This window comes from Uranotaenia lowii, chromosome 3, assembly GCF_029784155.1.
Source record: "Uranotaenia lowii strain MFRU-FL chromosome 3, ASM2978415v1, whole genome shotgun sequence".
NCBI classification, from domain to species: Eukaryota; Metazoa; Arthropoda; class Insecta; order Diptera; family Culicidae; genus Uranotaenia; species Uranotaenia lowii.
The window spans coordinates 183,701,248-183,832,633 of record NC_073693.1 but is presented as its reverse complement, the minus strand read 5'-3'; the positions used below and the strand labels follow the sequence as shown (position 1 = coordinate 183,832,633).

Below are 131,386 nucleotides of genomic sequence, written 5' to 3'. Positions count from 1 at the left end.
AATTCATATCCTAATCGTTTTTTTTTCATTTATATGGGTTTATGAGTTACTTGGCTGACCCGGAAAGGAAAAACAGATCGGGGGACAGAACGGTCTAATGTGCCATGAACACCAATGCGAGAAAAACGCAAAATAAATGTTTTAACAATTTTTTAGCATCCTAATACTCAAAATAAAGTAGATTAATGTGCATATTTAACAATCATTGTAGGTGTAGGACGTAGGCGGTTGAGTTAAATTGCAAATTTAGATAAAGAATTTATGAAAAAAAAAAAATCATTTCAAACTCAGTAGCCACTTTATCAAATATAACGTGAACAAAAGTTGACAAATAGCTCTGAATTTGCCTGGTGTGCTGATACGTCTTCAAATATTGCTGCGATTGCTGACGCCCATAACCATCAAGCCACAAGATCACAACAAGAAGGGATTAGAAAAACTTTCTATAAAAACATTGATGATTCAACACATCATGCACATTAGACAATTTATCAAATATATTGCACATTAGACAAATCTTCTTTAGGGTTGTATGCCTCCACCAATGGATTTTTTTTTAAATGAATGAAGTAGGGCTATTAAATGTATAGAGTATAAGCTATCAAATGGCACAATTTTCTCCATTTTGAAAAAAATGGCATATTAGACCGTTTATCACATATGGGTAACGAGCCTCTATAAACAAAAGAGACGAAATGTCACGATTGGAATTTTCGATTTTCTGTCAGTGTCATTCCAATCGAGCAAAAGACTTGTCAAACTGAAAAATTTGGAATTGCGAAAGCGGTGGTAGCGAAAGTATTATCATTTATATGGGTATACTAGCAGACCCGGTAATTTTCGTCTTACCATGTTTAACTTGGCGTCTCGCTTTCGTGAACATGTCCTAGTTTTTTTTTACATATCCTTCTTTTCCGTTTACTCGAATTGTCACACTTAACTCTATCGGAATCAAACCTCAAAATTTTAACTCAACGGGTCTTTACATAAATTATCAAAACATTACCTTCAATCAATCTTGCATGCATCTTGCAGGAATACTTTTAATTTACTTTTCTTTCATTCGGATGCTTTGAATATTGCCGAATGGTGTCATGTATCAGCTTCCCGTTGAACATTTGAGTTTTTCAGCACTCAACGTGACCATCAAACTTGGCAAGCCTCATGCAGCATGCCTAAAAAATCCACTCTTTGTAACTTGTTCCATAAATAACTTTATGTTGATAATATCTATGTTTCATTTATTGAATACCATTTAGTCGATTTACTCCGCTTTGCTCGAGTTCACATTAAGGTTGAAATCGAAATCAAAAGTTTCTCATTAATTGGAATTTATTGCATATAAAACTTTATGGAAAAAGAATTTTGAATATCGGGACCATTTTAGGAGTATTTGCCAAATATTATACCAAACGCAATACTTTCAGCTCCCGAGTTTCGGATGGTATATTAGAAATAAAATAAAAAAAATAGAGAAGATTTTTTACTAACCATTTTCAATTTTTTTTTGTTCACTATCCTCACCCTTGGAAGCAGTGGTAATCAAATAATATCCATATTTTCATCAAAACCATGTCAAAAAAAAAAGTTCACCGGTTTATTATTTATTTCAGCAAAAAATGCTAATTAAATTCCTTTGAACATTTACCCAATTAATAAAAAAAAAACGATCGGTTTTGAAAGCAGGAAAAAAAATGTTAAGATTTTTTTTCCGAATTACAGCAATTTTATTTGCATTTTTATCCTAATGGACATATCTGCCAATTTATTTAAACCATTGTTTTTTTTTAAAGATTCTAACTGAAGCATTGATTTTTTTCGATTATAATCGTTTTACCATCTTTATGACACTCGCGACTTTATCAACGTTGCAGTTGGCGGATCGTTATTAAAAAACTTATCCGGTACAACTATGTTCGATGTTTACTCTTGGGCTCGAACTCGCGGACATCGGCTCAGGAGAAAACAGACTTGCCAACTGAGCTAGTGAAGCATTGAGGTTTTTAAAAAAATAAATAAATAAAAAAGAGCTAATCTGTTAAGGTTACAATGATTCCATGAGTTCATTCGTTTTTTCTGGAAGTTTTCATGTAAATATACCTCGAAACCTTTAAAAACATATAAAGTGTCTTTCGGCTATCATCGCAGTTCAACTTTCATATTCTTTCAAAAAGAAATATCTTAGTAAAGGTACATTTGTCCCATTTACTGATGCAAGTGAAAACACATAGCTCTTTTTCAGATGCGTCAGTGTGAAGACTTTAAAATGAATTTCATACTTTTTCCTTTTTGTCTTTTTTATCAACTTTCATTAATATATCTGCAGTTTTTCTCCAGAATAAAATAATGCTTGGTACTTCAATTTCACTGAACACTGTTTTACCATAAGACCTTCATTTTCAAAGACATTTAATAACTTTGAATATCCGCTTCAAATTTAACATTCGGCATACCCTTTCTGATCATCTTGGAGAAATAATTCTTAAAAGGTACATGTTTCATGACTTAAAGGTTGCCACTTGTTTCACCGGGTGAAATGACAGGAGTTGATATCATTTTCGACACTTTCAGGTCATAATAAAAATTTGCTTAATGCTTCTGGAATATCAATCACAGAAAAACTTTTCAACAAAAGAGCGGATCTAAAGTCTTTTCTATGTAGCCAAAATATGTTAAACATAAACACACTTTCATGTCAAGTACGTACTTGAATTCTCTGTAAACAAACAGTGAATGATTTTAAAAAAAACTTGAGTTTATTTAGTCAGATTGTTTATTTTGGGCTCAACGATTTATAGATGAAGAAATAATGTATATATTTTTTGTAAATGTTGAACGTTTGCACTTGCTCTAGTGTATCTTTTAACTGAAAATTCTTTCTATTTCATTGATAACTTTCACTTATACTTACAAAAAATCAAAAAGTTCTTTGCATTAGGCCTCAAAATAAACATCAATCCTATATAATCCTTTTTAAAGGCCAGGCTCTTGTTCAGTTCATGTGTATGTTCATCTTCAATGGATTTTGTTGTTGTTCTGTAAATTTAAAGGTTAAGTTAAGCACATTTGTACATGTTCGAAAAATGTTTTTAAGGGTATTGATTTATAAAATTGTATGTAAAACTTCCCACTTTTTTTTTTCAAATGTCCGCAAAGAGTCATACCATAATTTTATATGCATCAGTACCATATTCATATTTTTCAGACAACAATTTCTTCTGAATTTAAAATAGTTTCATTTTTTTTAAATCGTTTAAATGGTATTGATTTGATAGGAAAAATATCAATCTGGGCGTCATTCATTACTATGTGCTGTACAAATGATCTAGAAATCAAGAAGAAATAAAAACACATCTAGGCTTCATATCGCTACCACATGTATTGAAATTATGCTTGTTTAGAAATGCGCGCCCAAATATTTCAACTAATCAGTATGCTATGCAATGGTTACTATCTTCTCTCGACGTTTGCTTGCGACGCCTTGGACGATCATGGAGACGAAAAACAAATCGCCCGGCGCCCGAGGTAAAAAAAAATCTCTAAAAATGGATGTCATGACTTTAATTTCATTCAAAAAACTACAAATTTAATTATTACGGACAATTGATGCGACTTTCTGTTATTTTTATTCGATATAAACCGATTCGCATGCCTACAGAATATTCTAAAAATTATTTCATTTGAATCGTTTGGATCATTTCGGAGGAGTAGTACTACAAACACCGTTACAAGAGAATTTTATATAATAGATTATCTGTAAACAAAGGGTAATCAAAACGCAGTTTTTGAATGCCCTATTTCGATTACAAGCTAGATTCTCGAAGACTAATTTCTTGGTTCTTAATTGGTATGTTATGATTTTTTTAAATGATTAATATGTAGGATATTTTTTTATTTTGAGTTTTCATTGCCAGCATAAGATGTTGCCGGATCAGCGGAGTCGAAAGGGAAAGTTTACCAATGAAAGTTGTGGGTCATGTGAAGTTTGAAGCAAAGCAGTGCTGCGCTCAAATGAAAGCAGGGTTGCTAAATGATTTATTCTTAAAAGGATCAGATTGCGTCTCTTTTGTTTTTATTACAGGCTCTTTACATATGGGCAGTAGAGTTCCGAAGCACCAGTTGGAGGAAGCGTTAAGATAGTGCTCGACTGACTGGGACTATTGGGTCCAATTTGAGCTCCGAGTTAACCCAACCTCCAATTCAGCCGAGCAGTAACAATATGGTATCAAAAGGTATCATATGCTATCGCCTCGAATTTATAGATTTTACCTGAGATTACTGCCGTTCCAAGCAAGATTGTCCCATGTGGAAAAACGTGCAAACAAGAAAAACGCGATTGAAATATCAGCTATATTTCCGCCCTCTATTTTAGTGTTCTTTTCAGGTAATAACATTATATTCAATAGTTTAAACTCATCTTTTTTGATAAAATTTGCATTTTTCTTAGAATTTTCTCTAGTGTGAAACATCTATTTTCTCTACTAGAAACATCAACATAGGTACCTTCCCTTGTAGAAAATTTCGTATAAGTTTAGAACAAAGTATATTTGTTTGTGTTTTTATTCGAAAGTTAACCTAAAAGAGAGTGTTTCCAGCAAATAAGTGAAAATGACCCAAAAGTCACATGGGACAGTCTTGCTTGGAACGGCAGATTAGCTAATAAAAGATATTTTCAAATGTGAAATTTTTAAGGGATTCAGAACAAATGCCAATTCTATAATTTAATAAAAATAGGATACTTTTAAAAAAATAATCTAGTTAGGAAACTAATTCTTAATGCAGCAATTTTAAGAATTTTTCATCGATTATAACAATAATTGTTTTGGGAAAAAAATTATACAATTAGAAATTGTAAAAAATAGCTTGATCAATGTCATTGACTAGTAGAGTGCCCCAAATGACCCGACATTTGAAAAAGTTATGCGCTGCAGGCTTGAATTGATCCTAGGCCTAATACAAGGTCTCATGCCGAATTTGGGCAAGATCGGATCACGGGAAGGGGTCGCTTAACGAGCCTAAAGTTTGTATAGGATTTTGGGACATTTTGTTCGGGAGGGACATTCAGTTTTTCATGAATAACTTTGGTCCCCTTCGGCCGCTTTCTTTTGAAAACGGTTTTTCTTAAAGCCTAAACCACTGATCATACCTAAACTATGACAAATGTTTCATCCGAAGACTGCATTTCGATTCAAGTTAAGACGCAAAGTTATAAGGCATTGACATTTTGACGCAGCATTAACAGTGATAAATATCACCCTGAAAAAAGTTACCCCATTTTTGAAGTTTAATAACTTTTTTATCATAAGTCGAATCGAAATGTAGTCTTCGGATGAAACATTTGTCATAGTTTAGGCTTTCAGAAAAAACCCGTTTTCAAAAGAAATCGGCCGAAGGGAGCAAAGTTATTCATGAAAAACTGGATTTTCATATACACAACGCACCTCCCCCCCTCCCTCCCCCCCCTGCACGAACAAAATGTCACAAAATCCCATACAAACTTTAGGCTCGTTGAGCGACCCTTTCCCGTGATCCAATCTGGCCCAAATTTGGCATGAGATCTTGTACTAGGCCTAGGATCAATTTAAGCCTGCAAGGCATAACATTTCACAAGCATGAAATTAATCATACAAATTTGGGGCAGTCTATTGACTAGTCAACAGAACATAAAATGCACAATACTGCTAATAATGATGCTCTTGTTTTGAAACCTCATCGCTAATTCTGAACATCTTCTCAGGGAAACTATCCTCAATCTGTACGTGTTGGTGGGTTCAAATGAATGTTTTAAAAAGTCCGATGTTATTTTTCGGGACAACCTACTCATTCTTGCTCATCAGAATTACACCTTCTATCTTCTGCTACCTTATTAGAATTTTAAACCTAACCGAACAAGAAACAAATCTACCAAAACAAATTAAAAAAAATTACAATGAGAAAAAATTATTTATGTCAGAAAACACCATTTTCATGAGCCTCTAGTTCTTGTAATAATATTACAAGAACTAGAGGCTCATGAAAATGGTGTTTTCTGACATAAATTATTATGCTTGATGTAGAAATAAACATTCGAAATTCATAAACCGCAAAAGCACACTTACTGGAGCATTGGGGAGACAAATACCATCGCCTTTACATAGCCTAAAGCATGGATCACGCAAAATCTGGACGCATTAAAAAGGTTCTATCTCGGAGCTATGTAAACGAGATAAAAATGTTTTGTAATCAAAAAAATTATTCCGATGTTGTTTTGATGAAATTTCGAACTTTTCGTCGAGAACCACTCATCATAGTTTGGACATCCTATTCACTGACCTCAGTGGCCATTCACTGCCCTCAGCGGCCATTTTGTTCTACAATCTCTTCATCTCTGTTGCATCCCGAGTCATCCTACCATTCTTCTTCATCTTTTGCTTGACAATTGCCCAAAATTTTTCGATAGGGCGGAATTGAGGGCAGTTGGGTGGGTTGATGTCCTTTTCGACAAAATCCTCACGTTGGCCCGATACCACTGTACATACCTCTTAGCTGTAGTGGCAGCTTGCCAAATTTGGCGAAAACTTTACTGGTCCTTTGTGAGATCTAATGTTCGAAAAAAAAACGTTTTTAAGGCACTTCTCTTTGTACATTTCGGAGTCCATGGCCTTGTTATTCACAAAAATCGGGGTTTTTCGTCCGCAGCTGCAAATACCTTGCCAGATCAAACACTTTCTTGCCAACTTATCGGCAAAAACGAATTTGAACTTGGCGGGGACATCACCCCGATCAGTGGCTTTGTAAAACTTTTGGCCAGGAAGCAGCCTAAAATCAGATTTCACGATTTTTGAACCAGACCGCGTCGATTTTTGACGTGGATGTCCATAATTAATTTATGCCTCGCGGCTTCCATTACGGGAACCATTATTGGAACAAAACGAATCGTTATGAAATTTTCAGCACTGATAGAGGAAACATTTCCGAACAAAGTACTGTCAAAACATTCCAGATCCGACAACTAGGAGCGCTATGGTATAATAAACAGTTCGTCCAGATTTAGGATGATCCATTAGGGTGTCTCAAAATTGCACACCTTCTGGGGATCTGGGGGCTCACCCTCCAAATGGTAGAAAAGTATGTGTAGAACAAACTTCTGTATGGGGCGGACTAAAAAAACCATGTTTAGAGATTCCGCAAGCGCGATCTTTGAAAAAAATCCACTTTCAAAGGATTTGATTTTAAATAAATTCTGGGTCCAAAAATTTTCATAATATTTATATATTTTATATTTTTTTAATTTTGTTTGAGTTAAATACTACACGCAAAAAATGATAAATGAACCAAATTTGTATCAAAATGTAAAACAATCAAGCTAATTCCAAGAAAAAAAAATTTTCGGGTCCAAAAATTTTGTATTCAACTGACCAAAATGAGTAGCAAGCGTTAAATATTTTTGATACCAATGCCATCAAAAGATGCGGATTTTTGTGCACTTAAACTTTGCTGACTAAAACATGTTGTTTGTATCATCGTGTGAAGAGCTATTCACGGTATAATCCTCAATAAAAATCACAATTTAGGATATTTTTTATTTAATTTATCAAATTTGTCTTAATAAATACCTATTTTAAAATCAAAATATTTGCAAAAAAAGACTTTGATGGTTTGAGGGAGTCATCAGATGGCCATATGCCAAATTTGAGCGGAATCGGACAACAGGAAGGGGTTGCACTGAATCTCAAGTGTGAAAGGGATTTTGAGACATTGTGTTCTAAAGAAGCATAAAAAACTGATTTTCTTCATACATTTTTTTTCTTTACCAAAAGATTGCATGATGATGTAGATATTATTAAAATTTCAATTAAGACTAACATTTCACCTGTAGACTGCAACTCGATTGGACTTAAAACAAAAAAGCTATGGCAAATGTTGTGTTAAATTTTATCGAATAAAGTTTAATACTCAAAGTCCATTTGAGTTATACTTTGAAGTGTAGCACTCTGTACACTTCAAAGTATAACTCAAATGGCCTTTGAGTATTAAACTTTATTCGATAAAATTTAACACAACATTTGCCAAAAATGCTAAATTTGTGAAATGTAGTCCAGGGGTTCCTGAGATATTATGTGAGGTATAGAATGCCGAATTGCGGTGTTTCTAATCATAGATTTCTTTCCGGTCTTTAATGCGTTAAGATTGCTTGTCAATTCAATTTCTAGAATCCAGTCTCTAAAACCGCATTAGTTGTAAAAACAATTCTTTTAAAAATCACAAATTAAAGGGAGAATTTTAGTTCTTTGTTTTATCCGAAAAACCCAAATTTTATTTTAAAAAAAATCATTTACAGGATTTTTATTATTGAATTTATTCTTTATGAAAAATATTTGCTGTTAAAGAAACATCTTTACCTACAAAATCTGATCAAAATTCTATATTTTTCTAGTGTATTGTTAAACGTTACTAACACAAAATTCGTTATTTTATGTTTCAGAAATCAATAAACAAAATTCAAATTGATAGTTTAATACAGATATTTGAGAAAGGGGAAGTGTTGTGTTAAATTTTGTAGAAAATTTGAGTAGTATTTATTGAGCATAAATACTAGCGGCAAGCGATAAAACGCAATATGTTAATATTGCAGTTTTTTCAAAGCGAAATTTCAAATTAAAATCATTAATTTAGCTCAAGTTTGCATCAAGGAAATTTGACCCGAAAACCTGATGATTTGACTTTTTTTTTGAAAATTTAATCTATTTTCATCAAGGGTTAAAATCTTTGAATTTGCAAAATAGTTTGGAAGATTTTGCTGGTTTGATTTGAGTATAGAATAAGTTAAAGGAAGAAAAGGAAGACTCTTATTTTATGCCCAAATAAACTCAGTTTGATCTGCCAGACTCCTAAACAAATTGAAAGATTTAAACCAGCGAATTTGGCTCACGTTTTTGGTTTAGGATAAGGTTACCATATCCTTCAACACCAAAAAGAGTACGTTGAAATCATATTTCAAAATATTTAGGACAAACGGGAGAAACCATGAAATTTAAATTCAAATAGTGACAATGAATTACTAGTTATGAGACTTACCTGACAATTACGACTTTAAAAAAATACTGTTACAAATTGAAAGTTATACATTTTCTTTCAATTTTTTATTGAAAAGTCAAAGTGTTGTTGGATTATTCGAAGAGATAGAGATAAGAACATCGCAAACATGAAAAAATGTTGCATTTCAAAAAGAGTTCAAATTGCTGTTGTGCTCTTTGCCAACTTTTTGGGCGCTAATTGCACATTCAAAAGCGCTGATACTGCAGTTTATTTCGACGCCTGCTAAAAGCAAAAGCAAAGAATAGTACTGCTGATGAAATAGCGAACTTGTCTTAAGCGAAAAATTTAGATTTTAATCAATTTGTGATGCTTTTCATTTTAATTCGTCGTTTGGAATACTCAACAAAGTAGAGAAAACTGAAGAACCGTACCATGCCATGAATGCATAAAGTGTTGCATTTCTATCGGAATTCTCGTGCATATAGGAACAAAAACTTAAGAACTGGGAAAAATAAGTTCGTTTCTCTAATAAAATGTCTTTAAACGAAAAAAAGAGTACAAGATTTTACAAAAAGAAAAGTACGCTCATTTATCGATCGAAAAAGAGTAGGTACATGTACTCTTAAAAGAGTACGTATGGTAACCCGAGTTTAGGACCAATCTTCTTAAGTAACAATTTAATACGAAAACTGAGTCGGTTCTTCCTATGACCCTGGTAAGGACACTGTCAGGGAAACAGACACACCGCAGCCGATAACCCATTGCAACATAGAGTACGGGATTCTTCATATCTTAATCTTTATTGCGTATAAATTTCCAATTAGAGGGACTTTCTAAATTATAACTATGAATATTTTTTAGGATTGATGAAAACTACCAAAAAATCAAAACAATTTGGAAAATAATGCAACATGAAAACTTCGAAGCATGCTTTCTCAAAGTAGTTTTTATGCATTTATACCCCTGAGGCCTCATTTTAACTAAATCTTTATCAATTGAAAGGGTTCAGCTTTCCATGATCGATTTCACCGTTCATAACCACCATAATTCCGAAATTTGTAACTAAACCATGTTATTTAATTTGGAATACCTTTTTGAAATAACTGGTAAAACCCCTTAAAAATAATTTGAAGAAAAATAAATTGATTTTTCAAATATGTAGTTATTTCGTTTTCTATTATGTCTCTTAACCTTACTAGGATTCGAAAGGAGAGGGGCGGTGTGGCATTTCATACATTTCTCATTATATTATTTAATTCAGAATTATGTAAAAAAGTCAACTTTTTCCTAAAATTCAAAAATTCCTAAATTTCCTAAAAAAAAAATCAAAAATTCAGGAACAACTCTCATGTAGAAAATATAATCCATCTTAGAACTTGTCATAAGTGATCGATTTTGTCTGTTTAGAAAATAAGGCGCTCAAATTGGAATTCAAAAATACATCAAAATTAGAGTATGAAATTTTATTTTATTTTATTTTATTTTAATTTTTTTATTATTTTTTTTTTGTAAAATAAATTTTTTTTATAAAATTAGAAATTATATTTAAAATTAGAAGCTTAAGTGTTAGGGCCAGATTTTTAATTAACAAATTTAAAACGAATCATCTATCAAAGTTGAAACTAAGAAATTTTAAAGAAAATATTTCAAATGAGAATAAAGATTTGAATTCCATCATTTTAATTAGAATAAAATATCAGTTTATGAAATATTTTAGAATCTATTATCATTTTTAAACAAAATTAAAAGTATCGAACTCCTAAAATCAACAAGGTCGTAGTGATTATCAAATTAATATTAGAGAACAATTGAAAAAAGTAAAAATAATAAAAAATTGCTGATCATTTTTCTCTAAACATAAGGGTGAACAGCAGAAAAAGAACTCATACTTGGTAACTAAAGTTCATTAAATATTAAATTAGAATATAGTGAAATTTTGTAGCATTTGAATTATTCCGAAATACTTTCTAAATATTAAGCACGCGATAAATTCACGCATGGGGTTTCGAATAATAGATCTATAGGATAGGTACCTGTAGATATATTAAAGTCAGAGGTTAAAAACCTGTTGAACAATTCGGGCCAATTGTAATTTAAATTTTTTTTGGCCGGTTTCATTCAAAGTATCGCTTATTTATAATTTGCATAGCTTTATGGATAGTTATGGCAAAGAGTTAATATTAACGTTAATAACAAACTTTTGGATGAAAAATCGTAAGATAAATGATAAAACGAATTCATATAGGCACCTACCTCTTATTTATATTAAATCTTTGAAGAGAAAATAAACACCTTTTTAACAGTGCAGGCTGACATTACCATACGCAATTGATTAGGTACAGCACTAAATCTGAGAAAGTTTTCATAGTCTTTTTTTTAATAAAACCTCTATTTTTAATTGATTGGAACTTTTTTGTGAACATTCGTTCTTCCAGACAGAGACATCATTTGCTTCGTCTTTAAATCTAACACCATTTTTTAAGATCATTTTTAAGAAAAGTTCGTTATTATTTCAACTGGTGATACTATTCTTCACCACTCTCACTCCACGATGATTTTTTTTTTCATTGAATTGTTCAACAAGGTTTCACTTAAAATGCATAATTTGCACAGATATAAGCAAATATCGCCTAAGTTACCGTTTTCTCTTAAGTCTACCGTTTTACATATTTCATGAATTATTTGAATTGTTTATTGTTAAAAAAATGTCTCAAAAGTTATCAAGGGATCAAATTTAGATCCTTATGATAACTTAATTATAGGTATAATAAATTGTAATGTACATAAATCTACAAGGTTCTTAAAAACGTAGTAGGTAGTTTTAATTTGTTTTTTTTTCAGTCTTTGATCTACATTCAAATAACGGTGTTTTTTGAAAACGGTGGGGTATTTCAAAAACCACCGTTGTTTGATCCAAGGTGTGTATATACTCAGGAGGTGTTACCGAATATCGAATTCCAGATTCAGCCATTTTAGCTATGTAGGCTATGCAACTATGCGGAACTCATGAAGTTTGTTTACCAACAATCCACCGAAAAGCTGAGCAAAAAATAAACAAACTCATTGAGAGCCCCGCTCACTACTCGCCTACTTACTGTGAAAGTCGGAGAACCTAGTGTATCAAAAGACCTTGGTTTGATCTACATCCAAGACCAAAAAAGCCAAATTAAAATGACTATAAAGAGCGCGAGTTCTATATGTGTTGCGAGAGGGGTTACAGGATGAATCATCCAACCGGATGAAAATCCCCGAAAAAAAAATTTTTTTGTGAGCCTACTTGGTTGAATAGTTCTACTGAATCAAAGGAATCGCAGCAAATGCATTCCCACTATTTAAGTGCTAACAGAACTTTCATTTTTTGCTAAATTTGATAAAAAAAAAATTAGGATAGAAAATTTGGTAAGATTTATTGATCGCATTTATCTTTCCTTGAAGCAAAAAAAAAAATATCTAGAGTTTTTTTTGATTAGGTCGTATAAACCAATATAAACAAAATTGAGTTATTTGCTGCAAACCATTCATAAACATGTATTAAATCTTTGGTAAAAAATTGGTTTCAATTTATCATTAAATAACTTTTACACAATGATTTGAAATTAGGACGCATGATGACTTTCTTATTTTCGAGTGCAATTTGGTTTTTACGACTTTTTGCACTGCACTGGATTAGCGTGCAAAACAAAGGTCGCAAAAAACAGTTCGGCCTGTTGGTTCTTGCGACATAATGCATTTTCATCAGAAAATGCTTCGGTGAGTGTAAAAAGTTAAAAATTTTCAATGAAATTAGTTACCAATGGTGAATCTAGGTATTTTAGGAGAATGATGGTTCCATTTTTATGCTGGGTAAGTTGAATGAACGACAGTTTCATCGCTAAACAAATTTTAACTAGATATTTTGTTATCGCAGCGGCAACAGCTTTGGAAAAGTTTTCGTTATAGAACGGTTAGATTAATAGTAACAAGCAATATACATCCGGATGGAAACCTGATGGACAGTTCCTTGCAGTACCGATATTAGGATGCTGCAGCGATGGAGAAAAGATTGCTTCGCTGGAAGCGGTAAAGATTTGGACAAGGCCCGCTCTATATATACAATTGTTGTGCAATTCAAATGAAAATTTTGTAGAGCGCATATCACCTGCAGGGATCCGGACAACACCCCAAGGATTCAAACGTAAGTCCTCTTTCTATTATGTTATTTTTTGGGGTGCTAGGATAATTTGCACATATGAAGATTCCTCCCAAATCACTTGCCAATAATGAAGCAACTTTCTAGAAAGTAGTATTATGTTAGAACTTAAGTAATTGGAGCTAGTGAGCAGGAATAGGCGAAGTTTAAGATAAAACAAATCAAATTTTAAGATAAATTTTATCTTCTTGCAAAACGACGTTTACGCCAAACACGTCATGCAAAAGGTTGTAAGTGCATTATTATACGAACAACTAAATTAAAACATTAGTTGAATACACTAGTATATTTCGCATCAACTTTTTAATTTCATACACAATTTTCAGACAATTCTGAGTCATATTTTAAATATTAGGATTAAAATTGTGGTGTAAAACTTTAGCAGCTGTTTTCTCGAAACGCCTCAGGTGGTTCATACGACCTAATCAAAACAAACTCTAGATATGATTTCACCACTGGACTTTTAAATCCATGTGATCATCTGCAGTCTTCTGTATTTTATATTACTTTCCCGGCCCGACATGGATTTTGCATTGTAAAGTGGTTGTTCAAAATAAGGAACAATACTAATACCACTGATAAGCTGATATAATTCCCCCAGCGTAGGAGAAAAATTTTCATCGCCCAGAGCTCCTGGCGCCAACTAGCTCATCATTCCCTAAGCTTCGTTTCCCGATCATGTCATGATACCAATAGCTAAATTTCGATTTTTTCGTAAATCATTAAATTTTCATTCGACAATTCGAAAATATTTTTTATGAAGAGTTATGTAACTCTGTTAGTTAAAATTTTGTTTCAATGTATCGGATCAACTCCATTCTCATTGAAGAAGAGTGTATGATCTTTTGAAAATTTTATCCAAAGGGGAAATTAGATGAAATTTCATATGATCTAAAAAGTATTTTCTCTAATAAAATGCCAAGACTAAATCGTTTACCAGAAGATCCTTTTCTAAAGAACTGCGACTTTTTTCCTCAATAAGATAAAGAACATTTTCGCATTGAAAGTCTTTAAATCTATAACTTTTATTCATTTGCTTAAATTAATTCTTAAAAACTGTTAAACTTTAATCTAATTATAATGTGAAATAATTTTTTATATTTTAATATCTTATTAATTGGAATAGTTTTTTTTTAATATGAAGAATTGCATTTTATATGCAGGCACGTTTCAAATTTTGTACCTCAAATTCAAAGCTCAATGAATCTAGTACTTTTCAACCATCGGGACTTTTTTCACTGGGAGGAAAACATAACAAAAATTGAACACCATAGCAACTTATACTTTTGCACGCAGAAAAATAGAAGCAGGCCAAAAAGGCTTGGTAGATAATAAAATTTCTATATATTTTTCTACGAGTCATTAGAACACGTGGAGTAATTTTTGAATGCTAGCGCCCCATCACAACCAGTGTATTAATCACTTACTAAGCAGTAAAGACACGAACCTTTGGTTGATGGGAATGTGGTTGAGAGTTATATCAGTTTATCAGTGCTAATACCATCTGAATAAAAAACGGTTAATATTACATTCTTGACAATAATTTTGTGCTTTTGTCTTTGAGGTTTTGTGTTAAAATGTCCATGCTTTTCCACGTGTTGGCGAATGGTCACAAGTATCTTTATGTACGACTTGGATTAATAATCCAATAAGACACATTCCACCGTGACGTGAAATCGCTTTTCCGGACTTTTCTGCACTGTTATCATTCTAGAAGTCAACCAATTTACTTGAAAATGAAAAAAATTGTAGCAAACGGTCGCAAATTGAATTTCCTTTAAAATGAATATAATTTAGTCATTTTAAAATTTAAGTTGTTTTTTGATGTGATTAATTACTTTTGTGACGTGAATTCACGCTAGAATTAACCATTTCGGACTTTATTACATACATCATTGATTTCCTGTTCTCTCTGTGGAAATAGAATATCGGTGTCTTTGAATGAGTTGTAAAGAAAACAATTACCCACAATTTGATGTACGGAACTTCTCGATTGAACTACATCGAACGAAGTTATGCTCATTTGAAGTTGTGACGTGAATTCACTCAGTTCAAACAGAACAGGATAGTTGACTGAATTCACGTTACGAAATATAAAGTTATACTGTGGTTATACTGAACCATTCTTTGGAGTCTTCAAATTTTATGTACACTTTCAAAAACGATATTTTGTTGTTCCGAATTTTACAATCATAAATTTTCAGTATCTGCACTTAACTTTTTCCTTATTTTGATTGGCACTTGAATAGCAACATATCGAGGGATCATGGGTTAAAATTACTACTGTCTTTATTTAAAAATTCACCAAAAAAAATTTTTATTTTTATTTTTTCAATCATTTTGTATTTTTATTGAAAATAATGAATTTTTTTTTTAAATCAACTAAATTATGCTCGATTTGTAAAAATCCGACCATCTGGAGGGTCAAAACAGCTCTCAGAGCACATTTTTCATATAAAATTTAACAAGAAATCAAATTTTGTGACGTGAATTCACTCATTCGCGCTGTTGTAACTCAGCTAGATTCCAACCGATTTCTTTAAATTTTAGAGTTTTAGAATCGTCTTATCATTTTCAAAGAAAATCTCATTTTTTTTATTTAAAAAAGTCAGAGTTTTCTCGTAAAATTAAAAACTTCCCTTTTTTTGTGACGTGAATTCACTCATTTGCGTCTGTTTTTTTTTTCGCTTTTCAAACCAACTACATTGGATATAAAAAAAATCTTTTTTCTACAAAATGAAGCCGTGTTTTTTGGCTTCTGAACATACTAAAAATATTTCCAAAAAAAAATCCTCAATATATAAAAATTAATGATTTTGTAAAAGTTGTCAAAAACACCACTTCTTTCAACAAAAAAACTGATTTTCAAAATCATCTAAAACATGTGAAAAAAAAACTTTTTTCTCTTTTTTCCGTTGGTTTTGTGTGATTTGAATTATCAAAATTTTGGACAATTTTGAGATTTTTTGATACGCGAACGGATAAAAATCACTTTTGAGCAGTACAAGCGCGTGGAATGTCAAATGTGTCATAAGGAACTCGAGATTTTGCCTGGGTTCATTCACATTATTTTCTAAAACTCATAAAAACTCAAAATCCTTTTTAAAAGTTTTAATCTTTGCGTCCAAAGGCGGTTTTTAAGAGTTAGTTTGAAAAAGAATATATTTTTTTCGAACCCATAGAAAAAATTAAAATGCTTCTGATGAACAATTTTATTCTCGTGTAATTTTCTTTCACTTCTTTCTGTATGTTTTGGATACCTAGATTTGGTTCGAATTCGCCTGGTTTTATCAGGTTATTCAAAAATTGCTCAGAACTACCTCGCCGGACGGCTTTAATTGTACAGTTGTGTAATGCAAAATGATCATATTCAAGCATGTAGAAACGAAAGCAAAAGGAATTTTCAAGGCGTCACTTTGCTATGGCATAGAGTAAGGATACCATACGTACCGTGTTTTTGTTTGTTGAAAGAGATTTGATCAGAAAAACCGACGTGTTTCTTCCATTTTATGAAGTTGTTTCACATCTTATGCAAAAACTACGAAAGGAGTAAAGTAACAAATAACATTAACATTTTTTTTTCTCAGTAACCTGCATTTATGTAAGTCGTAATAGAGTGAGTGCGATAAGCGCCTTTGAGTATGCAAACAGTAATCAAAATGTACACAATTTAAGTAATACGCTTAACTTTCCTTTGCGGTTATGGTCTATATGACCCAAACTGTACTTTCGCGAAGCGATATCTCAGGAACGGTTAAAGCTAGATACATGAAATTTTCTGACTTTTCCCAAAATAAGGACAATTTCTCATTTTTAGATTTTTGAATGGGTTTACCAGATTGATTATGATTAATGATCCCGCGCCGATCCTCCGGTGCATAGGGTTGTGGTAAAAGACCTCCACTGTTGACGATCCGGAGCCAGCGTCTTCACCTGGTCCCAGTCAAGATTCTCGTCGACAGTTCGACAGTTTCAGCGGCTAGGCTTCGCCGCCACGAGTTTCTGGGCCTGCCTCTTCTTCGATGGCCTTCTGGATTCCAATCTAGCGCCTATCTGCAAATCTCGTTTTCATCTTTTCGCAGCGTGTGCCCAATCCATCTCCACTTACGTTCCCGAATCTCGATTTCTAGCGCCCTTTGATGACACCGACGATGTAGTTCCTCATTCGAGATCCAGTTGCCAGGCCACCAAGCGCGGATGATATTCCGCAGGCAGCGGTTTACAAATACTTGCAGTTTTCGCGTCGTCACCGCATATGTGCACCAAGTTTCGCACCCGTACAGCAATACGGATTTGACGTTTGAGTTGAAGATTCGGATTTTTGTTCGTAGAGAGATCTGGCGTGACCGCCAGATGTTTCGGAGACTCGCAAACGCAAATCGGGCCTTTCTGATCCGGGTTTCGATATCTTTTCTGGTACCACCATCAGGCGTTATCTGGCTACCAAGATACTGGAAGCACTCCACTTTCTCAACTTGTTGCCCAGCTACCATGAAACTGGAGGGATTTCCTGTGTTGATCTCCATCGACTTGGTCTTTCCGACATTGACTTTGAGACCTGCTGCCTTGGAACTTTCGGTGAGGTCGTCGAGTTTGCTCTGCATATACGGTTGCGTTTGGGCGAGCAAAACAATATCGTCAGCCAGGTCAAGGTCGTTCAGATGCTCCATTGTTGAATGATTCCACGGCAATCCTCGGTTCGGTGCACAGTCGATCGATCCAGTCAGAATCTCATCCATTACGATTAGAAAAAGTAGCGGTGATAAAATACATCCTTGTCTCACTCCAGCAGTTACCGGGATTGGTTCGGACAAGACACCCTCGTGCTTCGATGAGATGGACTAGTTTCTCTGGGACCCCTCGTCGCCTTAGAGCCGCCCAAATGTTTTCATGGTTAAGTCGGTCGAATGCTTTTTCGAAATCAACGAACACCAGCAGAAGAGAGTCCTGGAATTCGTTGATTTGTTCCAGTATGATTCGTAGCGTTGTGATGTGGTCCACACATGATCGTCCGGATCGGAATCCAGCTTGTTGCCGTCGGAGTGTAGCGTCGATTTTCTCCTGGATCCTGTTCAGGATCACTTTGCAGAGTACTTTGAGGGTTGTACAGATCAACGTTATGCCTCACCAGTTACCGCACTTTGTCAGGTCTTCTTTCTTCGGGACCTTTACGAGGATACCATGCATCCAGTCGGCCGGGAATGCTGCAGTATCCCAAATGTCAGCGAAAAGACGGTGCAACATTTGTGCTGACAGGGCAGGGTCGGCTTTCAGCATTTCAGCAGGGATGCAATCGATCCCAGGTGCTTTGTTGGATTTCATGTTTATGATTGCCGCTTCTATTTCAGCCAGCGAGGGCGCTCCCGAGTTGACGCCATTTATGCGACTTACTGTTGGCGCTTCAAGCTGAGGGTTCTTTTGGCCATCGCTATTCGTGACTCGGAAGAGTTGTTCGAAGTGCTCAGTCCATCGTTTGAGCTGATCTGTTCGATCGGTCAATAACTGACCTGCTCGGTCTTTCAGCGGCATTCTTGCATTAGTCCTTGCACCACTGAGGCGGCGAGAAATGTCATAAAGTAATCGGATATCTCCATTGGCGGCGGCTCTTTCCCCCTCTTCGGCTAGGGAGTTTGTCCAGGCTCTCTTGTCTCGTCTACAAGCTCGTTTAACTGCCTTTTCCAGCTCCGCATATCGTAAGCGGGCGGCTGCTCTGGCTGACCCGGTACATGCCTGCTCAATTCCGACTTTCGCCTTTCTCCGATCATCGACCATCCTCCAAGTTTCATCCGACATCCATTCACTTCTTCTTCCACAAACTTTACCGAGAGTACCATGGCTCGTCGTGATAAAGGCATTCTTGATTCCACACCACTGTTCTTCGACTGTTCCGTCTGTCGGCAGCACCGAGGCTCGGGATTCTAGCTGTTCAACGTATGCCCTTTTCACCTCTGGATTCTCCAACCGGCGGACGTCGTATCGACACCCGACTTTCTCCTCGCGCCGTTGGACACGCGCAACTCTCAGTCGTATCTCGCCAAGGACGAGGTGATGGTCAGATGCAATGTCTGCGCTTCGTTTGTTGCGGACATCAAGAAGGCTCCTTCTCCATTTTCGGCTGATGCAGATGTGGTCAATTTGATTTTCTGCTCGGCCATCTCGGGATACCCAAGTGACCTTATGTGCTGGTCGATGGGGGAAGAGCGATCCACCGACCACCATGTTGTTGTTGCCACAAAATTCTACAAACAGCTCTCCGTTTTCGCTCATCTGTCCTAGGCCATGGCGCCCCATGATGCGCTCAAGGTCTTGATTGTCGGAGCCAATCTTTGCGTTGAAGTCGTCAAATAGATTTGAATGTCACCCTTCGGAATTCTCTCTACCACGCTGTTCAGTTGACTGTAAAACTGCTCTTTCTCCTGCAAATCGGCAACGTCAGTTGGTGCATAACACTGGACTATTGTAAGGTTTCTAACCCGTGTTCTGAATCTGGCTACGATTATTCTTTCGTTTATCGGTTCCCATCTAATGAGGGCCGCGTAGGCCTGCGGGCTTAACAGGAAACCAACTCCTCGTTCCCGAGTAGCATGTAAAGCAGGACTTGCCCGGACTGTGTCTTGTGTTCTCCAGTGTTAGGCCAACGGACTTCGCTCAGTCCCAGAATTTCAACCTTGAGGCGGCTAGCTTCTCTAGCAAGTTGAGCCAGCTTGCCTTGTTGAGCAAGGGTTAAAACATTCCAAGTTCCAATTCGTGTCCGTGTTTTCATGCTAAAAGTCGTCGCCAAAGTTCCAGATCGGTCATTTTACCAGAACAGCCTAAATAAAAGGTCATTAAACCGGTTAGGGGGGTTTTCTTTTACCCTCCTTAGAAAATAAGGTAACTTTCAACAAGCTTTATTTTTAATGAAATATCTTATAAAAAGTATGGAAATTTAGAGTATTTGATAAATTTGCTTGAAGACCATTACCATGAAAACACTGCAGTAATTTTTTGTTCTATTGAAACTAATTTCTTTATTTTTTCTGAAAATTAGGATGCTGCATACATTTAGGGGTAAAACAATGCTACAAAAAAATCTACAAGCTGAAATTATAAAAATAAATGTTTGGATGGAAGAAATTTCAATGTTGACAAACGCATGATGCAAAACGATCCTATTCAAGCATATGGAAACAAGATTTACAAGGTGTTTCATTGATTTGCATTTTGTTGCATTTTACCCCAGACAGATAACTGAATAATAAAAATATTTATTTAAAAAAATTAGTGATTGTTTGAAAAATGTTTTTACACCAGCAGTGTTGGTGTAGGATGAGGAAACTAGTGAAAAGTTTGTAGGTGGTATTATTAAGCCAGTCCGTCATACTTGGTAAAGTTTTTTACGGCATCGAAAAATGTTAAAAATTGTACCTACATGTATTGCTCGATTTGTCAAATTTTATATGAATATCTAAAACTTTAAAAAACTTTCTTAGGATGCGAGAAATTATGTCAACATCATTTTGTTATCATTGAAAGACCATTAAGAGCTCATATTGAAATAATAAAAGTGCTTGGTTTTCCAGGCCACAGCTGGTCATTTGAAAAATTTATAAAATATTTTTTTCAACGATTTTATAACTATATTTTCATGAGGATCAAGGAATTTTGGTGAAAAAAAACTGCCGTTCTATTCAATTACATTCAATTCCAACCGATAGCGATGAATTAACAATGAAAAGACTGATAGATGACGAATTCTAGTCTTAAAATAATAGAATTTCATCATATTGAGGACCAAATCTGAGGTATATCGACTTTTACTTTACGCTTTTTGTTACCCTGAGCAGAACTACTCTGAAATGTCAAATTTAATTTTTAAATAGTATTATGAGAAATCGAAAACGACACTTCAATCAATTCAAGAATATGTAATCTGCACATTAAATGCAATATAGGTTGTTGACAAAATTTAAAAAAAAAATCGTGAATTTCATCGACTGACCCAAATTTTTAATATGAAATCGGGCGCTAAATAAATCCGAAAATGAGATTCTAAAAAATTCAGTAGAACAATTTTTAAGTTATGCACCAAATATGGAATTTCAGAAAAATAAAATAAACACTTGTACTTATATTCAAATATGTCAGGCTACATAACATTAATTTGAAATCTATTCTTGCTCAGTGAAGATGAAAATAATGCTATCGATCATCTGAACTTCATTTTTGCGTATGATCAACAGTATTGTTGATATTAGTGAAATTGTGTTAGAAAAAACAATATAAATGCATTTTTTAGAGAAAATTTGGTTTTATCGACAGTTTTAGACTCCATGTTAACATCATAAAATTGTGATTTTCTATGGACCGTAAATGTCAATATAAAACAAAGATTTCAGGTGGTTATTTATCAAAATCGGTTGAAAATTAAAGAAGTTATGGTTATTTTACTAAAACAGTAATATTTGCATTTTTGAATAATTTAACGAACCGCATAGTACTAATCTTAATATAAGAAGAATTGAACATGATAAATCTTATTTGCTCTAAGCTAAAATTAATCATTTACTCCAGAAGAAATGTACTCATTACGAGTTGAACGACAATTTGCGGCCAAAATACAATCGCAATAACTTTTAAGTTCAATCGTATTGCAGTCTTCGAGTGAAATATTTGTCTCAATAAAAAAAAAATATTCATAAAAAGCTTGTGAAAATAATTTTTAATATTAAACTATTGAAAATATCACACTTTCAACGATTGAAGAACTCATTTTTATTTGAAATCTAGAATGAGAAATAGGAAACAAAAATCAGACAAAGCTAACAAAAATTTAAAAAGTAATTCTTTTGCAGATTTGGGCACTAATTTTTTTTATTCTGTTTTCAAAAATTAATGTTTGATAAATAATTTTTAATTCTGACTACATTTACGGGCACAAATTACAAATACTCTACCATTCTCTGTAAGATATCGTACAGTTTATTGAAAAGCATCAGTACCGTAAAACGGGGTAACTTTGATCAACATAAAATTTTTCCACATAATCTCCCATAACTAAGTCTAAAGTTAAAATATCTCAAAACTTTTTTCTCGTTTAAAAACCTATAAATCGAGTTTCAAATTGGAAAAAAAGTAAATGTAATGTAAACCTGATGAAATCAAAGCGTTTAGAAGCAAACAGTTTGATTTGTGTGAAAAAAATGGTAAACTGTGAAGAAAAATATAAAAATGGAATAGTGCGAGGGCCTAGGGAGTTGAAGGAAGGAAATTTTCAATTGTTTTTTGTAGTTAAAATTTTATTAGTAATCTTAGATAATTTAGCCCCTTAATTTATGCAGCATCATTTTCCATCCTTCGATTTTAATTGTTGTTCGGCCTAGACGCATTATGGACCGCGATGTTTTTTTTGGACCAAGAAACACCGAAATTCAGCATTCTATACCTCAGAATTCACAGGATCAAAAATTACAATTTTAGTATCTTTGAGGCACCGAAAGCGTTGTGTTCAATTTTGTTGAGTTTCATGATTAATTTTATTACATTTTAGATACGAGAATCCTTATACTTGGTCCGCAATTTGTTAACAAATAGCGTTTTCGGTTACACTGGATTCTTTTCTTAAACGATCTTATTTTACACGGTAATATTTTGAACGATTTTTTAAAAGCATTTTATCGAAATAAGACGATTTTCGAACATGTCAAAAACTTCCCGCTTTTTTCCAAACCACTCAGTGGTAAATTGATTCAAACGTTGCTTCCCTACAGAAACATGGACGGGAATGGCCACTTAGAGACTCTGCGAAAGTTCCGTAACAACCGTGGCTTAAAACCCAAAACAAATCAATTAAAAACAAATCTTTGAGCTTCACTTAAATCACCTCAGAATGGTCTACTTGATTGAAAATGATCGATTTACAGTTCAAGTTGGCCACTTTACTTGAAATGAACGATGAATTTTGCCCGGTTGTTTCGAACTTTTTTTAAACGATTTATTCTTTTTTTGCACGTATTTGTAAATATTATAAAGGTCTTAACTCTTGATCCTTTATGATCAAGAAGACTCGTTAAAACCGTCAAAATAGAGACTGATCAATGTTACCCAAAGCATCAAACTCTAAACAGAGATGAAATCGATTTTTAAATCAAATTGAAAGTAATCTGCAACTATGTTTTACGTTCAAAGGAGACCAGTACTGGTTTTAAAAATATTAAACATGTCACATTCCCCTTAACAGAAAAAATAATCGAAAAATATTGAAAAAAGTGATTAATCTTCCCCCGGATTACAGTATCTCATAATTATGAATCAGACCTTTTTCAAAAAAAAATATCCAGGTATAAAGAGTACATAATTAATTTTAATAGGTCATGATTAAGATTATGGATTGGATTGGATTGGATTTTGTTTATTTATAGAGGATTTTAACCATCTTGGTCATTCTTCCTCTTGGAAAAAGAAGGTTACATAGTTATTTTTAAATTAAGATTATGTTTATTCGTTTTATGTATTTTTTAGCTATGCTTTAAATTGATATGAATTATTTCCCATCCTCGTATACTTTAAACATTCAGATATTCAATAATTCTAATTTTTTATACGAAATCATCTAGTTTTTTCATGTTTCGAAAGAATGATTAATAACCATGGATGCGATTTTTGTAAGGTTTCCAAAACGGAAATGAGAAATTTCAATTTGAAAAAACCGTCATGACTAAATCAATGTAGTAACAATCTTAAAATCAATAAGATTCTTTTCAAGTGTTCAAATTAATGGCAATATTTAATTAATATAATGGCGTAAAGCTGTCAATTTAAACGTTCTATGTAAATTCACGAAGGATGTTCTTATGTGTGTATGGAGAGGAAGAATCGTCTTTCAGCAGCCATGTGATCTGCAGAACTGTTTCCGTAGTGCCAGCAAAATATCTTATGGTAATCAATGCACTTTGGAAGCTTAGAGTAGTGTAAGTGTAAGCACAGCGTACTTGGATACATAAATGATTTCATCCCATCGATCATAATTCCAGAAGCTTTCGTATTCGTGTGCATCGACGCACAAAAAAAAGTGTAGTGGTATGCGTGACATCGACGCATCGAAGAAGGCGTGGCTTGATAGTCGGCCATGGACGAATATACTCGTGTCTTCGGCTTCTGGCGCTTGGCTCCGCCCCAAAACGTACAAGTTCCCTGCCAGTTGTTTTTATTCTTTTTTATTCCAGTTTCATAACTCGAGTGAATTGAATTTTCTGTTCGTGAATCAGTTTTCCACCACACAGCGGAGGGTGTTGAATGAAAAGGAATTATTGCCATTAAGCGTATTTTGAATCTTTCGTTTGTTTTGTAAACAAAGTCGTATGTCGCCACTAGAGTGTTATAATGGTGTTGATCAGGCGCGGGGAAGTGTGAGCAGTACTTTCTACTCTCTTTGATTTTGTGTAGTTTCCCAGAAGTTGGATACACACTTGAGATTTTGCGCTGACCATATTTTATATGCCAAACATTAGCAATTCATCGACGAGCGGCGTATTTTCATTGTTTTATAAGAGTTGTTCTGAAAATGTGAGAACGAGTTTGCGGAAGTGCATAATTGAAAACATTTATTGAAATGTTTAATGCTAATTGTTTCAATATCGCAGAAGAAATGCTTGATTAAATTAGCATACAGAGTTAAAGGATGTGTAACCAAGATCAACGAAACATGTGAAATTAAGTGTAGAAAAAAGTTACCTGAAGATTTCAAAAATAGAGTTAAATAAATGTGAAGTTGCAAACCAAGATGAAATCCTATCTGCTACGAAAACTACATCCCTATGGATGCTTGTAAAAATAGCAAACATCAACTGAGTTGTGTGAAACGGTGAATTTGTGAGGTTGGGGTTGCACTGTTAATAGTGACAATAGTTGACCGTGCTGCAGTATTATGGTTCTAGAACACCAAGGAATGTTGCAGAATCTACAGACGCTCGGTTCACAGCCGGCGTTACAACTGTACGCGGCAGCAGCGGCGGCACATTTAACGCCGCGAAACCGGGTACCGCAATGGGCACCATTTTTACAGTTTGGGGTTCCTGGCGTTTTCGGCGGACCGTTTCTGTCAAGGCCTCGTTTCGGTCCGCCGGGTGCCCCGCAAAGCCTTGCAGCCTTAAGTGGATTAAACAATATCAACAGTAACACACATCAAAGCATATCACCACAACGAGCAATACAGGGTCCTCCAAGTGAAGATTCCAATGACGATCGAGGTAAGAAATTAGAATTTTTTTTTCATTTGACCAACAAATTTGGTATTGTTTGTAACCAAACTCGTAAACAACAAAAAAATTTTAAACTGTGGAAATACTTCACAGAATTTTTTTTTGTGAGGATTTTAAACCAAATGGTTTATTCATCCCCAGATTCACAGCATTTTAATTACAGATGTTTCGTCTTTAATATTCTTGAAAAGTGTAGAACAATTTTGGAATTTTTGTATCGGCTTCATAGATGAGAAGTATTCAAAAAGGAAAAAACGAAAAATAGAAGATTACAGACGGATGCGTCGTCTGGATGTATCCGTAATTTTTCAACCAATTTTCAAAATAAACAAGATTCTTACAGGATACACTAAGGTCTTCTTTACACGGGTGGGTTTTGCTCCATATTCCAAACACGGCTTCATTCCATATGTTTTTTTTTTCTTTAAAATGATTCTTTTACAACGGTTCTCACGAATCAATACGGTTTCTGAGAAAACAATTTGAAGTCCCATGTATGACAGGCGGATTTCATATCGTATGAAAAAAACTATGTTTATTTTATACCATTTACTTCTAACCAGATTTAGAATACAACACGGATTAAATGACCACCCTTATTTGATAGGCAAAAAGCAGCTTTTTTGTGGGCATTCTATGTAGCATTGGCCAGTATTTCGGGTTTGATAGCGGCTATTTAGCTCGTATTTTAGTTTAAAGTTTGTCAATGTTCTTCGGTTTGCTGACGTAAATTACAATTTTCAAAAATTTCCAAGGGAAAAAGTAAATCCGAAGAACGAGGAGGTCAGTTCAAATCACTATTTTTTGAGACAACGATTTTTACGATAAGCACTCAAAGTGTTCACACTTGAACGATCGTTTTCGATTTAAAGCATGGGTGGCCAAACCATGGCCCACGGGCCACATGCTTTTGTGGCCCGCGAAGTCTTTTTTTGGAAATACCATTTTTATAAATTTAACGGTTTTTTTTTGGTCTGCATAGATATAACATTTGGATAAATATATCTGAATCTACACTGACTAAATTCAAGACAAAGATATAAAAATCTCATGAATTGATAGAAGTCAAAGGGGTAAAAGTGTATAAAAACTAATTTCAAGAAAGCACGCTTTTTAATTGTTTTCCATCTTCGAAAAATACATTTGCAATTTTCTTTCGAACGTAGAAATATGCGAACATAATTTTAAAAATCTGAAAAATCACCAAATATAATTTGAAACATGACATCGTTTGGCATTGCATATTCACTCAAAATCGAACATTTTTTGCACTTATATCCCTTTAGTTCTGTTCTGAGGGCCTCATATAACTTTACAAAAAAGGTTACCGACACTGAATAAAAAATTACAATAACAATAACATTTTTTAATTATCAAAATTGTACGGTATTGGTCACATTGTCTGTAAATTCCATCAAATATTTTTCAATGATTTTCGATTGGGTTTTGGATCTGCTGGACGAAAGATTCATTGATTGATGTAAGATGATATAAACGGATTTAATTTGAAGCTGATAATCATCATACATCGGAGCTTTTTTTTTGATAAATCTTGGTTTTCATAAATTTTGTTGCATAAAACATAAATTAGGGTTGTTTTTCTTTTTTTTTTTAATTTATTCCGCATATGAAAATAATAAAAAAAAACATCTGTATTGAATTTTTTTTCTCACTGCAAAACTGTGACAAGAGCTTAAATATCACGATGGTTTTGAAATTATTTTTGGAACCACCCTATTAAAAATATTAGACTACTCTAAGGATTTTTTTAAGGTGCCTTCTAAACATTGAAATTGTTAACATGTGGTTTGGAGCAATTTTCGGGACAACACTAGATCTCAACGTTTTATGTGACCCTAATGCGCTTTTATATAGACGCATTGAAAAAGAGTCTCTTATTTCTTCTAATCACTTATACCTAACCTATAAGCGGTAATGTGCTGATTTTTTTTTAAATTTTAAACCAAATAGAAAGAAAAACTTTTAGCAATTTTGTTTAGAGCTTCAGCACGCCTGATTTTTTAAAATCAACATGTTACAAAATGTTTGAATTTTTAATTAGGCTGGAACAAATATCAATTTCTTCTTTTGTCACCCCCCCCTTCGAAATTTCCAAAAACCCTGAGGGGGGAAATAAATAAAGTTTGAAGTATTTTATGTTAATTTCGAAAAAAATATCAAATATCTGAAAGATTACAAGACCAAAAAACAAATTTTGGATGATGGGAGTCATTCCACCTTTTGTATTCTTGATTTTATTGAATTTTTCGATAAAAAATTACTAGATTTATAGGTTTTGTGCAATGATATAGTATGCAATATGGTTGCATACAAGTTTTCGTGCAATTTATTTGTTTTTCGCATTATTTTTTATTGTCCCCCCCCCCCCCCCTTGCGATGTTTCAACTCCGAGTGACAAAAGAAGGATTTGAAATTTGTTCCGGCCTTATTTAGACTTTGTATTTTATGAATTGTCATTTAAGTGCATTTGAGGGTAATAATCTGATAAGATATATTGAATTATCAGTCATCTCGTCAAACGGCTGTAGGTGCTTTTTCCGATAGGCGCATATGGTCACACTTCCCCCTGCGTAAATTATAGCTTTAGCTTTTAGTTGGCAAGTCAGTTGCTTCCTGAGCCGATATCCGTGAGTTCGAACCCAAGAGTAAACATCGATCACAGTAAGTTTTTCAATGACTGTCCGCCAACTGCATCGTTGATATAAGTCGCGAATGACATAAAGATGTTTAAACGACTATAATCGAAAAAAAAGTATTTTTAGTATTATTTCCTCTTTAGTGAATATGTCTTATTCTAAGAAAATCTTGCTGGGTTCTGCAACAACTTTTAAGATTTTTTGTTCCTGGATTTTCATCTCAAAAACTTTGACAGATGATTGATTGAAAAGTATACACCACTTCATATGCAGTAGATATTGTTTGAATAAATCATCGCAATAGAACACTGTATTGGATTTTGGATTCCGAAATCCAACTTTAGATGCAACGGACAATAATATACAAATTTGAATGTTACTGTGAGAAGCAAATGATTTCGGAAATAAAAATTGATGAATATTAACAATTTGGATGTGTTACAATGAGTGAAAGGCGTTTATTTTCGAAATAACATAAAAAAAGCCCAAAATCAGTTTCCATAGATGCCATGTAATGTGTAAACAACGTAGTCAATTGCCCGTTTATTGATCTGACTCAATTACTCATTGATTGGTCCTTTATGCATTATCTAGCTTTAACCGTGATGAACGAAAAGTGTAAAAATTACAAGCCGACCATACGGTGATTTTTTCTTCTCTTTTGACTGGAGCTGAAGCTTGTACATAAGTGAAGCAATCATCGCACTTCTTCTTAGAGAACAAATTGAAGCAAAAAATCAATCGGATGGATGAGAGAGAAAAAAAATCTCCGTTAATATAATGAATCCGGAGATAATTGGAAATTGATCGAGAAGTAGCGATGCGTATTCCACGTTTTGTGTACCTACAATTCTTCATTGTTAAACTATTGCTTTGAAAATGTAATGTCGCGGGAATCAGTTGAAGTTCACTTCTGGCTGACTTCAATCTCAACTTCTCTCTTTGCGGTACCGAATTGATCAGACTGACTGTTGGGGGCTTCAAGTTAATTCTCCCCTGGATTGTATGAAGATTGGAGATTGAGGGGTCATAATTATGTAAAGGAAACAAGGTAACTTAATTAAATCAATGGCGTAGAATACTGTCTTAGTTAAAAGGATTGAATTATTTCTAATAGGTGCCTGTTCTCTTCCACATTAACTGTGTTTTCTCAACAAAATTTCAAAGTGTCGACCGAAAGCAAACAGTGTGTAATCAGTAGACCGCTGCAAGTTTTGTAGGGAAATTTAAAATTTGCGGCTTTTCATAGTCAATAAGTTTGTTGATTCATATACCCACAAATCAGACTCTACTCCAATAATGAACTTCCTTGGAGGTGGAATTATCGGTATAAAATTCTATGCCGGGCTGGCATTTACAAGCTTTTTAATAACTGGTATCGTGGCTGGCAAGAAACCAAATAAAACAAATCCCATACCCTATCGCAAGACATAGCAGGATGGAACAATCAGCCAGCAAGGATATTGTCGAATGAAGAACCAAGCGCTGTGTGTGTATGTAAACCGCCATTAGAAAAAAAAACCAATCTTTGTTTCAAACCGACCGCGACGGCAAAAAACCACCAGCCAATATGAGCTGTATGTGTGTATGTAAACCGACCGGCAGTAGAAAACAGTTTCCCTATCCCTCCTATTCTCATCCCTTTCCCATCAAGGACAGAGGATGAATAAAAAAAACCAGCCAAACGGCAGACGGCCAATGGCAGAAATGCTATGTCAATAAACCTTCTTTTACCAACCGACTCAGATGGTGCACTGGATAAGATATCGGACTGGCAAGCCGAGATGAGATGTTGCAGTGAGTTCGATTCTCACTTAATTTTTTTGGGATGAATTATCCTTACTTAACTTAATGATCCCGCGCCGATCCTCCGGTGCATAGGGCCGTGGTAAAAGACCTCCACTGTTGACGATCCGGAGCCAGTCGACAGTTTGGATTTCAGCGGCTAGGCTTTGCCGCCACGAGTTTCTGGGTCTGCCTCTTCTTCGATGTCCTTCTGGATTCCAATCTAGCGCCTCTCTGCAAATCTCGTTTTCATCATTTTGCAGCGTGTCCCCAATCCATCTCCACTTACGTTCTCGAATCTCGATTTTTAGCGCCCTTTGATGACACCGGCGATGTAGTTCCTCATTCGAGATCCAGTTGCCAGGCCACCAAGCGCGGATGATATTCCGCAGGCAGCGGTTTACAAATACTTGCAGTTTTCGAGTCGTCACCACATATGTGCACCAAGTTTCGCACCCGTACTGCAATGCGGATTTGACGTTTGAGTTGAAGATTCGGATTTTTGTTCGTAGAGAGATCTGGCGTGACCGCCAGATGTTTCAAACGGTCAAAAACGCAAATCAGGCCTTCCTGGGATGAATTATCCAATAGAATGAAAATCCCATAAAATGTTTTTTTGTTTCACTTGAATGTAGTGACGTGCATTATTTTGCTTGGGAGCTCGAGTCTTTGAAATTATTGAAATTATTTTTTTTTGTTTCGATTATAGTCGTTCTAACATCTGTATGTCTTTTGCGACTTATATCAACGATGCAGTTGGCGGACAGTCATTGAAAAACTTATCCGGTACAACTTTGTTCGATGTTTACTCTTGGGCAAGAACTCATGGACATCGGCTCAGGAATCAACTGCTTGCCAACTGAGCTATATCACTAGCTCATTTATTTCGAAATGATTATAACCTTTTCAATGATATACTTAGCATCTTCTAGGAGAAAACAATTATGAAACAAAGAAGTTTTTTTTAGCATAAAATCAGAACACGAATGTCGACTAGATTATAAATTGGACCGCTAGCTAGACATTTTCGGAACTCTTTTCCTTGAAATAATACAACTTCCAACCTTAATTCCTCGGTAGATTTTCTTGACTTCATAGAAACTTTTTCTTGTCTCGTCTAGATCTTTCGAACCATATATTGCTAATCCGTATACATCCGAAAACAAAATTGCCTATTCTCCTTTCCGTACAAAATGAAACTCGATGCGCTTATTCAGGAATCATCCAAATCATCTTATATTAAAGACTGATTCTTGGTGACACAAAAGGTATCTAAAAACATATGGAAGCCAATAGTCGATTTATCAGTTTTATTTCAACAAAACAATGTGAATCGTTTCAGTAAGTAAAAAATGTGTTATATTAGACTTAGTCGATTTGGGGTCATTTTGGGGAACTTTTAGGTTTACTTCTCATGCAATACTTCGCGAGGCTCCAGCAGTGATGTCAATTGAATTTATTGTTTTTCAATGCCAAAAGACATATCCCTGTTAAACAGCTAATAACTTTTTTCCCCTACAAACCTAAACTTTCAAATTTACTCATGTAAACGTTACCTAAAAATTCAGCAAGAAATTGTGGATAAGTTTTGGACCAAAACGAAGCTTTTTAGACCCCAGGATTTGAGAAATTCAAAAATTACCCCAAATCGACTCAGTCTAGTGTTAAATATAAATTGTAGTAAACGTTATAAATAAAGCTTTTAAACAAATTGATGCTACGTGACTAAGAAGTTCAGAATAAGAAGATAAACCATAAACAAAAGAGAAAAACGATATTTCAAGGTTTTATGACGCAATCTTTGGTTTCCCGCGTATGTTCAGGCTGAGACATGTTTTAGCTAGATATGTCTGTACTAGCATTTGAAGAGTTCAGCTGTATTCCCTGTGCCGTTTTCAGTTTTACTTGCTTTGTTTATAATGTGTCAAAAAATGATCTGAGGCAACATTAGTTTCGATCATAACAAACTGAAATTATCGTCAATTTTTACTATTTATCTATAATTATGACATAATTCCGATTGGCAAACTATTGCACAAAACAAAAGAAATATTGTAACATTAAACACTCTCTTACCTGAAGATCAGGTCGTTAATGAAAAGGCTTCAAATTTGTTTATAGTAAAATTCCTGTAAATTAGAAACAATCAGATAAATTTTAGAGAAACAGTTTTGCTATAGATTTTCGGAAAGAATTAGTGGTACTCACGGTAGCAGAAAAATCTTTCTGAGAGCCTGAAATCGTCGTGTATTTTTCGATATAGAAAATTTTAATTGTCAGCTACAACTACGGGCTACTTTGGTGTGGTACTACAAGAGCAATTTTACAATGAAATTTTTACAACACTTTTTCTATTTTAGCCCTATGTGATCCAAATGTTTCTTCATGTGAAAATAGACATAATGTTGTAAACAAATTTGACGGTCGTAGATCTAGAAATAAAATTTGCATTTTAAAATTTTTGAAATGTACTACCACTGTGTGTCAAAATTTCTACCACTTTTTTCCAACACGAGTGAAATTGCTCGGAAAAGCATGCTTATATTTTATCAGATGTATTTAATAAAAAGCACTAGAAATGTGTAATATTTTAGGACATCGAAAATTATTTATTATCACCCTGAAATTTTGAATAATACGTCTTTTTAACAATTGTTACTGCTGTGCAGCATACAATAATTATGTTGCAGAAACTTTAAAAAAATCATGTACGACGAAAAAAAAATGATATTTTTATTCAGGCAAACCTAGTCACATAGAAGCATAAATTTATTCTGTGTAAATTAACCTTGACACACTAAGGTCCTAGCTTCCAATATAATTTTGCTGGGAGACACCCTCGGCCATCGCCGCGAAGTGGTTGGTCACACATCTGCATTCACACTAAACGCAACAAAAAGTGTTGTGCTTTTTGTTCTTCACTATATCAACCTGCATACATGATGTACGTGCGTCTCCTTAACTGATTATTAAAATAATTGTATTAGTAGACTATCTGGTGTAATTAATAAAAACGTGTTGAATGGATGCATGATAGAAATTAAAACCAGCTATTTGTTCCTCAAAGGAAGCCCATTTTCGTTTTCTCATCCCTACATAATTAGCTTGCAATTATACACAGTGATAACTGGACGCGGCACGGTTATAATTACAATATGCTTAAAATTGCAATTATCATTTAAACACCGAACGTTTTTGTACATTGTTTTATTCAATTGTTTTCCAGAGATAAGAATGTAGTTACCTGTCTTTCATCCAACATGAATGGTACACGTTACGCTCTGCCTTAGGACTCTATACATTTCGTGGTAGTAGAGACATTTAACGTTGAACTCCTGCGGTTCTTGGAATAATTCAATGTAAAATCATCGGCAATTTCTTTTTCTTATTAACATTTTTACTTTCAACCATCAATCAATCATTTAAAGCTGTTTCTACTTCTTAAATATCTTGAAGTGACTGCCCTGCATCAAACTCTTACCTACATATACCATCATTTTGTGAATTTTTTTTATATTTGTGTGCCTTCGTATGTTGGTTATTAACCATGGGTGCACGGATTTACCGCAGTTTTTGCCTAAGCATGTGTTCACTTGGCTTGGCTTGGCTTCACTTGGCACTGCTGGCAACTGATTGAACATTCCTTTTATATAGTCAGTTCCTTTTATATATCAGTAAGGAAGCCATTCGCCAGCTGAATAGAAACATGTCGGCTGGGAAGGATGGCATCGCAGCTGAACTCATCAAAATGGGCCCGGACAGGTTGGCCGATTGCCTACATCGGTTGATAATCCGGATCTGGGACATAGAACAGCTACCGGAGGAGTGGAAGGAGGGGGTAATATGCCCCATCTACAAGAAGGGCGACAAATTGGACTGTGAGAACTACCGAGCGATCACTGTCCTCAATGCCGCCTACAAAGTGTTGTCCCGAATCCTACTCCGCCGCCTAACGCCACAAGCAAACAGATTCGTGGGAAGTCATCAGGCCGGCTTCATGGAGGGACGGTCTACGAAGGACCAGATATTCACATTGCGGCAAATCCTCCAAAAATGCCGTGAACACCAAGTCCCTACGCATCATCTATTCATCGACTTCAAAGCCGCATACGACACGATCGACCGTAACCGCGGTGGAGGAGATCTACCGCAAACTGAAACGCGAAGCACATGCTGGCCTGCGGATCCGAGACCGACCGAACCCGCTTGTCCAGTAATAACAAGGTCACGATCGACGGCGACGAGCTGGAGATAGTCGAAGACTTTGTCTATCTCGGCTCACTGGTGACCGCAGACAATGACACCAGCCGTGAGATCCGGAGGCGAATTATCAGCGGAAGTCGTGCCTACTATGGACTCCACAAGCAACTGCGGTCGAGAAGACTTAGCCCTCGCACGAAGTGTAACCTGTATATGACGCTCATTAGACCGGTTGTTCTCTACAGGCACGAGACATGGATATTGCTCGAGGAGGACCTGCGTACACTCGGAGTATTCGAGCGACGAGTGTTAAGAACCATCTTTGGCGGCGTACAGGAGAACGGAGTGTGGAGGCGAAGGATGAACCACGAGCTCGCGCGCCTCTACGGCGAACCCAGTATCCCGAAGGTGGTGAAGGCTGGCCGGATACGCTGGGCGGGACATGTTGCGAGAATGCCGGACGACTGTCCTGCAAAACAGGTGTTCACTACGAATCCGGTAGGAACAAGACGAGCGGGGGCGCAACGAGCGAGGTGGTTAGACCAAGTGGAGCGTGATCTGGCGAACGTGGGGTGCCCGAGAAATTGGAGAACGGTTGCTATGAACCGAGTGAATTTTAGGAATTATGTTCGTCAAGTTATGTCGTGAGACGGAATACTATGTAAATAAATAAATATATAGTCAGTTATACAAGGGGAAACACATATCTTACCTGTCGGCCACTTATGGGATTCGAACCCAAAAGTTGTTTAGTAGTTTTTTACCCAGTATGCCTGGCATACCAAATCAGACTGGCACCAGCTTATTCGCTAAACCACATCGGTTTTCCCCGCTTTGGATGGAACATTTTGTAGATTCATTACCAAATTAAAAAAATGGTACAGATTCCTGTAGCATAGTAGGGAATGTGTTAGCGTAGAAAAACCAAACCAACATTTCCGATGTATAAAATTTTCCGTTCTTTTTTCAATTTCTTTGAAAATCTAACCTTTCCTAAGATATTAATGTCTTATTGGTACAGAATGTGACATCACAATCACGCAAAATGTGTTTACAAGCGAAGTTAAAATGGTTCAAGTCGTTCCACATAAACGAGATTATAAAAAAGGATAGCAGCCCATTTTATTGATAACTCGAACAATCCGCAATAAATTTTCAACTTTGAAAGAATGTTGTCTTAGAACGATTCTCTTTCTTTTAGAGCGGTTGGAAAGTTAGATTTAGTAATTATTTTTGTTTAACACATAAGGGAGCGCTAAGAAATCTTGACAACAATCACCGAAAATTCGGTATTCTATATCTCAAAACTCGCAAGCGAAAATATTGTGTACAACTTTGTAACGCAAAAAAAAAATTTGGTAGGTTCAAAATGATGACAATCCGTGAACACTTCATAACAACCAATTAGATCTGTTTTTTTTTTTTCATTTTCACACGTTCAAGATGGTTTTATGCAATCAATAATAAAATAAAGAATATATTACAATGCAATCTTAAAAGGACCACGAAATCATAATCAATCATAATAGAGGCGACTCCAGATCAAAGCAAACCAGATTATCAACTTGGAACCTATGAAATTGTAATGCAAGGAAAGTGGTTGCTTTTGGAGGCATTCTTCTTTGTATATTTGGTCATTTATTGTATCAATCATTTTAAATTGCAGCTTCCTAAAATTGTCAGATACCTGAAGTACTAGACATCAAATTTTTCTGTCTTTTTGTTACAGATTTACTGTCATTTTTGACTTTTAGCACCGGGTTCTTAGACAAACGAAACCTCTTCTTAAATTCAATGTTTTCACCATGTTTTAGAAAAACTATCAAAGGCTAACAATCATTTTCCTTCCTGAACCTGGCATTTATTCAAATTTACGTCGTGTTAACTTTTAAAAAATTAGCTCTATTTGTTGGATTCGGGAAATCTCGAATTTTCTTAATTCCCGGGAATTCGAGGTCGGGAAATCCCGGGATGGACATTCTAATTCGGGACCACACTGTAGGCGGTTTCAAGGATAGTGATCGCTCGGTAGTTCTTATAGTCCAATTTTTTTTTAATATAGCTTATTGGCGCTTTAACCTTAGAGGTCTTTCACGTCATAGTCCAATTTGTCGAGCTTCGTATAGAATGGCAGCAAGCTTCTTTCGATAGCTGTTCTGTGTCCAAGATCCGGACTATCAATCGCGTTGGATCCTCTAGGTCTCCTTGAATAATTTACCCTACCGTATGAATTTTGAACGAATTTAGTTGATTTTCAACTCCATTTGGGTCTCCCTTCGGATTTATACTGAACTTTTCAGGGTCCTGCCCAAAGATTTTATTCAAAAGTTGCATCAAGTATATTCACATCTGTGAGTGTTGCATTTTTTTTTGGGAATACAGTCCTTAGTCCCTGAAATATTCACGACATGTGACTGGCATTGAATGAAGACGCGGCTGGCTCCAGGTTGTCAACAGTCTTTGTATCGTCTTTCCCTTTGCATCGGACAATCGGACAAAACGGTGAAATTCCTTGTGAATTACAAGACACATATTTTGGGTGAAGTGATAAGGAACAACAAGAAGTAGGAGACACAATTGAAATGCAAATCATGTGCTCTAAGGAAGATACGATCTGCAAATCTGATTCAGTTCTTTCAACGCAGTAACAATGCATCGAACCTACAGGTATCAACCGGTTTTTTATTGAAATTAATGATCAATTTAAAATTTGAAAACTATTAAAGTCAATTGAAAGATTGATCTTAAAAAAAAATCTGATAGTGGTCCGAGCAGTTGATAACGTTAAGTGGACTTGTTAAATTTGTGAACCTCCACGAGCAACGTAAAGTCAGATTAAAAACCAGCACGTTAATGAATTCCCAGTGACACATCCGCTGCAAGAGCGATAAGAACCAGAACCAGATGATAAGTCCGTTGAGTTCGTGATTGTTTTTCGAGCGTTAATAGCTGGTTTGTGAAATTAGTTTGAAGATTTATTGACTAATTACTTCTGACAAGGAGCAACCGAAGCGTTGATGATAATGATTTCAAATAGCCTAATTCATGAAGAAAAATGTCAGCTGTTTCGATTCTCAGAAAGTTTTTTTTTTCTTATCTCCATGTAGAGTCGTGGTTTAGCAGGTGTTGGTTTAAATTTTTTGGATCGTCTCTTCTATGTACACCATCACAATGGACGATGTAATTTCTGGAGATGATTTATAGTATTACGTCGTGTAGTGTAATATCACAACACAACTTTCTATGCGATATCGCATCAAGTAGTAAATGTATTCTTCAATTGACGTTCAAATTTTACTCATTTCAAAAAGTAAGAACCTCAGCTGTATTTGATTGGCTTGTAAGTACTACCAAAATTAAATAAAAATGTAAACCAAGCTAAAGCTTCAAATTTAACTTCACTATTTTTCATTTTTAGGAAATTCGGCCCAATGCACAGTGGTGAAGAACATCAATCTAGCTGTACGAAATTAATAGCGCCCAGGGATGAAGAGATATATAGACATTTGATGTCTTCAGCAACATTGTTCAGTTTTACATGGAGCATATTCCAATATAAAAATTTTTGCCGAGGGTCCACCGATAGCGAGATAAAAATGCTAACTTTTTTGTTCTTCAAATAAGGGCTTTGATGTCTTCAACAAAGTAGTTCATCTGATCAAAATACATAAGTTTGTTCAATATGTCAAAGTCCTATCACATTATCCTCAGGAGTTACAGTCAAAGTAAAAAAATCTTTTAAATAAAACTGTTTTTTGAACCTGACACGTTGTAGATTGGATAAAATGGTTCGCTGTCTTTGAAACAAAGTTGTAACAAGCCACGATCTACAATTGTTCCATACATTATGATGGGTTTAGCAGTTGCTGAAGCCCTATATTTAGTGCATTTTATTGGCAATTTTAGAAGGCTCATCCATCGAAAAGTGTACATTTTCGCAACACCCCCTTTTTGTGGTTATTTTTGATGATAAACGGAACCATTTCCATTTGAAATGAGCGGTGAAATCGATGGAACTAGTAGAGATTTGAACGATTGAAAATATACTTTTTGTATGAAAATTATCTATTTTACTTATAGAAGAAACGTTGATAACATTTAGTTCATTTATAAAGTGTTGCAGTTTTCTTTTATATGTTTTGTTTTGTTAAAAGACATTTAAATTCGATTTTCCAAATAATTTAAACTCAACAAAAAAATAATGGCACAAATTTGGTAGAGCACTAAATAAGTATTTAATATCATATGAATGAACAATAGAATCGGTTTTGTCAGTACAATATAACCGCTGCAACCGGTTCAATTTAGTGCTCTACCTAATTTAACTGATAAGTTCCATTAATTTTTTTTGTGTTTAATTGATTTGAAAAATCGAATTTAAATGTCTTTTAACAAAACAAAATATATAAAAGAAAACTGCAACACTTTATTAATGAACTAAAAGTTATCAACGTTTTTTCTCTAAGTAAAATAGGTAATTTTCATACAAAAAGTATATTTTCAATCGTTCAAATCTCTACTAGTTCCATCGATTTCACCGCTCATTTCAAATGGAAATGGTTACGTTTATCATCAAAAATAATCACAAAAAGGGGGTGTTGCGAAAATGTGCACTTTTCGATGGATGAGCCTTCTAAAATTGCCAATAAAATACACTAAATATAGGGCTTCAGCAACTGCTAAACCCATCATAATGTATGGAACAATTGTAGATCGTGGCTTGTTACAACTTTGTTTCAAAGACAGCGAACCATTTTATCCAATCTACAACGGGTCAGGTTCAAAACACTGTTTTTTAAGAGATTTTTTTTTACTTTGACTGTAACTCCTGAGAGTGATGTGATAGGACTTTGACATATTGAACAAACTTATGTATTTTGATCCGATAAATAATTTTGTCGAAGACATCAAAGCCCTTATTTGTAGAACAAAAAAGTTAGCATTTTTATCAATTTTTTATATTGGAATATGCTCCATGTAAAACTGAACAATGTTGCTGAAGACATCAAATGTCTATCTCTTCATCCCTGGGCGCTATTAATTTCGTACAGCTAGATTAATGTTCTGCACCACTGTGCAATGGCATGAGCGGTACAAAAATTATTTAATGATTTCAAACTGCCGGATACATCAAGACGATGTAATATTAACTAACATTTTCGACTCAAGTTATTTGCAGGTATTTGATTAAATATCACAATACTTTTTTTGCTCTGTATACTACCGTTTGCATATACCATCACTCTTATCAGTTTTTTGGTAAATATACCAAATTCACTTAGAAATTTATTGTCTTTGCATATCAAAGCTACATTATGATTATACGCGGTGATAAGTAAAATAGAATTAATTGATTTTCATTTCCAATAATATGGTTTTAGTAAAAAACAAACATGGGTCTAAGAATGTCACGCGCGATCAGATAGAAAACTTCATTTATTTATGAACGTTGATGAACACCAAATGATAAGAAATGAATAAAAGATAACGGATGGATAGATTCTGCAATGTAATTAACAAGGGAAACATATTTCTAGACCTAACCGACCCCTCTTTAAATCGACAAAATCTGTTCAAAATTTGGTACCGGCTGCTGTTCATCTCGAGCCTGTGGTTCAAAAGGCAGGTTAGGTGGGCAGAACACAATATCATCATCCCTAAGTCATTCATGCATCACGAACGCCACTGAAAGAAAAGTCAGCCGGCACGAGGAGGAAGGAAGGACGGCATGAAAAAAAGGAAACTAGAATACCCGACCATTCATACACTTGTGAAGAGTTATTATCCCTCTGGGACGGCAGAGAAGTATGTGTTCACACAACCCCATATTTTACTCAATTATCCCGTCTAAAGTATTTCGCATTATGTGACGATTATCTCCACAAAACATGGTATTATTCACTGCACGTTGTTTGCTATCAGTCAATAGAAGGTAGCGTATGAAGTCGAACGTATAGAAAACTTGACAGATAGGTAAGAAGTGCAGGTAACTAATTAAATTGATTTTTTTTTTCATGTGAATTTAAAATTTTGAATAAATTTATCGTCCTGAAATAAGCCTTTATATTTAAAACAAATTGTTTTTAAAACAGATGAACAATCAGAAAATTAAAATCAAAAGATAAATTACCCCAAATCACAAATCAGATGGTGAAAATTAAACTAGAATCTGCGAACGTAAGTAGGTAGTTTCCAAGAGACCGAATCAATCATAGCGGCAAACCACCTTAAGCGGGGTCGCTTATTTTTGTCACATTAATCTTAATTCAAACGAAATCTATTCACCTCTTAATATGCCCCCAAATTTCAGTTTCCCACCCCCACAGCTGATTGTCATTATGTATGTATGTAGGTACAGGTTTCCACTATGCTATTATGTGTGTTGAGGGCGTATACGACGACCATGCCACTACATTCAGCTATTATTGGGTGCAACATGCAATAACGCCGTCTTTAGTCACCAAAGCGCAAAGCCCATCAACTCCTTGTTCAGCCATTCTCATTCAAACCAGGCGGGCAACTTGGCACTTGGCTTCGCACTGCTATGATTTCGTATGATAGGTATGTAGGATCGAACGAGAAGAAGTTAATTAAATGGCCTGGGCTGTGTAATTTATTTATTCGTGTTTTGACTATGTTGGGTAACCTAACCTATTCTTTTCAGGCCTGATAGTCACCTTTCACTGTGAAAGTGTCGAGGGCGTAGTATTGATTGTCATTTTTCTCAACTTTGATACATAGACATATCAGCCGGTGTAAATCGTCGAATTGAGGATAAACAAACTAGGAGCATAATCACATCTGCTGAGTCCGTTTATTGATAATGGAGAAACTAAGTTACAATATTGTATGTATTCAGAGCGCGATACAAAAACAAAATTGTATTATGAATCTAGGACAGCTTCAAAATTGAAAAAAAAAATCTGAATCCCATTTTTTCATATTTTAAAGTTAACAAATTGATTTTATGAGCTTAGATGTTTGAATACTGAAACCTGATATACCGGTATACTGATACCAAAGAATTAAATTCAAAATTCTAAGTTGTGATTCTGGATTTAAAAAATGAATTATTATTATATGTATGTATGTATGTTGGTTATCCACCCATGGGTGCACGGATTCACCGCATTTCTGTCTAAGTATGTGTTCACGTGCATTTTTTAGATAAATAAGTTCGACGAACCTCCAATGCAACCCGTACACCATACACGAACCCCATGGCTTCGTATGAACTGTTATGGAGTGAATGTGTTGTGTTGATGTATATACCTGACCAGCTGGCAACTGATTGAACAATCTTATTATATAGTCAGTTATAATAAGATAAATAAGAAACACATCTTACCTGTCGGCCACTCATGGGATTCGAACCCAAAAGTTTTCTTGCCGATACCGGGAATCGAACTCAGTACGCCTGGCATACCAAAACCAAACTCGTGCCAGTATATTCGCTAGACCACATCAGCGCTCTATTTAAAAATGAATTATTATTGTTGGCTGAAAATAAGAATTTTGAAAAAGAAGTAGGAATTTGTTACAGAAATTAAACATAGAATAGAAACCAAACATCTGAAATCGGATATCGGAAACCGGAAACCAGATATCGAAAATCGGAAAATGTAAATCGGAATAATAAATAAGAAATTCCTCTTACCCATTCTGTTCTTCCGGATTTCGATGACTAGATTCAAACAACTGGACCGAAAACTAGAAACTGAAATCAGATTTTCGAGATCTGAGACTAAAAACTGGAAAATGGTATTGTAACTGACCTGGAAACAGGGAACCTAACCTAAATATCGGGACAGGAAACCGGAAACCTAAAACTGGAACTGGGAAAGGGAAATCGGTAACCAAACGACTCCAGGGAATTTTTTTATTAGAAGCGAAACAAGTGATTTTATCTAAAACCCGGAATCCGGACACCAATGAATTTGCCAACCGGAAACGTTAAACCTTAAATCAGAAACTGGAATCCGGAACCAGAAACAAAAATCAAAAACGAACTGTTTCAAGGTCAGAAATCAATACATAGTTCGATATCATAAGTCTCCTGAGCCGATGTCCGCGAGTTCGAGCCCAAGAGTAAGTATCGACTATAATCGAAACAAAAAAAAAAGATATCATAAGTTTGAATTCAAAAGTCAACAATCAGAAGACAGGAGTCAGGGAAGTAGGCGATGGTTTGTTGGTATCGCACGTGTTTTTATTTTGCTCCGTCGCGGTGAAAATTGAATTTTTGAACTTTAAGTAGTTTCTTATTGTAAAATAGTGATTTTCTGTTGAATAAGTGGATAATGCATAGTGATCAACAATTGCATATTTGATTGTTTGTGCCCGATACGATTCTCCATTGATTTCGTCCACTTCCATCAGGTGACATCGTTGATTGATTCGGTACAAGAGGAAACGTTTGATTGCGTGGTAATGGACGATAAAACTTACGCCAAGGCAGACTTCAGACAGCTTCCTGGACAAGAGTATTATACAGCAACCGGAAGAGGAAAGGTGAAAAACCATTTTCAGGCATATTAAACTATCAAAGTTTTCCAAGAAATTTCTCGTTTGGCAAGCTATCTGTACCTATGGCTTAAAAAGCAACATTTTTGTTGCAACTGGGACCGTCAACCAGGAAATTTACGTGAAAGAGTGTCTTCAAACACGTTTGCTGCCTTTCCTGAAGAAACATGATTTGTTTGTGATGTTTTGGCTGGATTTGGTATCCTGCCATTATGGAAAAAGGTCATGGAGTGGTATGCCGCTAACAACATGCAGGTTGTGCCCAAGTGTAAGAACCCTTCAAACACACCAGAACTTCATCCAAATGAAAAATATTGGGCGATAGTTAAGCAGAACCTAGCCTCAAAAACTGTTTGCAGCAAGGAATCTTAGCTGATTTTTTTTTTCGTCTTTTAGACATATTGAACTTCAAAAAGGAAGATAGTTGGATTTTTTTCTTAAACAAATAATCGATTTACACGCAATTGACCACTTTTTTATCCTAGCATCCTTTACATGGTGCCGCCATAAATTGCCAAATATTTTTTATCACAAGTACAGTTAATTTTGGTTGAATGGTGGTGCATCTTTGCACCCATGATAGATTACTATATTTTTATGAAAAAATTTTAGTGCGTAGTCATTTGAAAAAAAAAAAATTGAAATATTCTTTTCAGTCCAACTTACATATAACTCTAATACCCACAGTAAGTATTAGTTTTGGAAGAACATAAACCAGCATTTGGTTTTGGAAAAAAAGACATGTAATTTCGGTATTACTATCCGTCTATAGAATTTCATAATCTTCAAGTTGTTCTTACTAAAAAGGACATCACTGATAAATTAATAAAGAAACATAAAATAACGATGAATAATCTCTTAATGACACTCACCATACTGACTGGACAATCGATTTCGATTGTTGCATAATTTTTTCAGCAGTTCGCAATATCGATTCCAGAGTGCGCATTAATCGCTTTTGATGAAATGCTATCCCAGTTGGAAAGTACCAGCCAACTTTCAAGGGGAAAAAGGCAGTTTGACGATACCATCGGGCTAAACCTTGCAAAATTGGACAAAAATTTTCCTACGTGGAAATTTTTATCTAATTTTGCCAGGTTCGCAAAACTGACGATAGGTGGCAAATTTAGACAAAAAATGATCGAATTTTTGTTCTAAGTGTCATGTCAGTGGTATTACTATCCAGAAGTCAGAAACTGACAAAGTTTAGAGAAAGAATTCAGTAATTTGGAAAAATTTGAAAAAAATTGTTAATAATCTGCCACCTAGGTTCGTTTCCTTTCATTCTTGGCGATAACTGATCAATAGTCGGGTACAAAAGGATCGCAAGCTGCCTCGTTGAATTTCCAATCACAGATGATTTGAGATATAAACTTCAAATAAACAAATCAGCAATCGAGAAATCATATGCAAATGAAGGTATCAACAAGATCCTTAACCGAATTTGTTTAGCCAATGTTATACGGTTGATTAGGCGACGGGCATGGCAAATGCAATTGGATCCGGTTTTCCCCTTGGAATAAGAATAGAATTTTCGCTGCGGTTGACGCTTTTGCTGCTGGTGTGAGCGACAATATTTTTTTTCTCCTGTGTGTGCTTGAGCCATGTTACACATCCCAAATCGTTTCTTCTCGACGTTATACAAGGGGTCGTTTTATTGGTCTTTTATCCTTTTGGGCGGATTTAACTTGCGGCTGTTTGGTAACACAGTGGAAGCTGTGCAGGGCGCCACGTGTAAATTATTTACATAATCCCTTAAAGAAAGGTTTTTTTTTTGTATTCTCATGACAAATTGGGTAATGCGTGAAATCCTTATTTTATCGGAATATTTTGGTCGAAGGTTATTTGTTGGAAGGTGCCAATTCTACACGAAACTATGTTTGATAAATTTTTGCATGTCACTGTGAAATCGTTAATTCAAAAATTTTGTTTTGGTTAACATTTCGAGGCAAAAATATCTCCAGAGAAAATACTCATCAGGATACCTTGAATCAGAATCCAAATTCAGAATTCTGATTCTCTCTAGTTTTGATACTGTCTAACAATTCTACTTTGAATTTCACAATTCGCTGATTTACCAAAAATTAAACAAGAAAATAAAGATTTACATTCAGAATTTAAATTAAGGGCCCTATTACATAAGACTAGTCACGAGTCATTTTGCTCGAGTGAGCCATTTTGGTATTACAGTCGAGTCGAGTTGAACTTCAGTCGAGTAGCTCGACTGAGTCGACTGCTTGAAAGTTCATGACTCAGCTGTTTCACTCGGCTACCGTGATACGACATTTCGCTCGAGTCGACAGTGACTGGAGTCTTATGTAAAAGGGCCCTAAGATTTTAGATTCAAGATTCAGAATTCGGATTCAGAATTCAGATTCCGAATTCAGATTCAGATTCAGAATTCAGGTTCAGCATTCAGATTCAGAATTCAGATTTAGAATTCAGATTCAGAATTCAGATTCAGAATTCAGATTCAGAATTCAGATTCAGAATTCAGATTTAGAATTCAGATTCAGAATTCAGATTCAGAATTCAGATTCTTGTGAAATTATTTATCGGCTATATCGGTGAAATTTATATTCTTTGAGAAAGAATATTCAAGAATTGAAAGATTATAGACGGATAGAAGATTAGAATAAGATGAAAGATGTTGAAAATTGAGCGGAAGGGTAATTTTAATTTGAACACTTTTCATCACATTTCATCTATTTGTTCCTCACGGGCCTACTACCTTGCAGTGGTTGAGACAGATAGAATTGTAGCAACCACCACACAATAGTAGGCCTAGCGTGGTTCGTCCCACAAGCGGAAACTTGCAGTACGAACGAACAAAAAGATGAAATGTGATCGCTCAGAAAAGCTTCAAATACGACCGAGACACATTTATCGATAGATGCGTTTCTCGGTATTCTATCATTACGTGCGGTCTAGCCGGGTTTGACTATTCGCGCTACGGTCGATGGTCCGATACTAGGCTATCTACCGATGTAATGAAATGTGTTTTTATTTTCTTTTTTAGCCAAGTATTGATTTTTTAAATGAAGAGTTAATCACCGTAAATTTTATTTTGTGAAATTATTTATCGGCTATATCGGTGTTCAAATTAAAATTACCCTTCCGCTCAATTTTCAACATCTTTCATCTTATTCTAATCTTCTATCCGTCTATAATCTTTCAATTCTTGAATATTCTTTCTCAAAGAATATAAATTTCACCGATATAGCCGATAAATAATTTCACAAAATAAAATTTACGGTGATTAACTCTTCATTTAAAAAATCAATACTTGGCTAAAAAAGAAAATAAAAACACATTTCATTACATCGGTAGATAGCCTAGTATCGGACCATCGACCGTAGCGCGAATAGTCAAACCCGGCTAGACCGCACGTAATGATAGAATACCGAGAAACGCATCTATCGATAAATGTGTCTCGGTCGTATTTGAAGCTTTTCTGAGCGATCACATTTCATCTTTTTGTTCGTTCGTACTGCAAGTTTCCGCTTGTGGGACGAACCACGCTAGGCCTACTATTGTGTGGTGGTTGCTACAATTCTATCTGTCTCAACCACTGCAAGGTAGTAGGCCCGTGAGGAACAAATAGATGAAATGTGATGAAAAGTGTTCAAATTAAAATTACCCTTCCGCTCAATTTTCAACATCTTTCATCTTATTCTAATCTTCTATCCGTCTATAATCTTTCAATTCTTGAATATTCTTTCTCAAAGAATATAAATTTCACCGATATAGCCGATAAATAATTTCACAAAATAAAATTTACGGTGATTAACTCTTCATTTAAAAGAATTCAGATTCAGAATTCAGATTCAGAATTCAGATTCAGAATTCAGATTCAGAATTCAGATTCAGAATTCAGATTCAGAATTCAGATTCAGAATTCAGATTCAGAATTCAGATTCAGAATTCAGATTCAGAATTCAGATTCAGAATTCAGATTCAGAATTCAGATTCAGAATTCAGATTCAGAATTCAGATTCAGAATTCAGATTCAGAATTCAGATTCAGAATTCAGATTCAGAATTCAGATTCAGAATTCAGATTCAGAATTCAGATTCAGAATTCAGATTCAGAATTCAGATTCAGAATTCAGATTCAGAATTCAGATTCAGAATTCAGATTCAGAATTCAGATTCAGAATTCAGATTCAGAATTCAGACTCAGAATTCAGATTCAGAATTCAGATTCAGAATTCAGATTCAGAATTCAGATTCAGAATTCAGATTCAGAATTCAGATTCAGAATTCAGATTCAGAATTAAGATTCAGAATTCAGATTCAGAATTCAGATTCAGAATTCAGATTCAGAATTAAGATTCAGAATTCAGATTCAGAATTCAGATTCAGAATTCAGATTCAGAATTCAGATTCAGAAATCAGATTCAGATTCAGAATTCAGTTTCAAAATTCAGATCCAAAATATAAAATTTAGATTCAGAATTCAGATTCAGAATTCTGATTCTTGTACTGTAGATGCAAGCAAATTTTAAAAAGATTCCGTTGAACATCGAATGAATTATTAATTAAATGTTTTATATTGTTGAACAATAAACAGGACGCCAAAGGTGTTTTTTCTTGTGTTTGACCTTAAGATATCTATCATTATTTCGGAGGCTTAAGTTGGAAACCATGTTTTGCCTTGATTATTCACTTTTCCTTCCGTTTCGGGAAAAAACAAGAAGGTAAAGACATATGTGCATATGCGTGCAGATAATTGTGTACCCAATTGTGCATGCTGCAATTTTCCTGCAACAACAATTTGCGTGCATATTAAGACCTATCCAATTGAAATTCGAGACGATCAAAGTGAATAGCAATGAAAAAAAACTAGAACACGTTATTAATTTTATATTGGATAAATTTATTTAAACGACTGCTTAGAAACCTTTGGACAGCTTGATGGTACTTTAGTTTTGGAATGTCATTATGTCAATCAGTGTAAACGGAAAAAAAACTGGATGTACTGGAGTATTGTTCATCCGTTATATTTTACTTTGCTATGCAAATTAATGAGTCAGAAATGAGAACCTAATTAGAACCTAAGAAATCATAGTTCAAAAACAAGATTCAGAATTAAAACAAGAGTTTAGAATCAAAGCTCAAAATCAGAATTAAGATACAGAATTCTAAACTCAAAAGGGGCATTTAGAAGGAAGATGTCGATTTTAAAAATCATTAGACCTTTTTCCTAAAAATCCTTAAGAATTTGTTAAAATTTTATAGTAGACATGAATCATATGTTCTTCAGATTATGTGAAAAATAATCCAACTTTAAACCGAACATTTCAGTATAAATTTTGTTTTGAATTTTTGTTTTCAATGTTTCTGTACCAACCCGAGTTCTATAATTTACCGTCGCAAGTTATAGTTGTTTCATGTTTAGTGTTGGTCAATTAAGTCGAAATTATTTTTTCATTCTTTTTTCAATTTTCAGCTCTGGCTGTTTGTGCTGTATTTATGTACGTTCCTTCTTATTATCTCTTCATTTGGTTTGAAGCATCGGCCGCATGCTTATGGTTAAACGTATTTCTTCTTTATACTCAATTATAACCTTTCAGTTGGTGCCTCATCTGTAGGCTCCTTTTTACTGGCGTGGCCGACGTCTTTTTTTTCTTGCTGGCGGCGTTGGTAAAAAGGAGCTAAAAAGGAATTGCACAAAATTCAGTTGTTACGTTTGGCATTTATAAGTTCCTTTAGCGCGCCTCGTTCAACTTTAACGTGCCTGCCTGCCCGCTGGAAAGCGTACGTATCACACACTACATAAAATTGGAAGTGAGAAAATGTCTTTATTTACACGTTCTGTAATTGAATAGTCGGCGAATGAATTATTTTAGCCTTTCAGTGAGCGTTTGTGTGCAAATGGCTTTAAATACAGCAGAGTTCCAATTTTCTTACACCAGGTCGTAAATTGATCATGTTAATAATTTATTGCACTTTATTGCTGCTTATAATCTAATATATCTTGCAAACAGCTCGCAAAGGTAATTTTGCGTGAGCATCGAATGAACGTGTTCTTATGTTCTGCTGAACCATTACCGGTTTGTACGTGGAATAAAAAAGTAGTATAATCAGAAGAACCTATTTATCGATGATGGAATTGTTGTTGTTTTTAATAAATATTTGGAATAAATTTAGCAAAATCACCAAATCGGAACTAGTTGCGTTCGTTATTATCTAAATAAGAGAAGTAGACTTACAAGTTTTTGCCACAGAATTTTTTTTTCTGGTAGTTTGTGTTCGTGCTGGCATGATTTCCTATTATTAGATTTTTCTATGCTAGCAAATCTGATAGCTTTAAAGTAAGCATTGCGGACTACTATGAAAATTGAGAAATTTGGTGCAGATGTTTTATTGAAATTTTACTTTGCGTTTATTCACTCTCATATTAACTATCTTATTATGATATGCGGAAGAGCTTCCTTATCAAATTCACAGTAACTTCGAACTCTTCAGAATAGATGCTTGGAAAATATTTATAGACTTTGCGCTCTCCTACCCAACAGCTTTACTCCTTAAGAGCGCATAACATTCTTCATTAAACGACCTTTGTGATTTACAAACTATAATATATGTCTATGACAATTTACACACTAATTTCAGTAATCAAAACATTCATTTTATATCGGGATTGCGTATTCATAACACTCGCCAGTCAGATTTTCTACAACGAAGCCAATCCATGACATCCTTAGGTTAAAAAAAGAATCTCTTTATTGGTCCAACATCTTAATCTATGCAACTGAGGAGCATATATATATAATCTTGGCTAGCATGCAATTTGTATCGAAAAATGCTATTTAAATATCATCTGAACCGAAGATGATCGGTTTAATGGGATGAACTTAGAGGACCTGTATTATGAGAGAAGCGCCATCTGATCTATATAAAAATAAAATGTACGGCCACATCACCGAAAGCTTTGATTAAAAATATCCTATATGCTAACGGTCAGCGTCACTCACCAATTGAATTGTTTTGGGTATTTTTCTACCGGAGAATTATGGTCTGAATTCCAGCCACTGCAAAAATCTGCCGAAAAAATTAGGTCAATTTCAATATCTCTATTTATTTCATTTTTCAATTTCACTTTACATACCTTTCATCCGTTCGAAATTCCGTGAGCTTTGCATTCTCTTGGGTCACCGTGGATTTCTCCTGGAATCTTCAAAATAATAATCATAAACTGCTACAAACTTTTTGAAAATACCATCACGAGTCAAAGTAAATTAACTTAGTCTGCAAAAAAAAAATCAGTAGATTTGTCATATTTTACATTGTTTTCGATGTAAGAATTACAATTTCGATCAAGGAATCTTAACTTATACTAAAAGAATTCAAATTTCCTTTTTTTTAAATCATATAAAAATAATTCAAGAAAGGTTCAAAATTACATTTTTTGTGAATTACACTCGCGAAAAAATAGTTCACCCAAATTTTAGATTTCGTATACTTTTAAGGAAATTGTTTTCAACTATACAGAGTCCGGTAATTGAATGCTACATTGCAACTACAGAGATTTTGTCTTTCAAATTTAATCAGTTTTGCTTCAAAACAAATCATATTTTCAGAATCCATTGGTACAATTCGATTATTTTTCGTCCTCGAGCTTAACGACTCGCTACAGAAGCTCGAGGCACATAAATATTTTAAAAAGCCCGCAGAGCTCCCTGGTATTTTATAACCGGCTTTATCTAGATGACGCTTCAGAACTCCCAAACAGCCAAGCCATAGGGTTCAGGTTAGGACCAAGCGAACTCACTGGCCACTCCGAGTTCGAAATGAACCCACAAAAAAAATTAACATTCGAAAATTGGGTTTTCTTCCCTCCGTGAGCCAGTGCGAACCACCTGCCGAAACTAAAATGGGGACGTATGCACGATTAAACGACATACCGTAGAACTAGTCCCGATCTATGAATTGATGGATCTTCACCTCTTCAGGGTATTCGATTGATCAAGGACTTTTACGGGAGATTTCGGCCCAGACCTTCAACGATGCAGATTTCTGTCGCTTTGTGGCCTTCAGTACGTCTGCACAGGTTCGTGATCTTTCTGGCAATCAAAATCTGCCGTCCCGTTTTTTTTTCACGAACCTCTGTACGTCGAATAGTTTATCGGAAAAACATGTTATTCTCCTAATTTTTCCTGTGCGACCCGGTTAAGCTGCACTTTCACTCTTTTTAGCCTTCTCTGCTTTTGTTCTACCGGAAGTACTTGAAACCATTAGATCTTGTAAGACTTATTAATTCAATTACACAGCTTATCTAGAAGGAATACTTCATTTTGAACAAAAATTTAGCATGTATTAAAAATGTGTTTAAAATAAATTTGTGTTTGCTCATTTTCGACATCTATCATTTTCTTCAAATTTCATTGAATCTTTTAACATCGAAACTAACGGTTACAACTTATCTTCATATGGATGCCACCTTATTTAAATATGATTGTCCAAAAGTTTAATTAAAGCTAAACAAACTACTCATCTGAAATTACTGGTTCTATAGTTTCAACAATCAATCAACAAAAGGATGTTATAATACGTTAGAAAATGTAAGTGTATCAACTTCCCATAATTATAAATTGAATTTATACCATATGTATATTACTAGATTTTTCTCTGAATAAAAATTTCCAAGCTGATGGTTTAAATCGACGCAAGATTAAACTTAATTGAATTGGCTTAATACGTTGCGATCTTTTCCGAACTTGGGAACGATTTCTGAAAAAATAAACACTATCTAAAAATTGAATCAGCACTGTATAAAGTTGCCTGCAGCCATCGCTGTCACAAACTGATTTTTTATTCTCCTTTTTCTCATCAGGGATCATTTGCCGCTTTGCTGCTGGAAGAGAAAAATATATATGCGCGCGGTTTTTCCTTTTATTTCTGATTCTGAATTTCTTAATCATTTAGCGCTTGACGAATGTGATCGGCACGTCTTTTCTAATGAAAGCCGCGTGCATGGTAGGGTGCCTGGTGAAGGTGCTGCTTAAAATTAGATTAAAGGAAATGTTTCCAACAGATCTTCCACCCCGCAACGACACTCATTGTTGTAATTTTTTATTTCTTTTTTACACCTTTTCTTGCGCATATTCCAGACTCATAAATTCACATCTTTCGTGGCCGATGTGCTTTTTCCTCGAGCTCTGTTCAGTCATTCACCGCCTTCAATGGACAGCGATCAATGAGATTAAAATACCAAAACATAATGTTTAAATCAAACCACTGCAGCAGGCGTCCGGTGATTATCATATCTCTTTTTTCTTAGGTGATATAAAGTCAAGTTATTAGGTTCCTCTCATCCATGTGCTTATTTACAAAAGAGAAGCGGCGGAGAACGAAACGCAAAAGAAATCATTTATATAATATAAACGTCTAAACCATGACAGTTAATCATAAAACATCTTAATGTTATAATTATCTAGATTTTTACCAACCTTCAACAGCATGGTACCTTTCTTCGCGGCTATTTGAAAAGCAGGGAAGTTTCATTTTTTCTCTCGTATTCCAGTTCTAGCTGAATGAATCAATTAGGTTTCTGGACCCGCTGCTTCGGCGTATACCTGAGTTTTGGCAACTTCCAGCGGGACACTTTGCTGTACAACTTGTTCCTAATTGCTTGTTTCAGTACCTATGCGTGGATTCGAAAACATTCTTCTATGTAGAGAGTGTAAACTTAGCCGTCGGGAATTTTTCGTTCAGCCTACTAAGTATTGTGGCAAATTTGTGAGAATTTTAATAATCTTCAAATTCGAAATAAGGTTAATTTTTTTTTGTATCCACTTGATTTTGATTAATTACAAATTTTTACCACCTTCTAAAAAATCAGTGGATTATGAAAGAACTTAAATACATATAGTAATCAATAGTTTGTAGTCCTAAATATTTCACGGAATTTTCGTATTTTTGATAGCTGAACTAATAACAAGTAGGTGCTATGTTTAGCCGCATTGGATCAGATCTTCGGGATTGGGATAATTTTGTCTCAAACAATTCTTTACTTAAGTGTGCTTGAATAGTTTAATTTTGACTGAACTTAGGAAACCATAGCCAAAAATTGCTATCGAATTCTGTTGAATGCTTGGATGTAGGGGAGATTGGGGATACTTGATTTCTTTTTCTTATTTTTATCATATATTTTTAGAAAAATTTAGCAACTCGCCATCTTTTGAATTTTGCAATTTCAAGTTTATATGCTCTGAAAGAACGATACATTAGCCTGTATATGAACTAGAAGACGAAAAAAATTGTGATATTGACTATTTTTTGCCATATTCATTCTCCTTCCACAGTTTGTAAGTATCACACAAAGTGAATTCTAAAAGTTTGTCTACTACTCCATAGTAAGGTTGCCAGAATTTTTTCAGCACGAATCTGAGCCGGACGAATCCGGGCTATTTTATTTAAAAAAAAATTATCTTGAAAAAAAATCTTTTTCATCAAAACTTATCAGCAGATTTTAAAGTATTTCTATAAAACTTGCTCACAAAATTTCGTTTCGGGCGCACAAATCAAAAAAATTTACAGCACACTTTGTTTTTTTTTTGTTCGATTTGGCAAATATGGTGAATAAATTCGGGCCAAATTCGGGCTTTATTCAATGAAATCCGGGCAACCGGGCTGGACTGGACTTCTCCCAAATTTTGTATTAAATATCCAGGCAAACCCGGATAAAACCGGGCAAAATGGCAAGCTTACTCTGTAGTCATTGCATACTTCAAGGCGCAATTTTCCAATTTTTAGATAAATACAGTATTTTGAGTCCTATTTAACAGATAATAACTGGCTAAACATTAGTTATTGGACAAATATTAGTAATTTCGTGATAACCAATGATTACAATCCATTCAGAAGAAAAATACACAATGATAAAAAAAGATTTATTGATTGATTGTTTGATTAGAGAGCCTTTAAACAAAAAAAAAGAACTTCTAACAATTTACAGTACCCATTATGAATGGGGTTTTACTTTTTAGGCACAATTTATCAGTAAGATGTTTGGGTTTGATAACGTGCCGATTGCTTTACTGGAGTATGGGGTAGGTGGAGGCGGTTTTTGTGTAGGTCAACTTTCAAGAATCATATAAATTTATCAAGGCGGCATCCATAAATTACGTAACGCAAAAAATGCACATTTTTGACCCCCTCCCCCCCGTATGTCACAAATCGTAACGCTTCGACATACCCCCCTATGAAAATTACGTAACGCTGATAATTACCCCCTCCCCCTTCATTTTCTCATTTTTTTTAATTTTTATTTTAGAAAAAAAAATTGTAACATAAATATTTTTAAAACTCTTCACAACAGAATTAATATCTATCCGAATCATTTCTTAGTACTCATTGATGACAATTCGTTGATAAAATAAATTGAATATCTTATTACGAGTTGCTCTGTACTTGTTAACTGATGATCTACCTTGTTTGACTTTTTGATTCAAAGAGCATAACTTTTTACGCAAAATATACTCCACTTATTAATATTCGTCGTAATAATCAAAATTGCATTTTTTATAATTAATTGAGAAAAAAATAATACAATTTCCGTCTTAAGCATGAATTGATTTCTTGGGGATAAATGTACCGAATATTCGGTTTTAAAACAAATCTTTCACGGATATTTATTACACATTTAAAGAAATCTATCTCAAAATATTTAAGGAGGAAAGGTTACAATCCAGTATCAATCATGTTGAAGCTCACAAAATTTAAACTGATTTTGGCTTGCTTATCATTCTGCTAAAATTGAATTACATCAAAGTAGCTGCGATGAAACTGAAATTTTAAAGGAAAAAATCGTTACAAATCTATGAGTACACCTCCCCCCCCTCCCCTATGTCACAATTCGTAACGCTCAAGCTTACTCCCTCCCCTCCCTAGTAGCGTTACGTAATTTATGGATGACCCCCAATGCATAGAAGTATAGTGGATGAATGGAGTTTGATATGTTTTTACTGCAATTTGAAGTAACGAACATCTTGTTTCTAAGGTGTTTGTAAAATAATTATAAAGATTATAATCTGAGAGAAATTTTGACAGGAAATTGAATTATTACAGTAGGTTATCCAATTTAATAAAAAAACACATTGAAGAATGACTGTACGAAATTGAAATGGAATTTATCAGATTTTAATTTACATTTTGATTCCGAAATTGGTCATACAATAATCTTGATTTTGAAATTATATTTTCATCCCTTCCTTCCCATCCATGGTAGAACAAGATCCACAACTTTGCACAGATCGCATTTGAATTGGGCGCTTTGGATCAACACCATTTAGAGCAAGTTCACTCGTGTTGAGAAAATGTGGTAGAAATGTTGACACTTGTAGCACATTTTGAAAATTTTTCCATTTTTATTTACATAGTATTCCGTCTCACGACCTAACTTGACTAACATAATTCCTAAAATTCACTCGGTTCATAGCAACCGTTCTCCAATTTATCGGGCACCCTACGTTCGCCAGATCACGCTCCACTTGGTCTAACCACCTCGCTCGTTGCGCCCCCGCTCGTCTTGTTCCTACCGGATTCGTAGTGAACACCTGTTTTGCAGGACAGTCGTCCGGCATTCTCGCAACATGTCCCGCCCAGCGTATCCGGCCAGCCTTAACCACCTTCTGAATACTGGGTTCGAAAAATTGGTTGGAAAATTTTTCCATGCAAAAATGTTTTCAAGATCTTTGAGCGTTATATTTTTTTACAGCACAGTTTCTATTTCAGCCGTATGTGATAGAAATATTTTTATTTTTGCATCACAGCATGCGAAAATACAACACGTGTTGTAAAAAAATCTTGAAGGCCACAGATCTTGAAAATGTTTTTGCATGGCAAAATTTTCAAAATGAACAAACACTGTCAAAATTTCTACCACTTTTTCCAACACCAGTGAACTTGCTCTTACTCATCAAGTGTGCTGATATGAATGAAGAATCATTGCGCAAAATTTGGAGAAGACTTGACAAGTTTCCATAATTATCCTAGATAAAAAAAAACCTGACATGAAGCATAGAACTTTGAAATATACAAGGTAGGCTATTCTGCTCACTTTAAACGTATTGGTAAAAGGCCCTGAAAAATACTTATGGAAAAAGCTGGCAAATGTATGAACAAGATCAGATAATCACATTTTTCAAAAATTCAAAGAATTAAAATTATGAGAAAAATAGGCACTGATGCATTTTAATGCAAAAAACACTATTTGGCGTTTCGACACAGCTAAAAGTAATATGAAACGAGTTTTTTGTCGATTTGAAATCAAAATTTGGTGATATTTTTGCCTTGTGTGACCTTTTTCTTGTGCGATTTGAATAAAAGTTCAAACAAACTGACTTTTCATCACAGAAACATGAACTTTATCAGATCATTTATCAAATTTTTAACATAGACAGAAGAAAATATTACATTGCTTGCTTTCAACAAAGAGGGATGGCGATGAACATTTCTTTTGAATACTGATTATTAAATAAATTTAAATTAAATTTTATGGCTCAGAAAATCCAACGCAAAAAATAGATCCCAATGAGTCTGAAGAATCAATCTCAAATCCAAAGCTGTTTTTTAAAGAATCGAATGGCTATCGATGTAGAAATTAATAATTTTGATTGCCATTCTATATTAAACCACCAAATTTTCATAACTAAAGCTTAGTTCTTTTAGAAATGGGACACTTTCATTTGCAAATAGCTCGTTAACTAGTTATCGGATATTCAAAATTTTGACAGCATTTTGTTGCCTGTAAAAAGTACTATTCGGCCTATTTTTTTTCAAAATTTAAAATTTACGCGTTTTTGAGATATGTACGATGCAAGAGAAAAAGAAAAAAATAATTTTGCACAGTTTCCTTTAAAATTCGTCATTATCAAATTGATAGCTGACAAAACCGTTGATTATTCAAAGAATTACTGAGTTTTTGTGGTGGATAAGTATGCAAACACTGTCAATAATGTCCACAAAGTTCAAATCAAGCATTGGAGTGAAGCACATGATCGGCAACAACGGTTAAGGATCATCAAGGAAGTCAAGTCTCATATCAGCATTTTTAATTTTCAATAAACGAAAAACTAAGGGTAGATCGCTGAAATGTCCAACACAATTTTCTCCGATAAGCTGAAAGTGTTGCCTAGTGATGACTCATAGAAATCCAACCTCAAACAACCATTTTTTGATAGTTCCAAAGCTCTTAAGCTGTAAAACCGGTACCGAAAAAAAAAACGTTCAAAAATGTGGTCAAAAATAATCAAATTTGTTCATTTCGAAACAACTGTATCCACTAAAATGCTTTCAGTTTCCAGTTTCCAGAGAAGTATTGGACCATAAAGTATCAGAAATTGAAGAAGGAGAGTGAAGCCACCTAAAATATAGATTTTACGAGGTATAAGTTGCAGAAACTGATTAATACCATGACCGAAAAAAGTGTGCGCCGGCCAATGGGAGATACCAAGAATAAAGTAGAAATTTCTTTAACAAAAAACGGTAAATATTTTTTTTCAAATTTTTTCATGAAAGATCATAACATTACCTTCTTTTTCTTCATAGAAAGTATTTGGTTCCAACGAATGGTTTTTGAGATACAGGCATTCGTAACTGTCCCATTTCTAAAAGAACTAAGCTTTATTTTTGTTAGTATTCATCCATGCTGTGTACATTAGACTAGTTCACTTTTTGGCTTTTTTCGAGAATCAAAACCGGACTCATATGAGTATGCATTTTCAAGTTTTTCTGCCAAATTTCAAATCTATTGAACTAATCTCTGTCTGCGCAATGAGATTTTGTGAAAAAAGTCAATTTTTCTTGAAAATATTCTTCTGAGAGTTCTAGCAAGCTCCTGTTAATATAAAACGATAATTTTATGATGCATGGTGGTTAATATCGTTAGCATTTTTATGGATCTGTTTTAGATTATAGTTCAAAACCAACCGAAAAAATAAAAAAAAACGTAAACTAGCAATTTGTACAGAAATTTTACCTACAAGTTGAAAGTTGAAAATCTGCAGGAAATCAGATAGAAATATTTTTCACAAAAGCTTTTCTTGTAAAGTTAGCCCTTTTTATTACCTTTCTTTTGATGTAATAAATATACAAATTGGATATATACCAGTCAAGTTATTTACAGATGTTAGCAAAAAATTTGAATCGATAATATAAATAAAATGATAACATAAAATGAAATATAATGAAAAATTCAAGTTTTCTCCACACCAACTTGTGCACAAGCAAAGATTTTTTATTCAATCAAGTACTCCAGGACTGGGCCAGGAGTCGGAAAAAAAGCGCAGCCCAGTTGAAAAAATATTCTAGAATTCGGAATACAGTCTTCTTTATCTTTGAATTCATAGCGATAAATTGTGTATGAACAAAAAATGACCGTATAAAAGAAATAAGTTATACACGATCAAAAAGTTTAATGTGAAAATTGAAGCAATAAACAAAATGGTCTTTTTTGAAATTTCAAAGATCTATTTTTCCTAATTCCTTTTTTGATAAGAAGCTAACTTCAAATGATTTTTTTATAACAACGCTTGTTGAGTCATCATATAGTTCAACATATTAATATGTAATTTAATTTTAATAATGTTTAATGGAGATATGAATTCATCCGAGTAATTTGATTTAAATTTCAGGGAACAGATTAGATAAAATTAAATGTCGTAAAACATGCAAAAAAAATCGCCTTGTCTTCCGGTACGACTTGAACAGTTGAACCAAACATATTATATTAGTTTCTATTATATTTGGTTGAACCCTCAACTTGCGACTTTCCAGGCCCAGGAGACTGGTCAAGTTTAGAAGTCCTTCGTTGACAGGGAATTGTTCTTCCATGTGATCATCATCATTTTTGTTGTCTATTATTTTCCTATTTTTTCATCTTACGCTTTTTTTTTCACCGAAGCTTGGCATGTTTTTCAATACTTTTTCATTAATCAATTTCCTGAAACTTCAAATCACACTGATGAATTCATTTCTCGACAAAATAAAGGCTCGCAGACTAAATGTTTGAGTCAAAACCCTTCTTTTGTCGCATTTAGTTTAAAGAAAATTATGTTCAATTTTAGTTGATGTACTGACTATTGTCTGTACAGCACTTATATCGACACCGAAATATTCTTTAAAAGTACTTTCAATAGTGGAACTGAAAAATAATCATTTTACTTAAGAAATGTTAAATGTTCTACATCGGAACCAAAAATTATGCAAAACAAATGGCCGTACACTGAAGTTTAAAGTGTCTTAATTATTTATTTTTTTTAAATAACAGCCATTATTTCTGGGATTGTTGCAGTTTCGAACATTGTTGCCAAATTTGAGCTGATTTCAGCAATATTCTGATAAACTATGACTGTAAGGTTTATGTGAGAAATCATAAATAGCTTTGTTTTCTTAATGTTTTCAGTAAATGGAATCTAGCGATCCACTGATTCAGTAAATTTATGAATTTTTGGCTTCTAATGGTTGGTTTTAAACGATCTTTGGTTATATAAGCGTAAAGGTCAAATTAAAAAAAACACAAAAGTTACAGATTTTTTTGCCGTTTATTTAAATGATTTTTTTTAATTAAGAACTTTTTGATTGGTGTATAACATTAAAATTGGATGACTGCAGAGAAAGTTCTATTGGACAGATGCAATAATTTTTGAAGAATTCGCTGCTTCGGGAAAAACGCGTTCAAAGTTTGACAGCTTCATAAGCTCCCAGCAAAAATATTATTTTGTGTTCTTGTTTTCTCGGAAATTCAATATTTTTCAGATTACTTTGTACAATCAAAATGTAGGTCTTCAAACGTGCTATTTCACTCGGGTAATAACTCGATTTTTTTTACATTTGGTGCATTCACCTTTTTCAAAATTCACTACCGACATAAATATGCTTACAAACTCATAATACGTTCTATTATTCACGTGAATCATAAAAAATAATTTTTCAAATGATGTGACGCAACGCTGGATTGGGTTACAAAGATTCTATCTCAACCGTCTACCTTCTGCATGGACTACCCGATCAGGAGGAAAAAACTAAATAATATCAAGATGAGATATTTTGATACTAACTTTTTTCCTATCTAAATGAGTTATAATTCAGTACTCGTAGGATGTTAAAATATCTCAAATTATATCAAAAAATCTATGCGATCATAGCTAAATTATATCAATTTTAGATATGCTCCTTTCAAGATTATATCTCGTTCAGATAGCATAGTTTGATATTGGGCAGAACAAAACCTATCAAAATTATAACTTATCAAGATACGAGTGCTTCGGGAAAAATTTCTGGTGGAATGTCAATCAACCGCATTGTTTGGAAAAACCATGCTCTATTTTTCTGTTGTTTCCCAAAAGTTGGATTCAAATTTATGGATCTGTTAAGCGAAACTCACTATTGTACGGTTTGAGCCGTTGACTTCGATGTCCGTGTTTCAGAAAAAGTTGTACGTATATCAAAATAAGATATTATCATTTTGTTTTAGGACAATCCGAAAAAAAATCTTTATCATGGAAAATGAGCTCAACCCCATTAAAGTCTGTCAATCAGAATAAGATATAATTCAGATTGGAGAAACTTAAAATCGAAAATTTTGAGTGCTTAATTATAACTAAATCAGATTTAAATATCTTGGTGAGATACGTTTGGGTTATTATTTTGATATGCTCTCCTGATCGGGTATGAATCCGTTAAGACTTATCAAGCAAATAGTAGCAACACCATGTCGTCCATAGTAGAGTCTAGAGTAGCTAGGAATATTTTGGAAACAGGGGATCAGGCTTATATTTTTTCCTAACTAAAAAACGATAAAGATTTACTTGACATCGCGAAAAGCAAAAAAGAACGTTCATGATCTTAGCTTAAAACGACATCTTTTAGGGGCCATTTTGTCCTTTGGTCCAATTTACAGACGCACCAAAATTTAAAAATTGCAAAGTTTCCCAGCATTGTAATGTTTACATGTGCAAAATTTGGTGAAAATTTGTCAAATGATCTTTTATATAGCTTCCAAACAAGAAGACAACATAGACCACAAATTTTGTGCAGTACATTTTTGTGACTAACAGTGAGTCACATTTTTTTTTATTCCCGAGCTAACCGACAATCACTATTTTTTTATCATGAAGAAAGGTTATTTAAAAAAAAGGAAGTTTATCTTTAAAAATGCTTACAAATGGAAGAAAGCAAATTGGTGAGATGAAGGATTGTCCGGGGAATGGACTCAAAACGTAACTTATTAATTTTATGTTGGTAATCAACAAGCACGGAATTTCAATCTCCAGTGAAACCGAAGAAATTAGCTAGCAATTATTCTTTGATAATAGACAGAACTTCGAATCAGCATGTTCAGCTGTTGAGGTCGTCTGAAATATAAATTCAATGTTACACATATCTAGTAGCTAGTAGGTTGGTACTCGATTGAAAACATTCAAAGGCAATCAATATGTTGAGCTGAAATGTCTAATGGAAACGTTAGAATTTCGACGATGGTGTAAATTTGGATATTGAAAAGAGCACTCGATGGTTACATGAGAAATTGTTTTTATAGGCGTGATAATATGACACGCCCTCGAAAAAGAACATAAATACAATAGCTCACTTTCTGCCTTGCTTTTCATTAACATTCAGTGCTCAGACGCGATACAAAATACGAACAAATTATCACAGTTTACCTTTTTATGCTGCCTAAATTGCTGTATTTGTGAGCATCGTTCAACAATATACGAAGAGGGTTGCCTGAAGCTCGTTTGGCTCAATAAGCCATCGCAATGTCAAGCGGCGGCAAGACTAACTGGATTTTACTGTCCTTTTTGTACTCCGCTCACACATTTCTCCGTTCGTTCGGTTTCCAAAAGCACGCCGATCGGCCGAACGAAGGGCGGCAGCAACGACTGGGCCATTTGGTGGGAACCTTTTTTTTTCTTGCTCCTCTTCTCAAGCAACTACACAGTTTATACACATTCGCAAACGAACACACACAGCCACGAAAGCGCGCGCTGGCCGTGTCGTACACGTGCCGCACACAACCAGATTTATTTGGGTTCATTCTACCTCTACCAACACACACTTCAAGCAAAGCAATCACAATTTGATGAGAAGAATGCTCAGTGACACATTAGTATTGGTGAATTATATTCCTTCTGGCTCACTGGAAAGTAGATGAACTAAGGAGTGTGTCGAACAAACTCCAAAAGCCAAAAAGCAATTTCACGATTCAATTTCCCCCCATTTATGTATTGAGTACGATTTTTGTTTTCGTCGACCCCACGAATAGGGGAAGTAAGACCAACTGGCTGGCGTAAGATTCCCCGAGAGGTGGTACATTTTGAACGTGTTCGTAGGAAATCATTGGTACAAATTAGAAATGATAGCGGTTGTTCATCTCGCACACAATGACTTTGCGTGGGTTGTGTTGTATAGTCTGATAAATCAAATCTTATGTTTCTTGCACGTTTTGTCGACGTTTGCAGATAAACGCTAACCTGAAATAAATTATGTTATTTAATGATGTTTTACGTGACAAACAATCCAATTATCTCCTTGTATACTAAAATCGTCGCTGCGACGATATTATTGCTTCCTGATTAGATTGCTCCCCACGTTAATTGAAAGCGCCTGATGCAGCAGCAGCACTCAGGCGGTTCTTGTCAATGGTTCAATAAACAATACGAGTGATGAATGTTTTCAGAAATTTTTTAGAAAATAAAACACAAATAAATGATGCTTTATTGTTGTCCTATTCAGTGTAATAGGATTTGGTTGACGCGAAGAAGCATTGTTGCTGGTGTGAGACAACTTTAAATTAATAAAATATGTTATTTAAATAGATTTTATAGTGAGTAAGCAATCTCTTACTACCAAGAAAAACACATATTGTTCATAATTTCTCATGTAATAATTGATAACATTAACCATCGAGAAATATCACGTATCCGATGTGAACGTGGCTCACATCACAGTAGTCCGTAGTTGTTTCTATCAGAAATTTTTGTCGAAATCAAAAAATTCAAAGTGATTTGGTAGCTCCGAATTTTTAGTGTTAGTAAGTACCTAATTTTATTTATATTTTAATGTTAGCAACAAGTTCTGGAAAAAAATTTTCCTCAGTTATACAGAACACTGGAATTTTTAACCCTAATCCGTTCCAGATATTTTATACCCGTTAGAGTTCTTGGAGTGTCAATTGGATACTCCTGACTGCCGACAAAGTAAAGTGAAGTACTGGATTGTCGGAAGTCTGTATTTTGTTGCCAGTTTACCAGCGACATTTCTAAATCTTTTACTAAAATTCACAAAATCTCTCTTGTTTCTCTGCAGATTTTTATAAAATTTGTAATTTTAGAAACCTCATAATGTAACTCAAATATTATTCTCAGGCAGGATCTCATTAGGTTCATGACCACAAAGAATGTGAAAAATGTGGTGTAAAACCGCACTTTTCAACCAATGAACCGTCAAAATCGTTTACGTCACAATAGAAAAATTTCGAAAAGTGGATTGGAAAGTGGGCGTAATTTGACAAATTTTAGCATTTAGATTCTTATAATACGAAACAAAGAATTTTTGACGAATTTAAAGATAGCTTCGAACTTTTTGCAAATTTTCAATTTCCTTCAGCATGGTCTCCTGGTGACCATTCCGGTATAAAATTCTTTCAAGAAGTTACGTTTGACCACCAATAGACCACCCAGGAATGGTTTGCAAAAGAGCATGAGTGTCAGGAACCTATTTTTGCGATATTCGAAAATCTTTTAAAAAATCATTCAATCGAAATAAAACGGCTTGAAAATGTTATCTCTCTTCATTCTCTTCCGCTCTTGAGTATCACTATGAAACTATTGGTAGCTTGGCGGCTTGTACCTTTATTCTGGCGCACCCAAACTCAGAAAAAAATCTTCGGGGACCCCCAATGAATTCATGGAATCTTTAATCTTTAATTATGCATTATTACTTTTATGGAGGTATATAAAAGCCCAGAAAAATGGGATATTGAGTGTCAATTTGACACTCCTCGCTTAAAATCGCAATATCTCTTTTGTTTCTCCTCATTTTTTTATAAAATTTATAGTTTTGGAAACCTCGTAATGTAAACACAGATAAATGTAACTCAAGTACTATACTCAGACAATATTCGGCTACAACTATTCACTTTTACGTGATTCAAATTCAAAGAAAAATTCGAAAAAATATGCTTCGGAAAAAATACTTTAGATCCGCTTCCAAATGCTCAAAAAAAAATTTCACGTAATTTCGACGTAATTTGACACATCTTAGATTCTCGAAATACGAAACACAGACTTTTTGACGAATTTCCAAAGGTAGCTGTTTTCAAACATTTCACTAATCTGATTTTTGAAAATCTAAATTCAACTTTGCACTGGTCACCAGAATGGCAATTTCATACCGATTCTAGTGATGTTATTACATTAGCGCTGCGATGCTTAAAGCTACGTGTGGTTCAAGAATAGAAATGAATTAAAACTTGACACTTAATTGATAGATTGATAGAGTGAAATGTTAGACACTCCAAAAATATGATAAGTAGCAAGAGAAGGCTTGTGATATAGCTCATTTGGCAGGTCTGTTGCTTCCTGAGCCGATGTCCGCGAGTTCGAGCCCAAGAGTAAATATCGAACACCGGATAAGTTTTTCAATATTTGTCCGCCAACTGGAACGTTGATAAAGTCGCGAATGCCATAAAAATGGTAAAACGACTATGATCGAAACCAAAAAAAAAAAAGTTGCTTGAGAATCCAAAAAATGTCAACAAAATATTCTCCTCTAAATTCAAAATTTAAAATTCTTTATTAAGTTTTGAATAATCTTAGAACTAAAACTAAAACCTCGAAAATTCAAAATTTTCTCACTTGTTGATAGACATAAAGACTATCTACTATTAAACACGCTATCAAAAATTATTCACAAAAGAGGTTGATGCATGAATTTTTGACACAGTCCTTTACAATATCGAATTTAATATTAATAATAAGATTAGACTCACTAAGGTGGACCGGATTTTTCCCGAATTGTTTTTACTGTATTCGCAAAGCCAAGGAAAAATTTAAATTTATTAATAACAACTATGTACATTGCGTCCAAAACAATTTTTTTGAGCAAAGCTTATCCAAATAAACTGTCTGATGTGTTTCGATGAAAAAATACAACTTTTCAAGTTTTTTATTCTTGCTTTTAATTGAAAAATTCTCAAATATGCCTGAATGTTGCCCTGATTTTAGGTTGTAAACTTTGACATCGATGCCCGGATTTTGCAAGATAAAATAGTCCGTATTTTTTTTTCCTTGTTGGGTTCCTACCACTGCGACCAGATGTTAGATCTTTTGTGGTTCGTATTATAGTCCGTATTTGCTTTGCCCGGATAAGTGGGGGGAAATATCTGGTGAGCTTAGGTTTAAATCGTTTCCGATGTTCCTTTTCTATTTTTTTTTTTTATAAAAATCAAAATTTGGATTGTGGGATCTGTATCTAGTTTGTTATTCTTGATTTATAGTTCGGTTCACCATTGGGACAAAATCCTAATCCGAATCTTGGTTTTGCATTTAATACTAAAATCAGATTCATTTTACATGTACGAAACTTATCATTTTGGAATATTTAAAGAAAAAATTTAAAATAACAAACCATTTTCGAGATTTGGATTCGATATTTTTACTCTTAATTGTTACCCGATCAGGAGAGCATATCAAAATAATAACTCAAACGTATCTCACCAAGATATTTACATCTGATTTAGTTATAATTAAGTACTGAAAAATTTAGATTTTAAGTTTCTCCAATCTGAATTATATCTTATTCTGATTGACAGACTTGAATGGGGTTGAGATAATTTTCAATGATAAAGAATTTTTTCGGGTTGTCCCAAAATAAAATGATTATATCTTATTTTGATATATGTACAACTTTTTCTGAAACACGGACATCGAAGTCAACGGCCCAAACCGTACAATAATGAGTTTCGCTCAGCAGATCCTTAAAATTGGATCCAATTTTTAGGAAACCAAAAATGGAACATGGTTTTAGCAAATAATATGGTTTATTGACATTCCACTAGTAATTTTTCTCGAAGCACTCATATCTTGATAAGTTATAATTTTGATAGGTTTTGTTCTGCCCAATATCAAACTATGTTATCTGAACGAGATATAATCTTGAAAGGAGTATATCTAAAATTGATATAATTTAGATATGATCGTATAGATTTTTTGATATAATTTGAGATATTTTAACATCCTACGAGTACTGAATAATAACTCATTTAGATAGGAAAAAAATAGTATCAAAATATCTCAACTTGATCTTATTAAGTTTTTCTCTCCTGATCGGGTATGCAGTATTCCCGATCAGGAGAGCATATCAAAATAATAACTCAAACGTATCTCACCAAGATATTTACATCTGATTCAGTTATAATTAATTACTCTAAATTTTCGATTTTAAGTTTCTCCAACCTGAATTATATCTTATTCTGATTGACAGACATGAATGGGGTTGAGCTCATTTTCAATGATAAAGATTTTTTTCGGATTGTCCTAAAATAAAATGATTATATCTCATTTTGATATACGAACAACTTTTTCTGAAACACGGACATCGAAGTCAACGGCCCAAACCGTACTTTAATGAGTTTCGCTCAACAGATTCTTGAAATAGAATCCAAATATCAGGGAACCATAAATGGAACATGGTTTCAGCAAATAATGAGGGTTATTGACATTCCACTAGAAAGCTTTCTCGAAGCATGCATATCTAGATAAGTTATAATTCTGATAGGTTTTGTTCTGCCTAATATCAAACTATGCTATCTGAAAGAGATATAATCTTGAGAGGAGCATATCAAAATCTGATATAATTTAGCTATGATCGTATAGATTTTCTGATATAATTTGAGATATTTTAACATCCTACGAGTGCTGAATTATAACACATTTAGATAGAAAATAAATTAGTATCAAAATATCTCATCTTGATATAATTTAGTTTTCCCTTCCTGATCGGGTTGCAACTTCCATAATGGTGATCCAGAATTCAAATATTAGAGTTTCATCATTCGGAATTTTCATTCAGATTCACTATTGGAATTTCGAATAATAATTGAAGATAAAATTCATATAGAAAATCATACATTCAAAATTCAAATAAGAGATTTCTGACTGTTCTGTACATAATAATTGGGAATTTTTGTTTGGAATTAAGATTCAGAAATCGATTTCAAATTAGGAATTTACAATTTCAATTCAATTTTTTTTTCAATTTTCATTTTTAGGGTAGACAGGCGCGTGGGATGGGTCATATTCTTTATAAAATATGATACTAGTTTACCGAAACAATTTTTTTGTACAGATTGGTTGAGAAACGGTTTATTTAGGAGTATCAAATTGACAATCCTAGAACCTTAACAGGTGAAAAAATTTGGGACGGATGAGGGACGTTAGTAGATCTTAGGTTGTTTAACTTTATCGATTTATTTCGTGTAAAAAAGTTCTAAATTTCTAACACTTGAACTGGATTATTTCAAAGGATTATTTCAAAACATGTTTTTCATTCACCAGAATTTGAAGAGTGGAGCAGAAAAACTATTGATTTTTTAAAACCGAGAAAGTTTCAATTAAATTCTTATGAGAACCAACAGAGACGCTCGTTTGAAAATGATGAACACAACAACAAAAAACTGCTCTCCATCTATTAACATTTAGCTTCTGCATTTTCTTTTATCCACGCGATAAACGCTCGTTCATGTAGATATAACTTAGTTTATTAATAAAGTGATAATTGAGTTGCATGTCGAGTGAAGAGTAGATTGCTATCGCATTACGTAATTATTACTGTATTCAATAAAGGCGCAACTGTACAATCTAGTTTTTGGCGAGCCATCGTTGCTCATTCAAGCACAAACAACAAAATGAATTAAATATGCTTTTCTGCGGAATTTGTGAGCTCCCCGATGGTTATTTCTAAAATTGATTCTCCTATTTATATTTCACTTCATCGCTTAGAAGGTGCTAATTTAGTTAATGACATCCAAAGAAAAAGGACTTTCGGGTACGTCCTGCTATTGTGGATAGACTTTTTTTTCTATCATTTCCATCATTCGTAGTTTTCCGGATGTTCTCATCATCAATCATCCTCAGTGTTCATAGTCCCTTGGCGGCCACCATTTCTGCATCAATAGCAATGGTAATGAAGAAATATCCGGCGGCCAGATAATTCCATCAACGATAGGTGTTTTATTTCAATTTTTAAACTGCGCCGCTTGGGTATGGAAGATATCGTCGAATTATTTTTTTAGAAAAATATTTTTCACTAAACATCAATAATTTGGTTAGCGAAGTTCGCAAAACAAAACATCCGAGTACCTGAGCCCGTGTAGACTGGTGCAATTGGTGGGTTTTGTGTTATCATTAACCGTTTTTTTTTATTTTTTGAAAATCTTATCCAGTACAACTGTGTTTACTCTTGGGCTCGAACTCATGGACATCGGCTCAGTGTGTTGCCAACTAAGCCATCTCACATTTCTCCTAGTTGATTGATTTATATCTTTTGTTATTAGAGATGTTTTATTAAAAGCATAGGTGACCAACATTTTCAACAGGCAGACCAAATATTAGAGATGAGATTTGTTAGCATAACAAATTTTTAAACTAGTTCAGAGCAAACACAGAATAACTGATTTTCGAAGAAATTTTTTGAAAAAACTAAAAACAGCTGCTTGTGATTAATTATAGATTAATCTCAATATGCTGGCCTGCGGATCCGAGACTGACCGAACCCTCTTGTCCAGTAATAACAAGGTCACGATCGACGGTGACGAGCTGGAGATAGTCGAAGATTTTATCTATCTCAGCTCACTGGTGACTGCAGACAATGACAGCAGTCGTGAGATCCGGAGGCGAATTATCAGCGGAAGTCGTGCCTACTATGGACTCCACAAGCAACTGCGGTCGAGAAGACTTAGCCTTCGCACGAAGTGTAACCTATATATGACGCTCATTAGACCGGTTGTTCTCTACGGGCACGAGACATGGATATTGCTCGAGGAGGACCTGCGTACACTCGGAGTATTCGAGCGACGAGTTTTAAGAACCATCTTTGGCGGCGTACAAGAGGACGGAGTGTGGAGGCGAAGGATGAACCACGAGCTCGCGCGACTCTACGGCGAACCCAGTATCCAGAAGGTTTTTTCGGCAGAGGACTGAGATGAAGAGAAAAGATACGCCAATGATCACGCAAGTTGTGCAACCAATGAACGGGAAAATGAGTGAAATCTCATCCGTCCGTGATTTTTATACCCGTTATCAAGAAATATTTAAAGAAGGTAGTGCCAAGGCAGCCCTGCTCTAGTTTTGGTACAGACTGTGACGTCACAATCACGAAAAAATTGTTAATTTACTAGAAAACATGTATTTTTCGTTGACAATTCGAAAAATCTGCTGGAAATTTCCCGTTTTGATAACATGTTATTCTAGATGGATTCTTGCTCTTCAAGATCGTTACTAAAAAGTTGGATTTCGAGTAATTTTTCTATAAAATAGACCATCGAAGTTCGAAAAAAATTGTGGATTTTCCCTGCTCAAATTTGCAAAACTTTAAAAACTAGTTCAAAGTTTTCCATGAAAATGTTCAAGTCAGTGCAGTTCAAGTTCCTTATCGCAAAAAAGTAATCAAAATACAATTTTGTATACAAAACCACAATCTTTTATTGGCATTTTAGTAAACCGAGTTAACAATCACTAATTGATGTTAATTGTTCTACATAAGAATTGTATATGGCAAAACGGTTAGATAAAAATCATGACAATTAGTTGAATACTCAATAACTACCAGCTAGACCTTTCTAAAGTAATTTAATTTAATTTATTTTATTAGAGAGGCTTGCTTGGTAGATTCGCCTCTATCCTTTCTAAAGCTTATTTTTTCTTCATTTTCTTGCGTTGATGAGATGAGATGAGATTTCGTTCAATAATAAAATTAGAAAAAATACATACATTATGCAATCTTCAAATGACCAAAAAACTTCATAACATATAATGAAATGTGAGTGTAAGGCCACACAATCAAAATGAAATTGGAATTCATTTTCATTCTAAAACGTGCTTATCTTTGAAATTTCTTCCATTCTCATATGAATTCTCTATACAATCGTTTTTGTGACGTCACAAAAACACCAATAAATATGGCTCTGGGCGCTACCATATTTAAATATTCCTTGCTTCAGAATCAAGTTTTTCAACCTGAAGAAACAGATTGTAGATTTTTCCTTCCAAATCAAAACAATGTCGAAAAGTAGCTCTTTTTTGCACTATTCTGAAAACTGTTACAAAAAGTACTTTTTTTCGAAAATTTTTTTATCGGTAGGAAAAGTAGGCCTTTTCAAACCCAAACTTTGTAAGGAAAAAACACATTCAAAAGTAAGTTTTTTATCACTATTAGTTATCTGGTGATATCCCGATCAGGAGAGCATATCAAAATAATAACTCAAACGTATCTCACCAAGATATTTACATCTGATTCAGTTATAATTAAGCACTCTAAATTTTCGATATTGAGTTTCTCCAATTTGAATTACAGTCCCCCCACAATCATGGGTCACACACAATTATGAGTCACCGATCATTAGAACTGCTGATATCTACTAAACCAAAAGAAATTATATCATATTATTATTTTTAGTTAATCGACAATATCATCAAAATGCATTAAAAATATTATCTGTGCGTTTGATAACAGTAAAATTGCTGTTTGAATACTTTTTATCGTAGGTTAACTATAAGCCGTCAAACTATCGCATAAAATTCCAATGTTATAAGGTTGACATCTTAAACCGTTAATGTGGGTACCCCTTATGTGGGCATTTTAAAGATTCCAAACAAATGAATTGGTCTCATATAAGCACAAAAGAAGAGTATACATTTTCCAAATAAAACTGAGCGAATGAAATTCTAAAATTCAATAATATTTAGCAAAATAAAAGTGACCCATAATTGTTACAGAATCCACCAAGTTCCACACAATCATGGGTCACTTTTTCGCAAGCAAAACAAAACATTTCTTGGTTGCTAGCTCAACCCAATTGCCCCTTGAACGTATACTAGCGAAGAATGCCCCTGAATGTTTGCCAGAAACTTGTTCATTCTCATGTTGATATTCGAGTGTTGCCATGGACTTCTATGTGACTAATAATTGTGGGCAATATGACTAATAATTGTTACAAGTTTCAATTTTGACCCATAATTGGTTTTGAAAAACGTTGATTGTTTCGTTAAATTATTTTATTTTTCAACAAAATTGGAAACAAAACCACGCTTGAAATCAAAGAGGGAATATTTAATGACTGAAATTCATGCAAAGCTTGATGTTAGGTCCACTAACACCTGAATTAAAGAACATTTTGTGGTGAAATGATACGTTAAGTGACTAATGATTGTGGGGGGACTGTATATCTTATTCTGATTGACAGACTTGAACCCGATCAGGAGAGCATATCTGAATAAGAACTTTAACATATCTCATCGAGATATTTATATCTTTTTCAGTTAGAATATTGTTCTCATAATTTTCGACTCTTGGTTTTTTGAATCTTGGTTATATCTGATTTTGATTGACATTCTTGAATAGGATTGAACTCAATTTGAACGATAAAGAATTTGTTCCAAATTGTTATAATATATTATAACCGTATCTTATTTTGATATGCATATAACTTTCCATGAAACACGGACATCAAAGTCAACGGCCCAAACCGTACTTAAATGTGTTTCGCTCAGCAGATTCATAAAATTAAATCAAATATTTTGGATACCAAAAATGGAGCATGATTATAGCAAATAAAGACTGACATTCCACTAGAATTTTTTCTCGAAGCATTCATAGTTATAATTTTGATAGGTTTTGTTCTGCCTAATATCAAACTATGCTATCTCAGGGTGGCCAGCGAATCGGGATACCGGGAAAAAATCGGGAATTTCACATCAAAATCGGAAAAATTATTTATAAATCCTATTAAATCCTAAAATACATTCATTTACTCATTGGGCTTGTGATATAGCTCAGTTGGCAAGTCTGTTGCTTCCTGAGCCGATGTCCACGAGTTCGAGCCCAAGAGTAAACATCGAACACAGTTGTACCGGATAGTTTTTCAATAACGATCCGCCAACTGCAACGTTGATAAAGTCGCGAATGCCATAAAGATGGTAAAACGACTATAATCGAAACAAAAAAAAAAAAAATTCATTTACTCATGACGGAACATTCTCTCAGAAACTTTACAACCTATAGTCGTTTATTCCAGGATTGTTATCTATTTGGGATGAGCAGGAAAATGTCAGGATTTTATATTTATGAGAAAAATGATTTTAGATTAATGAGTAAATAGTCGGGAGTATTTGAAAAATTGAGATTTATCGACCACAACTTAAGCTTATTTCTCAGCTCACGCACTGCAGTGAATATAACAAAGTTTTAAAATTAAATAAACGTTTTACAACTGAAGTTTTAATACTTTAAGTCTTGGAAGTTAACTTTTAAAGCGTTAATTAATTAAAGATGTTTTACCATTGTGCACTTTCTTGCGAATATATGGAAAAAATAGAACTGAAATCGGAATTAGGAAATAAGTGAATGGAATTTTAAAAAAAATTCTAAATGCCGCGACCTTATAGTTCTGATGTGAATTCATATATTGTGGAGATCGAAGTAGTCAGGGAAAAAAAGATAGACCAAGGGTGAGCAACACGCGGCCCGCGGGCCGCATGCGGCCCTCGATACCACATTGTGCGGCCCGCGAAGCCTTTCTAAAATTGAATCAATTTCTCGATTTTTTTTCTGCTATAGATCATTAGTTATGATAAAATTCTTATTGACTGGATTCTTATTGACCAGAAATAGTTGATGTGTCAATTACTTTTTTTAAATTTAAGTGTTTTTGTTTGGACTTATTCAACAATCATTTAGATTGGTGACTCTTTTTTCCAGAAATTCTAACATTCAATGTGATTTTAAAAGCGATAAGTCCAACATCATTGTCAAAAACGTAATATGGAAGCAATTTTCCTAGTTTTTTGAAGGCTTTTAAATTCAAAATCAATAACTAATAGCGAGTCGGCAATGGCCAAAAAAATCAGAACACTATTGCTGAGCACATGATAATGATTTTTTTTATATTTCTGTCAAAGATAAAATTGTATGATAAATCTACTCATCACATTTTTTTATATAATTATTTAATAAAATTCGACAAAAACGCTTATTTCGTTGGTAATTGATTTAAAACTTGAGATTAAAACTTGCTTAAAAAATCTATGTTCTTTACAAAACACATATTGTTATTCGGTGTTTGATCAAAAAAATCAGTAAAATTTTTCGCTGATTTTATACCAAGCGTTGAAAAATTTAGTCTTTTCACTTGGTAAATAACAATTCATATTAACAGCGTCAGAAAATTTTCTTAGCGTTAGAAATCCTATCCAAGTAACACTATTTTTTTTTTATTTTTTTTATAAAACCTTTTACAAATGTTGAAAAAGTTAACAATAAAGAATGTAATTTCAGGCTGAATTATCATATATCTTAGGAATCTGTGAAATTATTATTATTCCCAAGATTTCAGCAAGTTTGATAAACATGTAATCTTAAAAATATTTTCACACTAATATCAGAAAAATCAGGGCTTCGAAGGCTATTTTAACTGTGGAAAGACTTTTTGGAAATATGTAAAGAAAACCGAAATTTTGATCAGTTTATTTGAACCACAAAATTAAAAAAAAAATCTTTCGTTTTAAAGCTATAAGTGTGCTATACTTAGCTTAAGGTTGCCTGGTTTTATCCGGGTTTGTCCGGATATTTAATATAAAATTTGGGAACAGCCCGGCTCGGCTCGGTTGCCCGGAATGCATTGCAAATGTCCGGATTTTGCCCGGCTTCATTAACTTTATTGGACAACTCAACATAAAATACAAATTATGTTGTAAAATTTTTTGAATTTATGCCTCCAAAACTTCAAAACGCTATTTTTTCAACTAGTTTTATCAAAACATGAGTTTTGATGAAAAAACAATTATTTATCAATTTTTCTTCTTGATTTTTGTTAAGTAATTTGTGGGTTTTGACCAGAAAAAATTCAATCATTTCCAAAACACCATGAAACCCTGACTTTCAATAAGTTACGTAGATTATCAGTTTTGGCTGATTTTGTCCGGTTTGCATCATATAAAAACGATATTAAATTTTTTGTAAGATGTGAAATAAATAACAATTATAATATAATTATCAATATCAAAAAGAAATTCGCTAAAGTTTTGTAGTTTTTCCGATTTAAATTTTTTCAAATATCAAAACTTTTTGTTATTTTTTTTGTAATTTTTTTATGGGATTTTAACTCCACAGGAGGCATTCGTCCATTTTTGTTATAATCTTTAGAGTTCTGCGAATAATTCATGAATGTTCTTTTATATAAGTGCGGCCCGCCGAGAAGATTTTGAAACAAAACTGGCCCGTTGGTTCAAAAGGTTGCTCACCCCTGAGATAGACGTTTTTGACAAGGGCTCCGAAAATTTGTCAAGATTTTTTCGGGAAAAAACGTGTTGCTTGAAGTGGAAATTAGATCAAATTCCTCAAACGAGGTGCCTGCAGAAAATTTTGATGAATGTTTAACCAACCTTTTGACCTAAGATACTGAAAATGGCGGTTGCAGAGCTTGACGGAGAGGGATTGCTGAACCTACGATAACAAGGAAGCAATGCAGGAATTTGGTGAGATCCATCCTTTGTTTTTTTTTTTAGTAAAATAATTTCTTACGATTTGGATAAGTGATGAATTTGAATGTTGCCAAAATTTAAAAGAAGGAAAAATATCAAAAAATCGTTCATTTTTAATTTTTGAGAAATGTTTTACTGCTCAAACGGAGTTTTTTTAAATATTCACCTTAATTGCTTGCTGATGAGAGTTTAAAAATTTAATTTTCAATTTATTTTTCAGGAAAATTTGTGTATAAAGTTACGGAGTTTGTAAAAATCTTCCTGATTCAATAAATAATGCTGATAAAAATGAGATAGATTGTGATGTGTATTCAGATAGAAGTGAATTAGGTGAATATAAAAGTTTCTCGCTGTTCAGTAATAATCATTTCTCCTATTTTTTTTTTTAAAACAAGCATTAAAAAAAGCATTTAAAAGCATAAAGATTTATACATTGATGAATTTTTAAGAAAGTAAAAACTTATAACGCTCACAGTTAATAATGTATTTATAGAAATAATCCAGTCTCGAGTAATTTAGTAAAATTTAATCATTTAACGCTCAGTTAGGGTTGCCTTGGTTCTTAGGATATTTGAAAATCTTCTTTTAACAGGGAATTCATGTGTGTAAATATAAATTCACTGTTTGATATTCAAATGCTAATCGTTTTCTATTTTAACGCACCTTAAAAAAAAATAATATTAATCCTATTTAAACAATTTTAAAGATGATTTGAAAAAAGTCCTAAAATAAGGAAAGCTTGTTACGGAGTTATAGTTTTTTCTTCAATAATTTATGCATTAAAAGCCAAACGGTTAGTAGTTAGTTAGAAAGTAGTTAGATGACTTACATAAATTAATGAGCTAAAAATGTTATAGCCTATACATTTTTCAGCCTTCTAGTAAGAGGAGTTCCAATAGAAAACTTAGAAATTTTGAGAGAATAAATAGGAGCGTAGGTTTTGAGAAGGCGCGTCGCTTACCAAGGTGACATTCCATGCCACATTACCTTAAACCCCAAAAACTCAGCGTGAGATTTGTGGAGGGATGGCGTACAGCCGGCCTCCGCAAAACAAATCATCACAAGTGCTGCACTTCCTTTCCCCTATCGACTACATGGACTTGGCCGGCGTCGTAATTGGTTCATATTAAAGATTGGGATCCTCAAAATTGGACAGTGAGAATGTGTTGCTTGTTCCCAGCACCTTTCATTTGGTTAATTGTCCAATGTTGATTATCTCGAACCAATCACGGAGTGCAACCATTATGCCATTGGCCAGGAAGGGCTGCAGGTGGACCATAGTTGATAGCAAGCTCAAGCTCAAGCTCAAGCTGATGTGAATTCATATGTTGACATCCGACAGTTTTCTATTGAATTCACATCTCGAAAACTAAGATTTTAGTTTATCATCTATCTTATAACTGGAATTATAATACCGTTAGTCCAGAATTTATGAACCTCGAGTCAGCATCAGGAGCTCATTTTTTTTAGAAAAACACGTTATGCTAAAACGGAACTTGGAAAAATTAGCAGAAATCTAGCAAACACATTTAAACTGGGGGAATTATTTGGAAGAGCCCGACTAAAATATCGAATTAGTTTGATAAAAAAAATTGAATTTTAATAGAATAGAGATATGAATTCGGTTATTCATGTCTTAACGCGGTCGACATATTTTCTGAAAAGCTATTTTTGTAAAAATCTAATGTTCAATGCAAGTTTTAAAATGGATTGAACAATGCGATTTTTTTACGTGACTTTACTTATTTCCAGCCGAGTTTACAATACCTCAAAAAAATCATAAAAAAATAAATAAATATTATGTTTGTGTTTTATGAACTAAAACACTAAAAATTGTCAAAAACTATCAAAACGTAATTTCAAAAATCAACCATCAGATTTCTGATAGACGACATAACCTCGAAGTTATGTGGTTTCAAAAATATTTTCTTTAATCTTTAGCTCCATTTTAACTTTTTTTTCCATGCGAGAAAAATGCCGGAAGAAAAGATGCCACCATTTGTTTCGGTTATTTTATAAACGCACAGGTGGCAGAAGATGTAATAAGAGACCAAGTTTTTGTGTGATTCTTGTTTACATTATATACCTACAAAATTGAATAAAAAACATGCATTTTTGAGATATGACAGAAAATCAAGAATTCAGCGCATTCTAATAAAAATGTTAAAGGTATCCAAACAGAAACATGATCCAGTATTCAATATAAGAACCGAAATAAAATATCAGATTGCTTATCATGAACAAGCTTATCATATGAGTCTGTTTTAAGAACTTTAGAAGAAATCTATCAGAATATTAATCAGTAGATTAAAACAGAAAAAATTAGTATTTAAACTTGAAATTTTAAAAGTATTTTATTCCATCATAATCAAACTATAATTTATCCATGCAAATAATAAATTATAGCAGTTTCTCTTATAAAAAGCGAGGATATTATGAAAGACTGAAAAATAACAGTTTTCGGTTAAGGTTCGGGCAACTAGACTAATTTTCTTATCGTATTACGATCACCGTAATTTGAATAACCTGTGAGTTTCAAGATTAAGCTAAAAACAATGAAGTCCTCTAACACTTTTACTTACAACTTGCATAAATATATCTTCAGTTTTGGTCAAAAAACTTGATGGCAATGGCAATTTTTTGCGTATTTTGAAACGAGGGAAACCATAAAATCTCAATCGGGAAAACCGGGAAAAACCGGAAATTTGAAAATTGAAACTCACTGGCCACTCTGCTATCTGACCCAGATATAATCTTGATAGGAGCATATCGAAAACTGATATAATTTAGCTATGATCGTATAGATTTTTTGATATAATTTGAGATATTTTAACATCCTATGAGTACTGAATTATAACTCATTTAGATAGAAAAAAAAATAGTATCAAAATATCTCATCTTGATATAATTTTGTTTTTCCCTTCTGATCGGGCCCGAGCGGAGAGCATATCAAAACTACTTCTCAAACCCATCTCAACGAGATATTATTATTTAATTCAGATATTACTTTGATATCAAAATCTTCGTTTTTGTCGTTTTTGTCGAAAAAATGATTATATCTGCTTTGATACAATCAGATACATCTGGTTTGATTAAATGCAAGACTCAAACTTTTGTCTTTTTTGGTTGTCAATATCCAATCTGATTGAGATATAATCCTGACATAATGCTATCAAAGGGTGATATAATTTAGTAACGTTTATTTGGACTTTTTGATATAATTTGAGATATTTAAACAGCCTGCGAGTACCAAATTATATCTTATTTTGATAGGAAAAATTCGAATATCAAAAAATCTCATCTTGAACCAAAGCAGGAAAACGCCGACATTCGACATTTTACGTCTCAAAATCCACTGAATCAAATTCTAAAAATTTAGTATCTTGAGTTACCGAAAGTGTTGAGACTTCCGAGATCGAAAAATATCGGGTCAGAAATTTTACCTTGCTAACGGTAAGAGGAATGCTCCAGATAGGTTCAAAATTGTTTTCGGGGATAAATTTGCATGCAATTTGATGATTTGGAAAGCCAAATTGTATACTTGACAATTTTAAATTTGGCTATTGAAAGAAGACCAAATTTTTCATTACTGGAGCAACCATGTATGGACAAGTTGATTACAAGTAGAAATGTTTTCAGGAGATCGCTAATTCAGCTAATTCAGAATAATTTTGATGTTTTTCAATTAAAGCTTTCCTCCATCAATTTGCCCACTGCCCACACAGAAAACATTTTTGACTATTACGTGTCACTGAAACTGCAACCTTTGAAACAAATCAACCTGTAATTAACATAACCTGTAATTTTTAATTGTTTTCCTTAAAAGTTAACGAAGATTAATTTATTATTACAGCGAATGTCCTGTAAAAAAGTTGTACACTTAAAATTAAATGTCACGTTATTTGTTTTTCGACATGTAAAATTACGGTAAATGTCCTGCTCCTTTTTGTTACAAAGCATTTGCGTAATTTTACAGGAAACAATTTTTGCTGTGCAGATATTGGGCAAAAGTCTAATTTAAATTGAAAAATGATGGTTAATACGTCAAAACATCATCTGATATGGCGAAGTGGTGGAAAAAATAGTTGATATTACCAATATTTTTTTTTGTATTTTCCCTACAAGTTGGATAAAAACCCTACAAAACATTTTTTTTAACAATTTTGTACGTTATTTCCTCATGGAGAAATCAGAAAATGTATACCCGAAATTAAGTAGTACAAGCCTAAAGCTTTTTCAAGGTTCGCAATATCTAATGATCAGAGACGCAACTGCGGTCGAGAAGACTTAGCCCTCGCACGAAGTGTAACCTGTATATGACGCTTATTAGACCGGTTGTTCTCTACGGGCACGAGACATGGATATTGCTCGAGGAGGACCTGCGTACACTCGGAGTATTCGAGCGACGAGTGTTAAGAACCATCTCTGGCGGTGTACAGGAGAACGGAATGTGGAGGCGAAGGATGAACCACGAGCTCGCGCGACTCTACGGCGAACCCAGTGTCCAGAAGGTGGTGAAGGCTGGCCGGATACGCTGGGCGGGACATGTTGCGAGAATGCCGGATGACTGTCCTGCAAAACAGGTGTTCGCCACGAATCCGGTAGGAACAAGACGAGCGGGGGCGCAACGAGCGAGGTGGTTAGACCAAGTGGAGCGTGATCTGGCGAACGTGGGGTGCCCGAGAAATTGGAGAACGGTTGCCATGGACCGAGTGAATTTTAGGAATTATGTTCGTCAAGTTATGTCGTAAGACGGAATACTATGTAAATAAAAATAAATAATGATCAGAGACAATATTCAAAATTACCACGTGACTCGATAACGCATAGTGCATCATGCCAACTTGAAATATAGACCACTGATAAATACAGACTACCAAAACGAACCTTCAAGTATTGTTATGTCTGTCTACTTATTGACATGCCTCTTTGGTATGCTTTTGATCAGAAAATATAGTTGTTAAATCAAAAAACAATAAATAAATTCCCTTTTTTTGGATAAATTTAGGGGAAGTGTGAATCAGTTTGGACCAAATTCGAACTTCAACGATACTTCAACCAACCGAATTGGACTTTTCGTAAATTTTTGCATCGAATAGCTCAGTGAGCTCAGTCGTCTGTTTTATTAATGTAAGTACAACAACAACAAAAAACAACATTTTGTTTTGTTTGTGAAATCCCTCCCGTAGAAAATTGTTCACAGTTATCCGAACGGATTAGTCATGTAAGGATTTGGAACGTCGTCGCCGCTGATGTATATCTACCGGAAAACGTCCCTTGATGCAACCAAACATTTCGGTGGTGGGCCTGTGGGAATCTCTTCCAGTACATATTGGACCGTGCGATGTTTTCAATCATCGAGGGGAACCGCATCTTAGGGGTTGGATTTTACAAAACCGTCGTACGTACTTCTAATCCACGCGCTCTTAACACTGTTATAAGTTTACCGTGCAATCGTAATGCGATAAGTCTCGGAGCAGAATTAAACCCGATATCCCACCGGTTTGTTGGTGTTTATTTTACACGCAGGAGTGAGGCATATTTTATTGCGAATAAATAAGCTTCATACACTTGCGAGAGAAGATAAAAAGTGAGTCCAATTGATATCAATATTTGCATTAAGAAGTGGAAAATTAAGTACATGCCGCGTGTCATAAATAGTTTTACCGAGCAGTTCGGAAGCCACGTGACCGGCGTACTGCATGGATCTTTTCCCTGGCTCTGTTTGCTCACTTCGCTTGCAACACTATCGACGGCCTGTGACGGCGTGTCGAATTAATCCCAGAACAGTTGTTGGTTGCGAAGAATATGTTTCCTATCATCAGATCTAATTGTAGAGCAGCTCTAAGAGGGATAAATTAGCTGATTTGGTGAATTTTATAGGCAGATTATAAGCCGCCGATAAGGCAACTCTGTCAGATGATTTAATTTCGGTTGCCTATGTTCCGTTTCAAATCCTCAGATAACTGGCACGGTGCGTGGAAGATTACCGGTTCGGAGAATTCCCGTGGAAACCACTTTTTAATTTGACGGGTTAATGCAAAGAAAAGTATCGTTTTGTATGATGATTTATTTGGCGGACGACCAATAGGTGGGCAATTTTCATGTCAAAAGCCAGCCCATCAAAATAAATTACTTTAGGGTTTCCTTGTCAATTTTCGTCGCCTATCCTACATATATGAAGCGAAATAGATTACGCTGTTGTACTGATGAATTCGAGTCCAAAAATGGAAGTAGAGGTGTATTTTTACTCACTTGCCAGCTAGTAGTTTACACATCTTCAACAGCAAAAACTTGGTAATGTCTTTATATTCATTCGCAACCGCACAGCTATATAATTATCGATCAACGCCAGTCCTTTTAAACATCTTCTTTTTGAGCGGACCCTGTTTCCGGACGTGTTTTTCTCTGCGTTTTCGCCTCTTTCTGGGTTCATTTCGGTAGACGTTCCCTCCTCATTCTTCGCTTCTTTGCTGATGGCAGTTTTTTTTTGCCATAGTGTGTGATTAAATTATGACGCTGCGCAGGTGATTTAATTATTTTGAATCGAAAGCGATAAATTTTCAATGAATCAAATTATGGGTTCCGTGTAGACGTAAACTATTACCATGAGTTTGGGTGCCCGTTTTTTCAGAACAATCTATTTTGCTTGCTTCCCATGCTTTTGAGTAGCTTAGCTTAACATATTAGCTTCAAAAGTCAGTATGAAAATATTTTGCGCATAAACAACAATTCAGCAATTTAAGTGAAATTTTTTAATTAATTTTTATTCAAGTTATGTTGTAAACCGATATAGTAGACTGAGTCGATTTGAGTCATTTTGAATTTGTCAAGCCCAAGTTATAATAATAATAATAATATAAACAGGGTATGTCTTTTGGCATTGAAAAACAATAGATTCAATAGACATCACTGCTGGGCCCTCGCGAAGTTTCGCATGAAAAGTAATCATGCAGTACCTCGCTAGGAATCCAACAGAGATGTCAATTGAATTCATTGTTTTTCATTGTCAGAAGACATACCCCTATTTAACACCTAATAACTTTTTTGTCTAATAAGGCATGATTTTACGGTCTTAGAGAAAGTTGTTCAACGGAAAATTTCCTTTGTAAACTTAATAAATTGGCACAAAAACCATAAACAGGCTCGGTTTAACAGAAGAAACAAAAATGATGTTGATTTTTCTGTACAAAATATTCAATTTTCCTGTACAAACCTAAAAGTTCAAATTTACTCATGTAATCTTTGCTTAAAAATCATGGATGAGTTTTGGACGAAAACGAAGCTTTTTTGACCCCAGGGTTTGAGAAATTCAAAAATGACTCCAAATCGACTCAGTCTACTGCTATAATAGTGCCAGCACTAAATTTTACTTCGGAAGTGCGGACTTCCGACTTGCGAAAGACTTCCAACAAAGAAAAGTGAAGTACTAGATTGTCGGAAGTCTGTATTTGTTGCCAGTTCACCAGCGACGTTTCTAAAATTTTTATTTGAATTCACAATATATACAATTTTGAAAACTGCCAAAATCTCGTATTTAATGAAAAAGCGATAACAATAGACAAACAAAAACATTCCGCGATAACTTGTTGTTGATGGTTATCGGACTCACTCATGTTGATTGAAATTCATTGAACATGAACTATAAGCCGAAACATGGCAACATGGATGGATCAAAATTATCAGTCATCGTGGCTTCTCAAAACCAGAAACGAACATAATTTCGATCGAGAAGGACCCATCGATATTGATGAAGATTATTCGGAGGTATCAATTTTCTCGATTCCAATTACCGAAGCAAATTGTTACTCATGATAAACCCACAAAAACAAGGCTCGTAAATTTAAACTACCTCAAATTAAAATCAATTTTTATAATGACTTCATTTAGGGAACAGCCAGGTAGGAAACATGCCAGTGGATCACTTCCCGTATCTCTCGAGTTCAAAAAGGACGACCGAAAGTCGAAAGATCGGCGCTCGATACCCAACCAAAACCACAGGACAGACACAGATAGGCCTGAATAAGCAACATTGGAGCGGCAAGGCTTATAACCAATTGTCTTCTTACTGCATGATGGATCAATTACTGAACGAAATTGGCGAACCTTTCAAATAAATGTGTTTAAATTCACTCGTTTCAAGTTTATTGAAAAATGTTGAAAAGTGAAACGTGATTATATTTTATCCTTCGAAATTTTAAGTTTAATGCGTATGTATGTATGTATGGGAAACGGCGAGCACTATTTACTTTTTTGCGAATTTTTTTCGATATCTTCAGCAGTTCCCCGGTTCAGTCACACAGACAATGTGTTTTTTAATTGATGCATTTTGTGACTGACTGACTGCGAGCGATTGGGTAGGATGTTATTTAATAAGGTCCTTTAATGTGGTTATTGATTGCATGCTTTTGTTACACGACAACTCAACAATTGGTCCCATTATAGACTCACTTTGTCAGCGCATTTTGCTGCAAGCCTCACTTTGCTCGATTCTGAATTGCGTCGGTTTTTGTTCGTTCGCTTTGAGCTTTCATTTTTTGTCGTCGTCGTGCCTTTTAAATAATTTTGTCAAAATAGCACTCAACTAAATGCGGCCTGTGTGCCGTGAGTTCATTCTTCTCGCTGAATGACTTATCCAATCACAATTAATTTGCTTCTGTCGTTCGTTATGATAATCTTCTTCGGCGGTGCATTTAATAGTAATTTGTTTAGTCGAAATGGGAAAACAAATTCCAAAGTGTTGGTAAGCCTACGACAATAATGTATGGAGTATGGAGTGAAAAACTTGACATTTCCCCAAAAAAAAGTTATTTATTATAGCTGAGAAAAAATGTTTCAATCGTAACGTGTAGCCTTTTTTTTTTTTTAAACATAACCAAACCGTCAAGTACCGTCGGATAAAAATACATATACGGATTCATTACTTGATCTTGCTAATATAGCTTCTGATTAGATGAATTTTAAATTCAATATCGGTATACTGATTATGTGTTCTTATTCTGTTTTTGAATTCTGAATCCGAATTCTAATCCGTTTCTGAACGGTTCATATTTTATTGGATCTTCTTCTTATTAATTCATTTCGATACTGTTGAAAAATCCTTGATGAAGATCCAATAACGATTGAAACGTTGGAACCTTATATTAAGTTGTCATTGTTTCTTAAAATAATCTGCTGGCCGGAAAAAAACTTCCACAAGAATTCTGATTCTGAATTCTGATTATATGAAGAGATTATTCACCGTAAAGTAGATTTATTATTTAATTTACCGGCTTTATCGGTGAAAAGTGATGTCCTTTTTAGTAGGGACATCTTAAGATAATGATGAAATGAATGAAATGAAAGATGGTGAAAATGAGCGGGTAGAATTTATTTGGAAGCACTATCATCACATATCAAATTTTCGTTCAGCACGGGCCTACTACTATGAAGTGGTAGATCTATTCTGATTTTGAATTCTGATTCTGAATTCTGATTCTGAATTCTGATTCTGAATTCTGATTCTGAATTCTGATTCTAAATTCTGATTCTGAATTCTGATTCTGAATTCTGATTCTGAATTCTGATTCTGAATTCTGTTTCTGAATTCTGATTCTGAATTCTGATTCTTAATTCTGATTCTGAATTCTGAATTCTGATTCTGAATTCTGATTCTGAATTCTGATTCTGAATTCTGATTCTGAATTCTGATTCTGAATTCTGATTCTGAATTCTGATTCTGAATTCTGATTCTGAATTCTGATTCTGAATTCTGATTCTGAATTCTGATTCTGAATTCTGATTCTGAATTCTGATTCTGAATTCTGATTCTGAATTCTGATTCTGAATTCTGATTCTGAATTCTGATTCTGAATTCTGATTCTGAATTCTGATTCTGAATTCTGATTCTGAATTATGATTCTGAATTCTGATTCTGAATTCTGATTCTGAATTCTGATTCTGAATTCTGATTCTGAATTCTGATTCTGAATTCTGATTCTGAATTCTGATTCTGAATTCTGATTCTGAATTCTGATTCTGAATTCTGATTCTGAATTCTGATTCTGAATTCTGATTCTGAATTCTGATTCTGAATTCTGATTCTGAATTCTGATTCTGAATCCTGATTCTGAATTCTGATTCTGAATTCTGATTCTGAATTCTGATTCTGAATTCTGATTCTGAATTCTGATTCTGAATTCTGATTCTGAATTCTGATTCTGAATTCTGATTCTGAATTCTGATTCTGAATTCTGATTCTGAATTCTGATTCTGAATTCTGATTCTGAATTCTGATTCTGAATTCTGATTCTGAATTCTGATTCTGAATTATGATTCTGAATTCTGATTCTGAATTCTGATTCTGAATTCTGATTCTGAATTCTGATTCTGAATTCTGATTCTGAATTCTGATTCTGAATTATGATTCTGAATTCTGATTCTGAATTCTGATTCTGAATTCTGATTCTGAATTCTGATTCTGAATTCTGATTCTGAATTCTGATTCTGAATTCTGATTCTGAATTCTGATTCTGAATTCTGATTCTGAATTCTGATTCTGAATTCTGATTCTGAATTCTGATTCTGAATTCTGATTCTGAATTCTGATTCTGAATTCTGATTCTGAATTTTGATTCTGAATTCTGATTCTGAATTCTGATTCTGAATTCTGAATTCTGATTCTGAATTCTGATTCTGAATTCTGATTCTGAATTCTGATTCTGAATTCTGATTCTGAATTCTGATTCTGAATTCTGATTCTGAATTCTGATTCTGAATTCTGATTCTGAATTCTGATTCTGAATTCTGATTCTGAATTCTGATTCTGAATTCTGATTCTGAATTCTGATTCTGAATTCTGATTCTGAATTCTGATTCTGAATTCTGATTCTGAATTCTGATTCTGAATTCTGATTCTGAATTCTGATTCTGAATTCTGATTCTGAATTCTGATTCTGAATTCTGATTCTGAATTCTGATTCTGAATTCTGATTCTGAATTCTGATTCTGAATTCTGATTCTGAATTTTGATTCTGAATTCTGATTCTGAATTCTGATTCTGAATTCTGAATTCTGAATTCTGATTCTGAATTCTGATTCTGAATTCTGATTCTGAATTCTGATTCTGAATTCTGATTCTGAATTCTGATTCTGAATTCTGATTCTGAATTCTGATTCTGAATTCTGATTCTGAATTCTGATTCTGAATTCTGATTCTGAATTCTCCCAGTCCCAATGGTAGACCAAAAAACATCTGGAAATCAACTATTCTGCCAAAGTTAACATGGTAAGATGGTGGTTTCAGAAGTCCGAGAGAATCCAATAGTGAGCTTAAAGTTGAATAAAAGTGAAGATAATTGATTCCTTTAAGTTAAGGAATGTGGAAAGTTTTTTGAAGCTCAATCTTGAAATATCAATAGAGAAAGTGTTAAAAAAGATATTTTTTCAGACTGGTTCGTCTAGCTGAAAATAAACAGAATTCTATTTAGAAGGTTGGAAAGCTGGTAAAATAAACAAAATACGGTGCTCAAATCGTTCGCAAAATGTTTGTACTGCTAGTGGTGGATATTTCGTAATGGACAGCAAAACGAACTCTTCAGCGGTCACCTAGCAGGTTTTCAGCCAGAAACTTTTCGTTGACTAGTCTCGCCTGTATTTTGCGGGGATAAACAAGGCGAAAAAAACTGAAAAATTGGATGTCTAGTACTTGAGGAGACTAACGATCTGTGGAAACTGCAAATCGATCAGTGTTCCATAACGATTGACACGATGAATGGCTGTAATAAAAAGAAGGCTGTCTCCAAATGCAACTGTTTTCGCTGCATAGCACTTAAATGGGCCCCTAAAATGGATGCGCTGTTTTTACTGATTGTGGTATCGTGCCGTTACGCAAAATTGTGGTGGGGTGAAAAAAGACAATCGGCTAAATTTGTTATAACTTCGACTAAATCAAAAATTATTTTGAAGGTCAAGCTCTAGGAAACAGAAAACGTAATCAAAAATAGCCTTGATTTTAAAAAAAGGGTGGTTCATAGTATGCATTATAGATGGCGCACCTGCTGCCCAAAAATTAAGGTCGAAAAACTTCTTCATTTCAACCAAGCGACAGAACATCATTTGCAAAAATTGTCACAACTACAAACACATTAATTATAATTAAAAAAAGTATTTTGAAATCGTTTTTTCCTCTGTGTCACGTGAATTGAGATTCGTGTAGCTTATGACACTATTTAATTTTATTGGCAGGATCTGCGGCAGACGGAGACGACGAAAGCAGTGCATCAAAACGGAGGAGATCGAGAACAAATTTCAACTCATGGCAGTTAGAAGAACTAGAACGAGCTTTTTCAGCCAGTCATTACCCAGACGTATTCATGCGGGAGGCGTTAGCGATGAGGCTGGACCTTAAGGAGAGCCGAGTGGCGGTAAGTCCTATATTTATTTATTAAAAGTATGGCGGTGTATGATAGCTACTGGTGGACATTATTTTTATTTTGTTTGCTTTTTTTTTCAACGTTTTTAAACTTATAACCCCATTCTCTATTTTCAATACATTACATCCTAAATATATTGACTAGGTTTATAATTAACAAATTATGGGTAAAGATATTTTATAAAAAGTCGTAAAAATTATTTCAATAAAACGCCACAGACAACGATGGGACTTCAATGACGGATAATATAATCGTTCATGTCTCATCAGGTAACTACTTAAAACTTTAGTGAATACGATCACTTAGTTGTTTTCTCCTTAACAGTTTCATGGAATTTATTTTTTATTAGTTTTACTTCTACTCATATTTGCATTACAATTCTTCAATTTGATGATTTTAATAAGATTTAGATTGAACTGGAGTATTTCACATGGTCAAGTATAAAAAATAAGGTCTTGACTTATTGATAAACGGATTTTCCTTATTTTCAATTTTTACTTTGTCGTAATCTACTGCACACGCGTTAACCTTCGGCAGAAAACAAGAAGTCGTCAGATAATAATCTTCTATTCCATAAAATCCGAATCACATCAGAAAAAAGTGTTGAAGAAAATTGGCCGAAGTGTACTGCCTCTGGGGGTCACCTGCATGCTTTATTAACACTTAAAGGCTCAACGTCTTTCACACTATTTTGAAGGTCCAAGATCTGTTGATTTACAAAACATGGTAGAAATTTCTAAAAATAAAAAAATATTGCAATTTTTTTGGGATTTTCATCTTGTCGAATCTCAAAAAAATATTGCAAATCACATGATTCCGTTTATTAAAATTCAAAAGAAAAGGAAGGAACTGCGCGCAAATGATCTAGCGCAGTTTGTTAAAGATGGCAACGGTGCGAATGAATGTTGATTTTTTGGTAAAAATAATTTGAAGCAACTGAACTCTGATGCCGGACTTATTTTTTTTATTTTAAGAGGAGAAATCACCGTGAATTTGTTTTTATGAAATGAATTTGCGGCTTTATCGGTGAGGGTTAAAGAGTTGAAATGAAAGACGGATAGAAGATCAGAAGAAAATTCTAAGGTGGTGAAAAGAGCGAAGAGCATTTGAAATAGAAGCTTGACCACATGCTAAATTCTTTGTCCCGCATCAATTAACTGTATTGAAGAAGTAGTACCCAATAGAGAAGGCACTACATTTTTCGATACAGTTAATTATGGATGGTCCATCCATCCATAATTAACTGTATCGAAAAATGTAGTGCCTTCTCTATTGGGTACTACTTCTTCAATACAGTTAATTGATGCGGGACAAAGAATTTAGCATGTGGTCAAGCTTCTATTTCAAATGCTCTTCGCTCTTTTCACCACCTTAGAATTTTCTTCTGATCTTCTATCCGTCTTTCATTTCGGACCTATTTTTTTACACTCCCTTTTCGTCTTTTACACTTGATTGTTTACATGAAGAATGTGATGGTATTAGTGAGTGCGAGATTGTTTTCTGTCAAATCAGATTCCTGCAAAAGTCTTAAAATTCATGCAGGTGACAATATTTGCTCTAGTTTTGTTTGAATCGTAATTTTCCCAAAATCATGGAATGAAATTGTCCATAAAACGTTTTCTATACGAGACATGTTTTGTTCTGACGTAAAATTAAACCTTATTTTTTGTTTGAGAATTTTGAGGTTTTGGCTAACAAACAACTGAATCAAAGAAAAAAAGTTGAAAGGGAAAACAAATACGGTATACGATGGTGCTGCCAAACTCCAGGGCTAAAAAAACTCAAATAATATTTAAATTTTTATTTCTAGACTTTCTGTGAAAGCTGAAAGCCCTACCCAAGCAACCAAAAGTCCCATAAAACAGGTACAAAGAAGCTTACTCAGCCCCATCATTGATATGAAGTATTTTCTTTAAACCTCAACATTTAAGTTCTTATTGATACTTTAAAGTTCCAAAATAAGTCTTAATGATCTTCTATTCAGCCTCCAACGGCCTTTTAATTCAGCTTCCAAAAAATCGTAAAATGAGCAAAAAATTATCTCTCTATTTCAATTGCACCCTTGACTATTTACTTTGTTCAGTACATGGTGCCAACATGAAGACACGCGCGGAAACCAAACTCGTCAAATTGCTTAATTAATTGCTTCTTTCCTACATTTCCTATATATATTGCATCAGAATGGTCACTCAAGTATCATATTACATATTGAAAAAAAAACTAGCCCGGCTTGGGGATCGAACTCCGCCCTTCGTGGTGAGAATCGAACACGCTACCATAAGACCACGCCTTGATGTTGTTCTAACTGAAACTAAAACTCGAAGTGGTGATGTGATTTTGAAAGCACCTTAATACACTTTTGGGAGTTAGTAAATCCCGTTTAGAGCACTTGTGTGCCCTTTATGTGACTTAATTCCCTTACAACGTAGGGCTAGGTGGGGTAATTATGAACAAAATTTCTTCATTTGACACACTCACAGCCACCATATGTTTAGTTCTTATCATAAATTCTGAAAACCTGCCAATATTGAATGTTTCCGTGCTCTTCATCATTCTGTAGAGCAACTTTTTTTTCTTGGTCGCAACCCACGTCCTTGAGACGTCTGTTCATAATTACCCCGTCTGTTCATATTTACCCCCCTGTCTAGGGGGTAATTATGAACACGGATTACGGACTTGGTATAAAATTTTTGAAAAGTAACAGTATTTATACGTTACATTTACCCATAGTAAGCAGTGTATGGTGATTTTTTACTTAAAAAAATATGTTCATAATTACCCCAAAACCTGTTCATAATTACCCCGAGACTTGTCCAATATGATTTATATGGTGTCAGAAAATGTCAATTCAACACGAATTAATGAAAATAATAAGCAGCAATAAGAAAATGGATTGTTTTATAAAAACTCAATTCAATTCATGTATAAAACTTATAAAATAAACAAATGTAATCAAATTTTAAAGGCAAAACAACGCAAAAAATAGCTATTTAGTGTCCTTTAGTATTGATTTTTTCTATATTTTGTTTCGGTAGTTAAATTTTTTGTTGCATCTTTTCCGTTTTGGTTGGTTTCTTTTTCTTTCGTATCTTTATGTCGTTGCAGATCATTCTTATTTGATAGAACCTCTCCATACGTGTGAAATTTTAGGCGAGTTAGGCTACTCGATAGTTTTTACATCCGTTTTAAATGTCCTGCGCAGCAAATATCAAGTTTTCACCTAAATGTCGTGGGTTAGGATTTTCACGTACGTGCGAGATATCATGAAATTGAAGCCAATACATATACAGAAAATTCTTAATTTTTTTGAAAGATGGTTGTTTCACAAAAACAGTCATATTTTGCAAGGCTTGTCAATTCTGTATGATCGACTGTTTTGAAAAATATTTACACTTATTAATTTTTTTATCACCTGTACGAAATTTCACTTTAGTAGCTCTATTTTCTCAAAACAAAATTATTACTGCAGAAGTTTTCATCACTAAACTGAAAGAGAAAATCTTCAACCAAAAGATTTTCATTTTGTACTAAATTTTAAAAAATGTATTAGAACAAATAAAGATTGAAAAAAGTAACTAAGTATAAAAATAAGACTGCAAGAAAATAGATTTCGGATCTTTATTATCCGAATGTAACTCATAAACAATTATTCTTTGCTGTAATTCTAATGCTCTCAATAGCAGCACGTTTTCCAAACATACAAGAAAATTTATCTTTTTGGTCTTTTTTTGTGGACTTATTCATCTAATAAATTTATCATGGTTTTTCATATATTTTACTGTTGACCATAGAGATTTAAGGTTTATAAAAACCTTTTGCTAAAAAATGGCGAATTTTATTTTTAGTAAAATTAAAAATTTCTTCAAGTCTAGTTTATAACCTTGTTATTTATCAATACAAAAAAAAACTGGTTTTGGAAGGACGTAAAACCTTCATTCAGTGTTAGAAAACTATTGTTTAATTCTTTGTGATCGTTAAGTTATTCATTTAAACACAATTGTTCGATGAATTAATAATAATAAATAAATAATCAGGCACTGAGTGCTATTATAGAACATTCTTGGGATTCAGGTTTTCGGTGTCGGTATTACCGGTAAAACTATCCGTACGCACAATTCACTAAACCTGAGAAAACATTTGACTGCATTTTTTCTATCAACAAAAAGCGAGTTCTTATCACTATTTTTTTAAACAAAATTAAGACTCGTTTAAATGCTGATTTGGCTTTTTGCGAAATTTCTGTTTTATTAACTTTTTTTTCACTCTTGAAGTTTTATTAAGTTTTGATAAAATTGTGTTCAAAATTTTTTTTCAAAGACTGAAAAGAACTGGCATAGTTTTTTTTTTCTAATTCTTATTTTTGAAGAAAAAAATCAATTTCTCTAAAATTCAAAACTTGACACATTGCGGACTTAATTTAATTATGAAATTTATAAAATTTGGTCCAGTAAGTACCTGGGATATAGAATGCCGAGTGTTGATGTTTCCTGGCTAAGATTTCTTCACGGTCCTGTGTTAAGATCATACAGAAGGGGGGGGGGGTATTTTTATGAGACATTTATTACAAGAGGAGGAGGGGAAGGGGGTCTGGAAAAGCTTGGGTAATAAATCGATGGCCCCCTAAGTTGATGGATGAAACATTTGAACATCAAAAAGCCAAAGAAATGTCAGGAAATGTGTGTTCATAATTACCCCATAGGACGGAAACTATGGGGTAAATATGAACAGTCCTCTGTACAGGCGCGGTCCTATGGGGGGGGGTGATCGGGGTGATCACCCCCCCCCCAAGCGGCAAAAAACCGTTACGAAGTACTCGAAAACGCTGGATTTTATATACAAAGTAAGAACTTTTCTTAGTAGGTGTACCTTCGAATTCTCAAATTTTTCCACTCCGTGGGGGATTTGTTCAATAAAAGAATTTATTAATCACTTAATAGCTTAAAATTAAAAAAAAAATCGGTCCGCCAAACTAAAACAGCTGTAACTTGCAATTCCCTGGACCGAGTTTCACCAAATAACTTTTGTTATTTGGTGAAATTCGAATTTGCTGACCAAATACGCTTCCGGCCATAAGTTTGGAATCACCCCCTCAAAAAGAGCTAATTTGATTGGCCATATTTCAGTCACCTTATGACATATTGCATTTCTTTTGATCTCATTCTAAAGTCGATAAGCAAAACCCTCTTCATATGTTATTGGTAAAATGTACATATATGTTAACTTTATATGACTTAAACTTGGCTTAAAGTTGGAAAATTTCCAAAAAATCGCACATTTTAATTTATCCCGATCAATTAAGGGTTGGGTGGACCGAATTCAAAAACTTGAGTTGCATTTTAGTTTTTTCATAAATATCAAAAAAATATTTCAATTTTGTGATAAAAATTAGCATAGTGCTTTAAATAGATAAAATAGCAAAGTTTCGCTAATCTGATAAGTTATGTTTAATGCTCATGATTTCTTTCGCTTTTTGGAAATTTAGTGGAGATGTTTTTTCAGACTAACTTCGTTAAAACTTTAGCTACAGTTTGATCATCTTTTGATAATGTTCACCAAATAGTTGGTATCTATATATATATATAAATGAATTTCTGTCTGTCTGTCTGTCTGTCTGTCTGTTCCCTATAGACTCGAAAACTACTGAACCGATTTGCGTGAAACTTGGCAGATGGAGGTATTGGAGGCAGATGAAGGTTTCTATTATAGTTAGAGACCCCTCCCTCTCTCGGGAAGGGAGGGAGGGGCCTCCAAAACTTAAGACAATTTTGTGCATAACTTGAGAACCAATCGAGCAAATGGTATTAAATTTGGCATGGAGTGGTATTTGGGAACGAGTTATGATTCTTTGAATATAAGGTACCCCTCCCTCCTCTCAGTGGGGTGATAGAAAAGGGAGAGGGGGCTACCTTACAATTTTTCATATATCTCGAAAACTAATCAGGATATTGGAACCAAATTTGGCATAGGAAGGTATTTGGATACAAAATATATTTCAATGATTATTTGGGACCCCTCCTTCTTTCCAGTAGAAAGGGAGGGGGGGGGGGCATCTTTTATAATTTTTACATAACTCAAAAACTAATAAAGCAAATGGAACCAAATTTGGAATGGAAGGGTATATCAATACGAAAAATATTTCTATGATTATTTGAGAACCCTCCCTCTTTTCAGTAGGAAGATATAAAGGGGGAGGGGTCTTCTTATAACTATTTACATAACTCAAAAACTAATTAAGCAAATGAAACCAAATTTGGCATGGGAGGATATTTGGAGTCGTAAAATGTTTCTATGATTATTTAAGACCTCTCCCTCTTTCCAGTCGAAACATATAAAGGGGGGAGGAAACCTTTTTTATATTTTTTTTTTTAAACTGGCGAACTAATAAAGCAAATGGAACCAAATTTGGCATGGAAGGGTATTTGGGAACGAGACATGTTCTAATGATTGTTTGAGACCTCTTTCTTCTTCCAGTGTGGAGAAAAGAAAGAGAAAGAGGAGTTTCATACAATTTTTACTGCATAACTCGAGAACTACAACAGCAAATGGAATCAAATTTGGCATGAAACGATGCTTCTATGAATATTTGGTATACCTCACTATTTCAAAGAGGCGAATGAAAAGGGGGAGGGAGCTGATCGAGCAAATGGAAACATATTTGGCATGTAAAGGTATTTGGATGCGATAAATGTTTCTATATAAATTGAAGCCCCACCTTTTTTTTCAGCGGAAAAATATAGATAAAGGGGGAAAGCGGGGCTTCCATACAAATGCATTTTTGCATAACTCGAAAGTTATTCGAGCAAATGAAACCAAATTGGGAATAAAAAAGTATTTGAGTACGAAAAATACATCTATGAATATTAAGTTCTCACCCCTCCATTCAATGGGGAGGACGGAAGGGGGGATGGTACTTCCTTTCAAGTTTATGCAAAAATCAAGAATTAACTACGCAAATAAAACCAAATTGGGCATGGGATGGTACTTCAAAACAAGAAATATTTTTGTGTGAAACAATTCCTTTCTTGCAGAAGGATAGAATTGGGAATTTAGGAAGGGAACAGGAAAGCTTACATTTAATTTTTTTTAACAATATCCGAGAAATGGACAAAACTTAACATGGAAATCGTTTTGTTATGATTCTATGATAATTGACACACCATCCTCCTTCCAGTGAGTAAGTACTATAAGGAACTATAGTTGATATAAGAGGATTTTTGGGTTCGAAAAAAATGGGCATGATTATTAAAGATCACGTTCTCCATTCAGCAGGGGGTGACGGGAAGGACAGCGGGGGCTTTCTTATCAGTTTCTTAGCATAAATTCAGAACATATTAAGCAAAAATAACCATATTTTATAAGTTAGATTGTTAGCGTAAGATTAATTTGAGACCCTCCCAGCTCAGGGCGAAGCTTAAAGAAACAGATTAAAATTATCAGATCATTAACACAAATTTATAGATCAGGATTCAGAATATTAGTTTAAGTTATCTTTGTGTTTCTATTCGAAACTCTAGCTGCAGCTCTCATTTTATAGCGGTTGCTTTTGAATTTTGTCATAATTTGATTTAAAATAATGCCAACAAAACAATAAAAATTGGAATAATTTCTGAAAATATCATTTGATTTTGAAAGGTGTAGCAAAGCACACCTGGTCAGCTAGTGATCAATAAATACCTGCCAACTTGTTTCGACCATAACTTTATTATCTTACAAGTTATTGCAGATCGGTTCGGATCCATGCTTGATGGATCAACATATCTCGATCCATTTTAGAAGTAAAAAAAGACTTGAGTTTTTGAGTGTTAAATTGCCTTTGAGGCTGTTCAGATACGACGTCGACAATAAAAATGAGATTTTGACGCCTTCCGTGCATCAATGGGGATATTCGCCAACCCCTACCCGCTTCCCCAGATGTCCACCTGAACAGATTTGATTTTTGTTGCCTACATCTAATACTAGATTTCCATTTCTTGGTTTATTTTTCATTGCAAGCTGCGATTTTTATAGAATGCATCTACAAACCCATATTTTTTTCTGAATTAAAGATACCGAAACTGACTAAACAATTAAAATTAAAAAGTACCTTTTAAATTTCAGAATTTTTTAAAAAAAATAATTTCTTATTTTGGAACGTTTTTGAAAAAATGAGTTTTGATTGTGTTTGCCTCGACGTAGCAAAAATGATCGATTCTGATATATTGATATAAATTTTTTTTTCAGATTTTTAGAATTTTAATTAAAATACTTTTCAGTTTAAGAAGGAATACAAATTTTGATAAATATATAGAAAACGACCAAATACATAGAATTAAAAATGTGTTTTCTTGAAATAAGATTTTTTATATTTATCACTTATTTTGTTTCGAAGACTCGTTTACTGTGATATTTTACGTCTTTCATTAGCTTTTATGCCCCCTTTGGCTTGAAGAACGTCAAATTTTTAATGATCAATAGTCCATTCTTTAATTCAAAAGTTTCAAATGTATGTGAGTGCAGTTGTTCACGCATTGTTTGTTTTCTATGCAAAAAGTGAAATTTATTTTCATCAATTCTATCATCTCTTTTAAAATATTACTCACAATGGTATTTTTCGCAGAATATTTGAAACTTTTGAACACATTTTTATCTTATTTACGGTTTTTCATGTTCATGCTATTTAGGTTAAGAATATTCGTTTCACCGAATACTTTAAAGGGCTAATAGTCGTTATTCGGTTGTTCGCACTATTCGGTACATCTCTAATGATATATTCAATTTTCTAAAAATACTGAAAATACTACTTCTGAAACTAGAGGTGATGGATAGAATCTGATAAAATATCGAGTTCAGAATTTTTTTTTTCAAAATCAGTTTTCAAAGCGTAGGCTCCAAAAACTTGCCTACGTTTTAATTTTTCCCAGGTAAGATAAAACTATTCCTTCATCCTCGACTATTTTCTCGGAAACAAGGCAATCGCTAAAGTTGAAAATTCGGCAGACATTTTTCTTATTTCTAATTATATCGCAGATACTGTGTTTAGCTCATTTACACAATAATATTTAAATTTTTGAGTAGAAATCCAGCTTAATAATTTAGGTTAAAAAATCCACACTGAATCTGAAAAGTTGGTTATTTAAATTACTATTGATTATGACTTTTCACTGAAATATTGAAATAGAATTTACTTTCAGAAATTAACTTTATATTCAAATTTTATTTTATTTATTCAAACATTGTACAAAAAGTTTGGAAATATTGAGAACTTGATGAAAAAATACTACTTTTCACTTTTTTCTTAACTTGTTCGTTGCAAATAAGTTACTATTTCCTTGGAATCAGTTATAATAAAATCAAAAATCTCGTATGAGAGCTTGAAATTCAAGAAAAAACAAATAAAAATGAAGTAACAATACCTAGGAATATGATTTTATTGATCTTATTTAGAATTAAATTTATATTTTAAAATTGAAGAATTGGAACAAAAATTAATAATATATCGAAACTTCCGATATTCAATACTTAATAATAATTCGAAACGATTCAGCAAAATACTTCAGAAAAATAATTAAATATACAGTTTAAAATTCAGAGCAACTATTAACGAACACTTTTCTCAAATAATTGTTTTGGAATTGCTGCAAAATAAGAATCATTAAAATTTTGGTGAGAGTCGCTGATATGAAGATGTCCAAAAAAAATATTGTGGAAAACTTGAAGATTTTTTTTTACATTTTCTTCTGCAAAAATGTGTGTTAAATTTTCATTTGTGAAATGACATTTATATCTGAAATTTTCTAAAAGAATTTTTAAAGTAATAATTTTTAAACTTCCAATTGTAAAAAAATACGAAAATTATCTTTTTATCAATACTTGTTCGCAGTGAACATCTAAGATTCGCAGATTGTTTAAAAAAAGGATATCAAAATAAGTTTATTGAGAGAATTTGTTAAAAATTTTCAGTATTTTTCTCTAATTTCAAGTTTTGCGAATTACAAACCTACAACTATACAAACCTACAAAATACAAGTCTGATTTACAACTGTAGCTCCCCAACCACCACCGCCCTATCCCCCCCCCCCCCCCTCCACCACTCTATTTCTCAAAATAAACGTTTTTTCGCCCGATATTTACGATCCTTCTTATTGACTGATTTTTGAAAATTTGGAAAATCACCCCCCCCAAGAGCCAACTCTAGGACCGCCCCTGCCTCTGTACATCTGTGCGAATAAAATTTTTCAAAATTCCTTCAAAATCCAGACAAAGCATCATTATCCGGATGTAAAACAGTTGATAACAACATTCTAGCTGTATTTCCTGTGATCAGATATTCAAAACATTGAACACTGTCCAAAACGATTTCCGTTCCACGGGGTAATGGTTTTTTAAAACATCTGAAATGATATCATTAGGATTTGAAAACAGATCGGAAACAGCTTAAAGCTATCAATCGGATGTTAAACTACCACTTTTGGAACTTTTTGTGTTCATTCATCCCCCACACCAGCGCGTATGGCACTTGTTCTGAATTACCCCGTGTTCATAATTACCCCACTTGACCCTACATATAAATCACTTTTGCCACCATTCATTCAAGTAAATATGTGACTTTTGGTTGCTTGGGTATTCTTCCTCTTCTTAAAAGTACATTTTTTATCAGCTCCACATTATTTTCCAAAATCTTGGGGGACTTTGAATACTATTATGGACACATTCCGATTAACACTACCAGAATGTTTTGTTAAAATGTGTCACCGTTCGAAGCAGTTTGAATTAATTGTCTTCCTTTTTCCGCCGAAAACATATTGAAAAAATTCTTCATGTACATCAAACTTGTCGACATGTAACATCACTATTTGAAGTGATGCCAAACAACACTTGTCGTGGTATGAAAGAAAAAAATTGTTTAGATTGCTTGATATTTGGATCACAACAATTTTTCCCATTAGTGTCCCTTTTCACCCTATTCTACAGTACTTACTTAAATTCAAATCATTAACCTTAGCGTTTAATAACGGTCCGCATGTAGATCTTGGTTGCTGTTGAAGACGCACGCAGGTCAAAAGATTATTTAAAAATATGTCAGCTCTGATGGTTTCCGGATGAATACCGATGAAAGGAAAATTACTTGTTGTTAAGCGGAAAATTTTATCTTCGGCATTTGATAGTGGTTGAAAACAACTGAATAGAGAGACACATTAACACTTTTTCATTGAAACAAAAATTCTGATTGCTAAACATGTTTGCCGTTAATTCAAATATTACATCATTATGCAGAAGAAAAAAAAACAACTATACCTACCTCATTTTTTCGGAGAATTTTCAACTTAAGCGAAAACAATTATCTCAGGATGTAGGCAGTCTAAATCAGGGGTGGGCAACGTTTTGAACCAACGGGCCGATTCGAATCCCAATGTTTCTCGGCGGGCCGCACATAAAATAATGCTCTTTAAAACATTTCTGATCTTAAGAACATAAGAAAGAAAATTTTCAATAACAACAATAAATTAAAAAAAGGAAACAAAATAAAACCTTCAGCATCGTTTATCAAATTATGTTCATCACTAAATCAAAGTCTGGTTGTGTGATATGTTTTTTAACGTTGGACGTTGAATTGTTGCTGAAATTCATTAATCAAAATTTTTGTTATTGTTGCGTATGTATTTCTAAGAAGTTCTTCCACAGTTAACGATAAACACAGTTAAAGACATTTTTATCATCAAGTTTCGTATAAGATGTTGAGTAAAGCTACCAAAATTCGAAAAAAACTATATAATTTTTCTTGATTGTAAATTTTTAACAGATTTAGAAAGATTTTCTTCATTAAATCTTGATACCCCTGGGAAAGGCTTAAGGACACCATTACGTGATATTTTGTTTCAACTGGATATAGTATCATTGAAACTCATATTCGAATTCGTGAACAAAAGTTGGCTTACAGTTCTGAATGTCCGGATTAGATACACTTGAGGATCAACCGAAACTCATTGGAAATTTAGCTTAAAAAGAAATTATAAAACCGGTTGAAAACATAAGCAGAAGAAAAAAACGGTTGGCTCAAATGATTCAGTATTAAGAGCCTTATTTTAAGAATTTTTTTTATATAAAGGAAAAAAACACTGGGATAAGATTTCTAACGCTAATTTTTGAAAATCTTACGTAATTTTTAATAAGAATCGCTGTTTTCTAAGTGTAAAGACTCAATTGGTTACCTTTTCGAGTATTTTTATTCTACAATCCTATCAATATCATGAGGTCGTCAGGAGTTCTCCGTTTTTTTAGCTTTTGCTGACTTTCTATTAAATAGTGGTTGATTTTAAAGTTGGAAGCCTTTAAGAAAAATCGATATACATGAATAAAAAAATAACTCCAATACTACATTAGCATAGCATAGCATAGCATAGGGTGACTACTACATACATCATGCATTGGCTGATACATAAAGTACAACTGTTAATCAGAGCCAACACGAGATGCCAAAATAAGTATCTGGATTCAACACTTGTTTCAAGTGCCGCTTTGATTTTCAGTGAGGTACTATAATGCATACCGCGGCAAGTCAATGTAATCATGGTAGGAAAGTTCTGAAACGAAATAAACTCTTCAGGTGCAGAGAACTCATACGACCCATGAAGCTGTTTCAGAAAGGAATGGGGAGGGTTTTAGATATGGGGGATCCTACATGGCAAGTAGGACTTGTTAATATAATAATAATGATATGTTCCAAGAATTTTGATGAATTAAACATTCTCGCCGAATTCTACCTTCCTCTTCTAAGTATCATCTGAATGTTTGCAATGATGGAGCCTTATAGATCTTCAACCAATTGGTCAAAGATTCTGACTTCAGCTTCATAGAAATTGTGATGTAATCCGGGTCTTCTTCGAAAGTTTGATCTGAAGAATGATTCGCAGGAAGTATCTTGTGTTGAAGTTCATTTCCTTTCAGCTTTGGCACCGACTCCAGCTGTTACAGCGGCCACTAAGCTTCATCCACCAATTTAAGTGTAGTAGGGGAGATGAGGGCATAACGAGCACCCGAGGCATAATGAGAACTACGCTTTTCTACGAAAGTGCGTATTTTCTTAAATAAATTTTCATGAGGATTTGTTTCTTACTTCCTATAGTATTAATTTTTCACAAAAAAAGGAATCTCCTTATCATCTTTACAGAGATATTTAAAAAAAACTAGCTTTGTTCTCAAGTTACGAAAATATTATAATTTTTGAGCACCACGAAATAAGCTCTTATGATCTTAAAATAACCTTGATCTATAATGTACGCACTGCAACATGATGTACACATTGTTTCTCAATTTTTACCATCAAAAAATTTTGGATTTTTCACTTTTATCAGTTTTAAAACACGTTTTTACTTAAATTTGTTGACTAGGGGCATATAGAGCACCATATTGTCGAGGCATAATGAGCATTTTCTGCCGTAGAATCTAGCAGCGAATTAAAATTGATTTATAGCGCCTCACCTTGACTAGTTTTCATCCGACAATTTAGCCTATTGGTAAGGTGTCGGAGAGGTAATCAAAAGACTAGAGTTAGATTTCTGTTCGAGGTGATTTTTTTCCATTCACAATTCATGATCGATTTTTTTATTGTTACATTATACGGCTAGTAGCATCATCCTCCGAACAAAGCACTTAATATATGAGCGTGCGTGAATTGTTTGTATTCTACAAACAGACCTAGATTATTTTGTTATTGCTTTGTTTGATGAATCTACGACTCACCTGACTTCATCGAATTGAATTTGCTGCTAGATTCCCGGGCAAAAACGCTCTGATTAATGGTGCTCATACTGCCTCAGGGGGGGTTCTCATTATGCCTCCACAGTGGCTGGTTTTCAGCTTTTGGCAAAAATTTTTAAAATGCATTTTTTAACGTTTTCATCTAGTGTTTCACGTTTCAGCCCGTTAGGGAATAGGCTTTTCAAGTGTCTGAACACGAAACAATAATGTAGCCTCCATATTATAGCTATTTTCTATGGTTAAATAACCGTTTTCCTTAAGGTGGCCATTATGCCCCCATCTCCCCTAAATTAGGCATGTTGAACATCTACCAAACAAGAATCTATACTATGCAACCTCAAAGCTTCCAACTTCTGAACCATTTTTCAGCACAAATAACAATTAATTGATTTAAAATGAATATTTTTTCGTGATTAAAATTCGCAGCGAAAAAAATCACAACCGTCGTCGACGGCCACAGCCTACTCTAAAAAAAAATAATAACTGCAATACATACAACATTTTTGATAAAAGTTGTACCGTCACGTTTCTTTCCAGAATCTAAAGCTGAAATAAGACGGCAAAAAAAAACCTTCAGCAAACAATAAACCCTTATAACTCGCTATTACACCCACTTTGTGAAATAAGAAAATAAATTTTCTGAGCAAAATATGCGCAAATAAACTTCAAGCACTTAAGCCAACAACTCAAGGAGTTGATGTGCTGAAGTCGCTTTAAACCCTAACGTTCTTCCCAGGGGTGAGCTTAAAACGAAAGTACACAAAATGGGGTTGGCGAAATGAGGGAAGTTTGTGTAGGTTCACGAACTTAGACTCTGTGGTATTATCCGTAGAACTTCGCTGCATAAAATGTGCAAACACACTGCTTAAAGGTAGTAACACGCTGGGTAACTAAAATGGTCAACTTACCGATAGAATCGTCCTTCCACTTGCGCACTAAGCCACCGCCGGATAATTTCCACAGTTCGGGGTTGACTGCAATCGGTCCAGGGTCGACTTTTGTGTACACCACAGAGCAAAACTACAAGCTCGTACTAAAATGACCGAAAATATGAATGATCGAATGATAACCGCCTTTTGAAAATCACAATCCAAAACTTTACCAAGCTTACTTCTTAAAAATGCCAACCTAACGGCTCAAATCTAAAATGGCTAAGGGATCAGGTTTTCTTCTCAACATCCCAAGAAAACTCAATTTTCACCATCGGTTTGGAAAGTCACCATTGGCAACTCATGACGACTGTCAGAATAACGATAAGCTCCTCCGGGTGGATTTTTACATTTTACCGGCGTTTTCCAGTTCACTCACCCAGGGATCAACTCCCAGTAAGTCTAACATTCTACATGAACAAATTATGTTTTGGAGATCTACGGATATTACCACGTTGTCTACTACGGACCGTTACCTAGTATTGCACTTATGCCTTTAAAAGAACACAATGAATGTTAAATTTCTATATAAATGTCACCAATCTGAATGATCAATCTTGATAGGATAAATGCAAATCAATACACGTGAAGTCAATTTTCAAAACAATGTTTGTTCTGATCCTAACTTTATAGTTAAGATAGGACTCTTGAACAGTGCATCAGTATTAGTAAGCCGTTGGCAAACAAAAGTGGCAGCTTCATGCAAAATGAGTACGATTCGAAGGAAGAAATTTAGTTTCTACTTGTTGGCATTTTTTTAAAGAAAAGACGCATTCATGTTAAAAATATCATTTCAACTGAAATTAGCTTTTTCCGCGTAAAAAACACAGACCTGTGAGTGTAGAAACAGCCTCATAGGAGGATAGTTTCAACAACCACAAACTAGTATACCCATTTTTATCATCAATTTCACCAATTGACCACGTCAACTAGCAATCAATTTGCAGATGTTTCGATAAGCTCGAGGTTCTTGAAGCTCATAGTAGTGTTGATCATAAGTAAATCGCCCGTCCGATAACTAGTAGGTAGGGGAACATGCCCTATTATGCGCCACCTAAGCGAATCGCTGATTTTCTATGTATTCCACGTACAAATTGTGTTGAAAATGGGTGCAATCGTTGAAGAAAAGTGTTTTCTACAAATGCCTATGATATTTTATAACTCAAATTGCTATAGTTGCTTCAAAAACTTGATTTTTAAAAACCATATTCAAAGCCACAGAACTAAACTGTGTTGCAAATACGCGCCGCTGTGTATTCAATATGCGCCTAGCAGCCGAACACACCCGAAAGCAGCCGAAGACCAAAAACACACCAATACTTACAGACATTTTGACTGAATAGAAAATCAAAATGGACTAATCAAAATTTTCAAAAAAATGAAAAGTAGATTTTTTGTGCTGAATTAACGCTCAGAATATGGTTTTAGACTTTTTGTTCATTTTCAATGAAAATTGGCCATTTTGAAAAATTAATGCTATTTTCAGCCTACTACGATTGGCGCGTTATAACGAGCGCATGGGCCGTGATAGAACATACCCATAAAAAGCATACCTTTGCGAGTTCAATATGATTTTTTAGCATAAAATCATAGTTTAGATGCTCCTCTATCGATGTGTCAGAAAATATTGTCTTATTCGTTTTTCTCTGCTTGGTGACACCTTATTGAAAGTGTTTTAAAATTTAGATCAAAATGACGAAAAACCTAAATTGTGAAATTATCACGACACAGGGGCATTTTTAGGAAAAATTCATACTTGCCATGACCAATCACAGCATTTAGAACAAATTGGTAATATTTTGCAGGCTTCAAATGTTTCAGATTCTTCAAAACAAAGGTGGCGCGTATTAGCCACATGGGGCGTTATATGAACTTTTCCCCTACCAGCTTTCTTGGAATTTGAACATATTTTCACCACGAAAATTTCAATCAATTTTTCTTTCCAAAAATAATTTTATTCAGCCTGGCACTCATATTCTTGTTATAAGTATGCACATATATTATGATACTATGCTGAAGTAGTACGCCATAAGTCATTCTAATTTAAATTTCCATTTTCTTTTCACAATCAAGATTGTAGGCGAATTTTGTCACCCTCACATTGGGCCGTATTATTCTCGGGTATCAAAATCTATGCTTCTTAAGCTAACCTCAAATGTACAATAAATTATTCAACATTCGGAGAGGGAGGGTTGTCGAGATATGCTTCGGAGGCTATTTGTTCACAATCGGTGGCATCGTGTACCAAACTGCCTTTGTCTATCTCTTTTTTTTTTTTGCTTCTTTCTTGGATAACTAGGTACCTTTTGCTGGTGTCGAGATTTTTCCCTGCAAACCAGAGGGGAGGATGGCTAAATGTTTTCAAACGAGGGGTGCGGTTTCCATCCCGTGCTATCGCCTCGCCAGCCCGCAACGTACGGTAACAATAAAATCTGTCGTTTTCTGGCCTAGTGGCAAAGTCAAAAACCTTATTCCAGAAAATGTAATAATCCAGCATAACAACAATATTATTATTACTTAAATCCCAATTGACGTAGTTTCCCTCCGTAATTTCCCTTTTTCGGTTTTCCGGAGAGGGCCTTGCCTATAAACATGATGATCTCAACTGAAAAGATCATTATTACGCTCCTGCTGTTGCGTTTAGTTTACTTATTCCTCATAACTCGCGAGTCGATTATGTTTGTAAAAACAACAATCACGTATGTTGCAGTTCTTCGTCCTCTCAGCCTTTTTTTGGTCCATCATCTTGCCAACACCGTAGGGAATAAAACTGAACGAGCCACCGACCGACCAACCTGCTTTTGGGTGTTGCTGCTTGATAGCCGTTCGTTGTGTAGTGGCGAGAAACCAAATTGGATAAAGAGGCGAGAGCAAAAATCACAACATAATGTGCCAAAAATCTGTTCAAATTAAATTAAATACGTGAAACAAATTTTCTTCATGGTGATTTATTAGAGGTGATAAACCACGACCAGTGTGATTTTTATTCATTTTTAGTAGCGGCATGTCCTTTTCGGGGCTATTGTGCCATATTTTCCAATTAAGTCAGCCTCTCATAAGCCTCATTGATTTTTATGTTCGAGCAGGAGAGCCGAATTTGTGGACTAGTATCTTATTTTCATTCACGTTTTGGGCTGTTGGAGAATTGCCAATGCAATGGTGTATCGATTTCCATAATGAACCGTTTGCAGTGGTTCTGATAGCATGACCGTGCTTCCTCACTTATTGAGTGAGTGAGTAAAGCTAACATAATCAATTGTTTTTTTTAAAACCATATTTGGTTCAAATTAAATAAAACCTTACATTCTTTGTCAATGATCAATAAGTTGCTGAAAAATTTGAGAAAACGAAAAATTCAATTGAAGCAGTTTCTTGAATAAATTTTGAAATTTCGCTGTTGATGATAAAGATGTGGGATAAACAACAAATATCTGAAAACATTCTTTTTAGAGGGACTGATGAAAACTCTCCAAAGAAGGTACCGCCCGTCTGACTTCTAGCGCTGAAAAATGATTGAAAATCATTCCAAGCAAATCGAATTAGCCTCCGAAAGCCTACCGGAACATGTGTCTATCGCAGGATCATTTATCAATTCGATAATATCTTTCTTCTTGCCGTTCGCACCACGATGAGAGCGCACACGTTCGATCGTTTGGTATCGAGTTCACAAGTTTTTGAAAGGAGGTTTTTTTTTGAAGAAATGTTTTTTTTTTAAAGAAATGTAGCGTTTTTAAAGATTAATACGTAGGTATTAATACGTACAACAACAATTCACAAATAATGCCTTATTGTCATCTGATTTCGCTCAACTTAACAAATAGGCAATTCTACGATAACTGGTTTTCTATGTTTCAAGCAATTGTTTAAAGACTACCGTCGGTATCACTTTCTCAAGACTCCACTCAATTAAAAGGAATTATTTAGAACTTAAAAAACACGTGTGCTGATGTCAATCGGTCCTCGCCTACTTCGCCAATTTTCTCAAACAAGGTTTCAATGGTTTAAATTAACAAAATAGGGCTAGGTGGGGTAATTATGAACAAAATTACTCAATTTTTTAAACTATCAGCTCAAGCAAGTAGCTCTTTAATGTTAAAATTCTGGAAAGTAATCGAAAATGAATGGCTGGTTCCCTGCTCCATTTTAGGTTTTTTTTTCTAATTTTTAAGTTGCAGCTTGTGGGTGTAAAACGTTTGTTCATAATTACCTCGTTTGTTAATAATTACCCCCTTATCTATGGGGTAATTATGAACACTGTTATTATTTTTGTTACGCAATGACTTTTGATAATGACTATTTTCCTAGATGGAAACCATCTAAAAATTGCAATGTAGTGAAATTTGTTGATTTTTTAAATTTGCTGTTGAAAAGTTATGGGCTATTTTCCGTTTTACATAAGTGGGAGGCATCTTTTCATAGTAACGCAGATTAAAACAATTCTAAAAAAAATATGAATTAGACCCATTCCAAGCACGCCTGAACTGGAGAACCGATTTTATTTTTCATTATCCAACACAGCAAAAAATTTCTAAAAGTACACGGAATCTAAAACAAGAGTGATCTATTTTTTCTTGAGTGTAATTACAAAAAGATGTAATTTTAAACTTCTTTCGATGTAATATTGGTCTATTTTCCAAAATTGAATAGAAATAAACTGTTTTGAATTAATTTTACACTACATCATGCAAAAATCAACCGGTCAACGAAATTTATATCACAAACAGTGTAAAATTATATCTGTTTGATTTAAAATTGAATGCAAATATTTAAATTGTGCCTTTTTATATTTCAAGTTAGTTTGCGCGTCGGGCACAAAGTAAACAAGTCGGAAAATTATTCGGAAACGAGTCATTCAAGCTACAGGAGCACTTTAAGAGTCTTTAAAGTAGTAAGTTTATGAGACGTGAAATAAAGAATATGGTTGAAACTGATAAGTTTTCTCTCCATTACAGCAAGGTCAGATTTTTCGCAGCGGCTGATATCCGGCCAGTGATTATCCGGAGAAACTTTTGTCAGAACAATTCGAGTGTGCAGGATGCTGACCGAAAAATTATGATTTCCGGAACCATTCGAGGATGCTGATTCGAAAAACATCCCCGTGCTGGGAATCATCGGATGCAACAACAATATCAGCCTGACGCTTTCCGAATGGTTTTTATGTTCAGTTTTGTAAATAAATGTGAATTAAAAATGATACATGCGGCGTATTTATTCAAGACAAAAGCAAAAACCTTAATATTTAGACAAAATATCAATATTTACGGTAATAAATTTTAAAATTTACATCCCTGTGTATTTTTACACGACGGCTTTTGTGATCCAATCTCGTGCATTGATTTCGATCTAAATTTACACGCCTCAAAAATTACATCCTCGAAAAAAATACACCGTGATAGAATTTTACATCAAAATCGATGTTCCGTTTCCGTGCATCGTTTTTGATCTAAATTTACACGAATTTTTCTTGCTGTGAAAAATAAATTACATAGCGTTAGAAAGGTTATATTTTGAGTGTCATTTTCCATTAAAAGGTTTTCAGCTACCTTTTTTTTAGAATTGAGTATGTTAACGTTGAAATTTAGAAAAAATTAGTATGAAATTAAATTGATTTTTGCAAATATTCTTTATTTATAACAAAACTTTGTCAAAAAGCTAGCTATGTCAAAAAAAAAATACTGCAAAATGATGGTAGTTAAGCCATCTTTTAAACATGATATAAGATAAATAACAGTTACTGCAAGTTAACGCTCTAGAATCGTTGATAAAGGTATCTTTTTTTAAGCGTTGTGACGTCACGAAAATTCTACTGTTTTTAAATTTATGGTTTACTGAAATTTCACATATTGTCCAAAGTTGGAGGTCTCTTCAAACTTTTTGAGTGGAATTTAATGCAATTTTTAGATTGAAAATTGGTTTAGCAGGTTGTGAGTTGCACCCGAGTAAAGAATGCGTTGTGACGTCACGAAAATTTATTTACTTTTTTTCGAAAACGTTCACGACTTTTTACTTCAACAGTATGTTAGTATTTCTTCAATACAAGTTCAACACAACAATGTGCTTCAATAAACGAATTCTATTATAAAGTTTTTAAAGAAACTAATTTTTTTTTTGCATTAACTTAGTTGTTTTTAAACATTTCTAATAAAACATATAAAACAGCGCTTAAAAACGCTTGATTCAAGAATAAACAAACTATCAAACAAATGAAATCCTCGTCGATTTTGTAAAAGAATATTTGTGAATCATAAAGCAGGTAGGTATCTGTGATTTGAATAAAAAATCTTGCAAAAGATCAAGTTCTTCATATACCGTAAACTGGGGGAACTTTGATCAGCGGGGTAACTTTGATCAACATGAAATGTTTGCAGATAATCATCATTAACTAAGTATAAAGTTAAAATATCTGAAAACTGTTTATTACGTTTGAAAGCCTGTAAATTGAGTTACAAATAAGCTAAATTTGGTGTTTATTAGGAGATTTTTTATAATACTTAAAATATAATTTTGAAATCTTAAAATATCTGTTGTTTTGAAGGCTCACAAACAAACATCTCTCCTGATCAAATTTAAGCCTTTAGGAGCAAATGGGTTGTTTAATGTCAAAGTTAAACTATTTTTCTTGGTTTAGGTAAAGTTTCAGTGTTATTTTTATGGTCATTTGATGATTATTTATGGATATTGAAAAAAACGGTCATTTTTCATGAAAAAGCATGTATAGGAAAAATAGGAAAAATAGGAAATAGGAAAAATAAAAACTCTATCAAATGGTAAAGTTTGAAGAAAAAAGAACGTGGGAACAGTACGAGGACTTATGGAATTGCATGAAGGTAAAATTTTATTTGCTTTCGAGGCCAAAAAATATTGAAAAATGTTTAACATTTCTGCCCCTAAATGTATGCAGGAGCATTGTCCATCTTTCGAGTATATTTGTTTTTGAAAGAAAACGTTGAAAAATTCAATTGAGTCCAAACAAAAATTACTGTTATAAATGTTTTGAGCCTTCTGTGCTAAATGGCATCAAAACAATAAATTTAAAGATGTTGAGATACGTAAAAATCATAGTTATCAAAGTTACCCCGAAACTCGAAATCTGGTTTTGTAACAAACATTTAATTATGACCACAAATGTCGATTGAATTTACTGCAATCCATGATCATGTTCAATACTCCTCACCTCAGTAAGGGTTTTAAAGCTTTTTGGTATTACTAAAAAGAAACCCCTTCCAAAATATTCTAAAGTGAATGAAAAAAGTGATCAAAGTTCCCCCAGTTTACGGTATCTATGTTAGAATGAAAAGCACCGCTAGTAGCTTCTATTTCTTTCTGGCATTATGTTCAAAATCAGTTCCATGAAATAAATGTAATGAGATTCAAAAAATCTTTGAACATGGTAAACTTAATAGATTAACTTTTTTATTAGAAAATTCATAAGATTTTCATAGAAGTTTATTAATAAAATTATTTATATTATTTTAATAGAAAACTGACCTTATTGAAATTTCCACCTCAAAGAATGTCACTAGAAAATCCAAATCGAACTCCGTGTTCACATAAAATCTCACAAAAGAGACTTTGAACTGAATTACAAAATTGAATAAATTCAAATATGTACTCTAGCACAAAGTCTCATGCAAAATTTGGGTCAGATTATTCTAAGGGAAGGGGTTGCGCAACGCACCTGAAGTTTGTATGGAATTATGTAGATTTTGTTCGGCATGATAAAAAAACCGTTTTTCGTCAATAATTTAGGTCTTTATCAACCAATTTTTCTTTTAATTTGAGTATTTTAAAGCTTTGATTATGACAATATTTCATCTGAGGCACGCGTTTCGATTAGAGTTATCATGAAACAGCTATAACGTTCAAAATTAGCGTCGATTAACGATCATTCAGGTATTTTTTGTATTTGACCCATCAGAAGCTAATTTTTGAAACTCAAAAACCTTTTTAACTTAACCATTGTCGAAATAGGATCTTGAGATAAACTATTTGTTATAATGAAAGTTTTGTGAATGACTATAATTAAAACAAATCAGCCGATAGGGACTTCAGAAATTGGTGCATAACTTGGTTTCAATGTCCTTCCAAACCCAATTTCTCATTATTCCATACAAATTTTAGGCTCATTGTGCTCTCTATTTCCGTGGGCCAATCCCCAAATTTTGCACTGTGTTAGACCTAGGATCTATTTAAGCTTGCAACTTATAAGATTTTCATTATATGGCTGATTTAGGCACTCTAGTATCTTTGAAAAGATCGAAGGCTTTGAAATTATCATTTATTTTTCCTTTCCTTTGCAATTAAAAATTAAAAAGATTCAGAAACACATTTCAACGCTTTTACGAATAAATATTTCCTAATTTTAGTTTTGTCCTAAATAATATTCACATGATCGCTCAAAAAAACTTCGAATAAAATTGATGTGAGCAGTGTTGCAAACCTTATCTGCTTATATGGGTCATTAATGTTTTAGGCTTAAGATTAGAATGGTTATCGTGATTTTGACGGTAAAAAGTGAATTTTAATCATCAACCCATGCTCAGAAAAACGTGTTCATAATTACCCCGTATCTTGAAAAGTATGGGGTAAATACGAACACTTCTTTGTGCGTGGGTGGAATTTTTTTTGAACAGACAATCTTACCACACCACATCAAGCATCAATAACTAAACTTAAAACATTTAAATACAACAATTTATCTCCATTCACATTGACGAGGGAGTCAATTGATAAGACACGTCTCAAAGCGATTTTTGTTTCTCAGAGACATGAATTTTGGTTATAACTGTAGCTACAAAATTTATGTAGTAAGTTTTGCAAATTATTACTGAAACTTATCAATAAAATGACAGACTTTCACATTTGATCACTTTTGAGACCCCACTTAGCCCTACACTACTTCAAACCAAATCTAAATAAAAAATTATAAAATGATAAGAAATTTATATTTCAGTCATAGAAAACTTCCAAGCTAAAAATGCCAAAAAACGCATTTCTTGGGCCATAGAGTTTCGGGAGTCTTCGGAAAATATATTATATTTAAATATGGTATGGCATATCAACAACTCCAAATTTACAGTTGTTATTAAAAATTTTGTAAAAGGAATTGAAATTTCAAAGCCTTCGGGTGAAAATGTACTTCAGTAAATCAAACATTTTTTCATGACTAAATAAAAAATTCTTCAAAAGGAATCGAAACTTCAAAGCCTTCAAAATACTGAACTTTCCTACACTTTCAGTGAGTACAGACTCTCAAGACTTGTTATATCTCGTCAAATATAAATTTCTACAAAGAATGTTTTATAACCTTACGCATAAATTCATATTAGCTAAAAACTTTTATATGCACGATTTGAGAACCAAAGAAAAATAATTCTAAGGTTATATAAACGATCAATTCCTAAAATGAATAATTATTCATTTCTACAACAATCCATCAACATGGTCTTAAGCTTTGTAATTCAGTTTTTTTTTAATCAATTATAAGATAATTCAGAAACAAAAATGTCTCTATCAACAGTCTTAAATGTTTTTTTTCAATTTCAAACTCTTTAGTTTACAATCCTAAATTTTAAAGTTTTCCGATAGTTTGACACGTGAATTTTCAATTTATTTCATTGATTCTGAAAATGTTCAACGTTTTATAATTTAATCATGTGAGAATGCAGTCAAATTCCTAAATTCATTCATTCTTAATATACATACTTCAAATTTCAATTTTCATTTTTTAATTCAATGACTATTTTTCTAATATTCATTATTCTCATTTCTGATATGAAATATGAAGGTTGATTTTTTTTTAACGAAAGCAAAGTTTGATACTATTTTTTTTAACTTTAAATCGTTGTTCTTCTTCTATTTCTTGACTATTTTTTTTTATTTTGCTTGTGCGCTGGCAATTTAATTTATTTGTTGGAATTGAAAGTTAACTGATGAATGGAAGTAGTTCTTAAGCATTTGTCAGTAGTTTTTGAAATTTAAACATAATATGATGAAAAGCTTTAATCTGAATCTTAAAAAAGGTTGTATCTGTAATCTTGTATTTAAATTTTTTTCACAAATACCATAAGATTGATTATTTTATGTGATCTTGATCTTCTTCTATAAGGAATATTTAAAGAAGGTAGTGTCAAGGCAGCCCTGCTCTAGTATTGGTACAGGCTGAGACGTCACAATCATGAAAAATCTGTTAATTTACTAGGAAACTATTCTTTTTCGATGATAATTCGAAGAATCTACTGGAAATTTTCCTCTTTGGAAACATGTTATTCTAGAAGGATTCTTGCTCTTCAAGATGGGTTCAAAAAAAGTTGCATTTTCGAATAATTTTTCTTTAAAAAAGACCATCGAAGTTCGAAAAAAATGGTGGATTTCCACTACTGAAATTTGCAAAACTTAAAAATAAGTTCAAAGTCTTCCATGTAAATGTTCAAGTCAGTGCAGTTTAAACTCCTCATTACAATAAAGTTTTTATACAAAACCACAATCTTTTATAGGCATTTTAGTAAACTGAGTTAACAATCATGAATTGATGTTAATTGTTCTACAAAAGAATTGTATATGGTAGACTGGTTGAATTAAAATAATTACAATCAGTTGAACACTCAATATCTACCAGCTAGACCTTTTCGAAGCTGATATTTTCATCATTTTTGCACGTTTTAGCTTCAAGGTTTCATTGCATTCATTAATAAATTAAGAAAAAAAACATAATGCAATCTTTAAATGACCAAAAAACTTCATAACATAGAGAAATAGAGGCCTTACAACAAAATCAAAATGAAATTGGAGTTCGATTTTGTTCTAAAACGTGTTTTTCTTTGAAATTCCTACCATTCTCACATACATTTTCGATACAATCGTTTTGGTGACGTCACAAAAAAAAGTCCAATATGGCTCTCGACACTACCTTATTTAAATATTCCTTGTTTAAACACTGAGTTTTAAGTTGAGAATTTTTCATATGGTCTCTGCTGTATCTTTAATTTATATAATCAGATAATTGCTTTGAATGGAAAAAGAGTAGGCGACTGTCAAACGAAGAGCACGCGTTTTTTTTGCTCCGAACTTTGCTCTGAAAAATTAAAATCTTATATTTCAAAATAAAGTGATTTAAGTGAATACCATCATTCGTTCCACATCACTCGCCACAAGCGGTAGTGTTTCGTTGCTCCTGCTAGTGTTCCGTAAATAGCATATAGTGTGTGAAGAATTTCGCCCTGATCATCCGGATGTGTGTTCCGTTAGGGCACTCTGCTATTCGATATACCCGATATACTCGTTATCGGAAAAAGTGATACCACAAAAGTGATTAAGTTTTGTGCGCGGCATCGCATCAGAAGACTATCATCAGCCGAAAACAAAAGGCCCCGCTGTTGTACACGATTGCCAGCCAGCAAGGTCATTCGTCATAATAGACGGATAGGAAACCACGTTGTTCGTTCGAAACCAGTTGTGTTAGAGTGGTTCGACCAACTAGGGTGGTTCGAAATATTTTTTTGGTTTTATACTTTTTTTCCAAAAAAGTTTTTTTTTTTTCCTTTTGGTTTTATTTATATATTTTATTTATATCTTCCTTTTCTTTTATTCTTACTATATTTTATATTAATTTTTTATCTTTTTTCTCAAACAAAATTTTGTTTGAGTTTTTTTTTATAAAGGTTTGACTCTCCACTCTTGCCCGTTATGTCGGAAAGCAACCGACTAACGGATGACGGCGACGAGGAAGGCATGCATCCTCCTTTTAGAGAGGACGACCTCTCCGAAGAATATCTTCTGGAACAACAGTCTTCCCAAAATATCCACATTCAACCGATGTACCTCTCGGACACGGAAGATACTCCTTCCCCCCTCCCACAGACCCCTAACCCTCAGGTTCCCTTTGTGTTTGGCAACTCCCCACCATCACCAGACCCTCAAGAAGTTAACCAGCTGCCTAAACCGCCCCCTCGTCGTCGGGTTTACCAACCTGAATCGACGGGACCTTGGGTAGTTTACATCCGGTCCAAAATGAACGGGAAATCACCTAATGTGATTTCCATCGCCCGAGACCTCGACAGATCTTACCCTTCCGTAATCAGCTACCAGCCGATGAGACCGCACAAGATGCGCATTGTTGTTGGTAGCCTGAAGGAAGCGAATGCCATTGCTTGTGACCCGAAGTTTACGATCGAATACCGCGTATACGTTCCCGCTCGTGACGTGGAAATCGACGGAGTGGTAACCGAAGAGGGTTTGACCGTCGATGATCTTGTGAATTCCGGGGTTGGTCGATTCAAAGACCCTGGTCTTCCCACGGTCAAGGTGCTGGACGCGCGTCAGTTGAAATCAGCATCAGGCGAGGGGGAAGAACGAACATTTTCCCTGTCGAACTCCTATCGTGTTACCTTTTCCGGCACTGCACTTCCTGATTTCGTTGCGATCGGGAAGGTTCGTCTACCTGTGAGACTTTATGTGCCTTCGGTCATGTACTGCCAGAATTGCAAGCAGTTGGATCATACGGCCGCCTACTGTTGCAATCAGGCACGCTGCTCTAAGTGCGGGGAGAAGCATGCGGAAGCTTCGTGTGAAGTACAAGCAGTAAGCAAGTGTTTGTATTGCACAGGCGAGGAATCTCATGCTCTCTCGGCGTGTCCGAAGTACATATCGCGCCGGGAAAAAATCAAGACTTCTTTGAAAACTCGCTCTAAAAAATCATATAGAGACATGCTGATGAAGTCTTTGCCAATCGTCTCAGAGAACCAGTTTGGCCTTCTAAGTGACTATGAATCCGAAGGGGAGGATCCATGCGAAGGAACTTCAGCTGGGCCATTTGTTAAAAAAAATGTTTCACAGGCTCCAAAAAGGAAACGCACAACTAACACACAATCCAGATTAGCTGCCAGCAAAGTTAATAAAACCAAAAATCCTCAAAGTGGAAATAGTAATTCTACCCCTCCTATTCAGAGACCTCCGGGTTTTAATCCGTCCCCGAAGGACTTCCCTCCACTTTCTGGTAAGTCAAAACCCCAGACTTTCCTTCAGAATTCAGGACCATCAGTAGCAAACAGGAATGCAACAATTCCCAGAGAAACTGCATCTGATCCATCGTCGAACAGTTTGCCCAGCTTTTCATCTGATGGTAAGATGAAATTTTCGGAAATTGTTGCGTTCATCTTGGACTTTTTCAGTGTACCAGCAGGTTGGAGGACTATGATTAATATGTTTGTACCTCTTTTAAGAGAAGTCTTGAAAAAGAAAGCTTGCACTATGACCCTCATCGCAGAAGCAATTTCTTTTGATGAATAACTCGTCCACTGAGGTAAGAGAAATTGTTTCTGTATTGCAATGGAACTGCAGAAGTATTTTACCAAAATTAGACTCCTTTAAAGTATTGGTACACAATTTGAATTGTGATGTGTTCGCCTTATGCGAAACTTGGCTCTCTCCAAACACTGATTTCAACTTCCATAGCCACAATATTATTCGCCTGGATCGAGATGGGCAAAGAGGGGGTGGCGTTCTTTTGGGGATCAAGAAATGCCACTCTTTCTATCGTATTCCATTACAACCATCTCCGGGTATTGAAGTCGTCAGTTGCCAAGCTAGAATTAAAGGCCAAGACCTTTGCCTAGCCTCGGTATATATTCCGCCAAATTCAAGCGTGAGCGGGAACCAATTGGCGAATATTATTTCACTTCTTCCAGAACCCCGACTAGTTCTGGGAGACTTCAACTCCCATGGCGTGGGCTGGGGTAGCTCACGTGATGATGATCGTGCTAACATGATATATGAGCTGTGCGACGACTTCAACATGACTGTCTTAAACAATGGGGAAGTGACTCGAATTAATGGATCCCAATCACAGCATAGTATTTTAGACCTTTCTTTAGCTTCTTCCTCTCTGAGCTTGGATTGTACGTGGAAGGTAATCCAAGACCCTCAGGGAAGCGATCATCTGCCTATCAATATTTCTATCACCAGTGGTCGTAGTCCACCTGAAGAGATCAATATTCCTTATGACCTCACAAAGAATATAGATTGGAAAAAGTATGCATCAGGTGTTATTGAAGCCATCGACTCAACGGAAGAACTGCCTCCGGAGGCAGAGTACAGTTTTATGTCCGGAACAATTGTGGACTGTGCAATCGGGGCACAGGTCAGACGGAATGACAATTCGACGATACAAAAACGACCTCCCACTCCATGGTGGGATGGAGACTGCTCACGTGCGCGAGGAGAAAAGTGCAAGGCGTTTGTTGAGTTTCGCAGAACTGGATTGCCAGAGAAGTTCCAACGTTACTTGTCCTTGGAACGCAAGTTTAAGAACTTGATCAGGGGTAAGAAACGTGGGTACTGGAGGCGATTCGTGGATGGGTTATCTCGAGAAACGTCTCTGCACACGCTTTGGAAAACAGCTCGAAACATGCGAAATTACACACCTTCGAACGAAAGTGAAGAAAGCTCGAGTCGTTGGCTGACACAGTTCGCGAAAAAGGTCTGTCCGGACGCAGTACCAGCTCAGAAAAACTATCGGGATACAGAGAATAGTTCCGAAACGGAGGATCAATTCTCGATGGTCGAACTTTCACTTGCGCTCTGGTCATGTAACAATTCAGCTCCCGGACTGGACAGAATCAAATTCAACTTGTTGAAGAATCTGCCAGATACCGCTAAAAAGCGCTTGTTGAATTTATTCAATAAGTGTTTAGAGATGAACATTGTGCCGCATGAATGGAGACAGGTGAAAGTTATCGCCATCCAAAAACCGGGAAAACCAGTTTCTGATTACAATTCGTATAGGCCGATCGCAATGCTCTCGTGTCTCCGGAAACTGCTCGAAAAAATGATTCTCTTTCGGCTGGATAAATGGGTTGAATCAAACAATCTCTTGTCAAGTACACAATATGGATTTCGTAGAGGCAAGGGTACGAACGACTGTCTAGCATTACTTTCATCAGACATTCAATTGGCGTTTGCCCAAAAAGAGCAGATGGGGGCAGTATTTCTGGACATCAAAGGGGCATTCGATTCGGTGTCCATAGAAGTGCTATCTAGTCAACTTAACTCTTGCGGACTTTCACCAATTTTGAATAATTTTCTTTATAACCTGTTGTCTGAAAAAATCATGCATTTTAGTCATGGAGAAACCAAAGTTGAACGAATTAGTTACATGGGTCTACCCCAAGGCTCATGTTTAAGCCCCCTGCTATACAACTTTTATGTCCGAGAGATCGATGCTTGTATGGCACAAAATTGCACGCTAAGACAGCTTGCGGATGACTGTGTTGTTCATATCACAGGTAAAAAAGGCACTCAAATTAAACCTCCGTTACAAGAAACTCTAAATAATTTATCACATTGGGCCAGGAATCTAGGCATCGAGTTTTCGCCTAGTAAAACCGAGTTAGTAGTTTTTTCAAGGAAGCATTCCCCTCCTCAAATAGAGCTCCTTATGATGGGTAGAACTCTAACTCAATCTCTTAGTTTTAAATATTTGGGTGTCTGGTTCGACTCTAAATGCCTCTGGGGAAAACATATTAGGTACTTGACACAAAAATGCCAAAAGAGAATCAATTTTCTTCGAACGATTACTGGAACCTGGTGGGGTGCTCATCCACAGGACCTCATCAGGTTATACCAAACAACGATACTGTCGGTCATAGAATATGGAAGCTTTTGCTTTGAGTCCGCCGCGAAAACCCACTTGATTAAACTAGAACGAATACAGTATCGTTGTTTGCGTATTGCCATGGGTTGTATGCAGTCGACACATACGATGTGTCTCGAAGTACTGGCGGGAGTAATGCCGTTGAAAAATCGGTTCCTCGATTTATCGCTACGTTTCCTAATTCGAAGTGTTACTATGAATCCTTTGGTGATAGAAAATTTGGAAAGGCTTATGAATATTAATTCGCAAGTAAAATATGTAAACAATTATAAAACTTTTCGTCAGTTAGAAATAAACCCTTCTTTGTTAAATTCGGACACGAGTCACTTTTACCCGATCAGTAGTTCCTTAATAAAATTCGATCTGTCCATGACCGTTGACATCCGTGGAATTCCAGATCACGTCCGACCCAACGTCATTCCTTCAATCTTTGCATCAAAAGTACGTGAAATTGACCCTACAAAAATGTTCTTTACTGATGGTTCTAGAATCGACGGCGCGACTGGTTTCGCAGTGTATAATGAGCGCTTTGAAACTTCTTTCAAGCTTCAAGAGCCATGCTCCGTTTACGTTGCCGAACTAGCCGCAATTTATTGTACCTTGGAACACATTCGCACTCTGCCCGTAGACCACTATTTCATCTATTCGGATAGTCTCAGCTCCGTTGAGGCGATTCGATCGATGAAACTGATGAAGCGCTCTTCCCATTTTTTGCTGGAAATTTCAGGGATATTGGGCGCTTTGATCGAAAATTCGTACAGGATTACCTTAGCTTGGATCCCGTCTCATTGTCTTATTCAAGGCAATGAGAATGCGGACTCATTGGCTAAGGTGGGCGCGTTACAAGGTGAAATCTTTGAGAGGATAATAACTTACAATGAATATTTTTCAATACCTCGCACTTTAGCGATTAACGCTTGGCAGTCTAGCTGGGACAATGGCACAAAGGGACGTTGGCTCCATACGATTATCCCTAAGGTTCCGACGAAGGCATGGTTTAAGCATTTTAACATGAGTCGCGATTTCATTCGCGTGGTTTCTCGGCTCATGTCAAATCACTGCCGGCTTGACGCGCATTTGTTTCGTATACATCTAGTTACAAGCAATGTTTGTGTTTGTGGGGATGGCTACCACGACATTGATCATGTTGTGTGGACGTGTGAACGGTTTGATCGATCGAGGGCTTGGCTACTGGATACCCTTAGGGCCCGAAGTAAACTACCTGGTGTTCCAATTCGAGACATCTTGGCAAACTTAGATCTTGAATATTTGTACCCTATATACAAATATCTTAAAATGTCTGAACTGGTCGTTTAGTCCTCTTCCCCTCTGTCTGTACTCTATCTAATGCTCTTTTCGTCTATTTATTAGAACAAACTTTCATCCGACGGGTCCTACAACACCACAAAGAAGGCTGGCCAGGAAGTCGAAAACCCTGAGGTAGCTATCGAAACCACAGCTACAGGAAGCCACCACCGGACCCTAACGGAAACTGTTCTTGGAAGTGACCCCAGTTAATCCCCTTTCCTTTCCTATACATAGTTGAATTAACAGTTGAGTAGCCGCGACGATTACGGCCCCCCTCTTACTAACCCAAAGTTAGGAAAAATACTCCCGGCACATAAAAACTTTATAAGTAAAATGCCTAATAAAACCTTTTGTAAATAAATAATAAATAAGTGAATACCATTAGAATTTTGTGAACTTAAAGGGCTGAGAGTGTTTCGGGTCACGGAAATCAGATCCCTGGGCATGGCTTATGGATAAGTTACTCAATGTCCACCTGGTTGAAATTCGTATCCTGCTTTCCAATAAAGGATGAATGAAACGAGAGGTTCTAGTTGCATTTTTGCACATTTAGTGAAAAGTGTTTGTTAGTCCAAATCCTTGGATGCTACTTAATAAAGAGATATAACATCAAGTTGGAAGCATGAACATTTAAATTGCTATAATATTTTGAATGTTATTTTAAAAATAAACGGGTGAACATAATGCTGGTGTAGGGAAAAATTTTAAGTTTGGACGATCGCTATAGCAATTTCGGCATGCTGCGACCAGTCAAACCTTTTAAATATTCCCGATGCCTTTTATAGTTTGAAGATAAGTATCCTTTTCAAATGGTAAAAATTTAAACAGATGTTTAAAATGTATTTATATTTTATGGTAAAAAGGTAAGCGTAAGACGTTTAAAATGTATTATATTCATATATTTAAAATAGCTTAACTCCATTCAAGGGGATTCGTGGTAAGTTGGATAGGTCACCAAGCAAATGAAAGAGTGATGTACAATGGATTGTAGGTTCAAGCCAGCCGGAGTATTTCGGCAAATATGGAATCATGAGAACAGAGTTTGGTGGGTCAAACCTATCCCAACCCAGTGGTAACAGACCCTTTGGTTGCACTGCTTATATTGTTGGTGAGTTAAGCATAGGCAATAGGCAATATTTGAACGTGCGATCGAGACTTCCCGTACCGACTCGGGTCGAAAGACCTATCAGCCACTGGTGGGTTTAACTACATACATACATAATCAGATAATTGCTTTGAATGTCTGAAGTTTTTGAAATGTTTGTAGTAATTTTAAAATTTCGTTCTGAATTGGGCCTTTCAACTTAGTTTCCATTTTCTTTCCTTAATCTTGATTTAGTGACTTCAGATTTAAATTTCAAAAATACTAAAACTTTAAAATGAAAATTGCGGAATTGACACATATAACGAGAACAACAACAATTACAGAAAAAGTAACGAATTAAAATGACGAAAGTGAAAAATATGACAAAGGTTACTGAAATAACAAAATGAAAAAAATATAGGAATGAAAAAATAGCAAAAATTTAAAAATGACAAAAAACTAACGTAACAAAAAAAGACAAAAAAGGTGCTTCAATCGGTTTTGAAAGAAAAAGTCGATTCGTTGGCGTGGCTTAGTGCAAGACGATGGGAAAATAGCTAAAATGGCCTGGGTTCAAATCTCGACCTAAACAGGAAGGTAGAGCAGAAACCGCAAAATTGAGGAGAATGAGAGTATAAAGAGAGCAAAGCAATAAAATAAAATCGACCCGGATCGATTTTACGCAACGGGTTGCGCATTTGGTTTCTAATGTATGAGGTCTTTAAATCATGTAAAGTAAACCGATGTTGCAATCCGTCGCATAAAAGGGGTCCTAAAACATGCATAAAATAGGAGAATCATTTTAAATGTTATTTACCACTCACTCATTATGACTTATCTCAACAATTGCGCAGTGAGAGATACCATAAATGTAATTTTTCGTGATCTATTACCTACCTTATTTGAAAAATTTGGTTGTTTCTGCGATATAGCTACAAAAAACTGAGTCTCTCCAACATTTAAGAGTTTGACCACAGAGTTGAGAATGGTGAATACCTATAGTTTTTTTTATAGATTTGAACTTTCTAAAACCTTTGTATGTACAACAGGGTTTGGAAAAGTCAAACCCTGATCTATATATGCAGCACTGGCTGGATTCTAAAAATGCAAAAAGCCATCTTCAATTCGTTCCGCCGTTGAGAATTTTGTTGTTATCCCAAGGAAAACACAAAATAAAATAACAAGATCGATTTGGTTCGGCAAGAATCATTAATTGACTTGTTACGGAATTACCATCTTCCCGGCGTGAAAGCAAAACGAGCGGTGATGAAGATGACGAATTTTGAACGTCTTAATCAAAAGAATAAATTGAAAATTCCGATTATGAGGAGGTAAATAAAGCAGAGTAAGGTGTAAATGAACCTGAATAGGATTTAACGGAATTCTGGAATCGATAATAGAATTGTGATCATTTTTTTTTTCTCACTTCTAACTAACCGCGTAGTCTTAATTGCTTTTTTCACCTCTCGGCGGGTATAAATTAGGATCTTTTAGATTAAGCGAGTGTGGAAAACAGCAGGGTTCCATGGGTTTGGTTCATTTCACCACAGGTAGTTGAATATGTGCGTATCTAATAGAGAAAATAGAAAACGAAACGGCTCTCGATCTCTGAGGAGCAGAACTTTAAGAACCTTGGGGAGCACAAACAGCACACAGCAGTTGAGGTGATATGGCGATAAATAAATGATGTCGAGGATTGTTCAGCAGGAAAATTTTTATCGCCTCCGAATGGAGGAGAGCTCATTTTTTTATTTCGTTGCTTTCGATCCCAGGTTTCGGTCCGTGTGGCACACAATGGAGAGGATCCGAAGAATCAATTTAAATTTTAATAATGTTGACTTTATGTTGGCAACCTTTACGTGTAGCTTCAGATCTACATAATTTTACAGATTAATGGTGATATTAATGTGAAAATTTATGAGTTTTTGAAAAGCTTAATAGTGATTATGTATAAATTTAGCGCGTAAGTTATTGATATCCAAGGAATTTTAATATTTTGTCGGCGGCACGAAAAAGGCATTTCTGAGGGCAGAATTTCATCATCAGTCAATCATACGCGGGTACAAATGTTTTCGATTGAGATGCGTCAACTGAGGTGTTAATAAAGTCATGATACTTTCGAAGAGGGATCGGATGAATCGTACCTGTCATGCTGTTCACGAATAAATTGAATACCTACTATGATCAGTCATCGTCATCCGCGATACACATAAACATTCAGGTTCAGAAGCAGCATTCAGAAATGTACAGTAAACTGGGAAACTTTGATCACTTTTTTAAATTGTTTTGGATAATTTTTAAGGAAGTTCCGTATTTGAAAATTCCAAAACACTTGTCACTGTACTTAGTGGTAAGTGGTAAAACCTCAACGGTGATTGGGAAAATTTTCAAATGTCTCGTGTTTATTCAATGGAGTTAGAACTCAAAACAAAACTTTTAATTCAGGGTGCAACTAAAAACAAAACAATTAATGCTATTTTTTTTCGTCCAAGACCTCTTCCCTCACGCTTTTGCAAAAAACATTTTAATGTTGCATAAATTTAGGGGTAAAAAATAAAAAGAAAACCAAACAAACTTAACTCTTCAAATCTTCATTCAAATCAATCAAAAGACAAAATTTAAAAATTCGAAATTTTAAGGGTAGTAGTTAAATCAAATTAGTGCTATAAATTTTTCTTTTTTTACTTCTGAAAAACAGTTTTAATATCACAGACGATCGAAAAAAATTCTGAGAATTTTATCTTGAGTTTTAAAAGAGGATGACTAGGCATTGTCTTAACCACGTGGCACGTGTTTTTTCGAGTTCGTGATTTTTGTTTTATTAAATTTATTGTTGTGCTAGTGATGATTTCATGAATTGTTCGAAAAAGTGTTCAACGAGAAGTCGGATGTCAGAAACACTGATAATCGGCAGTGAAACTGCCTTGTGGGAGACGTGGCTTCATAATGTTCATTCAATCTAAATACTTTGAGCAACTGTAGTGAAATCTCACAAGCTGCCCTGGGAAGGAGAGGTTGTGTATTCCAAAAATGGTCCATGAACATGGATTTTGAAATCTGCAGTTTATGGTGTGAAAATGTGTTGGGGATGTGCAGTGCATGAATATTGGATTCGGCATTTTGATTGTGATTTGTTTTAAAACAAAAAATATGTTATGCTGGGGAGGGAAAGTAAATGTCTCGGTTCTGACTTCAGTCATAGCAACCTCGGCATGCTGCAATTAAATATTTTTAAAGCACTGTGATTTCATAGGCAGTTAAAAAATTCCATTTTGGACTGAAGAACGGAAAATTTGGAATCAGGAATAGTAGGTTATAGGCGTTATAGGTATCTTTTCAGGATTCTTTATTTGTTTAGAACAGAGATGGGAGATGGAGTAAGATGAGTCAAGGTCAAACCTATTCCAAACCAGTGGTAACCGACCACTCGGTAGAGCTGCAATTATTGTTAATGAGTTAGGCATGAACAATATTTGAATGTGCGAATGAGACTTACCGAACCGACAAGGGTCAGGAGACCTGGTGGGTTCTCATACATACATAGGTACATACATACATACTAAATACATACATTTAATCGAGAGTTTTAAAAGTTGTCAAGAAATTTATTATAAGTAAGTAGGCTTCTTAAAGTAGCTGATTTAAACAAATTTTAATGTGTAATTTTTCTTTAAAGATGTCTTTTTTTTTGTTTATGAATTTTTATTGTAAACTAGGCATTTTTTCTCTTTATTTTAAGTTTTGATGAACAAAACTCTTGATGTTGCAAAACCGCCTTCTATATTTTTTATAAACTATTCAAACTTAAAAAATTATTTAAAAAAAAATGTCACCAAACCCAAATTTAATTGCTTTTGAAGCAAGAAATTTGTTTTTGTTTTAAAGTACCTATTCATGTTTAAAACAAAAAAAATATTCTTGGACATAAACCCAACCAAAAAACAGCACATTTAAAGCAACAATTTGAATTGTCATTAGTTTTTCATGAGGTTCATACAACTTTAATTTGCTTTAATGTTTGTTTTGAATAACTCGAAGTTTTATGTCAAGCTCACCGCTATACAATATTTATACATTATGTGCATTTTACAGCTTGAGAGATGTATTTAAACGAGTTAAATTGCTTATCTTTTAGGTTTGGTTCCAGAACCGGCGAGCAAAGTGGAGGAAAAAAGAACACACTAAAAAGGGCCCCGGAAGACCCGCTCATAACGCTCATCCCCAGTCCTGCTCCGGAGAACCCATCCCACCAAATGAGCTCCGAGCGAGGGAAAAGTAAGTCCTATATTTGTGGAATATGTTGGTTTATGAGGAGGTTTTCCACTTTCACCGTTTACCAGAGGGATCGAATCATTTTGATTTTATTTGATTAATAAAGAGTATCGGTTTTACATTTGAATTAGATAATGTTATCTGAGCCCAGCGATTAGGGTTAAAATATAAGGTTAGCACTTAAATTCCGGATGCCACTTAGGGTGATCAAATGCTAACTTAAGTGTGCGTATGGTGTATATTGATTGTTGTGACACGCTTGCAGCTCAAATACATTCCGAATGACATATTCTGAACATTTATTCATATTTTATTAACCAACCCATGATTTTATACTTTTGTTTCGTACAGCTGTCGTTTACCTACGATTATGTCATTCGGAGATCATCATGATTCATTTTAAAATTGTAATTGATTGGTAGGAAATGTCGAAAACAGATAGCAGTGCAATCACTCCAAAAGCCAGTGGATTTTTCTGCACAGTGTCACATCTGTTAGCTGTGTTATAACTAGCAACATTTTTGAAATGAAAAATAACATTAAGCAAGCATAAATTTGTTCAAAGTTGTTTAATCCTCTCGAAATGATATGAGATAAATTATTTTCTCTTTTGGTTTTCAGGCATATTTCATATTCGTGATTGAAGTTGAAACAGATTTTTTATCTTAACCCTTCGTTTTATAAAGTAACAAATTTGCAACAATTAATGTATGGAAAAATGGAAAAATAGTATTTCATTTTAATTTGTTTTCTTGATGTACTCATCATTTTCAACTGTTTAAAATTATGTTTAAGGAAAAATAAAAAAAATCATGAAACGAAGGGTTAAATTACAGCTATCGCAAAAACAATGTTAAAACTTACGAAAACGAGAAAAATGTACTAAAATAATAGGGAGGACAAAAACATTTGGGCGAAATGACACACTTTTATAATTTTGTTATTTTTTGTAATGTTTGTTACTTTTGTTGTGAACGTATGTTTTTGTTTGTCATTTACTTTCATTTTTTAACACTTTGTTAGATTGAGTTCTTCAGTTTCATAAAATAGTTTGTAAATTTAGTTCAAGACGCCTTGTAGTTTAGAGGTTATTGTAATTAAGATATACAACCCAATCTTTGAACATTACATACACATCTTGTGGTTAGCCTTTAAGTTATTTTGAGGAAATCCCGGGAAAAAATCATTTTGGCATCAAACTGTTTTTTTCGAATTTTGATTACCCTTCTTTAGTATTTTTTAGGGTAAGAAAAATCAATACTTTGTTTTTTTTTTTATTTTAATGAATTTTAACTTCTTGAAGTCATTCATCCCTCAAAACAATATTTGAGACACCCCTCCGAACTGTTAAATTAAAATTTTGCTCAGGTCATTCGTACCTATATTGCTTTTATTTCTATCTCCTGATTTTGAAATTCGACGGCGAAATTTACCTCATTGCAACACTAACTTAAATGATATGTAAACGATTACAAATTGTAATCAATAGTAAAACTTATCGCACATCTTTTGAATAACCCCGGTACTAAAACATATTTTATTGCATTTCTCATTCCAGAGCGCGACGTCGGAAAAAGCTAGCCAAAGCGTTAGAACGCCAAGCGAAGAAACTGCGTGCGAAGGGAATAGCGGTGGATTTAGAGGTCCTGAGGACCGAATATTTATCCCAACATCGAAACAATTCTAGTTCAGAGAGTGATGGCGAGGGCGACGATGACGATGATCCGATAGATGTCGTTGGCGGCGCCGAATCCAACGATACATCAAAAGACTGCTCACTTGAAAGGCGCGACAGCATTGATGATGTTTTAGATGAAAACACTGACTCACATAGGAATAGTATGAGGCCAAATCCATTTAGTATAGAATCGCTGCTATACAATAGTACGTGAAAAGACTATACAATAGTACGTGAGATCACACAGTGCGCCGGAACTCATAGTTTCCTATCATTACCTTAATTCAGATGCTACCATTGTGTACAACAATTCGATAATTTAAGTTATTAAACATATTTTTTGTTACAAGCCGTATTTCCTGTGACATATTCAATAATCAATATTTAAAATGAATATTTATGTTGATTTTCATGAGAAATCCTTGTCTTCGTGCTTCCAGAAATTCGTGTACCTTATTTAAAGAAACAGCATGTCAACAGATCCCCAGAGCACTGCACAGCCTTTTGCAGACATTTGTAGAACGAATGATAAAATTTATTGGAACATTCATTTCATTAACAATATCACACGACCCAAGTAACACCAATAGTTTTATTAGACTCCTTATCCCCTTATAAAACCGAAACTTTGTCTAAGTAGCCTGCCATCAAACTTTAAATGTTACTTGGGGATACCTTTATGAGCAATATCTGCCAGACACTTGGTGAAATTGAAAAAGGATTAAAATAGAACTCGGAGATCTACTGGATCCAAACAACCGAAAGTTCGAATTTCACTTCACTTAATTTCAAAGCAACGAACTCAGAAGTTCACATAGAGCTGCACAAAAGTTCTGTGTACCAGCTCTTTTGCTGTTTAACCCTTCGTTTCATGATTATTGTTTTAACTTTAAAAGTATTTGAAACAGTTGGAATTGATGTATACATCAAGGAAAAAAAAATTAAAATAAAATACGATTTTTCAACTTTTTCATACATTAATTGTTGCAAATTTGTTACTTTATGAAACGAAGGGTTAAAACCCTCTACTGCACTGTCGCAGCTGGCAAGACTGTCTCATATGTATTTTCATCATTTTTCAGTTTATCTCAAAAATCATTCTAATACAGTTAGTTCTTCAATGTAGACTATACACTTTCATAACTTTGTTCTCAACATGTATAAAAAAAAATACCAAGTCATGTCTATCCCATATGAAATATACCCGCAAAGCTGTCCCATATGTCTATTTCTTCAGTATGCTTTAAAATTGCACCTCTAATTTACGTTAATTTTACAAAATATTCATACAATGTGTAAGCTTTCATTGAAATTACGAAAGTTAGACTAGATGAAACAGTACAGAAAAGTCATATATAACAATGTTCATAATTTTTACAAGATGAGCCTAATGGGCAAATTCAACCAAACTGTTTTTTTTAATTTAGTATGAGGCTTTGAATTGTTCGATGTAAAAAATGAAAAATAGTCAGCTACAAACCATATTTTTAAGTTTTTGTCATGCTGTTACTTGCTGCAGGGGCTTTTATCGAATCTATTAACTAAAATTCGCGTGCTTGGTATCATACGCGTAAGTCATATTTAATTGATTTTTCTCATTATATATTCGCATCCAAGATGCTTTGCTGTTTTTGATTCAGCATTAATTTATTTGTATTATACTTTTATTTCCCTGACCCCTCTACACACATTTCCTTTTCAGCGTCAGCTTCCCACAGCTATTTAACGCCACAAAAAAAGCATTAATTTATTTGTATTATAGTCTTTCTCAGAAGATCATCGACTTTTAAAAAGATGAAGGTACAGGTTTTTAAATTCATGGAACGTTGTTATTTATTTTTTATTAGACCTACTCAATTCTTATGATAAACTTAAATAAACATAAACATAAAAATCATTTCAAATTAATTTTCATCAGTAACAAAAATTTTCGTATTTTGAAGCTTCTGAAAAAAGTTTCAAGCCTTCAAACTTGCAATAGTGTCAAAATGACACTCTAATGCGGATGAGGGTTAAAAATGAAATGGAAACGTTATTTATTGTTTTGGATATGTTTGTGATGTCATATCGAATAAAGCATCAATTGCAGTAATTTTCGTTTTGTTTGAATTAAATTTCACATTTTTTTCAACCAAATATGTTTTTGAAGAAAAGCATAAGGGTGCTGCATACATTTAGGGGTAAAAAAATACTACACGCAAAATAATTTTCACTTAAAAAGTAAGTGACATCTGTAGTAAATTCTCGCCATACGTAACTTTATTTGAATTTTAAGTGATGGGTCAAGTGAATTCACTTAAGTGACCTTTCAAGTGAATTACACTATGACGTTCGAGTGAAATTTATTTGAATTTCTAAGTGAGTTTCAAGTTAATTATCTCTCGCGTTTTTAAATAAAAGAACATTTATAGAACACCACTTCGATTTCAAATACTTACATTACGCTTCCACCATAAATTTATTGATTGAAAAATTCCATCTTAATCCCAAGGCAGATCGGTTACTGCGGCTAGTGCGACTTCTAAATCTTCCCTGATGCAAACCAGAAAATCTGTCCAGTCCAACCACAAGCTGAAACATGATAACACCTTTCATGAACTATTTCTTACATTACGTTTAACACAAACCACCGCCAAAATCTCCTAGTAAAGAATTGGAAAATCCAAATCCAGCATAAGCTTTCAACGCTGCTCTTTAGAATGTGCCATTTTGAACTCTAAAAATAAACATAATTACAGCTCGACATTCACTTGAAATTCAAGTGATAAGGGAGTGAATATTTTTTCTCACTTCAAATTCAAGTGACGACTGAAGTAAATGTGAATGAATTCACTTGAAATTTAAGTGACTGCCAAGTGAAATGTATATGTCGCACTTGAATGGAAGAAAATCACTGGATCCTTGTTTTTAAGTGAAAAATCATGTGTATTTTAAAATTCTACTAGATAAAATCCTAAAAATTAATGTTTGCATGGACGAAATTTTGAAATTTACAAACTCGTGGTGCAAAACAATTATATCCCAGCGTATGGAATAGAGATCTAAAAGGTGAATCTTTGATTTGCATTTTGATGCATTTTAGGCCAGACTGGTCAATAAATTATAAACGTATTTATTAAGGCTGGAACAAATATCAATTTCTTCTTTTGTCACCCCCCCTTCGAAATTTCCAAAAACCCTGAGAGGGGAAATAAATAAAGTTTGAAGTATTTTCTGTTAATTTCGAAAAAAATATCAAATATCTGAAAGATTACAAGACCAAAAAACAAATTTTGGATGATGGGAGTCATTCCACCTTTTGTATTCTTGATTTTATTGAATTTTTCGATAAAAAATTACTAGATTTATAGGTTTTGTGCATTGATATAGTATGCAATATGGTTGCATACAAGTTTTCGTGCAATTTATTCCAATTTATTTGTTTTTCTTATTATTTTTTATTGTCCCCCCCCCCCCCCCCCCCTTGCGATGTTTCAAATTTGTTCCGGCCTTATTGCTTCGTTTGGTGGATCTACGCCTCACCGTTTAGTGTAAAATGCATCGACCATGAATGGTAAATGAAAAAAAATCACCTAGCATGAATCGAACTCGAACCTACTGATAACCTCTCCGACATCTAACCAATAGGCCAAATCGTCAGATGAAACAAGTCAGGCTGTAGCTTATTATTCAGTTGACTTCATCGAGTGAAATTCCCTGCTAGATTCCACGGCAGAAACGCTCATCGTGCCCCGATTAATGTTGCTTATACTGCCACAATGGGGGTTCTCATTATGCCCTGATTTTCACCTTTGAGCAAAAAATTCGAAGATGCATTTTTTAACGATTTTATCTATTTTTTTTTAAGTATTAGCCAGTTGGGAAATAGACTTTTTTTAGTACCTGAACCCGAAAAAATGATGTAAGTCACATATTTTGAATTTAAATATTTTTTTTAGAAACGTCGCTGGTGAACTGGCAACAAAACTTCCAACGAACAGACTTCCGACGACCTAGTACTTAACTTTTCTTTGTCGGAACCGAGTGAATTTTAGGAATTATGTGCATCAAGTTAAGTCGTGAGACAGAATACTATGTTAATAAAAATAATAGTTAAAACATAATTTGCCTTAAGCAATTTCATAACTTACAGCAATGAAATATATACAGTTGCGCTAAAAAAAGAATGAAATCGCGTGAAGCTGCGCACCCACTTCCAACTTTGACAAGTTGCCATTTCTCTCTCGGTTAATATTTATTCATGAAATTTTCACACAGTAATGAAATAACTTAAAAATTATGAAGTACGATTAGAAACAGCAAAACTGACAAAAAAAAACAAAGATTATGAACAAAACCAAAATAGTGTAAAATGCATCAAAAACATGAGAAAAACAACTATAAAAATTCGAAAAATTGTCGGAAATTGACTTAAAATAACGTTAATAGTTTAAAAAAATAGTTATTTTGTAAAAATAAAAGAAAAACTTTTCAGAAAAAACCGTTCGATTTTGGCAACAATGACAATGTTCGGGCATGTTGCCAAAAACGAACGGGGTCTGGTATATATATGACATGGACATGACATAACGAGCACCGAGGCATAATGAGCATCGGGGCATAATGGGCATCGGGGCATAATGAGCACTGGGGCATAATGAGCATATAAACAATGGGGTATAATGAGCATATAAACAATGGGGCATAATGAGCATATAAAAAATGGGGCATAATGAGCATATAAACAACGGGGTATAATGAGCATATAAACAATGGGGCATAATGAGCATATAAACAATGGGGCATAATGAGCATATAAACAACGGGGTATAATGAGCATATAAACAATGGGGCATAATGAGCATATAAACAATGGGGTATAATGAGCATATAAACAATGGGGCATAATGAGCATATAAACAATGGGGCATAATGAGCATATAAACAATGGGGCATAATGGGTATATACAATGGGGCATAATGGGTATATAAACAATGGGGTATAATGAGCATATAAACAATGGGGCATAATGAGCATATAAACAATAGGGCATAATGAGCATATAAACATCGGGGTATAATGAGCATCGGGGCATAATGAGCACTGGGGCATAATGAGCACTGGAGCATAATGAGCACTGGGGCATAAGAGCACTGTGCGTAACAAGCACCGGGGCATAACGAGCACCCGGGTTATAACGAGCACTTCTCTTTTATACAAAAGTATGCATTTACTTGAATAAATTTTTACAAAGAATACTTTTGTACTTCCCTATAGTGTTAATTTTTCACATCTTTACAGAAATATTTAAACAAAAACATCTATGTTCTCAAGTGACGAAAAGTTTTTTCAAGCACCAGGAAACAAGCTTTTATGAATCATCTTGATCTATAATGTACGCACTGCAACATGCTATATACATTGTTTCTCAATTTTTACCATCATTAATTTTTTGGTTTTTCACTAAAATCAATTTTAAAACGCATTTTTACTTTAATTTGTTGACTCAGGGCGAACAGAGCCCAATTAATCGGGGCACGATGAGCGTTTTCTGCTGTATCATCTAGCAGTGAATTCAACTCGATGTAGCCAACTGAATGATAGAGCTACAGCATCACCGTAAACTGGTTTGACCTGACGGTTTGACCTATTGGTAAGATGTCGGAGAGGTAATCAGAAGTCTCGAGTTCGATTCCTGTTCGAGGAGATTTTTTTTTTTCATTTATCATTCATGATCGATTATTTTGATTGTTGCATTATATGACTAGTAGCATCTTGGCGTGTGATCCAAAGCACCATATGAATGAAGCACCAAAAGAATGAAATCCTGTATTGTGCTCTAATGAACCTGATTTTCAACCCGGCACCATTTTTGATCACGTTCATCGATTTTGACGAAACTTGACCAGGTACTAGATCATGGGTGGCCAAACCATGGCCCGCGGGCCACATGTGGCCCG

The 131,386-nt window shown here is 34.4% G+C and overlaps 1 protein-coding gene across 1 annotated transcript; it reads left to right on the top strand.

Annotated features, from left to right (window-relative positions):
- The first annotated feature begins 24,449 nt into the window (after positions 1-24,449).
- On the top strand, positions 24,450-125,803 carry LOC129755148 (homeobox protein unc-4-like). Its single transcript, XM_055751499.1, has 4 exons — positions 24,450-25,434; positions 86,602-86,780; positions 123,632-123,771; positions 125,327-125,803. The coding sequence occupies exons 1-4, from the start codon at positions 25,113-25,115 to the stop codon at positions 125,658-125,660; spliced, it is 975 nt and encodes a 324-aa protein (XP_055607474.1). The 5' UTR covers positions 24,450-25,112; the 3' UTR covers positions 125,661-125,803.
- The last annotated feature ends 5,583 nt before the right edge of the window (positions 125,804-131,386 follow it).

Excerpts from the sequence above, each read along its gene's own strand:
- LOC129755148 (XM_055751499.1), top strand. The coding sequence starts at position 25,113 with ATGGTTCTAGAACACCAAGGAATGTTGCAGAATCTACAGACGCTCGGT. Across the intron at positions 25,435-86,601 it reads AGATTCCAATGACGATCGAG|GATCTGCGGCAGACGGAGAC; the intron begins GTAAGAAATTAG and ends TTTTATTGGCAG. Across the intron at positions 123,772-125,326 it reads GAGCTCCGAGCGAGGGAAAA|AGCGCGACGTCGGAAAAAGC; the intron begins GTAAGTCCTATA and ends TTCTCATTCCAG.